General features: G+C 45.0%; 1 protein-coding gene and 1 pseudogene across 3 annotated transcripts; both read left to right on the top strand.

The window, feature by feature from the left end:
* Positions 1-44,209: 44,209 nt before the first annotated feature.
* Positions 44,210-140,750, top strand: LOC141107587 (N-acetyllactosaminide alpha-1,3-galactosyltransferase-like). 3 transcript variants are annotated; one of them, XR_012235932.1, is made up of 7 exons: positions 44,210-44,258; positions 44,378-44,503; positions 81,883-81,959; positions 101,337-101,474; positions 118,293-118,563; positions 126,412-138,186; positions 138,282-140,750. XR_012235932.1 is itself a non-coding variant. In XM_073598430.1 (6 exons), exons 2-6 carry the CDS (start codon positions 44,420-44,422, stop codon positions 126,817-126,819), a joined length of 978 nt encoding a protein of 325 aa, XP_073454531.1. In that variant the 5' UTR covers positions 44,210-44,258; positions 44,378-44,419; the 3' UTR covers positions 126,820-140,750. The 3 variants fall into 3 exon arrangements, 2 of the variants coding, with proteins under 2 accessions (XP_073454531.1, XP_073454532.1); XM_073598430.1 differs by having other exon boundaries at positions 126,412-140,750; XM_073598431.1 differs by lacking the exon at positions 44,210-44,258 and adding an exon at positions 44,282-44,301 and having other exon boundaries at positions 126,412-140,750.
* Positions 106,663-110,099, top strand: LOC141107586 (polypeptide N-acetylgalactosaminyltransferase 3 pseudogene; annotated as a pseudogene).
* Positions 140,751-144,179: the final 3,429 nt, after the last annotated feature.

Here is a 144,179-nt window from a genome sequence, read left to right as displayed (position 1 = left end):
TATTACATTTTTATTGTTTCACTCAAAGCATTATTAAAATCACTGCGCCTGAAAAAACGGCCGTTTTAAAAAAATTTTTTGGCATTGATACATGTCCCCTGGGGCAGGACCCGGGTCTCCAAACACTTTTTATGGCAAAGAACTAGTATATAAGCCTTCAGTGAGAACTTTGGATTTTGCAGGTTCGAGCCCCATTAACTTCCACTATTCCAGCATATATGATCTGACAGGCATTATTGCCGCAATAGCGCTGCTTTCCATTTGCATTAGTGCTGACTTTCTGAGAGTTGAAGTCTTTCTGACCTTTTTTGAGAGTTATTTTTTGGTACTGCAGGAGAATTTTTTGGTGCTATAGTAAGTGACCCCCATAGGGTCTTTTTGTATTTTTTTTATTTGTTTTATAGAACTGGGATAAGGATTGAGAAAAGCCTTAGGATTCCCAGAACTAACAAACTTGGAGGAGGACGCTACTAGAAAACAGTTAACTGTAGTAGAAAAAGTGTCACTGGCTATCTGGAAGCCTGCTTCCAGTTTCAGTTGACACTGCACCAAGAGCCTCCTAATAAGATCCTTTTTGGATGTTGCCTGGTTGTTCCTGCAACTTAGAGGTGATCATTCAGCTTCTTGGTGAGCCAGAACCATCCAGAACTTTTTGCAGCTTCTCAGAGCCTCAGAAGGTTTAACAGCACTTCCAGGCTTTGTCACTCTCCAGCAGGCAAAGGACCCTGCTATTCGCTGCTTAGCAGCCTATTTACCTCTCTCAGCCCCCTGCTGGTCACTCTTCCGACAAGGGATTGGCTGAGGCTGCCCAGAATCTACCCTCTCCACTCATTATACATAGTTAGGTTGAAAAAAGACTTTAAAAAATCATACAATCCCATATCCAATATCCCACAATTCCAAAGTAAGGCACTCATCTCAGTCTCGACGGTGGCATGCGTCTCTCCACATCATGACCGGTAACACCCCTCCACAGCCTCTGACCACCTCCTGTTACTCTCCTGTACCAAATCTGCACAGCTTATGACCACCTCCTATACCATGTCCACACAGCCTATGACCACCTCCTGTACCATGTCCGCACAGCTTATGACCACCTCCTGTACCGTGTCCACACAGCCCCTGACATCTCCTGTACCATGTCCACATAGCCTCTGTGATGTTATGCTATTGGGCTGGTATAATAATGCTATGGGGCTGATATGAAATTATTACCAGTCCGGCCCTGCCAACATGTCAAACAAAAATTTTAAAAAGTTCAAAAACAGAATCACTGAGTTGGAAAAAGGATCACCCCCTCCTAAAAATGACTTGTAAACTCAATCAGGTGTAGCTAATCATCTTCTCAATGGCACACAAAGCCATTTGACATTCCGTTGTGATCAGCTGTGGTCATTAGCTCAGCATGGAGCATTTTAGTCTCTGGTAGTGCAACCGAAGCAAACAATCAACTATGGGTAGCAAGGCACTATCAAAAGATCCCTGGGATAATATTGTGGACAGGTGCAAGTCAGGAGATGGATAATAAAAGATTGTAAAGGCTTTAGCAATGCCTAGAAGCACAGTGAAGTCTATTATTAGGAAGTGGAAGGTATTTGATAAAACATAGACCCTCCCTGGATCAGGACATCATTTCAAACTGGATGAAGGAGCCAGGAGGAAACTTGTCAGAAAGGCTACCAATAGACCTACAGCAACTCTGAAGCAGTTGCAGGAATTTATGACAAAGAGTAGTCATTGTGTGCATGTGACAACATTATCACAAATTCTCCACAAATGTGGCTTGCACGGGAGGGTTGCAAGAAAAAAGCCACTCCTAAAGAGAGGCCACATGCAGTCACGACTGAGCTTTGCCAAAACACACCTTAAAGATTCTGAGGCCACATGGAAAAGGTGTTATGAGACTAAAGCCGGGTACACACTACAGTTTTTTTTCATGCAACAGCTGAGCTGTTGTGTTCTGACAGGGGGATGCCCTCCCCCAGAACACTCCGATCAATGCTCTCTGCCATTGGCTGAGAGCGCGATTGGGAGTCAGTCGACTGCTGGTTTTCCAGCATGCACGTCCAGCAGAAACCAGGCAAATGATTTGGCCTCTACACCAAACTATATGTCTGGCGGCTATCCAATACAGCTTACCTTCCAAATAACACCATTCCTACAGTAAAGCATGGAGGTGGTAATATCCTGTTATGGGGGTGTTTCTCTGCAGCAGGGACTGAGAATGGGAAGAAGGTTTACCTTCCAACATGACAATGACCCAAAAATAACCACACAGTGGTTGAAGGAGAAAAAGGTGAATGTCCTTGCATGGCCTAGTAGGAGCCCAAATTTAAACCACATTAAAAATCTGTGGAATAACATGAAGACTGCAGTCCACAAATGGTCGCCATCAAATTTAACTGAACATGAGCAGTTCTGCAAAGAAGACTGGCCAAATATTGCAAAGTCTAGATGTGCAAAGTTAGTAGAGACATATCCTAACAGACTTAAAGTGGAGGTCTGCCCGCCCCTTTAAAAATTAAAAGTCAGCAGCTACACATACTGTAGCTGCTGACTTTTAACATTAGGACGCTTACCTGTCCAGCGATGTCGCCACTGAGGCTGATGTTTCCATCAGCTGTTGGGTGCTGCCGCCATTGCTGTTAAGGGAACCCGGCAGTGTAGCCTTTTCGACTTCATGGTCGAGTCCCTACTGCACTTGCGCAAAGCGTACTTCGCTCTCTTACTGGCCTGGCAGAAGAGGAGGGAGGAGGAGGGGGACCAAGCTGTGATGTACTTTGCTGCAGCCCGGTCTTCACAGTCATCATCACTAGAGTCTCTGTAAAATGTAGGGGAGCCAGGGTCAGACTCCATATTGCTCTCCTCTGCAGAAAGAGGCACAGGCGCCACCACTGCTGCAAGCTTCTCTTCTGTCTCTCCACTAGTAACAGGTTGTTACTCAGTCAATGGGCCCCCTCCACTAATCCTGGAATGGGACCCTGACAGAGGCTGTATACATATCCCCTTGTTCGTTTTCCTAGCCTTAGGGAATGTTGCAACACAGTCTGCCTTACAGGGGATGTGCTACTGGTAGCCTCACTTACTTGCAGTGTCAGCCTCTTCAGTTCAACATCCTTAGCACAGAATCCTGTGTCCCACTCCACACAATAAACTGCAGGCAGCTGATTTTCCGGCATTAATTGGAACAGCAGCTCCCCACAGTTTCCACATCAGCTCCAAAAGCGGACCCCTGCTGTCAGTTGCTCACATACAGCACAGATCACACATGGATGTTCAGCCCCAAGATGGTACCAAGAGCTAGCTTGCCCCTCAGCACCAGCTTCACAGCTGTATCAGCCAGACGGCTCTTCCTCTCCAGCCCCCTGACTCAGTCTCCTCTCCACTCCTCAATTTCCATGTGACTTGCAGCCTGGCTGGCAGAATGGCATATACCCTGCCATCTTTCGTCTCTCGGCCTCATGCAGAGTGTACTTCTCTGACACATATTTCTTTGCTCTGCACCCTCTTCTGGGACCTCCTAACACCACTTCTCCCGTGCCAACACTTAATCCTTCATCTTCCATACCGCAACTCATCTTTAACAGCCCATTATCTCCACAGCAAATGGTTCCTGAATAAAGGCAGATGTCACCCACTGTCTCACCCCTCTTAAGCTGCACATATCACTGCCTGCATTTACTTTAGTGCACATGTCACTTTACACAAAATTCCTTGGCCATCTCCCTTAGTAACAGCTGCCTGTGCCAGGCAGAAATCCCAGACAAGCCCCCCATGTAGCCCAAACCCAAGACTGGCTGTTTGGGCCCAGGTTCCATTCCCTCATAGGCACACAACAGCCAGGCACACGGTAGTTCACAATCACTCCAGACAAGAATTAGGCCGTGAATGTCTTTTTTGCAGTTTATTTGTTTAACCACTTCTGTACTGGGCACTTTCACCACCTTCCTGCCCAGGCCGATTTTCAGCTTTCAGCGCTGTCACACTTTGATTGACAATTGCGTGGTCATGTAACACTGTACCCAAATGAATCATTTCTAATTTATATCAGATAGAGCATTCTTTTGGTGGTATTTAATCACCACTGGGTTTTTATTTTTTGCTAAACAAACAAACAAAACGAAAAATTTAAAATAGATGTCTTTCTAGGTTTTTTTTGCAAATTTTGCAAATAAGTAATTTTTCTTCTTCGCTGATGAGGCAGCACTGATGAAGAGGCACTGATGAGGCTGCACTGATAAGCTACACTGATCTGCACTGATAATCAGGGCATTGATGATCAATACCCTGATTATCAGTGTAAACTGTGTGCTGACAGGTTTGCCAGTTATCAGTTTTCCTTTCCTCACACAGACACAGCTTGTGAGAAAAGGACTGTCATTAACTGTCAAGTCTGTTTACATGTGAGCAACTGTTATTGGACACAATGATCACATGCTAAAGGGCCAGTGTGATTGGCCCTTTACTGTGATTTGTGATCAGCTGCGTCCTAAAGACACAGTGGTCACAGAGCGTGCCCAATGCGTGCCCCAGGGGCGTGCAAAAAAAGCGTGGTTCTGGGAGGACTTCCATGGATGCCCTCCCAGAATGCGAGAGCCACATTGTAGCCATCTTTCAGCTATTGCATGGTATTGAAGTAGTTAGAGAACTGGGATAGGGTGATTGTGAGCCTTGGGATACTCCAAGAAAACTTCTAACAAACTGTAGACGAGGACACTAAAGCTAAACTGTTCCTTCAGCGTGAGAGCACCCTCTTTAAAGTGGTAAACTGGTACTAAACATGTACTCCTCAACAGGAGTATAGTCCTGGATGTAGGATGTAAGAAAAAGCTCTCCCAAATGAAGCAAAGGAAAGTCTCCAAGTCCAAGAGGCTGGCATTTACTGTGTTGCTGCCTACAGTATCAGTCAGTTTCTGTACTTGATTTACCTGTGCCCTGGAAGTTTGAATGAGCTCACTGCAAATATTCAGGAGGCTAGGCTAGGCTAGAGGTCCCCAGCCAAAGTAAAAGCTGGGACTCCAAAAAGAATTCTTGCAGCTGCAGGTAGTCTCCCAGGGATGCCACAGCCCTAGGTCTTAATCCAGGAACAAGAGGCCTCTGTTCTGGGCCCCGGCCTATTTATACCCCTCTCAGCCCCTGCTGGTCACTCACTTCCTTAATCAGGGATTGGCTGAAGAGGCATTAATATGCAGGCCAGGGTCTGTGTTCTTCCACTCACTAGTATATCCCATAACTCAGTGGTATGCAGGGCAAAGTAACCAAGCCTGCACCAGCAGAACCCAGAACAGACACTATTAAACGATTGTTGCTCTTGCTGGCTACAAGGAGGCCGTAAACTATTAGCCAGCTGGCTGATCAAAAAATAAGAAAAAACAAACAGATTACTCCATCCACACATTTGAGGTGGTGTCACTTTGGGTCAGTTTGACCCAAATTAACTCTTTTGATTATCAAGTTATTCAGCGGCTGTGAGCACTGCATCATACTGTACTTTGTACATATTATTAATAATGAGACTTTACGAGTGCCAGCCAATCAAAACACAAAAATTACTTGAAAGCTACTTTATTGTGTTTCATTTTTTTAAAACCATTAAGACATTAAGGTTTCATGCACAATGGGCGTAGAAAATGGCACTTTTAAGGCAGTGGCAGCTGGTGCTCCATTTTTGGGGGGAGGGGAGCGGCAAATAAACCTTGGATTAAGGGGTGGGCCCCTGCTCCCCTTATGGACGAACCGCAACTGTTTTAAGGGCAGTATACGTTTGCATTAAGGTTAAAGATGTTTAGGCTTTACAACCACGTTAAGTATATTAAGAAACAAGCTAAGTATCATAAGTACGTACCTGGGTTAGGTTGCAAAACAATAATGCTGTGTTGCTGTGTGCTGTGCAAGAAAAGGGTAGTATATATTGAAAAGAACTGCAGTTAAACGCCTTATCATGAAGCAATTTAACCACTGGCCAACCACGCTATGGCCAAATGATGGCTAAAGTTCTAGGAGGGCGTCATATGATGTCCTCTCGTGATCACACCTACCGCATGCCTGCTGCGGAGTGCAGGTGGCTCGCTCTGTGATCACTGTGTCTTTAGAACACAGCCGATCACTAGGGATGAGCTTCGAGTTCCAGTCGAACCCATGTTCAACTCGAACATCGCCTGTTCGACCAGTCGTCACGCCCCATAATTCACTGCGGCATCGCAGTGCATTGCTGGCTGATGATTGGCCAAGCATGCACAATGACCCGCATGCTTGGCCAATCACAGCGCCATCTGTACAGAGAGCTGTAATTGGCCAAAGCCAGTGTGGCTTTGGCCAATTATGGCTCAGGGGGTTTAGTACACGCCCCACACTATATAAGGCCGCCTGTATGGCAGCCTTGTGTAGTGTTTTGCGGCAGCGGAGAGAGATAGACAGAGAGACAGTGTCATTTGATTTAAGTTAGATAGAGTAGGCAGGCACGTCAGTTAGCTGCACTTACAGTGTATTGTGTATATATATGCATCCCAGGTGTTGTATATATACACAACACCTGGGATGTGTTCACTGTATTCAGTTTAGCTAGATCCATTCCTGTTATTCTCTTCCTACTGACAGGCAGGCAGGTGTTTTTACAGTATTTACAGTATTTACAGTTAGTGTACTGTGTCCTCCGTATAGTGTGTACCTAAAGCTACCTGAAGACAATTGCTGGTGTTCTTCTGATCCTATTAGTACCACAGGCAGGCAGCTGCAGTATTTACAGTTACTGTGTCCTCTGCACAGTGTGCACCTGAAGCTACCTGAAGACAATTGCCGGTGCTCTGATCCTATTAATACCACAGGTAGGCAGCTGCAGTATCTACAGTTAGTGTACTGTGTCCTCTGAAGACAATTGCTGGTGTTCTTCTGATCCTATTAATACCACAGGCAGGCAGCTGCAGTATTTACAGTTAGTGTACTGTGTCCTTTGCACAGTGTGCACCTAAAGCTACCCGAAGACAATTGCTGGTGATCTTCTGATCCTATTAGTACCACAGGCAGGCAGCTGCAGTATTTACAGTTCGTGTACTGTGTCCTCTGCACAGTGTGCACCTAAAGCTACCTGAAGACAATTGCTGGTGTTCTTCTGATCCTATTAATACCACAGGCAGGCAGCTGTATTATCTACAGTTAGTGTACTGTGTCCTCTGCACAGTGTTGCACCTAAAGCTACCTGAAGACAATTGCTGTTGTTCTGATCCTATTAATACCACAGGCAGGAAGCTGCAGTATTTACAGTTAGTGTACTGTGTCCTCTGCACAGTGTGCACCTAAAGCTACCTGATGACAATTGCTGGTGTTCTGATCCTATTAATACCACAGGCAGGCAGCTGCAGTATTTAAAGCTAGTGTACTGTGTCCTCTGCACAGTGTGCACCTAAAGCTACCTGACGACAATTGCTGGTGTTCTGATCCTATTAATACCACAGGCAGCTGCAGTATTTACAGTTAGTGTACTGTGTCCTCTGCACAGTGTGCACCACATCTACCTGAAGAAAATTGCTGGTGTTCTTTTGATCCTATTAGTACCACAGGCAGCTGCAGAATTTACAGTTAGTGTACTGTGTCCTCTGCACAGTGTGCACCTAAAGCTACCTGAAGACAATTGCTGTTGTTCTGATCCTAATAATACCACAGGCAGGCAGCTGCAATATCTACAGTTAGTGTACTGTGTCCTCTGCACAGTGTGCACCTAAAGCTACCTGAAGACAATTGCTGGTGTTCTGATCCTATTAATAACACAGGCAGGCAGCTGCAGTATTTACAGTTAGTGTACTGTGTCCTCTGCACAGTGTGCACTTAAAGCTACCTGAAGACAATTGCTGTTGTTCTGATCCTATTAATACCACAGGCAGGAAGCTGCAGTATTTACAGTTAGTGTACTGTGTCCTCTGCACAGTGTGCACCTAAAGCTACCTGACGACAATTGCTGGTGTTCTGATCCTATTAATACCACAGGCAGGCAGCTGCAGTATTTAAAGCTAGTGTACTGTGTCCTCTGCACAGTGTGCACCTAAAGCTACCTGAAGACAATTGCTGGTGTTCTGATCCTAGCATTACCACAGGCAGGCAGCTGCAGTATTTACAGTTAGTGTACTGTGTAGGGCTGGGGAAAAAATCGATTTGAATCTTGAATCGAGTTGAGAGGTCAAATCGATTCAAAATTTAAGCAAATCTATTTTTTTAGATTTTATTTTTCACCAGGACCGGCGCTGACACCGCACCGGTCCTGAGGAGCTGCGGGCAGGAGGTTTTAGGCAAGGCCGCGGCTTCTGCCTAGTCCGCAAGGTGTCCAAAAAAAAAAACTTGATTCGAATTGTGAATCAAGGTTTTTTTTTTAAATCTCCGATTTTTTTTTTTTTGCGAAAATTGCCCAGCTCTAGTACTGTGTCCTCTGCACAGTGTGCACCTAAAGCTACCTGACGACAATTGCTGGTGTTCTGATCCTATTAATACCACAGGCAGCTGCAGTATTTACAGTTAGTGTACTGTGTCCTCTGCACAGTGTGCACCACATCTACCTGAAGAAAATTGCTGGTGTTCTTTTGATCCTATTAGTACCACAGGCAGCTGCAGAATTTACAGTTAGTGTACTGTGTCCTCTGCACAGTGTGCACCTAAAGCTACCTGAAGACAATTGCTGTTGTTCTGATCCTAATAATACCACAGGCAGGCAGCTGCAGTATTTACAGTTAGTGTACTGTGTCCTCTGCACAGTGTGCACTTAAAGCTACCTGAAGACAATTGCTGTTGTTCTGATCCTATTAATACCACAGGCAGGAAGCTGCAGTATTTACAGTTAGTGTACTGTGTCCTCTGCACAGTGTGCACTTAAAGCTACCTGACGACAATTGCTGGTGTTCTGATCCTATTAATACCACAGGCAGGCAGCTGCAGTATTTAAAGCTAGTGTACTGTGTCCTCTGAACAGTGTGCACCTAAAGCTACCTGAAGACAATTGCTGGTGTTCTGATCCTAGCAATACCACAGGCAGGCAGCTGCAGTATTTACAGTTAGTGTACTGTGTAGGGCTGGGGAAAAAATCGATTTGAATCTTGAATCGAGTTGAGAGGTCAAATCGATTCAAAATTTAAGCAAATCGATTTTTTTAGATTTTTTTTTTCACCAGGACCGGCGCTGACACCGCACCGGTCCTGAGGAGCTGTGGGCAGGAGGTTTTAGGCGAGGCCGCGGCTTCTGCCTAGTCCGCAAGGTGTCCAAAAAAAAAAACTCGATTCGAATCGTGAATCAAGGTTTTTTTTTAAATCTCCGATTTTTTTTTTTTTTGCGAAAATTGCCCAGCTCTTGTACTGTGTCCTCTGCACAGTGTGCACCTAAAGCTATCTGAAGACAATTGCTGGTGTTCTGATCCTAATAATACCACAGGCAGGCATCTGCAGTATTTACAGTTAGTGTACTGTGTCCTCTGCACAGTGTGCACCTAATACACATCCCAGCTTTGTGCAGCTACATCTCACTGCAGGCCATTAGTATGTCTGGAAGGCCAACAAGGAGAGGCAGACAGTCACAAGCCAATAAAAGAGGGCAAGCAGGCTCTGTGTCTAGAGGCAACAGTGCTGGTTGTGGACACGGTGTATCCTCATCAGCACGTGGCCGTGGGACACGCTTGTCCTTTTTTCCGGCAGCTGGCTGTGTTGAGCCGCAACATGCCGAAGACTTGGTAGAGTGGATGACCGAGCCGTCCTCATTCTCCTCATCTTCTCTCAGTCAGGCTCAGGGTACTTTGTCTGTCAGCAAAGCAGCTGCCAACGTGGCCTCTTCCCTCGGCTCAATGGCATCAGTTACTCCTTCCCTAGCCCCAAAATGTCTTCCTGAGGAGTCCCCCGAACTGTTTGACCACAGTGTTGGGTACATGCTCCAGGAGGCTGCCCAGCATTTTAAAGGCTCCGATGATGGTACCCAGCTAGAGGAAGGCAGTAACGTGAGCCCAGAGAGAGGAGGTGCCCAAGAAGGACAGCAATCTGGCAGTCATGTTCCCCCAGCTGCAGCATACTGTAGGCTTTGCTCCAGTGATGAGGAGGGAGGGGATGATGAGGAAGTCTCTGACTCTACGTGGGTGCCTGATGGGAGAGAGGAGGAGGAGGCACATCTCCAACAAGGCAGGATGCCCTCCACAGGCCAGCTTAAGGGAAGCACACCGACTGCATCACAACGCAGAGCATGTGCAGGGGGCTGCTGTCTCTGTGCGTTATTCCAAAAGTTCTTTGGTATGGGCCTTTTTTGAGACGAGTGCATTTCTGAAACCTGCACTGAGAGGAATGAAGGTGTAGAATTAGGTGTGTCACAGCCAAGTACTTGCGGGCAATCTGCTATCGGTACACCATCGTCAGATTGTACCAGGCAAATTTCCCTGCCCCAGCTGCTGCACCGTCAAAAGAAGTTCGCTCCCAGCCATCCACATGCCCAGCGGTTGAATGCTAGCTTGGCTAAATTGCTAGCACTTCAACTGCTGCCTTTTCGGTTGGTAGACTCTGCCCCCTTCCGTGAGTTTGTGGAATGTGCGGTTCCTCAGTGGCAGGTTCCCAAACGCCACTTTTTCTCATGGAAGGTGATTCCGGCTCTCTACCGGCATGTGGAAGGCAATGCCTTGGCTTTGCTGGACAGGGTGGTCAGCGGTAAGGTGCATTTTACCACTGACTCATGGTCCAGCAGGCATGGACAGGGACATGACCTATCTTTCACCGCGCACTGGGTGACTCTTCTGGCAGCTGGGAAGGATGCCAGACAGGGCGCAGTAGTGTTTGAGGTTGTTCCGCCATCACGCCTCCAAAATTCTACTTGTGGTGATTCCTCCACCCCCTCCCTTTTTTCTTCCTCCATGGCCCTCTTTCTGTGCTGATTTGTCCTCAGAACCAGTGGTGCTCTGTAGGCGTTCAAGGGGCTACGCAAGCACGCATGTAAAAAGATGCCATGCGGTGCTTGAGCTGGTGTTCTTGGGGGACAGGAGCCACACTGGGGCAGAGGTTTTGTCAGCTCCTGTCAGCTCTGCAGGGGCAGGTTCAGAGGTGGTTGATGCCACGCCAGCTTAAGCCAGGTATGGTGGTTTGTGACAATAGCACCAACCTCTTCTCTGCCCTCCGACAGGGACAACTGACCCATGTGCCCTGTTTGGCTCACGTCCTTAACTTGGTGGTGCAGCGGTTCCTGGGCAGGGATCTGGGCTTACAGGATGTCCTGAGGCAGGCCAGGAAAGTCTGTGTACATTTCCGCAGGTCATATAATGCCAGTGCTCAGCTGGCTGACCTCTAAAAGGAATTTAACCTGCCCAAGAACCGCCTAATCTGTGACATGCCCACCAGGTGGAACTCCAAGTTGGCCATGCTGCAGCGGCTGCACACGCAGCAGAGGGCCAGCAATGAGTACCTATGCGACTATGGCACCAGGACAGGGTCAGGGGAGCTTGTTTTTTTTCCCCCACACTAGTGGGCTATGATCAGGGATGCATGTACTGTCCTGTCACCATTTGAGGAGGCCACAAGGATTGTGAGCAGTGACAGTGCATGCATCAGTGACACTGTCCCTTTTGTCCACCTGTTGGAGCACATGCTGCGTGGAATAACGGACAGGGCACTTGAGGCAGAACAGAGGGAGGAAGAGGAGGACTTCCTTACCTCTCAAGGCCCCCTTTATCCAGACAGTTTTCCTGCGTGCCCGCCGATCACACAGGAAGAGGACGAGGAGGAGGAAGAGGATTGTGTCAGCATGGAGGTGGAGCCTGGCACTCAGCATTAACAGCAGACTTCAAGGGATCATTTACAGTCCGAAGAAACCCATGCACTTGTCTGTGGCTGGGAGGAGGTGGCTGCGGATCATGTCATCCTTAGTGACCCAGAGGACTCTGGACCGAATGCCTCAGCAAACCTACGCTGCATGGCCTCCCTGATCCTGCAAAGACTGCAGAAGGATCCTCATATTCGTGGTATCAAGGGGAGGGATCATTAGTTGCTGGCAACCCTCCTTGATCCACGTTACAAGGGTAAGGTTGCGGACCTTATCTTGCCGTCGCAAAGGGAGCAGAGGATGAAACATTTTCGGGAGGCCTTGCAGAAAGGTTTGTGCAATGCGTTTACAGAGCCTGGGAGGTTACAATTTCCTGGTCCTCCTGGACAACATGTTGCTGAGGCTTTGGTCAGTCACAGAAGAAGCGGTGGAGAAGGTGGCCATCTGACCGATGCATTCAGACAATTTTTTAGTCCGCAGCCCCAAGGTATGATCAGTTCCAGCAACCATCGCCAGCGTCTGATTCACATGGTGCAGGAATACCTATGGGCAAGATCAGACTTGGACACCTTTCCCACCTAAAATCCTCTGGGTTACTGGGTCTTGAGGATGGATCACTGGCCAGAGCTTGCACAGTATGCAATTGAGCTACTGCCCTGTCCTGCATCCAGCGTTCTTTTGGAATGCACATTCAGTGCTGCTGGAGGCTTTGTAACCGACCACAGGTTGCGCCTATCCACCGAATCAGTCGATCAGCTGACCTTCATAAAAATGAATCAGTCTTGGATCACCAGCTACCAAGCACCTGATGCTGATGTAACCGAATAATTTTTTTTTTAATGTGAGATCCCTTCAAGACTGCCTATGCTGATGCTGAGTGACTATCCTGTTATGCTGAGTGACAATCCTCTTCCTCCTCAATTTTCATGCTGATGGCTTGTAAGAACATTTTTGGTTCTGGGCACTGCCACCAGTGGCTAAGGCCTAATTTTTCTGCCCCTGTTTAACAGGGGCGTATAATTACAATTTTTGATGCAATACTTTGCAGCAGGGCTCATTCCTGCGCTCCAACTAGAGTATCTGTGAGGGGTTGCAGTGTTGTGGCACCAGCACCAGTGCCCAAGGCCCAATCTTTCAGCCCCTGTTTAACAAGGGCGTATAATTACAATTTTTGATGCAATACTTTGCAGCAGGGCTCATTCCTGCGCTCCAACTATAGCATCTGTGAGGGGTTGCAGTGTTGTGGCACCAGTGCCTAAGGCCCAATTTTTCTGCCCCTGTTCAACAGGGACATGTAATTACAATTTTTGATCTAATATTTCACAGCAGGGCCCATTCCTGTGCCCACCAAGAGTAACTGTGAGGACTTATGCCCCGTACACACGGTCAGATTTTCCAATGGAAAATGTCCGATCGGAGCGTGTTGTCGGAAATTCCGACCGTGTGTGGGCTCCATCAGACATTTTCCATCGGATTTTCCGACACACAAAGTTGGACAGAAGGAGATAAAATTTTCCGACAACAAAATCCGATCGCGTCAATTCCGACCGTGTGTGGCCTGTTCCGACGCACAAAGTGCCACGCATGCTCAGAAGAAATTCCGAGACGGGACAGCTCATTCTGGTAAACTTAGCGTTCGCAATGGATACAGCACTTTCGTCACGCTGCAATGTTCAAAATGGTTTAATACAGCGCACTCTCTTCTTCTTTATAATGTGACAAGAATTAAATAGTTTTGATGCTCATATTCACACACACTTCTCACAAACTTCTTTCGTTACTATTTATCGTGATTCCCTCAATATATTTTGATTTCTCACATCTGACAACATATTTTTGTATATTTTTTATATATTTTTTGGCTTTAATGTAGATTCTTTTTTTGTGTTTCTATTTTTTTTTTTTTTTTGCGATTTTGATTTGTACTCCCGAAAATGTTTGTGTGTGTTTTTTGTGACAAGTTCCCACAACACCATTGATATGTTGTTCTATTTAATCTGTAGGAGATTGTTTGGTGTAGTTGTCTCTTGTTAATTTTACATTTTATGTTAGAAATGTACCTGAATCGTCACCAACAAACTGTCCTTTTTGGATGAAAACACACATAGGAGAGTAGAATTTCCCCCAAAAATTTATTAAGGGCTCACAACTATAAACAAAGAGGGAGGCAACGCTGGAGAAACTGCAGAAGTGGGTGAAGCCTTGGACCCCCAGGGCAGACATCAATTATTTAAAAGCAAAATTGGTGGCCTGAGGAGTCCATATCTAAGGGAGGGCAGTCTGGTCCAGAAGTCCCAGAGATCCGGAAAGCAGCAGATGACATTTATGTCCCCAGGCTGTGGTCATATGAGAGACTGCATCTTCTGTCAGACCAGACTGAACCCAGGGCCATCACTCTTTGGTCTTCTTTCCACGCCTCCTTCCACGTGGTGGCTCTGGTGGTGGAGTTGTGGCAGCAGGAGGAGGAGGAGGAGGATCGTCCATCTCAATGACATCCGTCTTGGGTGTTAGTTCCCCACTCACCCCCTTACATAGGACTTTATAAATAAGGTCCTCAGAGGGCCTGCGTTGGCCCTCCTGCATGCCCTGCAATTTGGTGGCAGCCATGCAGGCAAAGGCCTCTTCAGGAGTTGGTAAGGCTCTGAGGGACGCAGAAGCCTCCTGGATCAGCCTGAACGCTGAATCCTGCACGGGACTCGGAGTCGTCTTCCTGGCCCTTTTGTATGGAAGGCGGAGGGGAGGGACCTGAGACTCAGTCAGGCTGCGACTGGTCCCAGGCTTCTCTTGGCTGCCACTTAGCCCCGCCTCCTCCTGGCTGCCAACTAATCCCCGCCTCCTCCTGACTGCCACATTCCACAACCTCCTCCTGGCTGAGGTCTTCCTGTTGTAATGGAAATTTGTAAGTTCTGTATATAATTGTATTGTATTTTGTATGTATTGCACATTGCCCTCACAGCATTAATAATGTTTTCAGTAAATGTTTACATTCTTTCGAGTCCTGATTAGAATAAGCCTGCCTATGTAACGCCCCTTGTTACGATAAACCTACAATTGTAATATTAATGTGATACCTACGTAATCATGTGCATAAAAACCTTCAATTGCGTCATAATAAAGCAGAACAGTTATTTGGAAAGATGCTGAGCGTATCTTTTGTGTCTGTTCCCTACTGCAGTAGTTATTATTAATTTGGAACCACTAATCAATATGAAGATAGGAGTTGCCTATCATCAATTTAACCGAGTCAGCATGGCGAGCTTTGCCTTAGGAGGGGATTCCAGGTGACCCTGAGTATCCGAAACAAGGAGCTTGAGACGATCCGGGAATTTCTGATAATCAGCCGGCTGAGGTAAGCCTTTTGCTTACATTTGAGTTATCAGACTTCCTTGATCGGTAAGACATTTTCGGGACAAAGGGTACCTATTTTACTCCCCTTAATCGAACTGTATTGATTGGTGGTTATAAGTTATGTTGTATGAAAGGGAAGAATAGTGCTGTTCACAGGTATATGTAGTAAATCTGCTAGATAAAGTAGTTTAGAGGCAAGAGGGTATAGGCACACGTAGAGAAGAGAGAATACTGGCCAGTCATTATGGGCATTGAATTAAGTAAGGGAATGAAGGGTAAGAGACCCTCAAAAATGCCCAGCGCAAGAGGAGCGCTATATATGAACCGAAGGTGCGGTTCCGCCTATACTGAGCCCCTAGATTAATGGTTAGAGTGGACAGGGATCCACACTGGGGAACTGGGTTACCAAAGGCCATAGGGACTAAAAATCATGCAGAGTAAACAGCTAGAGAAACAGCTATCTATGTGAGCATCTATCTATGTGAGCAAGATGGATCAAGGGTGACATTAACACTAGACAGAAAGGGACATTTTCATGTTAAGTTGTGGGATGAATTTGGGGTCAGGCACTATAACTATTAGAGTCAGAAACAGAGAAATGAGAATTAAAACAGAATACTTTATATGTTGTCAGAGAGGGAAGATGGGATGAGCACTCTGGCTGCCCGTCTGATCATAGAAGCTAGATATAAAAGATATCTGAACAAAATAATGAATGCAGAATTTATGCAGGGAAATATTAAAGAGTTAAAAGAAATTGAGAGAATGATATGCATGTGTTGTGTACAAATGGGAAAAATGTAAGCGATTTTAGAGAGATATTGGTGTGCGAATGCTGGGACCTTTAGTTCTATTGCTTGTGTGTGTCATATACGCAGATGTGACCCCCTCCTTTGTGCTCTCCTGAAAGAATGTCCCTGAGAGGTCAGTGATAAGCTGGAAGGACACCATGCCAATTCCAGTTTTTTAGACAAAACATGTTCCGGGTTAACAAATCTAATGGTAAACAATGTGATCACAATTATTTTGAATCTGTTTTCCAAACATGGTAAAATGAAGGTTACATTTAACCGTGTATTACACAAATTGAATATCCTTTGATAGTGGAAACACTGCATTTAAAAAAGGGAAATTAAGTAAAATTAAGTAATAATGAGTATTAATTTCTAATATGAGTTTAACAATTTTAATATAGATATATTGAAACTGGTTTAGACAACCTTTTGTTGGAAATGAATTCCAGGTTATTGGGGAAATTTGTAATGAATGAGATTAGTTTAGATTAAGATAACAATTTTGTAATTTTACATTTATTCAATAAGCCCTTATTGAGAGAAAAAAAAGATTAAGATGAGGTTGTTATTTGGAATAAAGCTGCCATAATATTTAACAAAGCCAAGATGGATGGGATACATAAGAAGCTCTTCTACAAAAATGAAATTTTAAGGTTCTTGATAATAACTTGATGTGCGGTCCATGATGTGAGAGTTATGCCCCGTACACACGGTCGGACTTTGTTCGGACATTCCGACAACAAAATCCTAGGATTTTTTCCGACGGATGTTGGCTCAAACTTGTCTTGCATACACACGGTCACACAAAGTTGTCGGAAAATCCGATCGTTCTATACGCAGTGACGTAAAACACGTACGTCGGGACTATAGACGGGGCAGTGGCCAATAGCTTTCATCTCTTTATTTATTCTGAGCATGCGTGGCACTTTGTCCGTCGGATTTGTGTACACACGATAGGAGTTTCCGACAACGGATTTTGTTGTCGGAAAATTTTATCTCCTGCTCTCCAACTTTGTGTGTCGGAAAATCCGATGGAAAATGTCCGATGGAGCCCACACACGGTCGGAATTTCCGACAACATGCTCCGATCGGACATTTTCCATCGGAAAATCCAACCGTGTGTACGGGGCATAATAATAAATAAAATTTAAATATAACAGACCCATCGCATCAAGTCCACACACCCTGTTAGGATAGATGCCACCTGCAGCCAGTTGTTTTATAGTTTTTGATGCTTTCTGGTCCATCATACAGATTGTTGATCCTTTTGTTTTATTTATTTTTATTTTTGAAATCCAAAGCAGAATGTGTGGATTTGTGAAATGATGTGCCCCTTTTCCTTGTAAGTGCCATGGTATACAAGCAAGAATATTTTGGATTTATGGGCATCTCTCCATGACCGCAGGGTATTGTTATCATTTGTTATAATATTGCCAGGAAAAAGTTGTCTTTTGAAACATGAAACTGGAGTTCTTACACACACATAGCATGATAGAAAACAAGCCATTGTAATATATTTATGTAGCAGGACCCAGTAATGAAGGGTTCATCCCGATATATCAGAGCTGTAGCTTTTATGCAAAGGTGCTATTAGACAAAGTTAGATATTGTTTTGGTCAAACATTTAATTTTTAATGGTCCGACATTCTGCGCAGCAAATATACAGATAACTAAATGTTTGTCTAATGAAAGGTTTAAAATATGAGTTTGTTTATGTACAAATCTAACAATGAGAAATGCGTACATTTGAATCCAGCCACCTTATTGCCTCTATTGGAGGAGGCTGGAGACAAAGGAAGACATGTGTGTTAAATTGATGTGGGAATCAGCTGCTGTGAGCCCAGTGCAGGACACACTCCCTGAAGACCCAGATATTTAATTTTTTGTAGATTTGAGTATGCAGTTTATCACCCAGAAGGATACTCTGTATTCAAAGTAATTGGATCCTTTTTCCCCAGCTCAAGAAGCAGAGCTCCATGTTTTAGCAAAGCCTGTGAGCTATAAAAAGAGTGTATATTTATATAGATAGTCGAGATATAGAGAGCTTTTGGTTCCATTTAAAGGGCCAGAAGTTTGTTTTTACTTCGGCAGGTAAACCAACCAAGCATGCCAAGTTAATTTGATCGGCTGTTTTCAGCCTTCCAGGTTCTTGCTGAGGTAGCCATATTAACTTTCACACAAGGAATCAGACCAGGTGACTAAGGATGCTGCATTTACAGCCCCGGACACTTGATGGGTCTGTGCAACTCACAGATTCCACCCTAGTTCTGGCCCAGTATAGCTGGGATTAATAATTCAACTTTAAGGACCCCAGAACGAGAACAAGTGGTCCACAGGGGGCAACTTCTTATGAAATAGGACTTTGGAAAAGGTGATCATTTATGTCTGCCAGCCACTCTTTTCCCTCCAGCTTGACACATGAACCGTGTCATCAGTCACAAGCAGTTATGGCTGCCTTAGTAAATGAGCATGGGATAGAGCCAGGGTTCACCACAGTTGTTTTTTATAACATATCACTTCTTGTTTTACCTGTTACCAAAGGTGTTACCAAAAGCTGAACATCCCTCCCAGAGATTACAAAAAAGATATATCCAGATGCCCAAGTTAGGATCTTACGAGTATGCATTTTGTCTGTATGGACATGTTTTTTGGATGTCCAGTGGCAAATGCTACTGCAAAGGCCACAGTAAAAAGTGTTATCAGAAGTAGTTTGTAAGTACAGAGTGCCAGGGAGTACAGAGAGTAACAGAGGAAATCATTTTTTATAGGAGAGTCCTTACTAGAAGTTTTGAGGTTTTATTTTTACACCCCTTACTGTCTACAATGTAGCGGAGAAAGTAGAGTAAGAAACTAGAAAACTTTTGCCTGAATGTTTTTCTTATATTTTATCAAGCCCCTAAGGGGGATGTTGGACTCTCTCCCTATGGGATTTTGTTTGGGAGTGTGTTACTCACTTGCTTATATTTTGTCTCAGCAGCTGAAGTCCTTCATTCGGATCTCAGAGAATGTTCCTGATCTTTTAAGGTTTTTTGACAAACTCATTTATGTGTTTTCTCCCCAATTCCAGATCCTAAAAGTTTGGAAGGATCTAAAACTAAAGCCAGGTGACTTGTGGATTGTTAAGAGACATTTATATATAAGGAAAAGTTTGGAGACTCAATACAGCATCTATTTCATGTACAGTTTTTGCAAAACGTGAAGAAAAAGTCACCTGGATCCACACCAGACATTGCAAAAATGACTAAATTAAAGAAATCTCTGTGATTTGTTTCCCTCTTGTGATCATAGTCTAGGGTACTTTTTGATTAAATTACTTTAATTGTAAGGCATATATTTGAAAAGTAGTTTAGCCATTTTGAAGTCATATTTTGTCTTTTGTACGTCTTCCATTTTATGTAGAATTGTCTGTGTTCACATATGCTGATAAGTCAGCATGCTCACAATTAAGCTAGAAGGCCATTCTGGCCACAGGAGTGTACAGCCAGTACTCTGTAAATATGTCTTATCAATCATTTGTTTTTCACAATGAAAAGTCATTTTGTAATGAAAAAGTTGCTCAGCTATTATTTTCTCCACAATGGAGTTTTTTGCCTCTTTGGCCAGGACTACCTCTACCTAAGCGTGTGGAGGTTCCAGGTTAAAGGTGATAGCAGGTATGGTTAGTGATCAAAATATTGATCAAAAGAGGGGAGACCCAGGAGCCGAACCTAGAATCTTCTGATTCTATCAGAAGATCTGATCTTATTCTAATCAGGACTCGAAAGAATGTAAACATTTACTGAAAACATTATTAAGACTGTAATGGAAATTTGTAAGTTCTGTATATAATTGTATTGTATTTTGTATGTATTGCACATTGCCCTCACAGCATTAATAATGTTTTCAGTAAATGTTTACATTCTTTCGAGTCCTGATTAGAATAAGCCTGCCTATGTAACGCCCCTTGTTACGATAAACTTACAATTGTAATATTAATGTGATACCTACGTAATCATGTGCATAAAAACCTTCAATTGCATCATAATAAAGCAGAACAGTTATTTGGAAAGATGCGGAGCGTATCTTTTGTGTCTGTTCCCTACTGCAGTAGTTATTATTAATTTGGAACCACTAATCAATATGAAGATAAGAGTTGCCTATCATCAATTTAACCGAGTCACTGTGTATGAAAAAGGGACATAGTTTTAGTTTTTTATTCATCAATCACACACAATTTTCACCTCCTGACTGCTGCAAATTGAATGTTAACAAATATAACAGACTATCATTCTGAGCCCAGCATTTTTCATTCTTGTCCCAATTTTGGGTGCCCACTACTGTCTATTGATATGTAAAACACTTTTTTCAATCAGCAATTAGTGATCAATAATAACATCTAGTAAACATCATTTCTTTATTGTCCAGAAATCTGTAGAAGAATGCTATACCTGACTCCAGCTGGGCTCCTCCACTTCTTCCTGGCTGGAAGGCCCAGGTTGGACATCGGAAGCCTCAGCTGGGGTGGAAGGAAGAGTGGAAGGAAGAGTAGAGAGGGATTCCCTGACTTCAGTGTGGTCTGACAGAAATCGCAGTCTCTCATAGTACCACAGTCTGGGGACATAAATGTCATCTGCTGCAGCTCCTGATCTCTGGGAATCTGTGACCTTCTTGCGCTCCCTCAGATATGTGCTCCTCAGGCCACCAATTTTAGCTTTTAAATAAGGGATGGTTGCTGTGGGGACCACCGGCTTCACCAACTCCAGCAGTTTCTCCAGCGCTGCCTGCCTCTTCTGTTTGTGATTATAGTGGGGGTGTCTCACTTGCCACAGACAGGGCAGCTCCCTGTACTTGTCTATGAACAGGGGCAGGAAATTGTGGTCGTTGAACCCATCCATTTTCTCTGCAAGACACAACACAAGACAAACCCTAATGTAAGGCCAAACTCCCCTAATCTTGTTACAATATAGGCTTCCATTTTGAAGCAGTATAGGCCCAAGTTTAGATCTTACCTTTGTTATCACGATCGGCGTCTCCGATGCTCCTTCCTCCGCTCACAGATCGTACGTAAGACGCACATGTGTTACGCTTTATACACACTGCGCATGCGTATAACTCCGCCCGCCCCTGACGTTCTTTCTAGTCTATTCCCCGCCCCTTTTCGTTCGGCGCAGTGGGGGAAGAGCACATGGCGGATAGACAGCAGGTGCGTGCTAATTGTAGCAACGAGGAGGAGGAGGAGGAGGAAAGGCCGGAGCCTGAAACGTCCCGATCCAGAAGGAGATTTAAGGACTCAAATATGTCCTTTGGGGAGATGTTGGAGATGGTGGACATCCTGAAGAAGGCCGACTATGATGGAAAGTATGGGCCTTACCCCAACCCCAATGTCCGAAAGGCCAAGATCATGGCGAAAGTGGTCAGGAGTCTGCACCGGTAATTCGGGGTACGCCGATCGAAAGATCAGCTCAGGAAGTGGTGGTCGGACCTGAAATTACGAGAACATGAGCAGTACAGAAAGATCCGGAGAGTGCTGCAAAAAAGTAAGTAGTTGTGCTGTGTTCCTATTCTTTTTGTGTTTATTACGTTCGTGCTGCTCCATGTGCTTTTAGGAACTGTTGTACAGTTTAAAATGGCAACTTTCATGTTCATGGGCACATTATTCGTTCGGATCAAACATTTTTCTTTCCAAATATAAAATACCATTGTTTAGCCCATATGCATTTGGCCACCATTTTGACGCCCTATACTTGTCTTCAAAGAATTGGGTTGTGTAGATGGCTTTGTTACTAGAATGAAATGCAAACTAGATTCTGTGTAAGGAGAGGACACTGAGCAGCTGTTTTCACATCTGGACACTGGAGCACTAGTGTGGGACACAAAAACGCCATTTTTATTAGGGGGGCCACACAGGTGCTCCAGTGTATACTATAGGGGGGTCTCCATCGGTGAAGCTCACACTAAACAGGTAAAGTATTGCAGGTTGACAAAGGGCATTAAAAAAATTACAACTTGGAACTCTGCTAAAATTGACAATTGTACCCCACTTCCAAGCAATGTTTCCTATTTATAGTTCTGACATTAAATATCTGTGTGCTAATTATACCATTTTGTTTGACATAGGGGAGAAAAGACTCGGAGGACATCCCTCATCTGAGGAGACCAGAGCCCCCCCCTGGAAGAAGGGGAAATCCCCCCAACACAAGCTGAGCAGGAGGAAGAAGACGTGGTGGAACTAGTCACCACAACAGGTGAGTGTCTGCGACCACAGGCTCAGATAAGAGATGGATGGCGGCATTTTTTTTAAACCAAATTTATTTTGGGGTTCCTCTCTTTTTAGGTGATCATGAGGTTGTGGATCAAGATCCTTTCACATCTGAAAGTGCCCAGATCCTGATCGGGGAGATCATGGGGTGTAATTTACAATTGGAAATCATCAAGCAAAACATCAATGATGTTATTCCAAAATATAAAAACATCATTGATGTTTTGGGGCGAGTTTAAAACCCCTCCAAATCACTTTCTTCTTTTGTGTGCTACAATGTGCTAAATGTTTTTGTGATTTTTTCCAAAGCCAAATTTGGAGGATGCACACAGTGTGTCAACATGTGCTATCTGCCATCACGGGAGATCAATGGACGCGTTTTGGGGGTGCAACCCCTTCCTCAATAATAAAGTAGCGGTGAGGAAGGGCTTGCTCCCCCAAAACACATCCCTTGATCCCCCGTGATGGCAGGTAGCACATGTTGACATTGGGAAATTTGTGTGCATCTTTCAAATTTGGCTTTTCCAGGGGTGATTTCCCCCCATCTGAACGCAATATCAAACACAGTTCCTAAATACTCATGTCTGATATTGCCTTCAAGTTCTACCAAATGTGAACTTTGTAAGATCAAGATTTGTGTCTTTCTTGTTGGTTTTACACAGGCCTGTTTTCTATAAAATGGACATTTTGATTTTGGCCACCACAAAAATTGGTATACAACAAACATGTTGGTTTGTGTGAAAAACCTTTGGTAAATGCACATGTGATTGTGCAGGTATTAAAAAGATTGTTAATCAAGAATGTGTGGATTATTGTCTCAACGCTACAACACTTTTGGGGTGATGTAATTGTTGTTTTATGAGAAAATGGGGGTTATTTCCTAAGGGCAAATCCACTTTGCACTACAAGTGCAGTTTCAGTGCAGTTGCAAGTGCACTTGTAGTGAAATGTGTTTTTGCATTTAGTAAATAACAGCCAACAGTGCTTTGTATAATAAGGTTACACAATCACGACATTTTCTGCACTCCAAACATGTCTGTCAGGCTCAGCTAAAACAAACACAAGCAGTAAATGTCCACAAAGATTTATTTATTTTTTTTTATTATAAAAAGGCTTCACAGATTGTCTGGCATATTGATGGCCCCCCTACCCGCAAAGAACTCCTGGTATCGTAACCGGACATCACGGGCACTCAGGGAGGGCAAGCCAGGACGGCCGCTTTCAAGCGCCATCAGTGTGGTTTGATGTATCATTCCGTCCTCAGGCCCAACTGAGCCAGCATGTTGGCCGAATGTTTCCTTAAAAAGTTATGGAGAACACAGCACGCAAGTATTATATGGTTCAGTTTATACTCCGCCATATGAATGGGTGTCATAAATAGGCGGAACCGGCTGGCCAGGATTCCAAATGTGTTCTCCACCACTCTTCGGGCTCTGGCCAGCCGGTAATTAAAAACCCTCTGTTCCGGGGTGAGGGTCCTCATTGGGAATGGCCGCATCAGGTGGTCCCCCAGCGCAAATGCTTCATCGGCAACAAACACAAATGGGAGTCCTTCAACATTGTCCTCTGGAGCTGGCAAGTCCAAGCTGCCATTCTGGAGACGCCTGTAGAACTCCGTCTGGGCGATGACTCCACCATTGGACATCCGGCCATTCTTCCCCACATCCACATACAAGAAGTCGTAAGTAGCCGACACCACCGCCAACATCACTATACTATTGAACCCCTTGTAATTATAATAGTACAACCCCAAGTTGGGTGGTGGGACGATGTGGACGTGTTTCCCATCAATTGCCCCTCCGCAGTTAGGAAAGTCCCACAGCTGGGCAAAGTGGGAGGCCACAGTCTGCCATTCCTCTGGCGTGGAAGGAAACTGTTGAGGAAAAAACAATAAACATTACTATTTTTACTCAGAAACATGGCAAGCAGATTATACACAAACATTATGGGGCAACCTCCAGATAGCATTTATTAAGGGGAATTTAACAACGCCAAAGTATAAGGTACACCTATCATATTCCCCCCCCCCTCATGGGCCATTTCTAACATTATAGGGGGTGTGTGGAAATCTTGGACAGGTAACCCTCTTCACTTCATTGAGAGATGAATGCCTAAATAATGTGTATTACTTGGAACAGCCCCTCCTTAGTTACACTATTGGCAGCCCACTGGACAGGTAAGAAGTGTCATAATACAAAGATATAAATACACACTGTACACATTTGAGGACATTTGGACATTCTGCTATTACCTATCAAGATAATAATAGGATACAAAAACTTTAAACAGTACCATTGTAAAGTATACAGGCAGGCCCTTGCACTACATGCTTTGGGGAATTCATCCATAAATCTGACCACTAAAGAGATGGGTATAGTGTGTATGGGTTTGGCAAAGTCAGCAGATAGATGATTGAGGATAGATAGAGAATTGGGATCAGCTGACTTAGCAGTTGGGGGGAGGGAGGGTTAGTAAAAATTATTTGGGGACACCACAAAAAAAAGCCTCTGGCACTCTGCCTGAATTTAAATCAAAAATTACATTTCCAAACATTTTAGGGGGTGTTTGGGGTAAAGCACTACTATGGAGCTGATAAAATACATTGTTAAGTGACTACATGAGGTGAATATAGGCCAGGAGACACCATGCTGGGGAGGTTATTGAAGGGCAAATATGTATGAAGGACCTAAAATAATAATTACATAAAAATCCAGCATGCATGAGAACAAAGGGGACATTCACAGCATATTACAATCATGGTAATTAGGGAATGAGGAAAGAAATACAATATATTAGCAAACATTCAATACAATAAAATGTGATATTAAAGCATAAAAATCTTACCTTCATATACTCCTTCTGCAGGACCTGTATGATGGCAGAACAGGTCTCTGGGATGATGATACCCAGAGCCTGGGGGGAGATGCCTGTCGAGAACTTCAAGTCCTGCAGACTTCTCCCTGTGGCCAAATACCGCAGGGTAGCGACCAGCCTCTGCTCCGGAGTGATGGCTTGCCTCATGCAGGTATCCTGCCTGCTAATATAGGGGGTCAGCGAAGCCAACAGATGGTGAAACACGGGGTCCGTCATCCTGAGAAAGTTCCTGAAATCATCAGGATTATTCTCACGGATCTCACGGAGCAAAGGCGTATGAGAGATCTGGTCACGCTGAAGCAACCAATTCTTGGTCCATGAACTCCTCCCCACCCTGTTCATGGACTGGACTTGTGTCAAGGTCAGGACCCCAACACCAAGCCCCCGCACAGCACGAACTCTACGAGGAGTATGCATACGAAACATGGCTAGAAAACGGTCGGCTGTTCAGAACAAAGTAACAGAACGCACTGAAGAACAGCAAGGCCTGTGAAGAGCGACCTGAAAAACAGTAACGAATGAACAAGAATACAATGACTACCTAAAGTCACGCAGAACTTGCTGCACGCACTGAAGAGCAGATACAAACCCACAAGCACAAACTGAACGGCAGAAAACGATCTGAAAGCCACGAGTCTGAAAAAGCGCGAATCGTCTCTCACCAAACTTTTACTAACACGAGATTAGCAAAAGGAGCCTAAAGGGTGCCGCGCTTGGTTCTGAACCGGCCTTTTCTAGTCTCGTCGTACGTGGTGTACGTGACCGCGTGGTTGGCGATCGGAAATTCCGACAACTTTGTGCGACCGTGTGTAGGCAAAACTAGTTTGAGCCAACATCCGTCGGAAAAAATCCTAGGATTTTGTTGTCGGAATGTCCGAACAAAGTCCGACCGTGTGTACGCCCTATTACAGTGTTGTGGCAACACCACCAAAGGCCCAATTTTTCTGCCCCTGTTCAACAGGTACATGTAATTACAATTCTTGATATAATATTTCATAGCAGGGCCCGTTCCTGCACCCATCAAGAGTAACTGTGAGGACTTACAGTGTTGTGGCACCAGCACCACTATCACCAACAAAGGCCCAATTTTTCTACCATTGTTCAACAGGTGCATGTAATTACAATTCTTGATCTAATATTTCACAGCAGGGCCCGTTCCTGCACCCACCAAGAGTAACTGCAAGGTCTTACAGTGTTGTTGCAACACCAACACCTAAGGCCCCAATTTCTGCAGAGTATATAGGACAGGCCCCTACTTTCAAACATCCAACTTACAAACGAGTCCTACTTGCAAATGGAAGGAGACAACAGGAAGTGAGATGAAATCTACCCCTAGGAAGGGAAATTCTCTCCTGTAAGAGTTAATTTGGGAAAAACGTGTCTCCTCTCCACTGATGCTTTATCACCAATCCTTGTTTCACTAAAAACCCCAAATTTTCAAAAAACATTTGTCATTGGGACAGAAAGTGAGGTGAAATCTTCTGAAGAGGTGCACAGACAGAAAAACAAATGTTACAGGGGTGATAACCCTTTCCTATGTTTTCCAAAAAGTTTAAAAATAGATTTTTTGGCTGGAGATACGCTTTAAAAATGTACCAGTTCAAAATTACAAACAGATTCTACTTAACAACAAAACTACAGTCCCTGTCCCTATGCTGTTCAGAGTATATAGGGCCTGGTGGCCCCACGCCTTTCCTTTTTTTTAATTTGGGTGCGGGGTTCCCCTTAATATCCATACAAGACCCAAAGGGCCTGGTAATGGACTGGGCTGGGGGGGGGGGTACCCATGCCGTTTGTCTCACTGATTTTGATCCATATTGCTGGGACCCGACATTACATTAAAGCCGCAAGCAGTTTTAAATGACTTTTATTCCTTTACAAATGTAATTTTCTATAGGGACTGTTCTAAGCACGGGCAACACGTGCCACTTTACAGGCATTTATAGCCATCCCCAGGTACGATATTTAAAGGAATATTTCACTTTTTTTTCACTTTAGGCATCATTAAAATCACTGCTACCGAAAAAACATCCGTTTTTAAAACTTTTTTTTGCATTGATACATGTCCCCTGGGGCAGGACCCGGATCCTCAAACCCTTTTTAGGACAATAACTTGCATATTAGCCTTTAAAATTAGCACTTTTGATTTCGAATGTTCGAGTCCCATAGTCTTTAATGGGGTTCTAAAGTTCGCGTGAACTTTCGGTCCGTTCGCAGGTTCTGGTGCGAACCGAACCAGGGGGTGTTTGGCAATCGGCTCATCCCTACTGATCACATATTGGGGTAAAGGGGCCAATCACAGCTGATCACAATGTAAAGACAAGCCAGTTATCGGCATTCCTTTCCTCCTGTTGACAGCATGAGAGGAAACGACAACCGAATTGTGTGAAAGGGACATCTACACTGATAATAAAGTCACTGATTATCAGTGTCCTGATTATCTGTGCAGTCCCAACAGTGTCCACCAGTACTCCCTATTAGTGCCCACCAGTGCTGCCAATCAGTGCTCATGAGTGCTGCCAATCAGTGTCCATCAGTGCTGCCCATCAGTGCCTCATCAGCCCATCAGTGCCGCCTATCAGTGCCCATCAGTGCCACCCATCACTGCCCTTCAGTGCTGCCTTACAGTGCAGCCTCATCAGTGCTCACCAGTACCACCTCATCAGTGTTCATCAGTGAAGAAGAAAAATTACCTGTCTGCAAAACTTTATAACAAAATATATAAAATGTGTTTTTTTTTTTTTTTTACATTTTTGGTCTTTTTTCATTTATTTAGCAAAAAAATAAAAAATCCAGTGGGGATTAAATCCCACCAATAAAAATCTCTATTTTGTGAAAAAAATTATAAACATTTCATAAGGGTACAGTGCAACATGACCACGCAATTGTCATTCAAAGTGTGACAGCTCTGAAAGCTGAAAATTGGCCTGGGCAGGAAGGGGGTAAAAGTGCCCGGTAGGCAAGCGGTTAAAAGGTTGCTAGAGCGAAGGAGAGTTAGAGTATGTTGTGGTAAAATCAGCTAGTTTACATAGAGAGTTTACTACAAGTTTACACTTACCCTCTATCCTTCCCCTATAACAGCCTTTCTCAACCTCTTTACCCTAGGGGAACCCTTAAAATAATTTTCAGGCCTTAAGGAACCTCTGATAAAAATCAATATATTGGGTTCATTGTGAGAATGCCTCTTACAATGATGGTCAGTGGTAAGAATGCCCCCTTACAGCAGTGGTCATTAGAGATCATTAGCATCATGTCCCTGGCTCTGCCAAGTGGCATTGGCCCCAGGACTATGCATGTGCCATTACATGGGAGGTCAGTTAGCCACACCTCAATGAACCCCTAGCAACCTCTGGAGGAACCCTGGTTGAGAATGGCTGCTCTATAACAAAGCTTTTCATACCATACAGGCACAAGGATCTATATACCAAAATGTAAATTTTGATAGATTTGCGCCCTTCCTGACCAGGCCATTTTGTGCAATACGGCACTGCGTCGCTTTAACAATTGCGCGGTCGTATGACGTTGCACCCAAACAAAATTTATGTCCTTTTTTCCCCACAAATAGAGCTTTCTTTTGGTGGTATTTGATCACCTCTGCGGTTTTTTTTTTTGCGCTGTAAACAAAAAAAACAGGGACAATTTATAAAGAAAAACACAATATTTTGTACTTTTTGCTATAATAAATATAAAAAGAAAATAAAAAAATTCTTCATCAGTTTAGGCCGATATATATTCATCTACATATTTTTGCTAAAAAAAAAAATCACAATAAGCATATATTGATTGATTGGTTTGCGGCGGCGATCTGCAATTTTTTATCAGGACTGCGACATTGCGGCAGACAGATCGGACACTTTTGACACTATTTTGGGACCATTGACTTTTATACAGCGATCAGAGCTAAAAATAGCCACTGATTACTGTATAAATGTCACTGGCAGGGAAGGAGTTAAAGCGGAGTTCCACCCAAAAATGGAACTTCCACTTTTCCAGATACCTGTATAATATAGGTATTTGCTCCCACTGCCAAGGATAGATCACCGCAGATTTCGCAGTGATCTGTGCCATGTCCGGCCCTTCCTGCGCCCCCCGCTGTCTTCTGGGAGACACGCAGGTCCTAGAAGACAGCAGGGACCAGGCAGGACCCGCAGCCCGACTTGCGCATGCGCAGTAGGGGACCAGGCTGTGAAGCCGCTGGGCTTCACTTCCTGATTCTCTTACTGAAGATGCCGGTGCCTGCACCCGGGAGCCGAGGGACATATCGGCTTCGGGTGAGGACATTGCGGTCGCCTTGGACAGGTAAGTGTCCTAATATTAAAAGTAAGCAGCTGCTGTATTTGTAGCTGCTGACTTTTAAAAAAAAATTCGGCGGGACTCCGCTTTAACACTAGGGGGCGTTCAAGGGGTTAAATGTGTTACCTAGGGAGTGATTATAACTGTGGGGGATGGGACTGACTTAGGGAGCAGACCGATCGGTGTTCCTATATACTAGGAACATACGATCTGTCTCCTCTCCCCTGACAGGATGTGGAACTGTGTGTTTGCACACCCAGATCCACATTCCTGCTCTGTCACGAGCGATCACGGGTGCCCAGTGAATATCGCGCCCGCCGGGCACGTGCATTGGCTCCTCGGTGACGCAGCAGGCACACGCGTGCGCACCCCCTATGCTGACAGAAAGCTGACATATGACACCCGCCCAGGTTGGGAGACCCCATCTGCGGACATCATATGACTATGGGCGGGTATTGAAGTGGTTAAGGAGACCTCCACCTCAGGAGGTAACTGACACAACTTGCGGCTCCCCTTGAGCATACCTCCCAACATTTTGAGATAGGAATGAGGGACACCTACTAGCAAACGTATGTAGGCATAGGACACGCCCCCTGCCACACCCCCTTAAAGAAGAATTAACCAAATAAAAAGGTTAATTAAATCCACAAGTGCTTTTTTACCACTACTATTCCTTTAGACTGGCTTTCCAAATTCACAAATGGAGCTATTTAGAATTTGGATGAAAGGTTTAGTGCTGGAAAACACTTTTTGAAAGATAAATATGCATTTTATATACAACTATATAGATCAGACCAAAATGAGGGACATATGAGGGGGAAAGAGGGACAGAGGGACTTTGCTGCAAATCAGGGACAGTCCCTCGAAGTCAGGGACAGTTGGGAGCTATGCCCTTGAGCGCTGTCAAATGCATGTTTCACATTCATCCTCTCATTTCCAGCAACACTGACCCTTTCCAAGTCCTTATCCATTATACTGTCATTTTGACACTCAACATTACTCATCTGTTTTGCTGTGGACAAAACCTCTGCTATGAACCCACCCTTATCTGATCCTTCCAACTGGAGAGGATTAACTTCTGCAACAGCCAATGCACCTGTGTGTACTGGCTCTACAGTCTCTCCATTGGCCACAGCAGCAATAGTGTCCACCTCACTGTTACCCAACCTAGCCTGGTGGGGCATAGTTACTTCATGAAACATTGCGAGTACTTCCCTGTGCCACCCCTCCCAGTCTTTCCTGTCTGTGCTCCAGTCACTGTCAACCACGTGACTGAGGGACCTGCAGAATGCTGAGGCTCCGATTATATATAACACATTAAACACTTGACCAATTCCTCCTTCCAAAATGACCAGACGACACATTTTATTTGGAGTCGAATGGCCAGAGCAGCCTTTTACTACAAACCATTAAATACAACATTCACAAGAAAACAAGTTTAATGCATATAATACAGTCAATGCATAACAAATAGACCAACCTCAGCTTACGCCCAGTCTAAGGTCTATGAAGGTCTATATACTCATGATTAACCGGTTGTATCTGCCACCCAATCAAAGGCCCCCAGCCGCAACTACACCGGCTCAGGGACAATTAACCACTTATGTACTACCAAATACAACCTAATTAATACCCAGATTTTACCACTGTATTGTTAGGAAGGGACACCCATACCTCAGATGGGCCCAACCCACAATTATTTAACCAGCACCACCTTCAAAGACCCAATAGACCCCCTGCCTGCCGCTATGACAAGAAAATAAGGATTAAGGTCTTAGAGAGCCTATATACTCACGATTAACCGGTTCTATCTGTCACCCAATCAAAGGACCCCAGCCGCAACTACACCAGCTCAGGGACAATTAACCACTTATGTACTACCAGATACAACCTAATTAATACCCTGATGTTACCAACGTATTGCTAGGAAGGGACACCCATACCTCAGATGGGCCCAACCCACAGTTTTCCACGGTTAGGAAGGGACACCCATACCTCAGATGGGCCCAACCCACAGTTTTTCACAGTTAGGAAGGAACATCCATACCTCAGATGGGCCCAACCCACTATTTTCCACAATTAGAAAGGGACACCCATACCTCAGATGGGCCCAACCCACAATTTGGAAGCTATGCCCTTGAGCACTGCCAAATCCATGTTTCACGCTCATCCTCTGATTTCCAGCAACACTGAGCCTTTTCAAGTCCTTATCCATTACACTGTCATTTTGACACTCAACATTACTCATCTGTTTTTCTGTGGACAAAACCTCTGCTATGAACTCGCCCTTATCTGATCCTTCCAACTGGAGAGGGTTAACTTCTGCAACAGCCAATGCATTTGTGTCTACTGGCTCTGCAGTCTCTCCATTGGCCACAGCAGCAATAGTGTCCACCTCACTGTTACCCAACCTAGTCTGGTGGGGCATAGTTACTTCATTATATATTGCGAGTACTTCCCTGTGCCACCCCTCCCAGTCTTTCCTGTCTGTGCTCCAGTCACTGTCAACCACATCAGATTGTGACAATGCATGCTCCATCATTCGAGCTATTTCCCCCATTTTGTTCCACCTGAGCAGTATCAGAGCTGTCCTGGACCACTGCCGGCTCCAACACAGGAGGGGATATTTACGAAAGTCAAATCCGCTTTGCACTGCAAGTGCACCTGAAAGTGCACTGCAAGTGCACTTGGAAGTGCAGTCGCTCTAAATCTAAGGGGTAGATCTGAAATGAGTGGAAGCTCTGCTGATTTTATCATCCAATCATGTGCAAGCTAAAATGCTGTTTTTTTTATTTTCCTTGCATGTCCCCCTCGGATCTACAGCAACTGCACTTTCAAGTGCACTTGCAGTGCAAAGTGGATTTTCCTTTAGTAAATAACCCCCAGGGAGTCCTTGTGAGATTTCCAGGGACAACTCTGCGGCACTTCTTATGGTTCCCATGGGAGACACCAAACCATCAACATTGTTAGTAATACACTTTTCAACATCAGTATTATCCACATTCCTGCCTTGTTTAGGTGGCGTTAGCACATTAGCAGTTTGAGATTGTAGGATATTTAGTACATCACTTTTCACCTCATGTGAAACACACTCACCCATCGGGGCAGCGACACAGTTGTCCTGGGAAACCCCAAGCTCAGACACCATGATCTCCTGTATGGTCTCCAGGGACACCTCTGTTACACCTGTCACAGTTGCTAGGGGCAATGGCACATATTTCTCAGTGGTCACCCCTGACATATCTGGATGCAATACCACATTTTCACCATCAGTATTTTGAACCTCATTAGTGAGCAACACATTATATTAATTTTTACCACTTGTCTTCCTGCTACACAGTACACTGCCTGCAGACAAGTCCTTATCAGTTCTCAGTCTTGCTGTGGGAATCTGTGCTTCCCCCCTACAAAGCAGCAAGTCTTTCTTGGTAGCGTGTCCTCTCACCGGACTTGCCAATATTTTACCGGCATTAAACACAAACTCAGTCTCTCTCACATATGAAATAGAAGCAGTCTTACCATAAGGGCACTTTCACACTGGGGCAGTGAGGGCATCGGCGGTAAAGCACCGCTAGACTTAACGGCTCTTTACCGTAGTTTTAGCGATGCTTTTAGGCCGCTAGCGGGGCGCTTTTTACCCTCGCTAGCAGCCGAAAAAGGGTTAAAAGCAAAGGCAAAACCAAAGCATTGATTTTAATGGCAGGAGCAGTTTAGGAGCGCTAAATACAGTGCTCCCGCACCGCCCCTCTTGCACGTAGTACATCACTACGTTCATGTTTGTTGGCCGACAATTGTGTGCCGTTAGTATGCAAGACAAGTTCCCGGCACACCCCCTTCAGACAATAGTCTGGCGCTCTGTTGACCAACAATTTAATTGTGTGTACGAGGCTTTAGAGTTGGCAGGTGATGAACACTTCAATTGAGGGCATAGTCCCTTCTTGCCTGTGCTCTCACAGGCTAATGCCCCCACATGGACACAGGGCAACATTGCAGCCATCTTGGATGCTCCAACATCCCCTGCAGGAAAAAACGCTTCTGTCACCAGCAGCAACAGCCACCACCTTGGAACAGGAACCTGGGATTGCAGGTACAGGCTTTTCCTCAAAATCATTACGCTCAGCTGTATTCCAGAATCTGCGGCAAGTAAAAATATCGTGCCCTACTTCACCACATTCCAGGCATGGAAAAGCTTCACTCCCATCTCTAAAGGGAAAGAGAAGCCACTTCTCTGCTGTAGCTCCTCCTTTCTGCAAACAGACTTTCTCCAGTTGCTATGGGAAATGGTGCTCTTCCAGTTGCACTTTGCTGGCTCTCCAAAACACGTAGATTTCTCTCTCCACAAAGCGATGTTGCTTTAAACTTGCCACAATCCTCTGTAGGCAATATCTTTGTCTTGCAGTCCACAGACCTGACATCACAGGCATTTCTATGGGTAACCGCACTCCTCTCAAACTTCTGGTAAGCCTGTTGCTCACTCCTGGCACTCAGAGCAGACTTCCCAAACGCAGATGCAGACATATAGTTACATAGTTACATAGTAGGTGAGGTTGAAAAAAGACACAAGTCCTTCAAGTCCAACCTATGTGTGTGATTATGTGTCAGTATTACATAGTATATCCCTGTATGTTGCGGTCATTCAGGTGATTATCTAATAGTTTCTTGAAGCTATCAATGCTCCCCACTGAGACCACCGCCTGTGGAAGGGAATTCCACATCCTTGCCGCTCTTACAGTAAAGAACCCTCTACGTAGTTTAAGGTTAAACCTCTTTTCTTCTAATTGTAATGAGTGGCCACGAGTCTTATTAAACTCTCTTCTGCGAAAAAGTTTTATCCCTATTGTGGGGTCACCAGTACAGTATTTGTAAATTGAAATCATATCCCCTCTCAAGCGTCTCTTCTCCAGAGAGAATAAGTTCAGTGCTTGCAACCTTTCCTCATAACTAAGATCCTCCAGACCCTTTATTAGCTTTGTTACCCTTCTTTGTACTTGCTCCATTTCCAGTACATCCTTCCCGTGGACTGGTGCCCAGAACTGGACAGCATATTCCAAGTGCGGCCGGACCAGAGCCTTGTAGAGTGGGAGAATTATCATTTTATCTCTTGCGTTGATCCCCCTTTTAATGCATGCCAATATTCTGTTTGCTTTATTAGCAGCAGCTTGGCATTGCATGCCATTGCTGAGCCTATCATCTACTAGGACCCCCAGGTCCTTTTCCATCCTAGATTCCCCCAGAGGTTCTCCCCCCAATGTATAGATTGCATTCATATTTTTGCCACCCAAATGCATTATTTTACATTTTTCTACATTGAACCTCATTTGCCATGTAGTCGCCCACCCCATTAATTTGTTCAGGTCTTTTTGGAAGGTTTCCACATCCTGTGGAGAAGTTATTGCCCTGCTTAATTTAGTATCGTCTGTAAATACAGAGATTGAACTGTTTATCCCATCCTCCAGGTCGTTTATAAACAAATTAAATAGGATTGGTCCCAGCACAGAACCCTGGGGAACCCCACTACCCACCCCTGACCATTCTGAGTACTCCCCATTTATCACCACCCTCTGAACTCGCCCTTGTAGCCAATTTTCAATCCATGTACTCACCCTATGGTCCATGCCAACGGACCTTATTTTGTACAGTAAACGTTTATGGGGAACTGTGTCGAATGCTTTTGCAAAATACAGATACACCACGTCTACGGGCCTTCCTTTATCTAGATGGCAACTCACCTCCTCAAAGAAGGTTAATAGATTGGTTTGGCAAGAACGATTCTTCATGAATCCATGCTGATTACTGCTAATGATATTGTTCTTAATACTAAAATCTTGTATATAGTCCCTTATCATCCCCTCCAAGAGTTTACATACTATTGATGTTAGGCTAACTGGTCTGTAATTCCCAGGGATGTTTTTTGGGCCCTTTTTAAATATTGGTGCTACATTGGCTTTTCTCCAATCAGCTGGTACCATTACAGTCAATAGACTGTCTGTAAAAATTAGGAACAACGGTCTGGCAATCACTTGACTGAGTTCCCTAAATACCCTCGGATGCAAACCATCTGGTCCCGGTGATTTATTAATGTTAAGTTTCTCAAGTCTAATTTAAATTCTGTCCTCTGTTAACCATGGAGGTGCTTCCTGTGTTGTGTCATGAGGATAAACACTGCAGTTTTGGTTACTGAAGCCCCCCGATTCACTCGTGAAGACTGAGGAGAAGAATAAATTCAATACCTTCGCCATCTCCCCATCCTTTGTAACCAGATGTCCTTCCTCATTCTTTATGGGGCCAATATGGTCTGTCCTCCCTTTCTTACTGTTTACATACTTAAAGAATTTCTTGGGATTTTTTTTGCTCTCCTCCGCTATGTGTCTTTCATGTTCTATCTTAGCCGTCCTAATTGCACCCTTACATTTCTTGTTGCATTCTTTATAAAGTCTGAATGCTGAGGATGATCCCTCAACCTTGTATTTTTGGAAGGCCTTCTCCTTTGCTTTTATATGCATTTTTACATTGGAGTTAAGCCATCCAGGATGTTTGTTCGCTCTTTTAAATTTATTACCCAATGGGATACATTGGCTAATGCCCTTATTTAATATGCTCTTAAAGCAAACCCATCTCTCCTCCGTATTCTTTGTTCCTAATATTTTATCCCAATTTATGCCTTTTAGCAAGGTTTGTAGTTTAGGGAAGTTGGCTCTTTTGAAATTCAGTGTCTTTGTTTTCCCTTCATGTTTCCTATTTGTGTGATTTATACTGAAACTAATTGACCTGTGATCGCTGTTACCTAAATTGCCCTGTATTTCCACATCCGTGATCAGGTCTGTATTGTTGGTAATCAGTAGATCCAGTAATGTTTTATTTCTAGTTGGTGCATCTATCATCTGACCCATAAAATTGTCCTGCAAGACATTAAGGAACTGGCGAGCCTTAAATGAATACGCGGTTCCCTTCGCCCAGTCTATGTCTGGATAATTGAAATCCCCCATTATGATAACATTTTCCATCCTTGCTGCTAATCCAATTTGTGATAGGAGATCCGTCTCCACTTCCTCCCTCAGGTTAGGGGGTCTATAGCATACTCCCAGTATTATTTTCCCCTTAGCTTCATCCCTTTGGAGCTCTACCCATAAGGATTCCACCTCCTCTCTAGCTCCCTCAGTGATGTCATCTCTCACATTCGCTTGTGCATTATTCTTGATATATAGGCATACCCCTCCCCCTTTTTTACCCTCTCTATCCTTGCGGTATAGGGTATACCCTTGAATGTTTGCCAGCCAATAATGAGAGCTGTTGAACCAGGTCTCTGAAATTCCCACAAAATCCAAATCCTCTTTGTATAACAGTATCTCTAGTTCACCCATCTTGTCCGCCATGCTCCTGGCATTGGTGAACATGCCACATAGTTTAGACCGGTTGCATATTGTCCTCGTATTGGGTGTTTCGAGATTGCAACTAGGACTTGCTACTATACTTACCTTGTGTTTTTGTGCTTTGGTTAACCTACCACTAATGCCCCCAATACTACCCTCTGGAATATCTTCCATGCTGGCTATCTCTGTCTCTGGACCCTCCCCCCCATTGCCTAGTTTAAAAACCCCTCTAACTTTTTGGCCATCTTCATTCCCAGCAGATCTGCACCCTCATTTAGGTGCAGGCCGTCCCTTCTATAGTACCGGATACCGACTGGGAAGTCGGCCCAGTCCTCCAGGAACCCAAACCCCTCCTTACTACACCAGTTCTTCAGCCACTTGTTTACTTCCCTAATCTCCCTCTGCCTTTCTGGTGTGGCTCGATGTACCGGTAGTATTCCTGAGAATACTACCTTGGAGGTCCTTTTCCTCAATTTAGCTCCTAAGTCCCTAAAATCGTTCTTTAGGACACTCCATCTGCCTCTGACTTTGTCATTGGTGCCAATGTGCACCATGACAGCCGGGTCTTCCCCAGCCCCTCCCAGTAATCTGTCCACAAGATCCGTGATGTGCCGAACCCGAGCTCCTGGTAGACAACATACTGTTCGGCGCTTCAGGTCTTGGTTACAGATTGTCCTCTCTGTCCTTCTAAGAATTGAGTCCCCTACCACCAGAATCTGTCTTTTCTTTCCCTTTGCTGCCCCCCCACTCTCACTGGAGGAGTTCTTCCCCTGGCAGCTAGGAGAGTCCCTCAGCTCCAGCAGTGCTGGTCCCTGACTGGTTTCACCAATGTCACTCAATGGAGCGTACTTATTGGGATGCTCCAGTCCTGGATCGGCCTCCCTGGCACTTCCCCCTCTACCCTTCCTGACTGTCACCCATCTACTCTTTGCTAGTGCCTGCACCTCTTTGTCTCCACCCGCCTCTGTGCTGGCCCCTGCCGGCACCTGCCGTGAACATTCTTGGCTCTCCTTTAGTATGGAGGGACTTCTCAGTGCTGACAGTTGCTTCCCCATATTCAGAACCTGGGCTTCCAGGGAAACAATGTGCTTGCATTTTGCACAGCAGTATTTGCCCTCGATCGGATGATCAAGGAACGCATACATGCAGCAAGATGTACAAAGAGTCGCCTCTCCACACCCGCCGGGCATCGTACCTATTAAATTTAGTGAGGATTTGGGGATTTTACCCTGTCCAAATTACCTAACAGCTAGCTTCCTGGCACTAATACTCAAGACAATAAACAGGTACACAACAAGACAATACCCGGGTACTCACAGACCTACGTGCAATCGCAGAACAGTCGCAGACCTACGTGCACTCGCCATACTCAAGTATACAGTACACAATACACAAGTACTAACGATCCACACACACTACTCAGAAAACACAGGTACTATGACCCCTGTTATAACCTCCTGTTTTAAACTCTGGTTTTTAACTCACCACTTAGACCAGTTCCACTTACACAGAGTTCCACAGCCTCAGACTGAGCAGGCTCAGAATGAGTCCTACACACAGTTATACAGGCACCTGTGAGCAATTAACCACCCCCCTTAATTGATAGCCTGAAGGAACCAGAGAAAAAAGAAAAAAAAAAAAAAAAAAAAGAAGCTATTTAAAAAGTGGAAGAAAAAGGTGATTGAAAAACTAAAAGGAAAAGCCCCAAAAATGCAACCCAGCAAACAAAAAGCAAGACTTGTTCACTCTAACTCTGGTTTTTAACTCACCACTTATTCCAGTTCCACTTACACAGAGTTCCACAGCCTCAGACCTTTGCTTTGCTTAGGTAACTTTGCACTGGAGCCTGGGACCAAGGGCACTTGGAAACTCAATGCCCCCACTCACTGCACCGCAAACAGCGCTCTTCCCTGAGTGTCTTGTCCAGGCTTCCCACACTGAATCCTCTTGCAAGTTTGGAATTCTGTATCTCCATAACTGGTCTCCTTGCACCAGCGTTGCTAGGGGCAACAGCCACCATTTGTGCACTCATTGCACCAGCGTTGCTAGGGACAACCGCAGTCCTCTGTCTCCTTGGCAAACTCTGTTCAGGCATGTAAGGAGCTCGATCAGACGATAACAACCCCTCCAGCCACAGAGCTCTGTCTCTCATCTGAGCAAACATTACTTCCTTTTTGCATTTTGACCACCCCATCTCTGCAGTCAGGCACACAACAGTTTTTAACACAGGAAAATTTGGCGTACTGTCTCTTTAAGACTTGCAAGCAGCACACTTTCACATGCAGACTCCAAGTTCACATTAGCTGCTCCTCACATCATTACTGCAAAACACACAGTTTGTTGCTACTTGCTGTGTTTTGATATGCGTGTATCTGGAACTTTTCCAACTCTGCCCAAAGCAATACCTCCACCCAGGGTAGGGTTGCCACCTTTTCGTCAAGCCAAACCTGAACTCTTGAGAAGTGCACGCCAATTTTTTTTTTTTGTAGTACATTAAATTCATTACCTCTGTACAAAGCAATGCACAGCAATTTTGTTATTTGATATAAACTGTACATATATTTTTGTGATTAAATAACATTTCTAATCATATGGAATTAAACACAAGAGCCCCCATTTACATCAGTCAACAGAGTTCCCCTTTAGGTCTGAATGCACAGGGTTTGTTCCCCTTTACATCTGATTCTGCAGTTTCCCTTTGCATCAGAATCTGCAGGAGAGAAGTGCAGAGGGAAAGATGGGGGCAGTATGTACAGGAGAGGAGTGTGGAGGGTATGATGGGGGCAGTATGTGCAGAAGAGGAGTGCGGAGGGTATGATGGAGGCATGATGTACAGGAGAGGAGTGCAGAAGGTATGACAGTGGGCAGTATGTACAGGAGAGGAGTGCGGAGAGTATGATGGGGGCAGTATGTACAGGAGAGGCATGTGGAGGGTATAATGGAGGCAGTATGTACAGGAGAGGAGTGTGGAGGGTATGATGGGGGCAGTATGTACAGGAGAGGAGTGTGGAGGGTATAATGGAGGCAGTATGTACAGGAGAGGAGTGTGGAGGGTATAATGGGGGCAGTATGTACAGGAGAGGAGTGCGGAGGGTATAATGGAGGCAATATGTACAGGAGAGGAGTGCGGAGGGTATGATGGGGGCAGTATGTACAGGAGAGGAGTGTGGAGGGTATGTTGGGGCAGTATATACAGGAGAGGAGCGTGGAGGGTATAATGGAGGCAATATGTACAGGAGAGGAGTGCGGAGGGTATAATGGGGGCAGTATGTATGGGAGAGGAATGCGGAGGGTATGATGGGGCAGTATGTACGGGAGAGGAGTGTGGAGGGTATGATGGGGGCAGTATGTACGGGAGAGGAGTGCGGAGGGTATGATGGGGGCGGTATGTACAGGAGAGGAGTGCGGAGGGTATGATGGGGGCAGTATGTATGGGAGAGGAGTGCGGAGGTTATGATGGGGTCAGTCTGTACAGGAGAGGAGTATGGAGGGTATAATGGAGGCAATATGTACAGGAGAGGAGTGCGGAGGGTATAATGGGGGCAGTATGTACAGGAGAGGAGTGTGGATGGTATGATGGAGGCAGTATGTACAGGAGAGGAGTGCGGAAGGTATAATGGGGGCAGTATGTATGGTAGAGGAATGCGGAGGGTATGATGGGGCAGTATGTACGGGAGAGGAGTGCGGAGGTCAGTCTGTATGGGAGAGGAGTGTGGAGGGTATGATGGGGGGCAGTATGTACGGGAGAGGAGTGCGGAGGGTATAATGGGGGCAGTATACACACGAGAGGAGTGTGGAGGGTAGATGGGGACAGTATGTACATGAGAGGAGTGCGGAGGGTACGATGGGGACAGTATGTACATGAGAGGAGTGCAGAGGGTATGATGGGGGCAGTATGGGGAGGGATTTCTTGCAGTGTCTGTGGGGCAACTATGGAATGATGTCCCTCAGCTGGGGGGGTAGGAAGCAGCTCTGAGTGATGTCTGTCAGCTGTATGTATGAAGTGGTCTGGGGGTGATGTATACTGGGGGGGGGAGTTGGGGGCTGAGAAGTGGTCAGATGATTATGTCTATAATAAAAAAAACTCTTGTGCTCATCTACTAATATATACAGCAATAAATCATACAGCAGTACTATTCAATGAAAACAATCTGTTATAAGCTGTAAGTACATATATATATATATATATATATATATATATATATATATATATATATATATATATATATATATATGCTAGCTCCTAGCACTCTGTATGTACAGATGACGTGAAGGTAATTTATGACCATTTACGTAACCCCGTGTTATCCAGGCTCTGAGTCTGTACAATCAGAGGTGTAGACTCCTCACATATACACAGTGTTACAGGAATGGTCATACACAAAGGAGGATCATGGGACAGGTAGTCCGGAGGACTGGCCCATTGCAATCCTAAGAGGGAAACTGCGGCCCCCAGCATGCCCAGCTGGAGGGGAGGGAGAGAGGCAGGCTATGGATGACAAGTGACATGTGGCATCTGGCAGGAGGTGACGGTGGTAAGTGACATGTGGCATCTGGCTGCAGGTGTGACATGTGGCATCTGGCAGCAGGTGACAGTGGCGAATGACATGTGGCATCTGGCAGCAGGTGATGGTGGCAAGTGACATGTGGCATCTGGCAGCAGGTGACGGTGGCAAGTGGCATCTGGCAGTTGGTGACGATGGCAAGTGACCCATGGCATCTGGCAGCAGGTGATGGTGGCAAGTAACAGGTGGCATCTGGCCGCAGGTGACAGTGGCAAGTGGCATCTAACAGCAGGTAACAGTGGTAAGTGACATGTGGCATCTGACAGCGGGTGACCGTGGCAAGTGACATGTGGCATCTGGCAGCAGATGATGTTGGCAAGTGACGTGTGGCATCTGGCAGCAGGTGACAGTGTCAAGTGACACGTGCTATCTGGCAGCAGGTGACAGTGGCAAGTGACAGGTGGCATCTGGCAGCAGGTGACAGTGGCAAGTGACACAGGGCATCTGGCAGCAGGTGACGGTGGTAAGTGACATGTGGCATCTGACAGCAGGAGACGGTGGCAAGTGACACGTGGCATCTGACAACAGGTGACGGTGGCAAGTGAGACATGGCATCTGGCAGCAGGTGACATTGGCAAGTGACATGTGGCATCTGACAGCAGGTGACGGTGTTAGGTGACATGTGGCATCTGGCAGCAGGTGACAGTGGCAAGTTACACGTGATATCTGGCAGCAGGTGATGGTGGCAAGTGACACGTGGCATCAGACAGTCGGGTGGCTTGCCAGGCCACGGGAGGAAGGAGAAGAAGTCGGGCAATGCGCTGCGGGAGTCGGGACGGGCACTGGGCAGCCGAGTAGTGGATCTGGATCTAAGCCAGCCAGCACTGCGGAATGTCGCTAGCTGGAGGAGTCAAGACTCAGGAGGAGACACTGTTACACAGATGCTTTCTGGGCTGGCTGTTCTGTCTGCTGCTGCTGTCATGCGGCCTGGAGAAGGAGAGGAGGTGGGTGGTCTCGGAGCCTAGTGCAGGGCAGCATTGGGTAAAGGCCTCGTTCTGAGAGACTCTGCGAATGTGACATCACCGGTTGCTAGACGCCAGGCGGGGCGGCCCTAGCAACCAGTTTGGCAATAGTTTATTAAGGTGGCTGTGTGTCCTTATTTCATTCCGGGACATTGTATTGTCCCGGAATGGAGGTGCCCGGGACACGGAACACAAATAGGGATGTGCCGAACAACCCCTGTTCGGTTCGCACCAGAACATGCGAACAGGCAAAAAATTGTTCGAACACGCGAACACAGGTAAAGTCTATGGGACTCGAACATGAATAATCAAAGGTGCTAATTTTAAAGGCTTATATGCAAGTTATTGTCATAAAAAGTGTTTAGGGACCCGGGTCCTGCCCCTGGGGACATGGATCAATGCAAAAAAATTTAATGCTTAAAGTGAAACAATAAAAGTGTAATATTCCTTTAAATTTTGTACCTGGGGGGTGTCTATAGTATGCCTGTAAAGGGGCGCATGTTTCCCGTGTTTAGAACAGTCTGACAGCAAAATGATATTTCAAAGGAAAAAAAATAATTTAAAACTACTCGCGGCTATTAATGAATTGTTACATAACGGGTGACGCCGCCCCCCTCTGACGTCACGGGGAAAGCCTCAGGGAAGTCCCCATCAATCCCCCATGCATCAGAGGGGGGCGGGGTCACCAAGTGGCCCCGCCCTCCATTATTTAAGGACCATCAGAAAACGAGAAGCGTCACACAGCGGGAGCCTCCCATCATGGATGCGGAGCTGCCCGAGAATGAATAAGGGAAGAAGACCCCACGGAGGAAGATGCCGGACGAGAACACCGGAGCAAGAAGCAGAGGATTGGAGGAAGAACCAGAGGAAGAAGAGGATGGAGGAAAAAAACGAAAGAAGATAGAAGAAAGAAGATTTGGAAAGAAGATGGAAAGAAGAAGCATTTAAATAAAGGAATTGTCAAAAACTGTCTCTTGTCATTTCTAACATTTTTGACACTTTTTTTGTGAAATGGTAGGGGTACCCTTACTATTTCACACAGGGGTTACAACTCGTTTAAATGGCATTTGAACACAACAGCTGTTCCACAATATGACTTCTACCAGCATTTGCATACAATACATCTGCTTAATCAGAAATGAATGTTTTGATAATCATAAATAAATGTTTGATAAATAAAATGCCCTTACCCTATCAGTAACAAATGCTTTAAGTGGTTAAAGCATCACCTATGGAAAATAAAGGGTACTGAAGTTTGTTGCCATTTAGAGGGTGCACACAAATTTAAGGTTTGACATGTTGGGTATCTATTTACTCGGTGCAACCTCATCTTGTTATATTTTACAAAATTGGGTAATTTATTGTGTTTGTGTTCCCTAAAATTAGCGTGTGCAAAAACGGCTCCGGCAGCAAAGGGTCCAGTAAAAGTAAAAATCCTCCCCTTGCGGTGGGGCTATCCCCGTACTGCAAAGGTTAATTGCACCTAGGTACATGTTTAGGGGACAGGAAAAGCAGTTTTACTTGCCCGATCCAAGCAGACAACCAAAGCAGATGGCTCTCCCCTATTCTCCAGTGGTGAACTTCTCCTTGGTGTCCATGGGCTCTGTATCAGTGGTGATGACATCAGAGGGCATGTGACCACCAGAGTATTGGGGAGAAGAGGCTGTGGGAATGGATCTAGCAGCACAAAGGAACGTGCAGGAATGGAGGATCTGGGAAGTGAAATTACTTTTCTAGTCAACTAAAGACGCATTTAACAGTTGCAGTGTGAGAGCAAAGGGAGGATTTGGACTTTTCACCTTCAACTATTAAAAGCGTCACACAACATTAAACTTTTTTTCCACCTCCGAATTATAAAATGTATTGCCCTTTTTTGTAGCAGTGGTAAAAAAAAAAAAAAAAAAAAAAAAAAAAACAAAACAGGGAAGGTGCTTGTGGATTTATCCAATCATATTCTGCATATTAATTCTTCAACGTAACAAGGTAAATGGGAGGGGTGCATCCTTTGCTTAAATGCTTTGTGCTGAAAGATATCTCTCCAAAGTTCTGAGGTAAGGTCTGAACATGCTTTGTTCCAAGTCTGTGACTTTTAAGGTAGTAAAGATGGGAACAGGATGAGGGTACTTTACAAAAGTCCGTAATGGCAACTCTCATATATTATCCCTTACAGGATTCCTTTAACACATCATTTATGTGAGTGAACATCTACAACATGAGACACCACACTCCTCCCAGAGCTTTGAGCAGTTTAGATCGTGCCTTATGGATGAAGTCAACTGCTCGAATGACAAGGATGGTGAGTAGCAATCATTATTATTATTATTATTATTCAGGATTTATATAGTGCCAACAGTTTGCACAGCGCTTTACAACATGAGGGCAGACAGTACACTTACAATACAAATCAATACAGGAGGAATCAGAGGGCCCTGCTTGTTAGAGCTTACAATCAATCATACTTCTTCCCTAACAGTATATTAAAAGTTAACTGTCTGCTTGTTCTTTTCCCGTAGATTCCTCTACAAATACTATTTCTTGTTAGTGGAGAAAATAATTTAGAGAAGTGGTAAAAAAAGAAAAAGTCATAGTTAACATTTTTTGTACGTGGGTGGGAAGGATCAGAGAGATCCTTGGAACAAGTCTGAAGGACAAGACGTAGTATTTGCAAGGGTGTACTTCACTTTCATTTAATAGACTGTGCTTGGAGCGTTTTAGTGTTTTCCAGATTTTCGAGATTCTCTGGCCAGGGGGGAATCTCACGGGCCTGTTTGTGAAAGGGGAGGTGGGTTACGATTTTTTTTTTTTAGGATCCTTAGAAATGGTAATACAGAAGGGAAGCAACAGATGTGTTTTCAGAGGCAGACGGGAGGTGACACGGCAGACTGTAATGCCGCGTACACACGAGCGCAATTTCCGACAGAAAAATTCCGATGGGAGCTTTTCATCGTATATTCCGATTGTGTGTATGCCCCATCGGACTTTTTCCGTGGAAAATTCAGACGGACTTAGATATAGAACATGTTTTAAATTTTTCCAACGGAACTAATTACCATCGGTAAAACCACTCGTCTGTATGCTGTTCCGACGTACCAAAAACGACGCATGCTCTGAAGTAAGTACGAGACGGAAGCGCTCGGTCTGGTAAAACTAGCGTTCATAATGGAGATAGCAATTCCTCAAATTCTGTGATCTTTTAATGCGGTGCATTATTTTGTGCTTTATAATGCTAGAAGAATGAAGTTTTGCTGCTGATATTCACACAGAGTTCTCACAAATGTATTACTTTATTATTTCTCGTGATCTCATGAATAATCTTTTATTATTTTAAAGCCAGATCTCCAGAATAATATTTTGAATTCTTTTTTTTAGTCATCTTTTTAAAAAAATTTTTTTTCATATTTCATCAAGATCTCTTTTTTTATTATTGCAAAATTATTTTCTAGTGATCTCCTTTTTTTTTTTTTGGTGTGTCAAGTTACCACAATTACATTATTATCTTGTATTTTGTAACCTCAAGGAGGCTGGTTGGTGTCCCTTTTTAATTTGACATTGACTTTTTGAAATGTACCTGCCTACTCACAAACAAACTGTCCTATTTGTAGAAAAACACATAGGCAAGTATTTTCTGAAAATAAATTATCCATTTATTCTGGGTAACAAAATAAAGAGGAAGGCAACGCTGGAGAAACTTTTGGAATTTGCGAAGCCTTTTGGCCCCCAGGGCAGACATCAAGTTTGTTTAAAAAATAATTGTTATCTTGAGGAGTCCATATAATTTTGAGCCCAATCTGGTCCAGGACTCCCAGAGATGAGGATCAGCAGCAGATGAAATATATGTCCCCAGGCTGTGGTACTACACCAGCCTGCGTCTTCTGTCAGACCAGACTGAACCCAGGTCATCACTTTCTTCTCTTCACTGCAGCCTTCCCTCCACGCTTCCCTGCAGCCTTCCTTGGAGGTTTTGGCTCTGGTGGTGGACTTGTGGCAGGAGGAGGAGGAGGATGGGTGAGCTCATATACATGGCTGTTCTCTGTCAGCTGACCCCTCAACCCCTTCCGAAGGGCCTCAACAGTAATTGCCTCACAGAGGAAGCTTTGACCCTCCTCCAATTTCAACAATCTAGTGGCTAGATAGCAGCCATAGGCCTCTTCAGCATCAGGTTAGCTTCTGAGGACATCAGTTGCTTCCTAATGAGGCCCAGTGCTGCTTCCTCCATGACCGTCCCCTTCCTGGCCTTTTTGTTTGAAGGCGGAGGGGAGGTACTTGGGATTGGGTGAGGCTCCTACTGGGACCAGCCACCTCCTGGCTGACACTGGGCATGGCCACCTCCTGGCTGTCACTGGGTAGGGCCTCCTCCTGCCTGCCACTTTCCAGACCCTCCTCCTGGCTGAGCTCATCCTGTGTTTAAAAAAGGGACATAGTTTTAGTTTTTGCTTCATCAATCACACACAATTTTTAGCTCATGACTTGCAAATTGAATGTTAATAAATAGAAAAGACTATCATTCTGACCCCAGCATTTTTCATTCTTGTCCCAAACATTTTTGGCCACTACTGTCTATTCATATGTAAATCACTTTGTTTAAAAACATTAATTATCAATTATAACATCTAGTTAACATCATTAAGATTAGGACAATAAATATGTATAAAAATAATATACCTGGCTCCAGCTGGGTGCATCCACTTCTTCCAGGATGGAAGGCCCAGGTTGTTCCTCGTTAGCCTCTGCTGGGGTTGAGGGAAGGGTGAAGAGAAGGCTGCAGGGAAGGGTAGAAAGTGATTCCCTGGCTTCAGTCTGGTCATCCAGAAACCGCAGTTTGTTGAAGTACCACAGCCTAGGTACATACACTTGCGCTGCTGATGCTCCTGATTTGAGTGATTTCTGGATCTTATTATGCTCCTTCTTATACATGTTCCTCAAGATCCATTGAATTGCATCGGGGACCTGAGTCTTCACAAATTCCAGAAGTTTCTCCAGCCTTGACCTCCTAGTTTGTTTATTATAATATAAGGTGTTTTTCACCTCCCACAAATTTCTCATCTCCCTGTATCTGTCTATGAAACTGGCCATGAATTCTGGGTCCTTAAAGTGATTCATCTTTGCTGTAAGACAATACACAAGACAAAAACACTAATGTCAGCCTAAACTCTCATTATCTAATCCCAATATAGGCCTCAATCTTGAAGCAGTATAGGCCACTGTGATGGGCCAAGTTCAAATTTTACCTTCGTTTAGGATGCTTGCCACTTCCATTCGTCCTTCCTCCACATACAGATCGTACGTACGACACATGCGTGTTACCTTGATATACACTGCGCATGCGTGAAACTCCGCGTCACCCGCCACTGACGTTCTTTCTAGAATATTCCCCCTTCTCTCTTCAGCGCACAGTAGGAGCAACATGGTGGAGACACAGCAGGTGTGTGGTAATTCCACTAATGAGGAGGAGGAAAGCCCGGAGACAGAAATGACCCGATCCCAAAGGAGGAGATTTAAGGCCTCCAATATGGCCTTTGTTGAGATGGTGGACATATTGAGGAGGGATGACTATGATGGAAAGCATGGACCATACACCAACCCTAATTTGCGAAAGGCCAAGATCGTGACTAAAGTTGTGAAGAGTCTGCGGCAGAATTTTGGGGTATGATGCTCCAAGGAACAATTAAGGAAACGCTGGTCAGACCTTAAACTGAGGGAGCCAGATCAGTATAGAAGAATAAAGAGAGTGCTTCTAAAAAGTAAGTAATTGTTGTGTTCCTATTCTTATTATTACTTGCATGCTGCGCCATGTGCTTTTCTTTACTGTTGTACAGTTTAAAATGGCGACTTTCATATTCGTGGGCACAGTAATCGGTCATAGGAAACATTGTTCACTCATTAAATATGTATGTTTTGGGCAGATACAGGTTCAATACATTTGGTCATGCCAATTTGTATCAAATTAATTTTAGGACATTGCGGTCTAGATGTGTTTGTAATTAGAATGAAATGCAAGCTTGATTCAGTGTAATGTAAAGAAGAGGACACTCAGCAGCTTTTTACACATCTGGACTCAGGAGCACTAGTGTGGTACACAAGAACAAACTTTTTAGGGTGTCCCACACAGGTGCTCCAGTGGATACTTGGGGTGTCTCCATGTGTGAAAATTGTCACAAAAAGGTAAGTATTCCAGCTTTGGTAAGGTAAAAAATAATGTCTTCAGCTTGGAACTCTGCCCAAAACAGACAATTGTACCCCACTTCCCAGCAATGTTTCATATTCCTATTTCTGGACTCAAATATCTGTGTGCTAAGTATAACTTTTTTTTCATTCTCATAGGGGAGAAAAGACTCAGAGGACACCACTCAGAGGATACCAGGAACCCCATACATCACCAAGATGGGGAACTCAGCCCAGGACCACACCCCGAGGATCTGGAGGAAGGAAAGGTGGAGGAAGTGGGCGAGATTGTCACCAAAACAGGTGACTGTCTGACACCCCAGCTTCAGGTAATATATGTATACCTGCATATTTATAAGACATGTTTTTAATCCAATTTTTAGGTGATGTGCTGGTTGCGGAACAGAAATCTGAACATTTCACAAGTGACAGTACCCAAAGGCTCATCCACAACATCATGGTGTGAAATTGTGAAATCAACATTATAAGGAAGAAACTGAATGTTATGGAACAACAAATGAAGAACATGATTGATGTGTTGGGGGAGAATCTAAATTTCTTTCAAATCCCATCCATTTTCACATTTGTTGGACTAAACCAATTGTTTTTTTGTACATTTTAAAAGCCAAATTTTGAAGATGCACACAGTGTGTCAATATGTGCTATCTGCCTTTAGGAGATCTCAATGTACCCATTTTGTGGGTGCAACCCCTTCCTCGTAACTCTAGTAGGTGAAAGGAAGGGGTTGCACCCCCAAAACACGTCCATTGATCCCCCATGATGGGAGATAGCACATGTTGACATTAGGAATGGGATCAGGAGGGAAATACCCATTTTGACTCCCAATTTGTGTGCATCTTCAAAATTTGGCTTTTACAGGGGTAACATCACCCCATCTGATGAAGGCACTATCAAGACATTTTTGACACTATAATGTCTTATATTGCCTTCAGTTTTTATACGTTGAACTTTGTAAGTTCCAGAGTTGTGTATGTTATGTTTTGAAACATGCCTGTTTCTAAAAAAAAAATCTAAAAATAATTGAGAAAAAAATATATTATTTTTCTGAAAGTTTTTTTAACGCACATGTGAATGTGCACAGAGTAAAAAGTTTGATAATCAACAATGTGTGGCTTCTTATTTCAATGCCCAAAACCTATTTTTTAAAGTAATTTGGTGTTCACAGTGACAATGGGGCTTATTTACTAAAGGGAAATCCACTTGGCACTACAAGTGCACTAGGAGAACCTAGGAGACAGCCAAAAAGAAACACAAGCAATAAAGAAAATGCAAGATTTTATCAGATATTTTTTTATTCTGAAAAAAATATTTAGACATTGTCTGGCATTGCAATGGCCCCCCTACCCGTAAAATGATTGACATATTTATCTCAAACTTCACGGGAGCTTTGGGGTGCTAAGCCAGGATGGCCAGTATCCAGGCCCGTCAGAGGATTTGAAGGAAGTCCGGCCTCAGGCCCAACTGAGGCAATATAATTGTGGGCGTTTTTTCTTAAAAAATTGTGCAATATGCAGCAGGATAAAATGATGTGGTTGAGTTTGTATTCCGCCATGTGTATGGCTGTCAGAAACAGGCTGAACCAGCTGGCCATTATCCCGAAGGCATTCTCAATGACTCTTCTGGCTCTGGCCAGCCGGTAGTTAAAAACCCTACTCTCTGGGGTGAGGGTCCTCTGGGGAATGGCCTCATCAGGTGCTCGCCCGGACCGAATGCTTCATCATCAAGAAAGACGAACGGGAGTCCTTCAACGTTGTCCGCATCAGATGGCAATCCCAGGCCACCAGTCTGGAGCCGTTGGTAAAATTCGTATTCTTCCCCACATCCACATAGAGGAAATTATATTGTGCCGACACCACCGCCATTAACACTATACTATTAAACCCCTTATACTTATAATAGTAAGACCCCGAATGGGGTGGTGGCATGATGTGGATGTGCTTCCCATCTATAGCCCCTCCCCAGTTGGGAAAGTCCCAACGGTCGGCAAAATGGGAGGCCACAGTCTGCAATTCCTGTGGCGTTGAAGGAAACTGTAGAGTCAAAAAGGAAAAATATATATTAATACTTTTGCACATAACATTGCAAGCAGATTAGACACAAACATTATTGGCCAAGATCAGTATAACATTTATTTTAAGGAGTATTTTAAGCCAAAAATATAAGGCCCACTTATTAGATTCCTCACCCCCTCTCATGGCCCGTTGTAAAAAAAAAAATTTGGGGGGGGGGGGGGAATAGAGGGTTCGAGCTGAGTTTGGGACCCCAAAAAAAAGCCTCTGGCACTTTGCCAGAATTTAAGGACAACAGTAACATTTGCACACATTTTAGGGGGTGTTTTGGGTAAAACACTACAATGGAGCTGACAAAATACATTGTTAAGTGACTAGGCTACAGGTGTATATGGGCCCATGATAGCATGCTGGGGAGGTTAGTGAAGGCAAATATGCATGAAGGACAAAAAAGAGCATTAAAATATTACAGCATGCATGAGGATAATGAGGACATTCACAGCATATTACAATCATGGTAATTAGGGAATGATTTAAAAAAATGCAATACATTAGCAAACATTAAATACATAGAATGTGATGTTAAAGGAGAAAACTTACCCTAATATAGTCCTTCTGCAGGACCTGAATGATAGCAGAACAGGTCTCTGAAATAATGATCCCCAGAGCCTGGGGGGAGATGCCTGTAGAGAACTTGAGGTCCTGAAGGCTTCTCCCAGATGCCAAGTACCGCAACGTGGTGACTAGCCTCTGCTCCAGAGCGATGGCTTGCTGCATGCAGGTGTCCTGCTTCATAATATAAGGGGACAGCAAAGTCAACAGACGGTGAAAAACAGGGTCTGTCATCCTGAGAAAATTCCTGAAATCATCAGGATTATTCTCCTGGATCTCAGGAAGCAAAGGCATATGAGAGAATTGGTCACGCTGGAGTAAACAATTCTTGGTCCATGAACTCCTCCCCACCCTGTTTATGGACTGGGGTTGAGTCAAAGTATTAACCCCAACACCAAGCCCCCACACAGCACAAACTCTACGATGAGTACGTACCCGCAACATGGCTTCAAAACGGTCAGCTGCTCAGAACGAATGAACAGAACGTACTGAAGAACAGCAAGGCCTGTGAAGAGCGAGCTGAAAATCAGAAACGAGCGGACAAGAACGCACTGGAAAAACAGATACAAACTATCTACACGCTCTGAAAAGCAGATACAAACCCACTAGCACAAACTGAAGAGCAGTAACGGACTGAAAAGCACGAAAGCTGAAAAGCACGAATCGTCTCTCACCAAACTTCTACTAACACAAGATAAACACGAGATTAGCAAAAAGGAGCCCAAAGGGTGGCACGCTCGCTATTGCACTTCCTTTTTCTAGTCCCATCGTACGTGGTGTATGTCACATCGTTCTGGACAGTCGGAATTTGGTGTGATCGTGTGTATGCAAGACAGCTTGAGTGGAATTCCATCTGAAAAACTGACGAAAGCAAAACCGGTCGTGTGTACAAGGCATAAGAATTTGTCACCAGTGTAATAAAATGGATGGCTGAGCATATTATGCTTTGTCATATTGTTTTTCTTCTTAGATATTAATTTATTTTGATTTAGATGTAGTAAATTTTAAAAGAAAGATAACAATGTTCAAAAAAAGAGATGGTAAAAAAGAAAAGGGGTTAAATCATTTCAGTTCTTTAGTTCTTTAGCTTCCTCCTTTGTAAGATAATAATGAGTTAAAACAGTAATAAACCCAAAAGTAAACATTTATTATATTGCAGCTTACCAATTCTTAGATGTGATGGCTATTTTAGTTTTCTTCTTTATGCTTTATTTCTTTCTATTTTCATCTCGTGCTCCTGCCAGTGACTCCAGTTTAACCACGGACCAAGCCTCTTTTTGAGATTTGTTGTTTACAAGTTAAAAACAGATATTTTTTGCTAAAAAAAAATGGTGTCACTTTTATTCCTATTACAAGGCATGTAAACATGGAGCGCGGCGGGAGGGGGAGGCCCTCTCCCACCTCCGATAAAAATGATCTCGCGGTGAATCCACTGCAGAGACCACTATTATCAGAAACCGGACTGCCAGCCGAACAAGAGGATACCGGGGTTATGGCAGCTAGCTGCTGCCATAACAACGATATCCCTCTTCAAAGTAAGGATGTATATCGGCGTGCAGCAGTCCAGAAGTGGTTAATAAATGAATAAAAGCTCAGATTAATTAAAGCTGATGATTGCAAACACTCCTGCCAGTGAATATTTTTCAAAAGAACAAGCTGTCTTCCAGATGTAGCAGTTACAGGGATGAGTCAAACCATTTAATACTTGCAGGAGTGTTTGCAATGATCGGCTTTTATTTATTTATATAAAACCTTTATCCCAAAAGAAAAAGAAATGTTTGCTGCAACTGCTTATTAGCTGGAGTGTGGATTCACGTTGTTAGTGTATTTAAAGATGCTATTATCTTTAAAGTGATTGTAAAGGTTTGTTTTTGTTTTTTTTAATACACAAACAAGTTATACTTACCTGTTTTGTGCAAGGGTTTTGCACAGAGTGGCCCTGATCATCCTTTTTTGGGGTCTTTTTTGGGCGCTACTGGCTCCTCTTTTTCATCGAGTGCCCCCACGGAGAGCTGCATTCTATGAGGGCACCCATGCGGGCTCGCTCACGGGTCCTGCTACTGCGTCCATTGACACAGCAGGACTCGCCCCCCCCCCGGCTCCCGTGTCACTGGACTTGATTGACAGTGGCGGGAGCCAATGGCTCCTGCTGCTATCAATCTATCCAATGAAGACCAGAGACAGCGGCTGGAGCTGCTGGGCTTGTTCCCGTCGCTGGAATGATCGAGTTCAGGTAAGGAAAAGGGAGGCTCTGGGGGGGCAGCTGCAGCACAGAAGGTTTTTCCCCTTAATGTATAGAATGCATTAAGGTGAATAACCTCAAGACTTTACAACTCCTTAACACTCCCAGACTGACAATGCTGCTGTTCGAAGGTGCCCCCTGTGCTCCTTCCTCTGTGCTGCAGCTCAGTTTCAGCATCTTGGCAAATTTCTTGTAGCCTAGGCCATCTTTATGTAGAGCAGCAATTATTTTTTTCATATCCTCAGAGAGTTCTTTGCCATAAGGTGCCATGTTGAACTTCCAGTGACCAGTGTGAGAGAGTGAGAGCGATAACACCTCATTTAACACACCTGCTCCCATAGGGGTGCGCAGCCTATTGCATTAGGGTGTGCACCCGAAAGCTCAAGCACACATACGTGTGTATATGTATGTATGTATGTATGTATGTATGTATGTATGTATGTATGTATGTATGTATATATAGCTTCAACTCTTCTGGGAACAAGGTTTAGAAGTGTGTCTATGGGAATGTTCGACCATTCTTCCAGAAGGGCATTTGTGAGGTCAGGCACTGATGTTGGATGAGAAGGCCAGGCTCACAGTCTCCACTCGAATTCATCCCAAAGGTATTCTATTGGGTTGAGGTCAGGACTCTGTGCAGGTCAGTCAAGTTCCTCCACCCCAAACTCGCTCATCCATGTCTTTATGGACCTTGCTTTGTGCACTGGTCCAAATAATTTGGTAGAGGGGGATTATGGTGTGGGGATGTTTTTCAAGGGTTGGGCTTGACCCCTTCCTGTTCCAACATGACTGCGCACCAGTGCACAAAGCAAGGTCCAAAAAGACATGGACTTAGCAGGGGTGGTGGAAAATTAACTTCAAGTGGAATAATTCTCATTATAACCGTAACTAAAACATATACAACTAAATGTAACACTCTAAAAAATTAAAAATTCCAAAGTGCTACAATGGTGGGAACCTCCCAACTAAAAAGTTGTTGAACTTGAAGGTAATTTGTATTGCAATTATCTGTAGAGGGGTTAATTTTGTTTATGGAAAAATGTTACAAACAACAACTTATATACAATAAAACCATAATAAATAAATAAAACATTTACAAAATAATTGAATATGATTATACAAAACAAGAACATAATAAATGGTGCAAACCAAATTGCGCACAACACAATCCCTACGGGAGAGCTGGACTAAGGAACATCTGTATCTGTAGAGGGGTTTCCACCATCCCTGATAAGGCAGCTCTGATGGGCACCGATAGGCAGCACTGATGGGCACTAATTGGTAGCACTGATGTGCACTGTTAGGTGGCACTGATAGCAGCACTGGTTGGCACTGATAGGTGGCACCGATGGGTGGCACTGATGGGCACTGATTGTCAGCACTGGCACTGATAGGCGGCACTGATGGGCACTGATATGCATCACTTATGGGCTCTAATTGGTAGCACTTATGGGCACTGATAGGCTCTGATTTGCAGCACTAATTGGCAGCACTGATTGACACTGATTGGCACTATTATGCAGCACTGATTGGAAGCACTGATGGACACTGATGGGCACTGATAGGCTGCACTGATAGGCAGCACTGGTGGGCACTGATAGGTGGCACTAACTTGTTAGCACTGATTGCAACTGATATGCAGCACTGATGGGCACTGATATGCAGCACTGATGGACACTGATTGGCAGCACTGATTGGCAGCACTGATGGGCACTGATATGCTGCACTGATAGGCAACATTGGTTGGCACTGATTGACAGCATTGGTTGGCACTGATTGACAGCATTGGTTGGCACTGATAGGCAGCATTGGTTGGCACTGATAAGCAGCTCTGGCACTGATAGGCAGCATTGGTTGGCACTGTTAGGGAGCACTGGTTTTCACTGATAGGCAGCACTGGTTGGCACTGATAGGCAGAATTGGTTGGCACTGATAAGCAGCACTGGCATGGATAGGCAGTACTGGTTGGCACTGATAGGCAGCATTGGTTGACACTGATAGGCAGCATTGGGTGACACAGATAGAGGAGAGGGGGAGTTTCACATTCAGGAGATCGTGAGAATTGCCAGAGCAGTTCAGTGTATGAAACTGTCAGATAATGACACTGCATGCAGGGAGAGAGACCAGCTGTTAAAAGTCAGCGGTAATGTCGGTGGTGGGCGGGACTAAACAGTTACCAAACACCAGCCAATAGGATGGGTCTGGGAGGGCCGCTACATTTCTCTGGCCCCACCCCCTCTCTGAAGCAGCCCAATCATTGGCTGTGTTGGCGCTTGGTCCCGCCCACCCCGACACTGCGGCTGAGTTGTGATGACTTACAACTCAGCCGCGATGTTGGGGGTGGGCGGGACCAAGCGCTATAAACACCAGCCAATGATTGAGCTGCTTCAGAGAGGGGGCGGGGCCACATAAATGTAGTGGCCTGCCCAGACCACATTCCATTGGCTGGTGTTTGATGGCCATTCGGTCCCGCCCACGCCCGACATCACCACTGACTTATGACAGCTGATGTCTCTCCCTGCATGCAGTGTCATTATCTGACAGTTCATACACTCAACAGCTCTGGCAATTCTCACGATCTGCTGCCTGTGAAACAGTTTCACAGGCAGCGCGGGCCACACACTCTTGGATGCAGCATATTGGGGCAAATCTCTGGAGACAGCACGGGCGGGACAGACAATTTACACTGTTATACAAATTGCCCACTCACTACTTGACATTGTAGCAAAGTGTTATTTCGTCAGTGTTGTCACATGAAAAGATATAATAAAATATTTACAAAAATGTGATGGGGTGTACTCACTTTTGTGAGATACTGTATGAAACAATAAACACCTTGGTCATAAGTTTAGTCAGGAGTGTATTGTATAGAAAGTGCAATGGTCAGAAGTGTGTTGTGTACAGAGTGCAGGGGTCAGGAGTGTGTTGTGTACAGAGTGCAGGGGTCAGGAGTGTGTTGTGTACAGAGTGCAGGGGTCAGGAGTGTGTTATGTACAGAGTGCAGGGGTCAAGAGTGAGTTATGTAGAGAGTGCAGGGATCAGGAGTGTGTTATATACAGTGTGCAAGGGTCAGGAGGACTATGTTATCTACAGGAGTCAGGAGCGTGTTATGTACAGATTACAGGGGTCAGAAGTGTGTTATGTACAGAGTGTATGGGTCAAGAGTGCGTTATGTATAGAGTGCAGGGGTCAGGAGTGTGTAATGTACAAAGTGCATGGGTCAAGCGTGAGCTATGTAGAGAGTATGGGTCAAGAGTGCGTTATGTACAGAGTGCAGGGGTCAGGAGGAGTGTGTTATGTACAGATTACATGGGGTCAGAAGTGTGTTATGTACAGAGTGCATGGGTCAAGAGTGGGTTATGTATAGAATGCAGGGGTCAGGAGTGTGTTATGTACAGAGTTCAGGGGTCAGGAGTGTATTGTGTACAGAGTTCAGGGGTCAGGAGTGTGTTGTGTACAGAGTTCAGGGGTCAGGAGTGTGTTGTGTACAGAGTGCAGGGGTCAGGAGTGCGTTGTGTACAGAGTGCAGGGGTCAGGAGTGCGTTGTGTACAGAGTGCAGGGGTCAGGAGTGTGTTATGTAGAGAGTGCAAGGGTCAGGAGTGAGTTATGTACAGAGTGCAGGGGTCAGGGGTGTGTTATGCAGAGAGTGCAGGGGTCAGGAGTGAATTATGTACAGAGTACAGGGGTCAGGAGTGTGTAATGCACAGGTGTCAGGAGTGTGTTCTGTACAAAGGGCAGGGGTCAGAAGTAAGTTATGTACAGAGTGCAGGGTTCAGGAGTGTGTTATATACAGAGTACAGGGAGCAGAAGTGTGTTATGTACAGAGTACATGGGTCAAGAGTGAGTTATGTAGATAGTGCAGGGGTCAGGAGTGTGTTATATACAGAGTGCAGGGGTCAGGCGTGCAATATGTACAGAGTCTAGAGGTCAGGAGTGCATTATGTAAAGAGTGCAGAGGTCAGGAGTGTGTTGTGTACAGAGTGCAGGGGTCAGGAGTGTGTTGTGTACAGAGTGTAGGGGTCAGAAGTGTGTTATGTACAGAGTGCATGGGTCAAGAGTTAGTTATGTAGAGAGTGCACGGATCAGGAGTGTGTTATATACAGAGTGCAGGGGTCAGGAGGACTAAGTTATCTACAGGTCAGGAGTGTGTTGTGTACAGAGTGCAGGGGTCAGGAGTGTGTTATGTACAGAGTGTAGGGGTCAGAAGTGTGTTATGTACAGAGTGCATGGGTCAAGAGTTAGTTATGTAGAGAGTGCACGGATCAAGAGTGCGTTATGTATAGAGTGAAGGGGTCAGAAGTGTGTTGTGTACAGAGTGCAGGGGTCAGGAGTATGTTATGTACAGAGTGTAGGGGTCAGAAGTGTGTTATGTACAGAGTGCATGGGTCAAGAGTTAGTTATGTATAGAGTGCAGGGGAAAGGAGTGTGTTGTGTACAGAGTGCAGGGGTCAGGAGTGTGTTGTGTACAGAGTGCAGGGGTCAGGAGTGTGTTGTGTACAGAGTGCAGGGGTCAGGAGTGTGTTGTGTACAGAGTGCAGGGGTCAAGAGTTAGTTATGTACAGAGTGCAGGGGTTAGGAGTGTTTTATGTAGAGAGTGCAGGGGTCAGGAGTGTGTTATATACAGAGTGCAGGGGTCAGGCGTGCAATATGTACAGAGTCTAGAGGTCAGGAGTGCGTTATGTATTGAGTGCAGGGGTCAGGAGTGCATTATGTACAGAGTGCAGGGGTCAGGCGTGTGTTGTGTACAGAGTGCAGGGGTCAAGAGTTAGTTATGTAGAGAGTGCAGGGATCAGGAGTGTGTTATACAGAGTGCAGGGGTCAGGAGGACTAAGTTATCTACAGGAGTCAGGAGCGTGTTATGTACAGATTACAGGGGTCAGAAGTGCATTATTTACAGAGTGCAGGGGTCAGGAGTGCAATATGTATAGAGCCTAGAGGTCAGGAGTGCGTTATGTATAGAGTGCAGGGCTGAGGAGTGTGTTGTGTACAGAGTGGAGGGGTCAGGAGTGCGTTATGTATAGAGTGCAGGGGTCAGGAGTGTGTTATGTACAGAGTGGAGGGGTCAGGAGTGTGTTATGTACAGGAATCAGGAGTGTGTTATGTACAGATTACATGGGGCCAGAAGTGTGTTATGTACAGAGTGCATGGGTCAAGAGTGCGTTATGTATAGAGTGCAGGGGTTAGGAGTGAGTTACGTACAGAGTGCAAGGGTCAGGAGTGTGTAATGCACAGGTGTCAGGAGTGTGTTCTCTACAAAGGGCAGGGGTCAGATGTAAGTTATGTACAGAGTGCAGGGTTCAGGAGTGTGTTATATACAGAGTACAGGGAGCAGAAGTGTGTTATGTACAGAGTACATGGGTCAAGAGTGAGTTATGTAGATAGTGCAGGGGTCAGGAGTGTGTTATGTACAGAGTGCAGGGGTCAGGAGAGTGTTATGTACAGAGTGCAGGGGTCAGAAGTGTGGTGTGTATAGAGTGCAAAGGTCAGGAGTGTGTTATGTAGAGAGTGCAGGGGTCAGAAGTGAGTTGTTTACAGAGTGCATGGGTCAAGAGTGGGTTATGTATAGAGTGCAGGGGTCAGGAGTGTCTTATATACAGAGTGCAGGGGTCAGGCGTGCAATATGTACAGAGTCTAGAGGTCAGGAGTGCGTTATGTATAGAGTGCAGGGGTCAAGAGTGCATTATGTACAGAGTGCAGGGGTCAGGAGTAGGGATGAGCTTCGAGTTCGAGTCGAACTCATGTTCGACTCGAACATTGGCTGTTCGCAAGTTCACCGAACAGCGAACAATTTGGGGTGTTCGCGGCCAATTCGAATGCCGCGGAACACCCTTTAAAAGTCTATGGGAGAAATCAAAAGTGCTAATTTTAAAGGCTAATATGCAAGTTATTGTCATAAAAAGTGTTTGGGGACCTGGGTCCTGCCCCAGGGGACATGGATCAATGCAAAAAAAAGTTTTAAAAACGGCCGTTTTTTCAGGAGCAGTGATTTTAATAATGCTTAAAGTCAATCAACAAAAGTGTAATATCCCTTTAAATTTCGTACCTGGGGGGTGTCTATAGTGTGTCTGTAAAGGGGCGCATGTTTCCTGTGTTTAGAACAGTCTGACAGCAAAATGACATTTTGAAGGAAAAAACTCATTTAAAACTACCCGCGGCTATTGCATTGCCGACAATACACATAGAAGTTCATTGATAAAAACGGCATGGGAATTCCCCAAAGGGGAACCCCGAACCAAAATTAAAAAAAAAAAAATGACGTGGGAGTCCCCCTAAATTTCATACCAGGCCCTTCAGGTCTGGTATGGATTTTAAGGGGAACCCCGCGCCAAAAAAAAAAAAAAAACGGCGTGGGGTCCCCCCAAAAATCCATACCAGACCCTTATCCGAGCACGCAACCTGGCAGGCCGCAGGAAAAGAGGGGGGGGCGAGAGTGCGCCCCCCCCTCCCTCCTGAACCGTACCAGGCCACATGCCCTCAACATTGGGAGGGTGCTTTGGGGTAGCCCCCCAAAACACCTTGTCCCCATGTTGATGAGGACAAGGGCCTCATCCCCACAACCCTGGCCAGTGGTTGTGGGGGTCTGCGGGCGGGGGGCTTATCGGAATCTGGAAGCCCCCTTTAACAAGGTGACCCCCAGATCCCGGCCCCCCCCCTGTGTGAAATGGTAAGGGGGTACATAAGTACCCCTACCATTTCACGAAAAAAGTGTCAAAAATGTTAAAAATGACAAGAGACAGTTTTTGACAATTCCTTTATTTAAATGCTTCTTCTTTCTTCTATCTTCCTTCATCTTCTGGTTCTTCTGGTTCTTCTGGCTCTTCTGGTTCTTCCTCCGGCGTTCTCGTCCAGCATCTCCTCCGCGGCGTCTTCTATCTTCTTCTCCTCGGGCCGCTCCGCACCCATGGCATAGGGGGGAGGCTCCCGCTCTTCTCTTCTTCTTTTCTTCTCTTCTGTTCTTCTTCATTTTCTTCTCCGGGCCGCTCCGCAATCCATGCTGGCATGGAGGGAGGCTCCCGCTGTGTGACGGCGCTCCTCGTCTGACAGTTCTTAAATAACCGGGTGGGCGGGGCCACCCGGTGAACCCCGCCCCCCTCTGACGCACGGTGACTTGACGGGACTTCCCTGTGGCATTCCCCGTGACGTCACAGGGAAGTCCCGTCAAGTCACCGTGCGTCAGAGGGGGGCGGGGTTCACCGGGTGGCCCCGCCCACCCGGTTATTTAAGAACTGTCAGACGAGGAGCGCCGTCACACAACGGGAGCCTCCCTCCATGCCAGCATGGATTGCGGAGCGGCCCGGAGAAGAAAATGAAGAAGAACAGAAGAGAAGAAAAGAAAAAGAGAAGAGCGGGAGCCTCCCCCCTATGCCATGGGTGCGGAGCGGCCCGAGGAGAAGAAGATAGAAGACGCCGCGGAGGAGATGCTGGACGAGAACGCCGGAGGAAGAACCAGAAGAGCCAGAAGAACCAGAAGAACCAGAAGATGAAGGAAGATAGAAGAAAGAAGAAGCATTTAAATAAAGGAATTGTCAAAAACTGTCTCTTGTCATTTTTAACATTTTTGACACTTTTTTCGTGAAATGGTAGGGGTACTTATGTACCCCCTTACCATTTCACACAGGGGGGGGCCGGGATCTGGGGGTCACCTTGTTAAAGGGGGCTTCCAGATTCCGATAAGCCCCCCGCCCGCGGACCCCCACAACCACCGGCCAGGGTTGTGGGGATGAGGCCCTTGTCCTCATCAACATGGGGACAAGGTGTTTTGGGGGGCTACCCCAAAGCACCCTCCCAATGTTGAGGGCATGTGGCCTGGTACGGTTCAGGAGGGAGGGGGGGCCGCACTCTCGTCCCCCCCTCTTTTCCTGCGGCCTGCCAGGTTGCGTGCTCGGATAAGGGTCTGGTATGGATTTTTGGGGGGACCCCACGCCGTTTTTTTTTTTTGGCGCGGGGTTCCCCTTAAAATCCATACCAGACCTGAAGGGTCTGGTATGGAATTTAGGGGGAACCCCACGTCATTTTTTTTTTTAATTTTGGCCGGGGTTCCCCTTAATATCCATACCAGACCTGAAGGGCCTGGTATGGAATTTAGGAGGACTCCCACGTCATATTTTTTTTTTAATTTTGGTTCGGGGTTCCCCTTTGGGGAATTCCCATGCCGTTTTTATCAATGAACTTCTATGTGTATTGTCGGCAATGCAATAGCCGCGGGTAGTTTTAAATGAGTTTTTTCCTTCAAAATGTCATTTTGCTGTCAGACTGTTCTAAACACAGGAAACATGCGCCCCTTTACAGGCATACTATAGACACCCCCCGGGTACGAAATTTAAAGGGATATTACACTTTTATTGTTTGACTTTAAGCATTATTAAAATCACTGCTCCTGAAAAAACGGCCGTTTTTAAAACTTTTTTTTGCATTGATCCATGTCCCCTGGGGCAGGACCCAGGTCCCCAAACACTTTTTATGACAATAACTTGCATATAAGCCTTTAAAATTAGCACTTTTGATTATTCATGTTCGTGTCCCATAGACTTTAACGGTGTTCGCATGTTCGAACGAACTTTTTTCCTGTTCGCATGTTCTGGTGCGAACCGAACAGGGGGGTGTTCGGCTCATCCCTAGTCAGGAGTGTGTTGTGTACAGAGTGCAGGGGTCAGAAGTGTGTTATGTACAGATTACAGGGGTCAGAAGTGTGTTATGTACAGAGTGCATTGGTCAAGAGTGCGTTATGTATAGAGTGCAGGGGTCAGGAGTGTGTTGTGTACAGAGCATAGGGGTCAGAAGTGTGTTATGTACAGAGTGCATGGGTCAAGAGTGCGTTATGTATAGAGTGCAGGGGTCAGGAGTGTGTTGTGTACAGAGTGCAGGGGTCAGGAGTGCTTTATGTACAGAGTGCAGGGGTCAGGAGTGCAATATGTATAGAGCCTAGAGGTCAGGAGTGCGTTATGTATAGAGTGCAGGGCTGAGGAGTGTGTTGTGTACAGAGTGCATGGGTCAGGAGCGTGTTCTGTAAAGATTACAGGGGTCAGAAGTGTGTTATGTACATAGTGTATGGGTCAAGAGTGCGTTATATACAGAGTTCAGGGGTCAGGAGGACTATGTTATCTACAGGAGTGAGGAGCGTGTTATGTACAGATTACAGGTGTCAGAAGTGTGTTATGTACAGAGTGCATGGGTCAAGAGTGCGTTATGTATAGAGTGCAGGGGTCAGGAGTATGTTGTGTACAGAGTGCAGGGGTCAGGAGTGTGTTATGTACAAAGTGCATGGGTCAAGCGTGAGTTATGTAGAGTGTAGGGGTCAGGAGTGTGTTATGTACAGAGTGCAGGGGTCAGGAGGAGTGTGTTATGTACAGGAATCAGGAGTGTGTTATGTACAGATTACATGGGGTCAGGAGTGAGTTATGTAAAGAGTGCAGGGGTGTGTTATGAAGAGAGTGCAGGGTCAGGAGTGAGTTATGTACAGAGTGCAGGGGTCAGGAGTGTGTAATGCACAGGTGTCAGGAGTGTGTTCTGTACAAAGGGCAGGGGTCAGAAGTAAGTTATGTACAGAGTGCAGGGTTCAGGAGTGTGTTATATACAGAGTACAGGGAGCAGAAGTGTGTTATGTACAGAGTACATGGGTCAAGAGTGAGTTATGTAGATTGTACATAACATACTCCTGACCCCTGCACTATCTACATAACTCACTCTTGACCCATGTACTCTGTACATAACACACTTCTGCTCCCTGTACTCTGTATATAACACACTCCTGAACCCTGCACTCTGTACATAAAACTTACATCTGACCCCTGCCCTTTGTACAGAACACACTCCTGACACCTGTGCATTACACACTCCTGACCCTGCACTCTCTTCATAACACACCCCTGACCCCTGCACTCTTTACACAACTCACTCCTGACCCCATGTAATCTGTACATAACACACTCCTCCTGACCCCTACACTCTACATAACTCACGCTTGACCCCTGCACTCTGTACATAACATACTCCTGACCCCTGCACTGAGTGCAGGGGTCAGGAGTGTGGTGTGTATAGAGTGCAGGGGTCAGGAGTGTGTTATGTACTGAGTGCAGGGGTCAGAAGTGTGTTATGTACAGAGTGCATGGGTCAAGGGTGAGTTATGTAGAGAGTTCAGGGGTCAGGAGTGTGTTATACACAGAGTGCAGGGGTCAGGCGTGCAATATGTACAGAGTCTAGAGGGGTCAGGAATGCGTTATGTATAGATTGCAGGGGTCAGAAGAGCGTTGTGTACAGAGTGCAGGGGTCAGGAGTGTGTTGTGTACAGATTACAGGGGTCAGAATTGTGTCATGTACAGAGTGCATGGGTCAAGAATGCCTTATGTATAGAGTGCAGGGGTCAGGAGCGTGTTGTGTACAGAGTGCAGGGGTCAGGAGTGTGTTGTGTACAGAGTGCAGGCGTCAGGAGTGTGTTGTGTACAGAGTGTAGGGGTCAGAAGTGTGTTATGTACAGAGTACATGGGTCAAGAGTGAGTTATGTAGAGAGTGCAGGGATCAGGAGTGTGTTATATACAGAGTGCAGGGGTCAGGAGGACTATGTTATCTACAGGAGTCAGGAGCGTGTTATGTACAGATTACAGGGGTCAGAAGTGTGTTATGTACAGAGTGCAGGGGTCAGGAGTGTGTTATGTACAAAGTGCATGGGTCAAGCGTGAGTTATGTAGAGAGTGTAGGGGTCAGGAGGAGTGTGTTATGTACAGGAATCAGGAGTATGTTATGTACAGATTAAATGGGGTCAGAAGTGTGTTAAGTACAGAGTGCATGGGTCAAGAGTGGGTAATGTATAGAGTGCAGGGGTCAGGAGTGTATTGTGTACAGAGTGCAGGGGTCAGAAGTGTTTTATGTACAGAGTCTAGGGGTCAGGAGTGCGTTGTGTACAGAGTGCAGGGGTCAGGAGTTCAATGGGTACAGAGTGCAGGTGTCAGGGGTGTGTTATGTACAGAGTGCAGGGGTCAGGATTGATTTATGTACAGAGTGCAGAGGTCAGGGGCGTGTTATGTAGAGATTGCAGGGGTCAGGAGTGAGTTATGTACAGAGTGCAGGGGTCAGTTGTGTGTAATGCACAGGTGTCAGGAGTGTGTTCTGTACAAAGGGCAAAGGTCAGAAGTGAGTTATGTACAGAGTGCAGGGGTCAGGAGTGTGTTATGTATAGAGTGCAGGGGTCAGCAGTGCATTATGTACAGAGTTCAGGGTTCAGGAGTGTGTTATATACAGCGTGCAGTAAGCAGAAGTGTGTTATGTACAGAGTGCATGGGTCAAGAGTGAGTTATGTAGAAAGTGCAGGGGTCAGGAGTGGGTTACGTATAGAGTGCAGGGGTCAGCAGTGCATTATGTACAGAGTGCAGGGTCAGGAGTGTGTTATGTACAGAGTCTAGGGGTCAGGAGTGCATTGTGTACAAAGTGCAGGGGTCAGGAGTGCGATGTGTACAGAGTGCAGGGGTGTGTTATGTAGAGAGTTCAGGGGTCAGGAGTGAGTTATGTACAGATTTCAGGGGTTAGGAGTGAGCTATGTACAGAGTGAAGTTGTCAGTTGTGTGTAATGCACAGGTGTCAGGATTGTGTGCTGTACAAAGGGCAAAGGTCAGAAGTGAGTTATGTACAGAGTGCAGGGTTCAGGAGTGTGTTATGTACAGAGTGCATGGGTCAAGAGTGAGGTATTTAGAGAGTGCAGGGGTCAGGAGTGCGTTATGTATAGAGTGCAGCGGTCAGCAGTGCATTATGTACAGAGTGCAGGGGTCAGGAGTGTGTTGTGTACAGAGTGCAGGGGTCAGGAGTGCGTTATGTACAGAGTGCAGGGGTCAGGAGTGTATTATGTACATCGTCTAGGGGTCGGGAGTGCGTTATGTATAGAGTGCAGTGGTCAGGAGTGTGTAATGTGCAGAGGTCAGAAGTGTGTTCTGTAGAGAGTGCAGACGTCAGGAGTGTGTTATGTACAGAGTATAGGGGGTAAGGAGCATGCAATGTAAAGTCTGTAGGAGTCATAAGTATATACAGTCCAGTGCACAGCACCCCAAAGATTCATTTCAACCTCTATGAGACACTTCAAATACACACACACACACACACACACACACACACACACACACACTTAATTAGAATGTATCTGGGCTGTTTATCTGAAAATACATTAAAAATGAAGGGGAGTAAAGAAATATTCAATTCTAATTCATTGGTTTATGAAAAGTAGCATTTATCATACATATTTATATGACAGTAGCATGCACGCAATCCATAAGGAGCACCAATCACATTAGCCTGTGTCCTCAAAGGAATTCTATCACAGTAACACATACATATTCACATACATACACACATACCTATACACACACGTATATCTATACATACACACACAAGCACAAACTCAGATACGCACTCACATATGTACAGTGGCCTGTCAATCACTCTGGTGGCATGGCTTCCTCCAGCTCTCCTTGTCCACACTTCTTTGTGGGGGTGGCAGTGGTGAGGAGAAGGGGAATGATAGTCTGTGCCCTGTTTAGGGCCACCATCCCCATGTCTACACAGAAGGCCGGGTTTCTTGGAAGCAAAACGTTGATCAGCCCCAGAACTGCAGCAGAAATACGGGCATCAGTGGACTCAACACTTGGAGCACCAGGCAAGATTTGTGGGATATGTGCCCTAGGTGCCCCGTTTTTGTAGTGCATATTGTTAGTAGATTGCTCTGTTAGAAAGATACAGAATGATCTGTAATAAGAATGTATAGAGGCCAGTATACATAGTGATCTGTAATAAGAATGTATAGAGGCCCGTGTACAGAGTGATCTATTAGAAGGTTATATAGGAGCTAGTATACAGAATGATCTGTAATAAGAATGTATAGAGGCCAGTATACATAGTGATCTGTAATAAGAATGTATAGAGGCCCGTGTACAGAGTGATCTATTAGAAGGTTATATAGGAGCTAGTATACAGAGTGATCTGTAATAAGAATGTATAGAGGCCAGTATACATAGTGATCTGTAATAAGAATGTATAGAGGCCCGTGTACAGAGTGATCTATTAGATTAGTTTGATGTAAGATCGTCGATGTAAGTTATTACGAAACGCGTAGGGTGGAGCGACACGCTGACGTCACCTCGTACTCCACTCGTGTATCCAGTAGGAATGGGCTGTCTGTTTATGCTCCAGCCGGCGCAACAGACTTTCTGAGTCTTTTATATCTACTATTTTGTAAGTGTATTACTTCTTTTTACTAATAAATAGTCGTTGGTTTTACACTATTGGAGCATTTATTTTCTTCCATGCACCACGACTTTGTCTGCTGCATTGAGCCATTGTGAAGTGAGCTTCCACCATCTGGAGTCTGGGTGCTGTCCCGTGGAGCTGGTGTAGGGTACAACACACGCTTTCCCTGATCCTCTGTGATGGGGGATGATGGCGTTCTGGTAAGGGCACATCCCTGTTGATTGTGGTGGTGGAGTTCACATACGTCCGAAGATAACCATTCATTCACAATATATTCATCACAATATATATTCACTCACTTATGGACTATTATTTACCACTCACTGGTGTATGTTACAATACATTGTTTATTCAATGCGCATTTTGCTATTCAATATATCAGGACGTCAAATTTTTTAGGTTTAAAAATATTCACTTTCATGTTACATAGGTACATAGTTACATAGTAGGTGAGGTTGAAAAAAGACACAAGTCCATCAAGTCCAACCTATGTGTGTGATTATGTGTCAGTATTACATTGTATATCCCTGTATGTTGCGGTCATTCAGGTGATTATCTAATAGTTTCTTGAAGCTATCAATGCTCCTCGCTGAGACCACCGCCTGTGGAAGGGAATTCCACATCCTTGCCGCTCTTACAGTAAATAACCCTCTACGTAGTTTAAGGTTAAACCTCTTTTCTTCTAATTGTAATGAGTGGCCACGAGTCTTATTAAATTCTCTTCTGCGAAAAAGTTTTATCCCTATTGTGGGGTCACCAGTACGGTATTTGTAAATTGAAATCATATCCCCTCTCAAGCGTCTCTTCTCCAGAGAGAATAAGTTCAGTGCTCGCAACCTTTCCTCATAACTAAGATCCTCCAGACCCTTTATTAGCTTTGTTGCCCTTCTTTGTACTCGCTCCATTTCCAGTGCATCCTTCCTGAGGACTGGTGCCCAGAACTGGACAGCATACTCCAGGTGCGGCCGGACCAGAGCCTTGTAGAGTGGGAGAATTATCGTTTTATCTCCTGCGTTGATCCCCCTTTTAATGCATGCCAATATTCTGTTTGCTTTGTTAGCAGCAGCTTGGCATTGCATGCCATTGCTGAGCCTATCATCTACTAGGACCCCCAGGTCCTTTTCCATCCTAGATTCCCCCAGAGGTTCTCCCCCCAGTGTATAGATTGCATTCATATTTTTTCCACCCAAATGCATTATTTTACATTTTTCTACATTGAACCTCATTTGCCATGTAGTCGCCCACCCCATTAATTTGTTCAGGTCTTTTTGCAAGGTTTCCACATCCTGCGGAGAAGTAATTGCCCTGCTTAGCTTAGTATTGTCTGCAAATACAGAGATTGAACTGTTTATCCCATCCTCTAGGTCGTTTATAAACAAATTAAATAGGATTGGTCCCAGCACAGAACCCTGGGGAACCCTACTACCCACCCTGACCATTCTGAGTACTCCCCATTTATCACCACCCTCTGAACTCGCCCTTGTAGCCAGTTTTCAATCCATGTACTCACCCTATGGTCCATGCCAATGGACCTTATTTTGTACAGTAAACATTTATGGGGAACTGTGTCAAATGCTTTTGCAAAATCCAGATACACCACGTCTACCGGCCTGCCTTTATCTAGATGGCAACTCACCTCCTCATAGAAGGTTAATAGATTGGTTTGGCTAGAACGATTCTTCATGAATCCATGCTGATTACTGCTAATGATACCGTTCTTATTACTAAAATCTTGTATATAGTCCCTTATCATCCCCTCCAAGAGTTTACATACTATTGATGTTAGGCTAACTGGTCTGAAATTCCCAGGGATGTATTTTGGGCCCTTTTTAAATATTGGTGCTACATTGGCTTTTCTCCAATCAGCTGGTACCATTACAGTCAGTAGACTGTCTGTAAAAATTAGGAACAACGGTCTGGCAATCACTTGACTGAGTTCCCTAAGTACCCTCGGATGCAAGCCATCTGGTCCCGGTGATTTATTAATGTTAAGTTTCTCAAGTCTAATTTTAATTCTGTCCTCTGTTAACCATGGAGGTGCTTCCTGTGTTGTGTCATGAGGATAAACACTGCAGTTTTGGTTACTGAAGCCCCCCGATTCACTCGTGAAGACTGAGGAGAAGAATAAATTCAATACCTTCGCCATCTCCCCATCCTTTGTAACCAGATGTCCTTCCTCATTCTTTATGGGGCCAATATGGTCTGTCCTCCCTTTTTTACTGTTTACATACTTAAAGAATTTCTTGGGATTTTTTTTGCTCTCCTCCGCTATGTGTCTTTCATGTTCTATCTTAGCCGTCCTAATTGCACCCTTACATTTCTTGTTGCATTCTTTATAAAGTCTGAATGCTAAGGATGATCCCTCAACCTTGTATTTTTTGAAGGCCTTCTCCTTTGCTTTTATATGCATTTTTACATTGGAGTTAAGCCATCCAGGATTTTTGTTCGCTCTTTTAAATTTATTACCCAATGGGATACATTGGCTAATGCCCTTATAGCAAACCCATCTCTCCTCTGTATTCTTTGTTCCTAATATTTTATCCCAATTTATGCCTTTTAGCAAGGTTTGTACTTTAGGGAAGTTGGCTCTTTTGAAATTCAGTGTCTTTGTGTTCCCTTTATGTTTCCTATTTGTGTGATTTATACTGAAACTAATTGACCTGTGACCGCTGTTACCTAAATTGCCCCGTATTTCCACATCCGTGATCAGGTCTGTATTGTTGGTAATCAGTAGATCCAGCAATGTTTTATTTCTAGTTGGTGCGTCTACCATCTGACCCATAAAATTGTCCTGCAAGACATTAAGGAACTGGCGAGCCTTAAATGAATGCGCGGTTCCCTCCGCCCAGTCTATGTCTGGATAATTAAAATCCATAATTATGATAACACTTCCCATCCTTGGTGCTAATCCAATTTGTGATAGGAGATCCGTCTCCACTTCCTCCCTCAGGTTAGGGGGCCTATAGCATATTCCCAGTATTATTTTCCCCTTAGCTTCATCCCTTTGGAGCTCTACCCATAAGGATTCCACCTCCTCTCTAGCTCCCTCAGTGATGTCATCTCTCACATTCGCTTGTACATTATTCTTGATATATAGGCATACCCCTCCCCCTTTTTTACCCTCTCTATCCTTGCGGTATAGGGTATACCCTTGAATGTTTGCCAGCCAATCATGAGAGCTGTTGAACCAGGTCTCTGAAATTCCCACAAAATCCAAATCCTCCTTGTACAACAGTATCTCTAGTTCACCCATCTTGTCCGCCATGCTCCTGGCATTGGTGAACATGCCACATAGTTTAGACCGGTCGCATATTGTCCTCGTATTGGGTGTTTTGAGATTGCAACTAAGACTTGTTACTATACTCACCTTGTGTTTTTGTGCTTTGGTTAACCTACCACTAATGCCCCCAATACTACCCTCTGGAATATCTTCCACGCTGGCTCTGTCTCTGGACCCTCCCCCCCATCGCCTGGTTTAAAAACCCCTCTAACTTTTTGGCCATCTTCATTCTCAGCAGATCTGCACCCTCCTCATTTAGGTGCAGTCCATCCCTTCTATAGTACCGGTTACCGACTGAGAAGTCGGCCCAGTCCTCCAGGAACCCAAACCCCTCCTTACTACACCAGTTCTTCAGCCACTTGTTTACTTCCCTAATCTCCCTCTGCCTTTCTGGTGTGGCTCGATGTACCGGTAGTATTGCTGAGAATACTACCTTGGAGGTCCTTTTCCTCAATTTAGCTCCTAAGTCCCTAAAATCGTTCTTTAGGACACTCCATCTGCCTCTGACTTTGTCATTGGTGCCAACGTGCACCATGACAGCCGGGTCTTCCCCAGCCCCTCCCAGTAATCTGTCCACAAGATCCATGATGTGCCGAACCCGAGCGCCCGGTAGACAACATACTGTTCGGCGCTTCAGGTCTTGGTTACAGATTGCCCTCTCTGTCCTTCTAAGAATTGAGTCCCCTACCACCAGAATCTGTCTTTCCTTTCCCTTTGCTGCCCCCCCACTCTCAGTTCTTCCCCTGGCAGCTGTGAGAGTCCCTCAGCTCCAGCAGTGCTGGTCCCTGACTGGTTTCACCAATGTCACTCAATGGAGCGTACTTATTGGGATGCTCCAGTCCTGGATCAGCCTCCCTGGCACTTCCCCCTCTACCCCTCCTGACTGTCAGCCATCTACTCTTTGCTAGTGCCTGCACCTCTTTGTCTCCACCCGCCTCTGTGCTGGCCCCTGTGCTGGCCCCTGCCAGCACCTGCCGTGTACGTTCCTGGCTCTCCTTTAGTATGGAGGGACTTCTCAGTGCTGACAGTTGCTTCCCCAGATTCAGAACCTGGGCTTCCAGGGAAACAATGTGCTTACATTTTGCACAACAGTATTCGCCCTCGATCGGATGATCAAGGAACGCATACATGCAGCAAGATGTACAAAGAGTCACCTCTCCACACCCGCCGGGCATCGTACCTATTAAATTTAGTGAGGATTTGGGGATTTTACCCTGTCCAAATTACCTAACAGCTAGCTTCCTGGCACTAATACTCAAGACAATACACAGGTACACAACAAGACAATACCCAGGTACTCACAGACCTATGTGCAATTGCAGAACAGTCGCAGACTTACTTGCACTCGCAATACTCAAGTATACAGTACACAATACACAAGTACTAACGATCCACACACACTACTCAGAAAACACTCAGGTACTCACACTACACAGGTACTATGACCCCTGTTATAACCTCCTGTTTTAAACTCTGTTTTTTAACTCACCACTTATACCAGTTCCACTTACACAGAGTTCCACAGCCTCAGACTGAGCAGGCAGTTCCTTTAACCTCATGATTCTTTTCTGCTCTGACATGCACTGTGAGCTGTAAGGTCATATATAGACAGGTGTGTGGCTTTTCTAATCAAGTCCAATCAGTATAATCAAACACAGCTGGACTCAAATGATGGTGTAGAACCATCTCAAGGATGATCAGAAGACATGGACAGCACCTGAGTTAAATATATGAGTGTCATAGCGAAGGGTCTGAATACTTAGGACCATGTGATATTTCAGTTTTTCTTTTTTAATAAATCTGCAAAAATGTCAACAATTCTGTGTTTTTCTGTCAATATGGGGTGCTGTGTGTACATTAATGAGGAAAAAATGAACTTAAATGATTTTAGCAAATGGCTGCAATATAACAAAGAGTGAAACATTTAAGGGGGTCTGAATACTTTCCATCCCCACTGTATTTATCTAGGTAAAGACATATGCTATGTGGAATATTATATCCTGTAAGTAAACATGGTCACAATCTATATATGTCTTTCATAACAATGATTGGCATCTTAAAACAATTCTTACTTCTAATTTGTTCTACATCAAAATATTATATTTTTACCTTATGACAGAATTATCATTGGGTCAGTAGACACTGACATCATAATTATATCTATGACCTGGAATATAATATATAATTTGAATGATTTATATTCATATATATTTTGAAATTCCACTGGGTAGACAGAATTTAGATGTCCCCCAGAAATGTTTGAAATGAACTTTGAACAGACTCAATGAATATTTAGATAGAATCCAGCTATATAAACAAATCCTAGAGTCCTCACAAAAAGTTTAATCAAAGATATATTTCAACCTTTATTACAGTGTTAGGTCTTTTTATATACCCACCTAAGACATGTAAATATCTTTGGTTTCTACTTCGCAATTAGTTCAGTTGTGTAATTTAGGGTGGGTTATCCATTGAAAGTTGGGAAATGTATGAAGTCACAGTGACCTTTATTTCACCTCTGTCTTCAAGCCTAACCACTTTACATCTCCATCTGAAGTTTATGAAATATTTTATTTATTCATCATAATTACAACAACCCTCTAAAACTTGAGAAGACGAGAAGAAAACTGGTCATGGAGGCTGCTAAGAGGCCTACAGCAACATTAAAGGAGCTGCAGGAATATCTGGCAAGTACCGGCTGTGTGGTACATGTGACAACAATCTCCCATATTCTTCATATGTCTGGGCTATGAGGTAGAGTGGCAAGACGGAAGCCTTTTCTTACGAAGAAAAACATCCAAGCTGGCTAAATTTTGCAAAAACACATCTAATGTCTCCCAAAAGCATGTGGGAAAATGTGTTATGGTCTGATGAAACCAAGGTTGAACTTTTTGGCCATAATTCCAAAAGATATGTTTGGTGCAAAAACAGCAATGCACATCACCAAAAGAATACCATACCCAGAGTAAAGCATGGTGGTGGCAGCATCATGCTTTGGGGCTGTTTTTCTTCAGCTTCAACAGGGGCCTTAGTCAAGGTAGAGGGAATTATGAACTGTTCCAAATACCAATCAATATTGGCACAAAACATTCAGGCTTCTGCTTGAAAGCTGAACATGAAGAGGAACTTCATCTTTCAGCATGACAATGACCCAAAGCATACATCCAAATCAACAAAGGAATGGCTTCACCAGAAAAAGATTAAAGTTTTGGAATGTGATGATAATCAAAAGTATGTGGCGCTAATCTAAGTGTACCAATAATATTAGAAAAAACTCAAAATGCAATAAATCTCAATCCTTCCTGAATCAATAATCTTCAATACTTCCTTAATGGGCAAGTATACCACTCATGTTAAATTAAAGTCTCAAAATCCCTTAAAAACTCAATACTTCCTGAATAAACAATCTTCAATACTTCCTTAAATGGGCAATACTAACTTCTCCCATTAGGGGACAGCCAAACCAACTGAATAGTTAAATGCTGGTTATCATTCCTAATAAAATTCACATAAATCATCCAATAAATATAATGTTCTTCAACCAAACTAAGTCGAAATTGTGATTACAGGTGATTAAACTTAATAATAATAATAATAATAAAATAAAAAAAAAAAAAAAAAAAATATTCCTCAAAGTGTATCATACAAAGTACATAGTTTTCCTCACCATAATAAGTGAAAATTAAAAATTAAAAATGATTGCACAAAATAAGTAATATTGGTGACTAGATTGCTGCCAAAGCAAACAACTTAACTCTATATCACATATATAAACAAACGTGATCAAGTGCAAAAAAACAGTGACATATGTGCAAAATCATGCGTATACAATGAACTTGCGACTCTGAAATAAATCACCAACAAACTCTTCCACCTAGAAATATTCCTTATAAAATAGAAAAAACTGACATAAATGTGATCAAGTCCAAACAGCTATTGCTTCATGCAATGTGATTCATAATGTCCATACAGATGATTAATCATGACGTGCCAGTGAGGTGACTATGTGCTGGATTCCTCCTCTTTGAACAACTGGTGCAGCACACAAGTGTTTCCCCCAGCCTCTCGCCTTAATCAGCGGCCCCCAATGGGCCAAATCAAGCAGATGATTAATATTTCTCTGTGAGGGATGATGATGATCCAACAGCTGTCTCCCTCTTCCCAAGTGGTGTACGTGTGTCAAACTTTTCCTCCTGATCACCAGCGCTCACACAAACCCCAGCATGATAATGAGGAAGAAGGAGAGGCTTCCATAGTGAAGTATTTCAATACAGGTTTATTGATAAAACGTAGTAACTTACATTAAAAACAGGAACTGTCAGCAAGAGTACAGCAGAGACAATAGGGCTTCCGGGTACGGCCGTCAAAGGGGTAAAGTCACGTGCTGTGACGCAACGCGTCAGGGTAGGAGGAGCCAGGTGCCGACGCTTCCCGGGGACGGCCGTACCCGGAAGCCCTATTGTCTCTGCTGTACTCTTGCTGACAGTTCCTGTTTTTAATGTAAGTTACTACGTTTTATCAATAAACCTGTATTGAAATACTTCACTATGGAAGCCTCTCCTTCTTCCTCATTATCATGCTGGGGTTTGTGTGAGCGCTGGTGATCAGGAGGAAAAGTTTGACACACGTACACCACTTGGGAAGAGGGAGACAGCTGTTGGATCATCATCATCCCTCACAGAGAAATATTAATCATCTGCTTGATTTGGCCCATTGGGGGCCGCTGATTAAGGCGAGAGGCTGGGGGAAACACTTGTGTGCTGCACCAGTTGTTCAAAGAGGAGGAATCCAGCACATAGTCACCTCACTGGCACGTCATGATTAATCATCTGTATGGACATTATGAATCACATTGCATGAAGCATTAGCTGTTTGGACTTGATCACATTTATGTCAGTTTTTTCTATTTTATAAGGAATATTTCTAGGTGGAAGAGTTTGTTGGTGATTTATTTCAGAGTCGCAAGTTCATTGTATACGCATGATTTTGCACATATGTCACTGTTTTTTTGCACTTGATCACGTTTGTTTATATATGTGATATAGAGTTAAGTTGTTTGCTTTGGCAGCAATCTAGTCACCAATATTACTTATTTTGTGCAATCATTTTTAATTTTTAATTTTCACTTATTATGGTGAGGAAAACTATGTACTTTGTATAATACACTTTGAGGAATATTTTTTTTTTATTTTATTATTATTATTAAGTTTAATCACCTGTAATCACAATTTCGACTTAGTTTGGTTGAAGAACATTATATTTATTGGATGATTTATGTGAATTTTATTAGGAATGATAATCAGCATTTAACTATTCAGTTGGTTTGGCTGTCCCCTAATGGGAGAAGTTAGTATTGCCCATTTAAGGAAGTATTGAAGATTGTTTATTCAGAAAGTATTGAGTTTTTAAGGGATTTTGAGACTTTAATTTAACATGAGTGGTATACTTGCCCATTAAGGAAGTATTGAAGATTATTGATTCAGGAAGGATTGAGATTTATTGCATTTTGAGTTTTTTCTAATATTATTGGTACACTTAGATTAGCGCCACATACTTTTGATTATCATCACGGTACTTTTTAGGGTGGGTGAGGCCACCTCATATGTTGGCAGCTTCTCTACTTTTGTTCCATTGCCTAGGACCCTCTGAGAGGGTGGTTGTGCGCATTAGTAATTTATTATTAAAGTTTTGGAATGGCCCAGCAACAGCCCAGATCTGAATCTGATTTAAAATTCTATTGAAAATCTGTGGGGCGATCTGAAGAGGGATGTGCACAGAAGATACCCTCACAATCTGACAGATTTGGAATGTTTTTGCAAAGAAGAGTGGGCAAATATTGCCAAGTCAAGATGTGCCATGCATATAGACTCATACCCAAAAAGACTGAGTGCTGTAATAAAATCAAAAGGTGCTTCAACAAGGTATTAGTTTAAGGGTGTGCACACTTATGCAACCATATTATTTTATTTTTCTATTTTTACTTCCCTCCACACAAAGTTTGTTTTTCAACTGAGTTGTACAGTTTATAGGTCACATTAAAAGGTGGAAAAAGTTCTGAAATGATTTATCTTTGTCTCCTTTTTTACATCACAGAAACCTGACATTTTAACTGGGGTGTGTAGACTTTTTATATCGAGTGTATTTGTTTAGATATATGTACGCAGCACTATATAACTATAATGATTTACGAGTATATGTGGGAACATATTAGGTGCTTGCAGCAAAATTTGGGTGATTTGATGGTTTAATTTATATTGATTATTATTTCTTGCTAAGTTGGAGTTGCGCACACGGCTTATTTTATTTTTTAACTAGGCCTTAGCCTCATTAGAAGTTGTAATAGCCTTTTTATCAAAATCCAAACCAAGACATAAAGCCTCTGTGTCTGGCTCTTTTTATTGTAATTGTTTTTATAGATGGAGGTCAACTAGGGCTATGAATACTAACAAACATTCTCATGTAAATATAGTTTACTAAAAAATGTTTCTGTATTAATGTGGTCAAGTGAACTTTTTTATATTATATCCTCTATATTAATTCCTTTTTGAAGGCATAATATATAACAATAAAGATTACATATTGTCAGGTTCTCAACACCAGGCCACAGGCCAAAGAAACATCCTCTATTATAGGTTTTTGTTTTATCCAAAACCTAAACTCCAGCCATACATCTAAATACTTGGCTGAAATACAGTACATGCCTGAGGGATGTATCAATTGTTTTACAATTGTGTTCAGTCAAGTCAGTCATGCGATCCAGAAGCCCAGTTCTTTCATGCAATCCAGACAAAGATCATTTTTTCAGTCTACACTCTTCCACTTCTATTGAGAGAAATACAGGAGGTATCTTGTTCTCCATTTTTCCCCTTTCTATCTCTGATGTCTGTAATTTCAGACCCTGACCTGGAAAAAAAAAAAACATACAGATTTGTAGAGTCAGCATGAATTTAGGACTTGTAATTTGCATACTAATTGTAGTAACTAGAGTTTGGTGGTTTTGAAAGTTTTGAAGTTTTTGGATAAACATGGCAGCCTTCATATACCTGCAGCTGGATAGGACAACACAGACAGTAAAGATAACCTGTATATATTGCAGAAACTGGAAACCAGATAACATGTTAGTTGCCTGGGAGAACAACATCTACAATAAAAATTTGAAATATAGATATTATTTTATTTAATATTATTATTATATATTTTTATTATTATTTTAGTATTATATTATTATTAATTGTTTATTTTTATTTATTTTTATTTTTATTTTTTTAAATAAGAATTCCAGGTATTTTATACATAACTAGCTTGGACCAAGATAATTATGCATACACTATACTTGGCCAAAGCCCTTGGAAGCTGAAAATCACTGAAGTAGACATTACTACTGCAGTGATTTCTACTTGCTTCTGGGTCCCATGCTGAGTGGCTGCCCTGCTGTAACACAAGAGGTTGGCTGCTCTACATGGCAAAGCATTCTTTTATTAGATGAGGTGGGCGAGCATGACATCACCGCCCCAATTCTGCACCTCGTCCAATCAGAGAACGCTTTGCATTAATTTGGGGAATGCAAAGCATTCTTTGAATGGTGCCTGCGCGGAGCAGCCAAACTCCTGTGTTCAGAATGCATCAGGGCAGCCTCTTAGTGCAGAGCCTGGAAGCAAGCAGAGATCACTGGCGTAGAAATGTCTACTTCAGTAAGGGTGTTTTTATGAAATATTATATACATTTTAAATTTAAAGAAAACATTTTTTATTCTTTAACATTACTATTGTAGATGTTGTTCTCCCAAGCTACTGATGTAACTCTTTCTTCTGGTTTCCAGTATATTCATTTCATTTTTATTTCAGGTCCTGTTAGGAGATATATTCCTATATTCAAATTTATTATGAAACATGATTTGCCTTTTCCGACTTATGTACATTTAGGCTGTCAGTTGTAATAACATAATGGAGGCACTAACCCTTCTCCAATATACAAAGAAATTTGTTTTCTTTAGCAGTCTGTGTCCTCATTGGAGAGATTTCCCATCACTTCCTGAAGCAATGAGAAGGGTAAACCTCCAAAAGGTCCCTTTTACATGGGCAGCTGTCTCTACCACCCTCTGAAAATCGATCTGTGGTGGAAGGAGGTAGAGCCACAGCTTATCGGTGGTCAGAAGGCAATGCTGTCACCTGAATGTGTTTTTTTTCTTTGGCTGATTTTTTATTTGTTTTTTTGTATTGAAATATCGGATCACAACCGTGAGTCATTCATTGGCTCACGGGTTGTTGCATGGTCTTATTGCCTTTAAAGTTGGAGTAAACTTGTGAACTGATAATTAGTGATGGGCCGAACATCCCCGGTTCGGGTCGCACCAGAATTCCAGAACATTTAAAAAGCGAACCCTATTAAAGTCGATGGGACCCAAACTCCCCAAAAGTCCCCATTTTGAAGGCTTATATGCAAGTTATTGGCCATAAAATGGGCATGGGGGCCTGGGTACTGCCCTGGGGACATGTATCCATGCAAAAATGTTTTTAAAAAGTATCATTTTTAAAGGAGCAGTGATTTTAACCTCCCTGGCGGTTTTCCCAAGTGTGGCTCGGAGTTAAAATTCAGGACCATTAGCGGTAACCCCGAGCCACACTCGGGATTACATCGCAGGATCCTGGTGTGGCTTTACTTACCTTGTCCCCGGGATCCTGCGATGTCCCCCGCAGTGTCCGTGGGCTCCGTCCTCTGCCCGAAGCCTCTCCTTGCCAGGCTCCGTTCCCTGCGAGCGTCGCGACGCACGGGGGCGGAGCCTGGCGGCAAATTAAAAAAAAAGTAAAAATCATAACATATACAGTACTATAATCTTACAGATTACAGTACTGTATGAAATTATTTCACATCCCTTTTGTCCCCAGTGCTTTGGCCCATGCCCTGCATGCAGTTTTATGTGATATATACTGTTCTTTCTGCCTGGAAACTGGAAATTGTCCATAGCAACCAAAAAGTGTCCCTTTACGTCAAAAGTGGCTTTAGACCAGCTAGAAAACAGCGATAGTAAATTAGAACACTTGCAGAATTGAGCGATAGTGAATCGTGGGGAAATTTATTTTATTACTATTTATTTTTATTTTTATTTATTATATTATAATTTATGTTTTTGTGTTTCAAACTTTATCATACCCGGGATATCTACTAGACTCTTGTTTGGACAGATTTAAGTGTGTTATTGTTAAGAATTACAGACCTACAATATAAAACGCCAAATTTCCATGCAAAATAATTGTACCGCTTTCAGCACCTAAAATCCGAAATAATCATACCGCCAGGGAGGTTATTGATGCTTAAAGTGAAACAAAAAAAAATGAAAAAATTCTTTTAAATATAGTGCCTGAGGGGTCTCCTTAGTCTGCCTGTAAAAGGGCACATCTATACCGTCATGTATAGAACCTGCAGCAGCAAAACTGACATTTATTTAATGACATTTAAATTGATTTTTCCGGCTGTAAGCTTTCTTGAAAAAAAAAAAAAAAAAAAAAAAAAAAAAAAAATAGAAAAATGTGAAAAAAAAAAAAACCGGCGAGGGGGTCCCCACCCCCAATCCATATCAGGTCCTTTGGCCATCTCTACCTATAATATGGCTTAATAAGGCTTACATATAGGTACTGTAAATATCTCCTAAACATGCACTGTTTAGGATATATTTACTGTAGATGCAGCTGGTGATGTCACCAGCGCATGTGCTCTGAAGGAACAGCATACCTGTGCTGTAAACAGCGGCTCCTGGGAGCATGCACAGGAATGACATAATCGCAGCTCCGGCCACTCACAGCCAGAGTCCACAAACCCGGAAGGAAGATGGGGTGAAGATAGAAGCACCTTCAGTGGTGAAAGTGTGCCGCTGGAGGGCTTCATTCCAATTCACACAATGTGCTAGTAAGCGATTCCTTGCAGGTTTAAAAAAAAAAAAAGCCAACAGTTTACTACCACTTTAATGGGCATGTTTGACAGGTGGTGCTGCCTTTCAAAATTGGCAGGTTCAGTTATAAATTTGCCTTGGCCACAGTAGGTCTACAGACCCCTTTGGCCCGCCATGTCCGCTTGTAGGAGGGTGGTTGAGGGGGTGCTAAAAACAGGGCCGATCCTGGGCAGGTGCATGGGGTGCTCTGCACCCGGGCGCTGCAGAAAGAGGGGCACTGAAGTGTCAGAGTGCTCCCCTCCTGGCTCCCTCCTCCTCTCCTTGTTCTGTGAAGTAGCGTCGCTATGGGGAAGGCGGCCGCGGTGCAGTCCGCCAGTGAACACAAGCGGCCGTGCTGTGACAAGGGGGAGGTGAGCTGGTGGATGTCAGCGTATCTCCCCCGCTCGCCCCCCCCTTCTCCTGTCAGCTGAGCATGGCTCTCATCTTGTTAGCTGCTCAGCTTGATGCCTGATTTGCTTCCGTCCCCATTGGCCATAGTGGAGGGCCAATCAGAAGATGCTAGCAGTGCATCATGGGACATGAAGTCTGTAAAGTGTAAAGGAAGGCTTCCTCTGCTGTGCCCAGTGATTGCAGGTATGTGCAGGGGGAGGGGTGGGTGAGTGAGCCTGTTACTTTATCAGTTAGCAGCAGCAAGACAGAATGTCTGTGTACACTGCATGCTGCTCAGAACAGCCTAGGAATGAAGGGAGGGAGGGGGAGAGTGAATGTACCTGAGCTCCTCACTGACTTCCCCCTGACTTGGCCACCCTTACCATTAATGTAGAAGGCTGTAAGGGGTGAGCAGTAGGCTGACACATAAGCAAGTCACTCAGCTTGGCCACCTGACACTCCCCCCTTCCAGACATTGGGGTGTAAGAAGTAAGTCGCACACAACATGCTATACCATCTCTGCAGACTTGAGGGAGAGCCAGGAGAAAATTGTCTGTTGGGGTAATTTAAGGGGATAGTCTGTACTGGGAATGGGAAGGGGGGCAATATTTGTTGTACACTGGCCAGTATGTTACCTCTGTGCTATGTGCATGGCACACTTCTGAGCACTGTCTGAAACACACACTTGAACCTTCTACTCCATGCACTCCTCAGCCCAACAAAACAATCACACCTCAGCCTAACACCCGTACAATACACATTCCTGAACCATCTGCTGTCTGTGCGTATCGCACTCCTGTGCTTTCTGTGTAAAACACATTCCTGTGCTTTGTGTTCTGTGCAGTATGCGCTTCTTATCCCTATGCTCTGTGTAACACACACTCCTGTGCTCTGTGCGATACTCACTCCTGTGCCCTGCAGCCTGTGCAATGCATACTCCTAAGCCCTGTGTGTTGAACACTCCTGAACCCTGTACAATATGGGGGGTGAGTACCTGCACCTATTCTCTGGGAAGAAAAAAAGTCCCAGGTTATGTTTGAAGTCTCTGACCATCTCTTGTATCATTTCTACAGTCTCTGACCATCTCCTGTACTATTCCTGCAGTCTCTGACCATCTCTTGTATCATCATATCTGCAGTCTCTGACCATCTTCCGTAGTATGTCTGCAGTCTCTGACCATATCTTGTATCATGTCTCCAGTCTATGTCCATTTCATGTATCATGTCTGCAGTCTCTGACCATCTCCTGTACTACATGGGTATGTCTGTAGTATGTCCGGGGGCTCTTTCTACCAGACTCGCTAACAGAAGCCCTCTCTGTGTCCATCAGAGAGACTCCCCCTCCAGGTCCCACTAGAGTACTCTCTTCCTGTAATTTGTTTATTGTTAAGAGATCATGGGAGGATCCCAGGGTAACGAATACTCCTTAGGGAGCATCTCTGTGTTTGAGTCATTGACATAGAAACATTTGTAATGGGGAGGAGTTAGTAAGATGACCACGCCCATGTGGGGGCGCCAGAAATATTTCTGCACCCAGGCATCGGTGACCCTAGGATCGGCCCTGGCTAAAAATGCTGCTCCCTGGCTGCCTATGTGAAAGAGACCTAAACGGGACACAGACTACAAATTAAACCCTACTAAAGGTTATATTCTTTCCTCAATCCATCAAGAACTATTTAACAAAAGCTTGGGCTGGGTTTGAAGCACTCTAGTGTCCACCGAGACATGCTAGCTTATGTTATAATTGTTCTGGAGTTAATGGATAACAGCAAAAAGTCTGACATAAAATTTCTGTTTCTTTTTAAAGGTTATCAGAAAGAGGATCTTCCTATGCATCCTGCTTTGTCTGTCTCTGACTTACTTATTTTATGTAAAGTTTCAGCTGTGAGTATAAAAATGTATCTTCTGTTATTTAAAGGGGTTTTGCTTCTTAAAAGATAAAGGGGGAACTTCTTACATGTGCTACTTGGTAGGATCATACCACCCAGAGCTGCACTAACTGGGACCATGAGCAGCTGCTGTATGAGCGGGAACAAAGTTAACCTTCAGAAACCCAGCAGGCTGGGAAACGGGGTCACAGAGCAGGCATGGAAATCCATTCCAGGAGGATTTTTCGGGGGGGGGGGGGGCGCAATAGTTTTCTAACCCGTGAACAGGGCCGGATTTCCCACAAGGCCACCGAGGCCAGGCCTCGGGGCGGCAGTGGTACAGGGGCGGCGCCGCTCCTGCAACTAATTCTCGGCCGCCCCCCACACTAACATAGCAGCATGTGATGCAGCGCACCCGGGGGCCAGAGAGGTGGGGGCGCTGAAGCACTAGAGTGCTCCTCTCCCTCTTCTTCCTCCTCTCTGTGTGTGTCCAGACTGAGGTGGCGTCCTCCGCAGGGCACCGCCGCTGCTGGTTTTACTATGCTCAAGCCTGTCCCCCCTCCCTCCTCCTGTCAGAGAAGGAGAGCAGCCGAAGGAGATCGGAGCGGCTGGTCTCTGTGCGAGGGAGGGGGAGGGGGCGCGTGTTCTCCTGTGTCCTCCTGTGTCTCTCACTCCCGCCCAAGCCTGTCTCCATCTGTACACTAATGGAGGGGGGGTTGTCCTGGGGGGTCTGTACTAGTGAAGGGGGGGTTTGTCCTGGGATGTCTGTACTAATGGAGGGGGAGTTGTCCTGGGGGGTCTGTACTAGTGAAGGGGGGGTTTGTCCTGGGATGTCTGTACTAATGGAGGGGGGGTTGTCCTGGGGGGTCTGTACTAGTGAAGGGGGGGTTGTCCTGGGATGTCTGCACTAATGGAGGGGGGGGTTGTCCTGGGGGGTCTGTACTAGTGAAGGGGGGGGGTTTGTCCTGGGATGTCTGCACCAATGGAGGGGGGGTTGTCCTGGGGGGTCTGTACTAGTGAAGGGGGGGTTTGTCCTGGGATGTCTGCACTAATGGAGGGGGGGTTGTCCTGGGGGGTCTGTACTAGTGAAGGGGGGGTTTGTCCTGGGATGTCTGTACTAATGGAGGGGGGGTTGTCCTGGGGGTCTGTACTAGTGAAGGGGGGGTTTGTCCTGGGATGTCTGTACTAATGAAGGGGGGGGTTGTCCGGGGGGGGGGTTTGTACTAATGAAGGGGGGGGTTGTCCTGGGGGTCTGTACTAATGGAGGGGGGTTGTCCTGGGGGGGTCTGTACTAATAAAGGGAGGGGTGGTTTGTCCTGGGGGGGTCTGTGCTAATGGACGGGGTTGACCTGAGGGGGGGTTGTACTAATGGAGGGGGAGTTGTCCGGGGGGGGTTTGTACTAATAGAGGGGCGTTTGTCCTGGGGGGTCCGTACTAATGGAGGGGGGTTTGTTCTGGGGGGGTCTGTACTAATGAAGGGAGGGGGGTTTGTCCTGGGGGGATCTGTACTAATGAAGGGAGGGGGGTTTGTCCTGGCGGGGGTCTGTACTAATGGATGGGGGTTTGTCCTGGGGGGGGGTCTGTACTAATGGAGAGGGGTGGTTTGTCCTGGGGGGGGTCTACACCCAGGACTCCAGAGGGAGAGGACACTGCTGAGGGAAAACCATTAGAGAGAGAGAACCCGGCTGCCCTGTGCCACCAGAGGGAAAGCCACACAGCCTGGTGCCATCCCCGGCGGAGAAAGGAATGGAGTCATTGCAGGAATACAGATCTGGGTGCTACCCAGCGGAATCGCCACGGGCAATTCAGAGTGAGCTGACTCCTGATCAGAGGAACCATTGCTGTATCGCTGGGTCAGGTGAGAGGGCCGATCGGCCATTATCTACTAATGTCCATAGGAACTGCAGTCTCTGACCGTCTCCTGTATCATGTCTGCAGTCTCTGACCATCTCCTGTACTATGATTGCAGTCTCTGACCATCTCTTGTATCATGTCTGCAGTCTTTGACCGTATTATGTCTGGGGGCTCTTTCTGGTGGTGTGTGTGTGGGGGGGGGGCGGCATTGAAGGGCCCGGCCTTGGGGCGGCAAAGGGAGTAAATCCGGGCCTGCCCGTGAACCAAGCTAAAGTATACTATATATAACAAGGTCTCTTCTGTTTGATAATAAATGCAGTTATGTTGACTCCCCAGTTGTCTGCCCCACTTACAAATATATGTAGATCTTCCACCTCTCCATAAAGAGAGCCTGTCACAAACTAAAAAAATAGCAGGAAAGGGGACAGAAATTAAATATTTTAAATGCTTACTTGTAGTGTTTTTCTTTCCCATGGCTTGTTTCTATATTACCTTGCAATGTGTCTTTGTACTTGAAATAAAATTGGAACATTGTGTAGTGGGGAAGCGCAACTGCTCTTTAATCCAAGTCCAGGCAGGAATGGGGGTAGGACATGGCACAGGGCACAAGGTATTGTTGACCCTGGCAAAGGGCCAGGAAAGAGCATGGGGTGACCCGTCCAGGCTTAGCTGATACCTGCTGAAGGTCCTCTCTATACCCGCTTCAGGTCTGATGCCAATGGAGCCCTCCCCACCTCTCAGTGACGGTGGAAGTTCCAGGAAACGTCCCCATATAGAGGTTACAGGAAAGGGGAATCACCTGAAGAATGCCTTTTCAGCTATTTTCAAAACTATTTGTACACTGATGGCACCCAACTCTATCTTTCTACCCCTCAGCTCAGACCACCTCAAGCATCAATTATTTACTAATGGACATATGAGTCTGGATGTCTCACCACTTCCTCAAACTCACCACTTCCTCAAACTGGGCTCATAATATTGCCTCCCCCCATGCCCTTTGCCAACTTCTCCATTGAGGGGAATGGTACAACTATCACTTCCTCCCTGGATGCCAGGGTACTAGATGTAATTCCGGACTCACATACACACCCAATCACTTGACAAATCTTGCCACCTCATCTTCAGTAACATCTCAAAAATAAACCCCTTCTCAACTAACAATGCCACAAAGCTACTAATTCACTCCCCTATTATCTTTCACCCTGACCATTGAACCTGCTTTTAGGCTTACCTTTACATAGTCTATCCCCCTTTAGTTCCTCATTAATGCTGCCGCCAGATACATCCACTTTACCAACTGTTTAGTGTCCACCACCCCTCACTGCCAGTCCCTCCACTGGCTTCTGCTCACCCAATGAATAAAATTCAAAATACTAATAGTAATCTACAAAGCCAAAATGGAAATACGAAATACCTCATGAATGGGATTTTAAAGGCAATTGTGAACAATAAAGATTGTATTTTCATAAAAATTGAAAAATGTATTAAAACAATTTAGACATGATAAAAAAAAAAAATTTTCCCAAAAGGAATCCAAAAAAGGACAACACACAGGTACATGTATCATATTACAAGATATGACATAAACCCACTACACACAGAATACCATCCATAAAATAAATGAATGATGATGGGTAGTGGGGGTATCCAACACGTTTCGATATATGTATGAAAATATAGTCTTCTTCAGGGACTGATGCCACTCCTGAAAATACAGATTAATATATGAATACAAAGTTGGAAACCTCATACAAAAGTGTGGGATATAAACATTTTAATATTTTCAAAAAACAAAACTTACAATATAATATTAGAAGGGGCATTCCTTCAACACACATGATCATCCTTTAAGTCTGCAGAAAATGCGTCTTTCATCACATATGGGGGTTACTGAACAATTCCCAAACAGGCGCCAGAAAACCAAGGAACAGGGGGGAGACCCAAAAATTCCAACTGGAAAAAAAAAAAAAAAAAAAAAAAAAAGGGGATATGGCATTTTATATATCAATTATGTAGTATATCATGCATATCACTGCGCATCCCCTGGGAGCATCCCCAAACCACAAAGTGAAAGGGGGAGCCAACCCTGTAAAAGGAGGCGATCAATCCCGGGGGAAGAGGGAGTCCCTGCAATGAGGGAATTACCAAATCCCTGAGAGAGTGCCCCCCCCCCCGATACTAAGAGAAAGGCACAAAAGCATGCATGTGGTTTATGAAGCAAGTACTTAAACCAATCTCATATGTGTTCAGACCAACAGGATGGGAGAGAAGTGGTGGCCACAACAATCTCGATCCGACTGGGTTGTAAACAAAAAACCCCCATAGACAGATTCTGTCTGACTAAAAAGCCTCCATGACGGAAGGAATGGCACCAAAGAACCCCCGGCGTCTTCCTTATATATCCCCATGCGGGCCGTCAGTGCCGTCGCCGCATGACGCGGCGACCATGACGCCCCACGCATACAAGGATGCAATGTGTCATGCAAAGTCGTGATGCACAGACGTAATACGTTGCACGGCGAGTGGCGCAGATGGCGACAAAGAATAGATTGCATAGTATGGCAACAGAGATAAAACTATAAAGAGCCTTCGCGCTACTATGGTAGATTAGTGAATGGACTAAATTATAGTATAAATTCCTATCATACGTGATCAAATCTCAAAGTGCATATAGTGCTTTAAGTGCAATCACAATACCTAAACAGCAACTGCCTGCAGCAGAATCTTCAGTGTATCACAATCCACTCTCAGTAAATATTGTAAAAGTGATCCCGCGCTACAGTATAAAAGAACTTTTCACTACATAAAGCAAATGAATAAAATTATAAAATTAATTCAACGGTCAAAAACAGTGCAAGTGTATTCAATAATAATATATTAATAAAAAATCCCAGGGCAAATGATTCCGAATAGTAATAGTCTCTTAACAACGTTATCCAGACAGTATCCAAAAAAAAAAAAAAAAAAAAAAAAAAGAAAAAATGTGAAAGAGCAGTTTCAATATAAAATGCAGTGGACAAGGAGAAGTTCAAGTCCCATAAATGTGCTCACAGAGCCCTCACCTTCATAACCTGATAGAATAGCATATGGTGTTGAATTGAGTTCGGTTACGTTGTGTTGCTCCAACTTCTACCACCAGGAGGTCCTCTGTGCCACCATATGTAAAATTATAATTGCCTGAGGTGCCAGCAAATAGCCATAAATAAGAATTCAATCCGCCATATTAATCTGTACCACCAGGGGGTCTTCTAATCCACCAGACAAATCTCCCAACTCAAGCTGTGCATCCACGTCATCTCATATCCTCATACTGTCCTCCTTTCAGGTTTCCAAATGTATCTATTGCTTCCGACTGTAGGTTATGACACAGACCCACACAGGCTGTAGGTGTTTTGTGTTTCACTCTTTATGTGCGGGCACTTTTTTTGGCACCGGGTGGAAGTTTTTGAGGTGTGTTTTGCACGCCACTGGCTTTTCGATAAAAAAAAAAATCTCCCCATTCTGCCTAGTGACACTTGATCTCTGCTCCCTGTCATTGCAGCAGAGATCAGTGACGTCACACACCAGCCCATCCCCCTGACAGTTAGAAATCACTCCCCTAGGACGCACTTAACCCCTCCCCCTAGTGGTTAACCCCTTCACTGCCAGTGTCATTTATACAGGAATCAATGCATTTTTATAGCACTGATTGCTGTATAAATGACAATGGTCCCAAAAATGTGTAAAAAATGTCTGCCATAACATTGCAGTCACAAAAAAAAAAAAAAAAAAAAAGGGAAGAAGAAGAGCTGATCACCGCCATTACTGGTAAAAAAAAAAAAATTTATAAAAATGCCATAAAACTATCCCCTATTTTGTAAACGCTATAACTTTTGCACAAACAAATCAATAAACGCTTATTGCGATTTTTTTTACCAAAAATATGTAGAAGAATACGGATCAGCCCAAACTGAGGAAAAATTTTTTTTTTATATATTTTTGGGGATAATTATTATAGCAAAATGCAAAAAAGAATGCGTTTTTTTTTTTCAAAATTGTCGCTCTTATTTTGTTTATGGCGCAAAAAATTAAAATCGCAGAGATGATCAAATACCACCAAAAGAAAGCTCTATTTGTGGGAAAAAAAAAAAAAGTCATCAATTTTGTTTTGGAGCCACGTCGCGCAATTGTCAATTAAAGCGACTCAGTGCCGAATCACAAAAACGCTCTGGTCAGGAAGGGGGTAAATCCTTCCGGGGCTGAAGTGGTTAAGACTTCGATAACTAGAAAGGGGTTTGTAAAGGGCATTAACACCCTAAGCACCCAGGTGCAAAAAAATAAAAGGGGCACTGGTGCAATTGACAAAACAATAAAAAAGTCAAGGAATGATAAACGAATGAGGGAAGTCTTTTTAGTCCTTAAAAATCCTCTTTTTTTTTTTTTTTTAATAAAAATAACAAACATGCCTATATTTACTTGCTCTGTGCTAATTGATTGCACAGAGTAGTTAAGTATAGGCATGTTTGTTATTCTCTTCTTCTGGGGTGGCTCTGGACGGGTGTGCCTACCTGCCAGGCTGGACTAAGGTGTGTTGGACTTTTATACAACTCATTTGCCTAACTTTGACTCTAATGGGGTTATTTACTAAAACTGGAGAGTGCAAAATCTGAAGTAGCTCTGAAAAGAAAACTGCTTCCACATAACTCCCAACTGTCCCTGATTTCAGGGACTGTCCCTGATTTGGAACAAAGTCCCTCTTTCCTCCTCATTTGTCCCTCATTTTGGTCTGATACATATAATTGTATATAAAATGCACTTATTATCTTTCAAAAAGTGTTTCCCAGTGCTAAACCTTTTATCAAATTTCCAAATTGCTGCATTTGTGGATCTAAAAAGCCAGTAAAAATGAATTTGTGATTAAAAAAGTATTTTTTTTCAATTTTTTTTGTATAATTCTTCTTTAAGGGGGCGTGGCAGAGGGTCTGTCCTATGCCTACATACTTTTGCTGATAGGTGTCCCTCATACCCATCTCAAAATGTTAGGAGGTATGGCTTCCAGGCATAATTTAACAAGCTGAAGTTAGATGCTGATTGGCTACCATGCACAGTTGCACCAGATTCTGAGTGCTCCAGTTTTAGTAAAGGAATTCACTCATCCTGGAACCCATTACTTACTCCTGACCTCTGTAAGATGCCGGGGTTGTACACCGAGCTCCATAGATTTGCTAAATGCAAACAGACTATGCAGTTGCACTCATTTTCCCCAGAGCTTAGTAAATGTGGTAAAGCTCTGCTTATTTCCATATTCCAATGATGTGCAAAACAAAACAGTTTTTTTTTTCTAGCATCTGACTGGGTATTCTTTACAAAGTGAAGCTTTACCGCATTTATTAAGATTTGGGGAAAATGAGTGCAACTGCACTTGCAAATTGCATAGTCTTTTTGCCTTAGTAAATCTACCCCGTTGAGTCTCTTCCACCAAAATTATGTATTTGCTAGCAGTTTTTTACATCTTAGGTGAAGTTCGACATTAGGCTCCATTCACACCTGATCCCAGGTGGAATCGCCACAAAACCCTGCAAAATGAAGGATGTGTTTGCCATGCCATTACTTCTTAATGGCACCCCAATCGAGCCACGATTTTGCCGCAGTTGTCACGCAGTAAATTGTGCTACAATCACAAACGTGATTCCACCTGCGATCACTTGTGAATGGAGCCTAAGGGTGAAGTTCCGCTTTATGTCCTCTTTACCGATCCTCTACCACATCCACATTTGGCACAATGTTTTTTTTCTTTTTGATAGGTACCAGCTCCCAGTTCCTCTCAGGTTGCCTATGCAATCCAAGTAAAAATCCTACCCCCCTTGCCCACAGCCTTCTGGTACACATCACAGGTCCCAGTAGGCTGCAGGACCATTAAAAAAGCACAAAGTGGCTCGCGTATTCACAGTGGGAAGCCGACTGTGAAGTCACAAGGAGTCACAGCCAGCTTCCCTCAGTAAACATGCCGGGTCCCAGAGGACAGGTGAAAAACAGGCCCCAGGTGAGGACAGCGCTGGATCCCTGGATAGGTAAAAAAAAAAAAAAAAAAAACAAAAAACCTACGAAGAGAAACCAATCAGGAGTATATAGCTGGCAATCCTTGCCACATCGCAAATAAAGAGAAACTTTAAACATGAAGTGCCCCAGAGATTTTATGGGCAAGGAAGGTAAGCCAGAATGAAAAGGAGTAATATCGTAAAAAAGTGTAAATGTATTCAATATACATATATATATATATTGAAAATGCACAAGTATGTACACCTAAAAACAATGCATTTGAACATCGTCGAATAGAACAGCAGCTGAATACTGGAACACACTAGCCTCAAAAATGGAGGTTACAGTAAATGTGTGGTCACAGATGATCCCAACATGTTTCGGAGATGGGGGGGTATAGGTAGTCAATTCCTTCTTCAGGGGGGTTTTTTTTTTACAGGCTGTTTGTTCTATTCAAAAAAGTGTACATAAAGAAAAACACATAAATACATATAAGTGCTAGAGAAAATATAAATGTATATGAATACAGCAGGTTAACAGCAAGAGATCTATTTGTGGAACATGGGAATACATCATACTCACAGAGGATCATGTCCTTAGAAATATAATACACATCAGGAGTTCACAAATAGGAGGGGCTTACATCTCTGCATTCGCTCAGTTGCATGTGGGACTCTGGAAACCTAGAGTGAGTCTGTAATAATGCGTCTCACATTCACCAAGGGTGATGGAATTGCTAAGAGGCCTTTGTGTGTAAAAATGCTGAGTAGCCTTGCAGCTTCACCCTGGCCAGAAAACACACCAAAAATCGCAGAGATCACCATAAGTGATCTAACAAAAATATATATTCATGGTATCAGATCATGGGTGAAAAATGAATGCACAGCTACCTAGAAATAACAAGTAATGGGTAAGTATGTATATATTTGTTGCTAAGCTGAAAATTAATCATCTGAAAACAAACCCAAAAGCACTCACCTTTTTCTATAGTATTAAAGAGTAGCTGGTGCAGTGCTTACTGTGAGCCTGACTGTGTAGCTAAAGAGTGTTTGGGCTTACCATGTTTATAAGGAGCTGTGTAAAGGTATCCACCCATCCAACCAGGTGTATAAATCAATAGATGGGAGTGTTTAAGGCAGTGATCGTCGTACCCATTAAATTAATCACCTATTCCTGTCAGAGAGGTATCACATGAGTGATTTCTCGGCTTAAGCGACGTCTGGTGTGACCTCGTCATAAGACGTGATCACGCCAGACGCCAACAGAGCCACCGACACAACAGATGGGTGATCAGTGCTGGTCTGATGGAAGGAGACATGCACGCATGCCCGGGACGGCACATAGGCCGTCACTAGGCAGGCGGAGGTGGGCTGTAGCCCAAAAATATTGGCCCTGAAGTGCAAGTAAAGCATTAGGGGGCCCCTGTGTGCTGGGGAGTCTTAATGCGTCAGGAGGCCAAGGAGAAACAGTGTGTCTAAGGCACCCACATTGAGTTTAAATAGTAAATAAAAAGTTAATACAGAGTTTTTAAAAGTTTTTTAGCGTTTTTAAGAAATTTTTTTAGCTTTTTTTGTTATTTAGCATTTTTTTTAGCGTTTTTTTATATATATGTTGCGGGCACCTACTTTTAGGTAGGTGACCTTTCCTAGTGGTTTCTATTTTAGGTAAATTTAGACAGGCTTGTGCTATTACAGCAGGCCTGTCTGTTGTTAATTTCCATTTGCGTGGCAGGTAGTTTGTGTGTTAGTCCTGGCCAATCATTAATTTGGTTGGTATCACCCAGGACTCTCATATAAAAGTCAGGTCAAATGGTCAGTGAGGGGTTCCTGTTCAGGAGAGTTCTTCCAGAGAGAGCGAAGCCAGAGGTTCCCCCTCCTGGGGAGCCGACGGGCCCCCCTCCGAGGAGGGTGGGGGGGGCTTCACTGGGACTCACTGCAAAGTTAGTGACACCGGATAGCATATGGTCGCTGGTGCCATAGGATGCCCCTGCGGGGAAGGCAGTGGTCCATAAAGGAAAAAAAAGGGCACAGAGGAACCATGTAGAAGAAATAGCAACTAAGCGGAGGACAACTGGGTGATCGATCGCTTATGAGCGACACGCGGGCTATTGATCAAGTGAGTGAAAAGCCCAAGGGAGTTGTACTGTCCAGAGGCTGTGGGTTTTTGGTACGCAAGTCAGTGAGATGGGCAGTGATGGCCTTTGACTTTGGGTTCAGCAATGCCCCAGGATTGCAATCAGTCAAGCGGGAGGAGTTATTCAGAGTGACTTATCTTTAGCTCAACTTGGAAGTACCATGAGATGGGAAGTAGTGGTAAAAAAGTAGTGGTAAAGCTGCAAGCACACATATAGAGATACGGACTGTTCTTAGAAGTTCTGCAGATAAAGGCGTTATTCAGAGTGACTCTTTATCGGTTATTCTCTATCAAAGATCTACTTCCATCTTCCCTGATAAAGTAATCATCCAGTTTTGAATCACTATCATCCGCAATGAAGTCTTTGCAAGTGAAGCAAGGAAAAGATCAGAAATCATCCAAAGAGCATCGCAGAGGAAATCCTTCTCCCATCCCAGTTTTGTGTTGTTGAATAAAGCAAGTGAAAAAGCACTAAGGACTGTGACTTGTAAATCTATGGGCTGCGAGGGTTAGGTGGTAAACGTGAGTTATGGATATAACATTTAATCAGCCGCTCCTCCGGGACTATTTGCTACATATATATTAAAAAAAAAACAAACAAAAAAAAAACGCTAAAAGACTTTTTATTAGCTTTTTATTTTATTTTATTTATTCAATAAATTTATACTTTTTTTTACGATATTACTCCTTTTCATTCTGGCTTACCTTCCTTGCCCATAAAATCCCTGGGGCACTTCATTTTTAAAGATCCCTGGATAGGTAAGCGTCCTTTTTATTAAAAGTCAGTAGCTACAGTATTTGTAGCTGCTGACTTTTATTTTTTTCTTTCAAGGATGAAGATCCTCTCCAAGATAATACATTTGAACTGGATTCAATTTACCTTTACTGTGGATGAATCTTGTTTCCAGTGAATGGAAATAGACTTCCTCCAGAGGTGGTTCTGGCCAGCTCAGTAGAATGCTTTAAAAAATTATGGATTCTTTCCTAAATGTACATAATATAACTGTGTACTAACATTTCCTGACACCTTCATGGCAGCACACACTGGGATGTGACTCCGCCCCCACAACCTGACAGGATTGGTTAGCTATAAATTTGAAGGGGAGACACCCCGCTGCATTCTCTTTTCTATCCTCACCTGACAGATTGGGATAAGCAAGATTGCTCCTGTTTTCAAGATTAAAGAAAAAGCCTCTTACCGCACTCGCCCCAGCAGGTTCAAGCCTCTCCTGTTTGGAAGTCCCTCCTGTACAGTCTCTAAAGGAGCTTCTATGGAGGGAACCCCTGGTCTGGTGGTCTCAGGGGACGTCTGGATGTCTGGCACAGTAAGCTTTAAAGAAGCTTCATATATTTCAGTGGTCTCCTCTCTATTATGCCTGTCCTTTTTTCCCTTTATCAAATTAGGTTTTTTCCCCCTGCTTAAGGGGATTGCTGGCACCTGTTGTCCACCACTGTGGAACCGTCATGGCCGCTGACGCTCCTCCTCCGCTCTGCACGCTCTCTACTGTGCCCAGAGTTAGGTTACTGCCTTGGGAAGGTTATGCCCTTTTCCAAGATGGCGCCGAGGCGTTCGGGACGCTCTGCGCAAGCGCGGGAGTGTCATTTTGCCGCAACGACGGCACCAAATTTAAAAACACAGTCATTCTCTGTGTTTTTGCTGAAACTAATCAAAAAAACTTGGATTTCACTGTATGTTTCCCTGCTTTGCCAGAAACTAACTCAGCAAACTAAGGAAAGTTGGATCAACTTCTCCAGACTCTCTTGAGCCTTTAAAAAAAAAAAAAAAAAAAAAATTTTATTTTTTTTCCTATTCCTTTTCAGACTTCCTGTCACTATTGCTATGGAGACCACTGCCCGCGCAGACCACCATCAGCAAACAAGGTAAGAGGCCATCTGTCATTGGTAAGTATTGAAGAAGGGGAGAGAAAAAGAGAGCCGGACCACTAACGCTGCGTTTTTGGCAGCTCTACCAGGTCAAGAGCTGCAAGTTCAAGGCATGGAAGAAGATCAAGTCATGCGTCAAGCAGGAGGTCCCGCAGAAGCCGTTCAAGATCTTCCTCCCGCCACCGAAGACATAGCCGCTCACGTCACAGCCGCTCACGCCGCAGCCGCTGCCGTCATAGTCGGTCACACCGCAGACGGTATCACATCATACCGCCAGAGCCGCCACACCCGTCCTGCAGCAAACGCTTGCTAGGTATGCGGCGCGCCGGCCTTGCCAGATAAACTAGCCTGCCGATCCTGCTTCAATGAGGCAACAAAGGAAAAAGAATTAGACGCAAGAGTGGCTATGGAGCTCATAAGAGAATCTGTACGAGAATCCATAAGGGAGACAACGGCACCACTAATGGATGGGCCTACTCCCAGCACATCGGCAGCAGATGTCCATCAACCCCAGGCATCAGAATCTTCCTCAGAAGATGAGGACCAGGGGATGTCAGCAGGCTTTGATTTTTCCCTTGTAGAGCCTTTTGCAAAATCAGTTAAGGAAGCGATCGGCTGGGAAGAAGATAAAGTGGAACCGCAGAAAGTTCGGAAATATTTCCCAAATTTAAGAAAAGATCCTGAAAACTTCCCTTTTATAGGTGAACTGGAAGATCTAATTAAAGATGAGTGGGAAAGATCTGATAAGCGGTCCAGTCTCACCAACAGACTGGCAAAGATGTATCCTTTGAAAGAGTTGAAAGTCAGTTCATTGATGAACGCCCCCGTCGTTGAATCCTCCTTGATGCATCTTGCACGCCATCTCACTCTGTATATTGAGGACGCAGTTTCCTTTCGGGACATTCTTGATCAGAAATTGGATCTGGAATTGAAAAAAGCATATTCCACGGCTGGGGGCACTTGCAGGCCAGCAATTACCACAGCAGCAGTGGCTAAAGCCATATCAGGTTGGGCAACCCGGGTGGAGAAGGACCTTCAGGACGGCACTGAATTGGACAAAATAATCTCTTCTCTTCAGGAGATCAAGTTGGCAGGGACTTTGTGGCAGTCATATTATAAGATCCTCGGCAAGATTAATGCTAGCCTCAGTCACGGCAAGAAGGGCCCTGTGGCTGAAACTGCATCTAAAACAAACTGGTGCAGAATTCCATACGATGGCTCAAACCTGTTCGGGTCTAAATTGGACGCCGCTATCTCCAAGGTAACAGGAGGAAAATCGGGATTAATTCCCTCAGACAGGAGACCCAAGTCCCAAAAGGGTCCGTCCTACAGACGCAACCTTTCCGATAAATACAAGGAAGCTAGGTCCTACCGCCCCGGTAGGGAGTTTAGCAGGGACTGGAAAAATACAAGACCTTCCTTCCTGAGGATGCAGAAGTCCAAGCCTACCCCGGCAGGGGAGCAGCAGAAGTCCTTTTGAAAATTCGCCTGCCCACCCAACACAGGTGGGCGCCAGGGTCAAGAACTTCGTACAGATCTGGTCAAGTCATATAAAGGATCTGTGGACTCTATCCACAATCAGATTTGGGCACGAATGGAAGTTTATGGGCAGACTCCTGGGAAATCACTTCCAATCAACCAGACTGCCATCTTCACTAAACAAAAGGAAGTTACTAATAAAATATATTGTAGAATTGAAGCAAAAAGGAGCAATTCTGGAAGTTCCATCAGGTCAAAAGGGGAGGGGTTTCTATTCCCCCCCTATTTTTGATAAAGAAGAAGACCGGAGAATACGCCCTGTATTGGATTTAAAAAATCTCAACAGGAACATCAAAATAGAGGCTTTCAAAATGGAGAGCCTTCAGTCCATAATTCTGGCAGTAAACCTGGGCGACTGGATGCTATCAGTAGATTTATCAGACGCTTACCTACATATTCATCCCGCCTTTCAAAAGTTCCTCCGATTCGCCATCAACAAATGCCACTTCCAATTCCAGTGCCTCCCTTTCGGCATCTCGTCGACTCTCCAGGACTTTGGTTGGTTAGTCAATTGGAAAAAGAACAGTCTGCAGCCCGCGCAAAATATGGTATTTCTGGGAGCGGATCTGAACACCAAATTGAACAGGGTACAACTCCCTCAGGAGAAGGTCCAGCCTCTAATACAGAAGATGCGGAGATTACTGTCAGCGAGGCATCTACCAGCCAGAACCTGCTTAAGTGTGCTAGGCTCCATGTCTGCAACTCTACCCATGGTGCAGTGGTCACAATGGCACATGAGAGTCCTGCAAAACATCTTTCTAAGGCAGTGGGATGGAGTATCGATGCGTCAGACCATTACCATTTCCAGACCAATGAAGCAATCAGTATGGTGGTGGACACATTCGACCAACCTCAGAAGACACAGGCTGATAGTTCCTCCACTTCTGATGCCTGCCAGAGCGGCTGGGGAGCTCACTTTCAAGATCAAGCAGCACAGGGCCAATGGCAGTTCCAGGACCAGGGTATAGTATCAAATATACTGGAACTCAGGGCAGCTTTCCAGGCTCTCATGGCATTTGCACCAGCCCTCAGAGGGAAGGACGTGCTTATCTGGATGGACAACAAGGTGGCAGTGTCCTATATCCAGAAGCAGGGGGGTACCAAGAGTCTCACACTGATGGAGGAAGTCCGTCCTATCTTGGAATGGGCACAGGCACACCTAACAGACTTAAAGGCAATATATGTTCCTGTGGCACAGAACATGTTAGCCAATTATCTGAGTCGAGAGACTCTCTCGAACAACGAATGGTCCTTGAGCCTCCAGGCCTTTTCACTTCTTACAGAAACGTGGGGAATGCCAGAGGTTGACTTAGCAGCCACACCTGCGAATACAAAGTGTCAGAGGTTTCTGTCAAGAGCGTCATTCCCTTCAGCCGAGGGAATAGATTGTCTTATTCACCCATGGAACTTCAAATTGGGGTACATATTCCCTCGAACCCGTTGCTAGATTCCTGTCCAGGCTCCGGAGATCCTCAGCCACAGTAATCGCAGTAATCCCACTTTGGCCGAGAAGACCATGGTTCATGACTCTATTGCAGCTCAGCCTTCAACCTCCAATCCCTCTTCCGGTAACCCCAGATCTGCTATTTCAAGGCCAATTTCTACACCCAGCTCCAGAGAAGTTGCATCTGACAACCTGGAAGTTGAATGGGCTAGGTTAAGGGAACAAGGGTGTTCTCAGGAAGTAATATCAACCCTGATGCAAGCCAGGAAGAATACCACCAACACCACCTATACAAGAATTTAGAGCAAATTCTTTCATTGTACAGCAGAAGGGTTGGGACCCCATTGCTCCAGAACCTTCTCAAATCTTAGAGTTCCTCCAGTCAGGAATCGACAAAGGCTTAAGTTCAAGTACCCTTAAGGTACAAGTATCCGCTTTGTTGGCCAAAACAGGCACTAGATGGGCATTACATCCTCTGGTAATCCAATTCCTGTGTGCCTGTCTGAAAATCGAACCTCCTAAGAAACCAGTTTTTCCATCATGGGATCTCTCAGTAGTCCTCGATGCCTTCACCAATCCTCCTTTTACTCCATCTGAATCAATCTCACTGTGGGATTTAACTCTAAAACTGTCTTTTCTCATTGCAATTACATCAGCAAAGAGGGTATCTGAAATCCAAGCACTGATGGCATCGGAACCTTACTTGGTATTCTTCCCTGATAAAGTAGTTCTAAGACCTTCAGACCACTTAATCCCGAAGGTAGCAACTTCCTTCCACTACAACCAAGACATCTTACCATCCTTTACTAATGATCAAGGTGAACCTCATCCTCTGGATGTTAAAACAACCATCATTAGTTACCTTGCGGCTACAACTCCTTTTAGGAGGACGGATGCCCTCATGGTCATCCCCCGTGGAAACAGACGAGGTCAAGCGGCTACTTCACGTACTATCGCCTCCTGGTTAGTCAAATCCATCAAGAAGGCATACTCCATTCGCCATCTGGCAATTACTGAAGGCATCAGGGCTCACTCGACTAGGGCAGTGTCTACCTCCTGGGCAGCATATTGCAGGGTCTCACCGGAGACGATTTGCAAAGCAGCGACTTGGTCCTCCAGACACACTTTCATCTCTCACTATAGAGTGGACTCTGCTCACTTGGCTATGGCAGACTTTGGTAGATCCTTTGTTAGAGCCAATTCTTCTGCATTAAAAGGAATAAATATTATTTTCTTGCACCCACCCGACTGGCGAGTTATTTTCCAGTGTGTGCTGCCATGACGGCGTCAGGAAAATGGAAAATTGTATACTCACCTTTCCGTAATTTTCCTTTCCTGACGCATCTTCATGGCAGCACACAGATTCCCACCCCGTTTTATAATGATATATTTACAGAGAATGCAGCGGGGTGTCTCCCCTTCAAATTTATAGCTAACCAATCCTGTCAGGTTGTGGGGGCGGAGTCACAACCCAGTGTGTGCTGCCATGAAGATGTGTCAGGAAAGGAAAATTACGGAAAGGTGAGTATACAATTTTCCGTTTTACAGGTAAAGTTGATCCAGGGAAAATCCGATTGCCTCTCTGGGATCAGGAAGGAATTTTTTCCCCTGCTGTAGTGAATTGGATGATGCTTTTCTGTGTTTTTTCGCCTTCCTCTGGATCAACTGTGGGTATATGGGATTGTATGATATTTTTTATTTTATTTATTTATTTTTTATGGTTGAACTGGATGGACTTGTGTCTTTTTTCAACCTGACTAATTATGTAACTATGATGTAAGGTGGGCTCTCTGGGGACCCTGATGTAAGGGGGAATCCACACTCAGACAGGGATGGACTGGCCATCAGGACTACTGGGAGTTTCCCAGTGGGCCGATGGCTCAGTGGGCCGATTTCAGCCGCCGCCTATTGCATCTGCGGTGTCTACAATTTACCCATCAATCGCCAACAGCTGGCGCCTGACACGTAGATCGAGATGCATGCAGAGTAGCGCAGGAAGCATCTGTAGTAAGTTCTCTCTCATGTCACGCTGCTGCTGCTGCCCCCCGGCAGCCTCTCCTCTCTTCTCGTCCATCCCCATTTGCTTGTGACATCATCTGGGATGGACGAGAAGAGAGGAGGGGCCGCCGGGGGGAGGAGCAGCAGCGTGACATGAGAGAGAACTTACCACAGACACTTCCTGTGCTACTCTGCATTTGAAGAAAACAAGTAAATGCTGTGCCCCATGTGCCCTGATGTGCCCTGAATGTGCCTGATGTGCCCTGATGAGCCCCATGTGTCCTGAATGTGCCCTGATGTGCCCCATGTGCCCTGAATGTGCCCTGAATGTGCCCCATGTACCCTCATGTGCCCCAATGTGCCATGTGCCCCATGTACCCTCATGTTCTGTGCCCTGATGTGATGGGCTCTGTACCCTGATGTGCTGTGCCCTGACGTGCTGGGCTCTGTACCCTGATTTGCTGTGTCCTGTGCCCCGATGTGCTGTGCCTCGATGTGCGCTGTGCCCCGATGTGCCCTAATGTGCTGTACCCTGATGTGCTGTGCCCTGATGTGCTGGGCTCTGTACCCTGATGTGCTGTACCCTGATGTGTGCTGTGCCCTGATGTGTTGGGCTCTGTACCCTGATGTGCTGTACCCCGATGTGATGAGCTCTGTACCCTGATGTGCGCTGTGCCCTGATGTGCTGTGCCTGGATGTCAGTGCTGTACCCTGATGTGCTGTGCCCTGATGTGCTGGGCTCTGTACCCTGATGTGCTGTGCACTGTACCCTGATGTGCTGTGCCCTGGGCCGGTCTGGATAAAGTCCAGGGCCACATTTTTGTCCCAGTCCAGCCCTGCTCTGTACCCTGATGGGCTGTACCCTGATGTGCTGTGCCCTGACGTGCTGGGCTCTGTACCCTGATGTGCTGTGCCCTGTACCCTGATGTGCTGTGTCCTGATGTGCTGTGCCCTGTACCCTGATGTGGCCTGATGTGCTGTGCCCTGACATGCTGGGCTCTGTACCCTGATGTGCTGTGCCCTGTACCCTGATGTGCTGTGTCCTGATGTGCTGTGCCCTGTACCCTGATGTGGCCTGATGTGCTGTGCCCTGACGTGCTGGGCTCTGTACCCTGATGTGCTGTGCCCTGTACCCTGATGTGCTGTGTCCTGATGTGCTGTGCCCTGTACCCTGATGTGGCCTGATGTGCTGTGCGCTGATGTGCTGGGCTCTGTACCGTGCTCTAATGTGCACTGTACTCTGATGTGTTGTGCCCTGGGCCGGTTTGGATAAAGTCCAGGGCCACATTTTTGTCCCAGTCCAGCCCTGCACTCAGATATGTAACGATTATATATATATGTATATATACACACACACACGTATATTATGTACATGTGTATGCCCGCCCAAGCGTATTACTTTCTTTACTTCACTGCTATGGGCTCTAGCCCTGGATCTTTTGTAGACCTAGCAACTCCCCTGTTGGGGGGGGGGGTCCCTTGCTGTGGAATGAGGGGGGTACCTGGCTGTGGCATGAATGGGATCCATGGCTGTGGAATGAGGGGGATCCATGGCTGTGGAATGAAGGGGATCCATGGCTGTGGAATGAGCGGGGTCCATGGCTGTGGAATGAGGGAGATTTCCCTGGCTGTGGAATGAGAAGGGGGTCCCTTGCTGTGAAACAAGGAAGGAGGTACCTGGTTGTACAATGAGGGGGGTCCCTGGCCATTGAATGAGGGGGTCGCTTTGCTGTGAAATGAGGGGGGGTTGGCTGCTGAATGAGGGAGGGGATTCCCTGGCTATTGAATAAGGGTGTCCCTTGCTGTGGAATAAGGGGGGGAACCCTTACTGTGTAATGAGAAAGGGCATCCCTGGCTGTGGAATGAGGGGGTCCCTCTTGGAATGGGGGGGCTGGCTGTGGACCATCTCCTGTTGCATGTCTGCAGTCTCTGATAGTTTTCTGTAGCATAATGCCCTGCACACACGGTCGCACATTCCGACGACAAAATCCGTCTGATTTTTTCTGACGGATTTTGGCCAAGCTTGTCTTGCATACACACGGTCGCACAAAGTTGTCTCTGAACGCGGTGACGTAAAACACGTACGTCAGGACTATAAACGGGGCAATAGCCAATAGCTTTCGTCTCTTAATTTATTCTGAGCATGCGTGGCACTCTGTGCGTCGGATTTGTCTACACACGATCGGAATTTAAATGATCGGATTTTGTTGTTGGAAAATTTTATATCCTGCTCACTTTGTGTGTTGGAAATTCCGACGGAAAAAGTCCGATGGAGCCCACACACGATCGGAATTTCCGACAACACAATCCGATCGCACTTTCTCCGTCGGAAAATCCGACCGTGTGTACAGGGCATTACATTCACTAAATATGTGTGGCCCGTTGGTGATGTCAGGGGATATTGTCTGCACCAGTCATACAGTATGCATCAGGAGACTCATCTAGTATCTACAACAGCCGTTATTAATCTGTTGCAGTAATCTAAATTTGCTTGTGTCACTGAGTCATCTCATGTCCTTTTAGCTTCTTTCCTAATGTACCCACTGCAACATCTTGGGGAGCTCCCATCGTGTGGGAGGGAGCCTACGACTCTGAGGAGGAAAATCGATTCCATCAGAAACAAAGGACCGTGGTTGGACTCTCAGTCTTTGCTGTAAATAAGTGAGTGTTCTTATCTTCTGATCCATGTGATTGCATACACTATTTCTTGTTTAGTTGAGTCTATAATTGATTTAAGTCAGTTTTATTTTAAAATTGTTAAAGCTGAACTCCAGACAGACATGAGAGACACAATTTAAAGTTATTCTAAAGTCTTCTTTTTTTTTGGTTAAAAATAACAAATATGTCATACATACTACTCTGTGTAGTGGTTTTGCAAAGAGCAGCCCAGATTATCCTCTTCTCGAGTCCTCCACCAGGGCTCCTGGCCCCTCCCTCCAGCCGAGTGCCCCCACAGCAAGCAGCTTGCTATGGGGGCACCCAAGCTGAGCCGCTGCTCTCTGTATTCGGCCCCGCGGCCTGGGGGGGTGTAGCGATCGCAGGAGGAGGCTTGAGGAGAACTGTGAGGGAACATTGCTTCTACACAGTCATTGGCAATGTCTCTGTCACCACACGGTCGGTGGCAGGGAACTCCTGGAGCAGAGGGGCAGGAGAAGCTGTCGGAACGCATGGTCCAGACAAGTTCCTCATCAATGACTCAGGGCTGGAAGGTCGGTGAGTGTTACCACAGTGGATGGCTGGAGGTGCCAGGGAATCTGGAAGGGAACTCTGCTTCTACACGGTAACTAGCAGAGACTTTATCATGCACACGGTGGATGGTGGAGAGTCCTGGATCAGAGAAGACACTGTGGGGAGTTGTGTTAAATCAGTGTGGCCAGTGACCAGTGTTTGCGAGTTGGACTGGCTGGGAACAGTAGTCCATTTCCTAGAAAATAGACTTTAACCTACTAGGCCTCCGGGGAGAGGTTCTGCAGGCCTCAGGCCTAGTAGCAGCGAGTCACCAGAGCCAGAAGAGGGGCTTATTCAGAGTGAGTTCTTCATACCCATTAGAAGAGGATGTGTTATATACCTCAAATGAAATTATAAGTTGTGCAGGAGGAAACCAGTTGTGCAAGAGGAAGCAAGTTTGGGCAGGATATGAAGCGACCATTACTTTTACACGGTCAAAGGTGATGTTTCTATCCCTCACACGGTGACGAATGGAGAACACGTAGGAACACCAGTCTGCATGGAGATGCAAAGGAAGCAATAGTCTGCATGGAGATACAGAGGGAGTAACAGTCTGCAGGGAGCTGCAGGAGAAGAATTCTACTTAGTCAAGTATGCACATTCAATCTTCAGGCTCTAACTATGATCGAAGTATACTGAAATCTGTAAATATGATGGCAATGATTAATTCTATGGGCATCCCATATCCCAATCCCTATCCAAGTTGTACCCCCCCAATAAAACAACGAAAACAAATCTTGCAAATGACTGTTCATTGTCTCTGGAAAGGATGCATGAAGTCTAGCAGTGGGGTGATTTGGCGGATCAGTAGTGCTAACACCATGGCTACACCTATATCCCTATGTACCAGCTCACCTAGAGAAAGAGATCTTAGACAAGGAAACGCAATGGGTGGATGAGGCGGAGCGAAGTTTCCTTTGGATCCCTTTGCAGGTGGACTTTCCAAAATTGTCACCCAAGATAGCTGAAAGATACGTCTCAGTGCTGCACACCTGAGCAGTGGCGTCAGTGGGGGGGGCTGATGGTGGCTGAAGCCTCGAGTGGGTCCCCAAAAGCGGGGACTGATCTATCCTCTAGCGTGGCCGAGTGTAAAAGCAGGTCCTGCCTTCTGGAGCCGGCAGTGCCTGATGGACGTCCCACTGATCCATTGTGGGGACCGCGGGACGTGTGACATCCATCATAGGCGCTGCAGGCTCCAGAAGGCAGGAATTACAATGTGGACGCCGCTCCACTGTCAGAAGATCCCCACTTGGCGTTCGGGCGGGCAGCTGTCCTGTCCTGGCTCTGGCTGCCTGGAGTGCCTGCTGTTTACTCTACTATGTGATGGGCGTACCGCTGAGCTGCAGGAGGAGGTCACATCATCTGAAGTCTGGTCAGGTAGATCAGTGTGTTAGGTAGGTTAGTGTGTGTCAAGTAGGTGGGTCAGTGTGTGTCAGTAAGGTATGTCAGGTAGGTGGGTCAGTATGTGTCAGGTAGGTCAGTGTATGTCAGTGTGTGTCAGGTAGGTCAGTGTGTGTTAGTGTGTGTCAGATAGGCCAGTGTAGGTCAGTGTGTGTCAGGTAGGTCAGTGTATGTAAGTGTGTGTCAGGTAGGTCAGTGTATGTTAGGTAGGTCAGTGTTTGTCAGGTAGGTCAGTGTGGGTCGGTGCGCATCAGGTAGGTCAGTGTATGTCAGTGTGTGTCAGGTAGGTCAGTGTGTGTCAGGTAGGTCAGTGTGGGTCAGTGTGTGTCAGGTAGGTCAGTGTGGGCCAGTGTGTGTCAGGTAGATCGGTGTATGTCGTGTAGGTCAGTGTGTGTCAGGTAGGTCAGTGTGTGTCAGGTAGGTCAGTGTGGGTCAGTGCACGTCAGGTAGGTACCACACAACCCCCCCCCAGCCTTTACACTTGACTGTGTCAAGTCTTGTTTTTAATATACGTTTATATATACTTTTAATAAACAAACCATTCGTATTCACACTATTAGTGCCCGTCTCTTTCGTCCATGAGGATATCCTATTGTTTGCCACGGAGGAGGTGATTACTACAACTTTACCTATTGCAAGTGCCCCCCCCGTAGGGGGATAAGGATCTGGATACCCCATTGTTTGCTGTGCCAAAGAGGAGGTGATTGCTCCGGATACTGCCATTATACTCGGCCCCTGGATGATGTGACTCTATCATGAAACGCCGCGTAGGGCAGAGCGACGTGTTCTCGTCACCTCCCACTGCTGCTGTTGTTTCCAGTAGGACGGGCTGTCTGTGAGCTTCCGGCCGGCGCTCCAGACTACACTACATGCCTACTATTGTCTACTAACATGTGAGTTTAACCTTTTACTTATCCAATAAAGTTAATGATTTTACACTATATGGAGCCTTTTTTCCTTCTATGACCATATCCGCAATGCTGTGGGCTGATGTCTGAGTACCTGTCAGAGTGAACATCTTGAGCCTGTCCCTGCAGTCTTTGATGTCCCATCTCGGTATAAAGTCTCTGATCCATTGGTCGTGGTTCGAAGCAGTATTAACAAACAGGTTCTCTGATCCTCTGTGACGGGGGATCGTGAGTTTCTGGTAAGCGGCCAGTCTGATTTCACGGTGGTGGAACAAGCACACTTTTTTCCCACAGCAAGAATTTGTTTTATGCTTTTTGGAACTTTTTTAAGATACTTTCATATCACTTGGGTGATTCATTTTTTATACACGGACTTTGAATTATCACTTTGAACAATTAATTTTGGATTGATTATTTATTTGACATGTATTTTGCATATTATGTATACACTAAAGGGGAACTCTTCACTTAGTTCTAAATATTTGGTTTGGTGATGATATGTATGATCACCAATCTGCTCTAGCGCGATTCAACCCCCCCTTTTTTCTTATTTACTCACCACATGCGCTTTACCCCTGTAGGGGTACAAGGATCTGAACTCAAGGGGAGCATGGAAGTCACTTCATTTGCTGCACATGATCTGTGGCTAAACATAGGCATGGGTCACCTTGGATAAACACAAGTCACTTGAGATTTTGTCATTTTGCACCACTAAAGATTGGACTTTATAATTTATAAATTATTCTTACATACATATATATGAGATATAATAATTTTTTTGATGAAATTTCTTAATGTAGCAATAACTCTCGGTGGAGCTGCTGGTTTAAAGCGGGCTGTTAAGGTCACCTTCGTTACCTTAATTTCACCAGAACCGTGTCTAGGGTCCCGTTGAGTTTAGTTCCAGACAATGTAGGCACTGGACACTTGAGTATCTTTTCCAATGCTTTAATAAACGTAGTTTAAGGAAGTAGCAGGAAAGAGATAGATAAGAAGAGTTTAGCTGCAACTGTATTTCTTTTTCCATTGAAACCAATTAAATTACATTTTGGAGAATCAATATTTACATGTTTGTTTTTAGTTAAACTGAGTTCAGATCCTAAATCTATGAACTATATAGTATTCTTGCCATTTAATAAACCATGTAACCATGGCCTTCCACATTCATCTATTAAAAGTGAAGTCACATATTTTAATGTTGGAGATGACTCAGAACCTTTTTTCTTAAATCCTGATGGTGATGGAAGTAATCCATCCCTCTCATTTTCATCATTGTTTTTCATATTGATTGAACTGTCATTAACAGTCAATGTACTGATCTGTTTGACTTCTGAAGCATAAGGCAAATCAATCCAACTATTGTTTGAAGAAAGAATATATTGCTCAGAAATATGTTCTGTATTTTCTACTTTCAGAGTTTTCCTCTGTGTGCTATGTAGGGAAGTTTTTCCTGTCTGCTCTAAAACTTTAGTTCCGCCTGTGACGTGTATCTCACCATCTCTGGGTGTGACCATACACGTGGCAATTCTCTGAAGGCCATTTTTTTTTTGTTTGTCTAAACTGTGTCTACATGTAGCAGCTTTATTCAATATTTTTGTTTTAAGCAAAACTTCATGTTCCTGGTCATCAACCTTGATAGACCACTTATCTTGTACAATATATATATATTATTATTATTATTATACAGGATTTATATAGCGCCAACAGTTTGCGCAGCGCTTTACAGTATGGGGCAGACAGTACACTTACAATACAAATCAATAAAGGAGGGATCAGAGGGCCCTGCTCGTTAGAGCTTACAATCTAGAAGGGAGGGTCAAGTGGAGAAAAAAAAAAATGAAAGTACAGTTGTTAGGTGTGGGTAGGATAGGCTTCTCTGAAGAGAAGGGTTTTCAGGGATCTTCTGAAAGCTAATAAAGTAGGAAATAAGCAGACAGATTGGGGTAAGGAGTTCCATAGGATTGGAGAGGCTTTGGAAAAGGCCTGGAGGCAAGCATGGAAGGAGGTGACAAGGGAGCTAGAGAGCAGGAGGTCTTGAGAGGAACGAAGAGAGCGAGTAGTATATATATATATATATATATATATATATATATATATATATTTCACTTTATCCATATCTAGAATATATGATGATATACATAAGCAAGTCAATAATTCTCAAAAGACCCAATTGCATTCATAAACTCTGATATTCTAACAGTAAGGAAGTTCTTTTTTCAGGGATGTTGAGTCCTTTTGTGTTGTGGGAAATTAATGTGGGATATTTTCCTAGCTTGGCCATGCCCAAAAAAAAGGGGGGGGGGGGGCGCATGTGCAGTCCTCCGCTCGCCTTGACTACGTTGCAGCCTCATCTCACCTGGGTCCAGCAAAGCGGAAGTGTCACCCGGCAGCCCCTTGTCTCCTGAGCTGTCATTATCCTCGGTGACAACCTCCTTCCTCCGACCGGATCCTCCTCCGTCACCTACCTCCCTGATCGGGGTCCCAGAGCTGAGCATCGCTCCTCCCGTCCGGCGGCTCCATCACTGTCTATCTTGGAAGATGACGTTACCCCGAACATAATGACTACTCTGTAGATTACATTTTCTCCTCGTTGTTTGACGATCGCAAAAATAAACATGTCAAACTTTAAAAGGCTGGTTCTAGGCCAGCGATTTATGCACTGGAAGCTCGGTGCCGTCACTCTCATTTTTATGGCTTTTGTGTTCTTAATACAAAGAGAAGTAGTTGATCGAGAAATGGACGAACTTGCAGCACATGATGGCTCCCATGTGAGGAAAAAAAAGATGTTGGACATGGTAATGGATGCTGTAAATAACATTAAAGACTCAATGCCAAAAATGCAGATCAAGGCACCTGAAAAGCAGATTGATGATGGAAAAAGACGGCGTTTACCTGGATATTACACAGCGGCAGAACTTAAGCCTTTCCTTGAGCGTCCACCTCAGGATCCGAATGCACCAGGAGCTGCTGGAAAGCCATTTAAAATGGAAAAACTCACCCCTACGGAGGAGGAAGAGAGGGAACAAGGAGAAAAGAAACATTGTTTTAATGCCTTTGCTAGTGACAGAATTTCATTACATCGAGACCTGGGACCAGACACAAGGCCTCCTGAGTGTATTGAACAGAAGTTTAAGCGCTGTCCACCTATGCCAACAACCAGCATCATAATTGTGTTCCACAATGAGGCCTGGTCTACTCTTCTGTGCACTGTATACAGTGTTATATACACATCACAGGCCATTCTTCTCAAAGAAATTATTATGGTGGATGATGCCAGCACAGATGATTATTTGAAGGATAAGCTGGATGACTATGTGAAACCTCTGCAGCTTGTCAAAGTGGTCAGACAAAAAGAAAGAAAGGGGCTTATTTCAGCCAGACTGTTGGGCGCCGCTGTAGCAACAGGGGACACATTGACCTTTTTGGATGCACATTGCGAGTGTTACCATGGTTGGCTGGAGCCATTACTGTCAAGAATTGCTGAGAACTACACTGTGGTGGTGAGCCCAGATATCGCCACCATTGATCTCAATACATTTGAGTTTGTCAACCCTTCCCCATATGGAAATAACCGCAATCGGGGGAACTTTGACTGGGGTCTGTCATTTGGATGGGAAAGTGTGCCCAGTTCTGAAAACAAGAAGAGGAAAGATGAAACCTATTCAATAAAGACTCCAACATTTGCTGGGGGCCTTTTCTCAATCTCCAAGGAATATTTTGAGCATATCGGAAGTTACGATGAAGATATGGAAATCTGGGGAGGCGAGAACATTGAAATGTCCTTTAGAGTGTGGCAATGTGGTGGACAGCTGGAGATCTTGCCCTGTGCAGTTGTGGGCCATGTATTTCGTAGCAAGAGTCCTCATACCTTTCCTAAAGGAACACAGGTGATCATCCGGAACCAGGTCCGTCTGGCTGAAGTCTGGATGGACGATTACAAAGAAATATATTACCGGAGAAATCGTGAGGCAGCATTAATGGTACAGCAGAAATCATTTGGTAATATTTCCAAGAGGCTCCAATTACGGCAAAATCTTCAGTGCAAGAATTTCACCTGGTATCTGAAAAATATCTGTCCGGAAATGTATGTCCCAGACCTGAACCCACTTATCTTTGGTGATATTATAAATGTTGGAAGTCAGAGGTGTTTGGATGTTGGAGGAGATAATAGTAATGGAGAGAAACCTCAAATCTTCTACAGCTGTCATGGACTTGGGGGAAACCAGTATTTTGAATATACGTCAGGCCATGAAATTCGACATAATATCCAGAAAGAGCTGTGTTTACGAGCTAGTAAAGGAATTGTGATGCTCAAAAGGTGCGGCTATAAAGGAAAAGGCATGGTAGTGCTACTGGAGGAGAAGTGAGAGCTTCGACAGGAGCAACAGTTATTCAATGCTGTGTACAACATGTGCCTTACAGGAAACGGGTTGAACCCAAGCCTTGCACCCTGTAACCCTGAAGACCCTTTCCAAAAATGGGTGTTCTGTCAAAACAAATAATGAGATGAAGGAAGGCTGTTTTTACTTAACACTGTGATGAGAGTACACTGTAACTTTTTATGCAAATGCAGCTGACTTTGATTATGGTGTAGACATTAAAAAAAAAATGGAACACTTTGCTATGAGGAAAGAACACTCTGGACCTTGTGTCAGCTACATATGCCAAAGAATGTTTTAATCTGTTTTCCTGTGTGTTTACATGTTAATTATTAGGTCAGGGATTGCCGGGGGGTGTTTTGATGGTTTACAATGAGTACCGATTTTTCGATGATGTACTCCGAGGGCTAAGCACAATTACGTGTTTTGTTTTCAGCACTTGTGTTACGAAAAAGTACTTGTCTTTATTACAGAGGGACTATTTTTTAAAGTAAACATCTCCTTGGAGAAACATTAAGGTGATAGTAAACTCAAGAATTAGATAATCTGTGGACAGGCGGGGTATTTATAAAAGAAGTGGCCCTAGAAGTCTCTTCTGTCATAAACGTTCCTCCTGCCTGTCAGCGGGTAATTTCATCTGAGCCGCACATGCGCAGCTCAGATCACATTTACAGCCTGCTCCGTGTGCTGCGGCAATGTGACTGTCATGCATATGCGCAGGAGTGACCTCACCTCGGCCATTTAAGTGGGCAGAGATACCAAACCCGGACGGTAGACCGGGTGACGGTGGACCCCGCCAGGGACTAGGGAGGGCCCTGAAAGTGCAGCGCTGGAGGGCTCCTTTTGTAGGCAAGTCTGTCATAATAGGATGCGGTGCATACAAGTGCATTATGACTTGAACCTGCAGGGGGAGCCTTTTTTTTTTTTTTTTTTTTTTTCATTTTTTGCAAAGACTTTACTACCACTTTATGGGGCCAGTTCACACAACATGCAATCCAGCGGGTAATTTTTCTGCATTAAAAAAGCCTGGACAGTAGGTTACATGGAATTTCAATAGCAAAGTTCACACCATTGCAGGAGGGGAAAGATGCACTGAAACGCATCAGAAAAACATGCATGAACTGTGTTTCTGTGGTGTGAACCGGCCCCTGTTTCTGTTGTTGACCTCCTTTTGAAAATGCTAGCTCCTTGCCTGAATGCTAAATTTCTGCCATCCATACTGGCCTGGAACATGTATGCAGATCAGAACCAGTGCCGGGACAAGGTCGTGTAGAGCCCAGGGCGAACATGCCAAACTGCAACCCCCCCCCATATTATGTGTCTGCAAACCCCCCACTAATCTGCATGCTTACCCCCTAAGCATAAATCCCCTCTCCTCCCAGTACAAATCCACCTTCCTGATGAAATCCCCCCCCCCCAAAAAAATATCACCCCTCCTAGCATAAATCCATATACCCCTCAAATGTCGTCTCTGAGTACACATCCTCTCCCCCACACTTCAAATTGCCCCTCCCAGCACCCCCCCCCCCCAACCCCCCTCCTAGCACAAATCATTCTTACTAGCAAAAATCCCCCCCCAAAAAAATCCCCCCCTATCACCTTTTCTAGCACAAACCCACCAAATTTCCTCTGCAAGCACAAATCCTCTTATCCCATCTCCCCCAAAACACAAATCCTCCTAAATCACCACCCCTGGCACACCCCCTCACTAAAATTCCCTTCCTAGAGCAATTCTTACCCCCTGCCACCCCCCCCCAAATTTCTCCTCCCAACCTCCTCAAAGTGTCCCCCACTTCGCATGATACCACAGTGCCCAGGGCAGCCGCCCCTCCTGCCCACCCTTTCTCCCGGTCCTGATCAGGACACCCACATGATATTCATTCTACCAGTGCTCTTTTACTGCTTCTTCCTCCATTGCAGCTGGGACCAAAACCCCCAGTGTCTGCGGGAGTGGGGAGATGATTTAAAGTGGAACTATGGGTAGAATAAAATATTACATATATGATGAAGTCCCATCTATAGCAGTAATGCAGCAGTTGTTTGCATTTCCTATACCTAAGCCTAAATAGAAAGAAAATCTGTGCTAGTTCTCAATGCCTTGTTTGCAGCTAGCACAATACTCCAATACCTGGTATTAAAAGAATTCATTAAAAGATAATACCTGAATTTGCATATTGGATGGTAATTTTAATTGATTATTTTGGGTTTAAAATTTCTGTATTCATTGCACTTTTTATGATAATTTCCATTACATAGTTTGCCTATTGAGCTGTTATTTTTACATTTCCTGAAACAGACCAGGTCACCCAGGAAAGGAGGCATTTACTGGGTTTGGAATAAACGATATACTATGGTAGTGCTTACAACAGTCAAATTTATTCCTTCCAGGTTCGCGCAATTGGCTGTTTGAGTGACCGTGCTGCTATGATGTCGCTTCTGCACATGTGCACGGGAGCCACAATTGGGCCACTCAAGTGTGCCATCCATTGTGAGCGCAGTGCGCATACTGTGTACATTTAGGAGATATTCACTGTACCTACGGGTACATCTTATTATAGGCTTACCTGTAGGTACAAATGGAAAAAAGTGGAGTTTACTACCCCTTTTATGTATGAACCGCTTATTCAGTAAAGCAGAGAAAACAGTGGAACAAATAGTAACCCAGAGACACACATCAGATCTACATTTGCAAAAAAAAAAAAAAAAAACAATCTGTGACCCAGATTTCAGTTAAATAATGTGGCTCAATAAAGAAAAATGCTACTGCGGCTTACTCTACACCACTTTTTGATTTAATAAGTCAGTATATTCTGTTATTAAAATGGTTCATTTCCTTTTTGTGTATTTATAACAGACTATATTTTGGTAGGTAATGTATATTTTCATTCTTAAATTAGAAATGAGTGCAGGATTAAGACATTGTGCGTCCAATGATTGAATATTGTAAATAAGCTACCGCCCACTTAAAGTGGAACTGTATCCGCTTGGTGCCTCCAGCACTTTTGCTATAATGTAGAAGTATGCAGGGTATACTTGTATTTTATGGCAGTGTGTCCTCCTACATAACCCCCATATAAGCACACAGAGGTATCATCATGCCAGCTCCCAGGCTCTTATTCTCCGTATTTGTAATATATATGTGGCAGTCCGTGTACAGATAAATTGTTAGTGGAGATGGAAAGAGGTCTTATGGCAGAAGAGGAAAGCAAAGTCTGTCTACTTGCTAACAGTTTTAATTCTGTTTTAACCACTTCAGCCCCGGAGGGATTTACCCCCTTAATGACCAGGCCATTTTCTGCGATATGGCAGTGCATTACTTTAACTGACAATTGCGCAGTCATGCTATGCAAACAAAGTTGACCTTTTTTTTTTTTTTTTCCACGGATGGAGCTTTCTTTTGGTGGTGTTTGATCGCCTCTGCGGTCTTTATTTTTTGTGCTATAAACAGAAAAAGACCGCCAATTTTTTTAATAAAAAATATTTTTTACTTTCTCCTATAAAACATATCCAATAAAAATATGTAAAAATTCCAATTTCTTCTGCTACATATTTTTGGTAAAAAAATCCCAGTTAGCCCATATTGATTAGTAGGAATCGCACAGATCCCTCGCTCCCGTCTGACAGCACGACGGTCTGCGTTGTTTACATGCCTGTCATTCCCAAGAACGATCGCGGGTTCCAGTGATTTGGCTCCCGCTGTGTCCAATTGGAGTGGGTTGCCGGCGGCGCACATGCACGCCCCAGACCAAAGGAGCGTGAACAACATACAGGTTTGTTGTTTCAGGCTGCCCTGCCACAGTATGTGTGTGGCAGACGGTCCAGAAGTAGTTAATAAGACAAAGGTAAACATGCAAAAATACTGCATTGCAGCCAAATAGCAGTCATCTTCATTGTTCTGACTGCTCGGACGTCAGAACTGTAATCTGATTGACTCCCGTGACTTATTTCCAATTTTTCGTCATTTTTCAGAGAGAAATTCCGGTTTTGTTATTTAGAGAACAATTCCCAACTGGTCAGTACTGTGCACTGGTCACATTTTACATTTACCGGAGATCCTTAGCTGCTTTTGTTTTGAAGGTATAGCAAAAGGCCAGGGCAGAGCGTTTACTGAAAGTGTTAAATGGTCGCTTTCGGTAAAGTCAAGCTATGGTAATTGCAAAGTCCATTCCAAGTTTGTGGTGGGAATCATGACATTCCTTCATCTTTGTCTCACTAATAATGAAATTCTTAGGGCTCCTTCAGATCGGCAGCTGGGGGATGGTAAAAAAACAGGCCGCTCCTCCCCAGCTGCCTACATGGATTGCAACAATAATACACATGCCACAACCTCAATACTTTGCATTTTTAATTTTGGGTACAGAGTTTGATAGGCGGCACTGCCATCAAACTTGCCCATTGACTTCAATGGTGGCCGCACCTTTATCTTGAGCCAAATGCTCAGGTTGCAGTTGCAGCGTGGTCATGCAATGTGCAGTTGCCATTTGCCAATTTAAAAGTTGTAAAAACAGGAATTCAGGAGGTGGCCAAAAAAGACATAATTTAGGAGCCCAAGGTAAAGAGGTAAAGTCCAACTAGACCATTATGAGTGCAGGCAGGGACAGAGAGCTCATCCTAGCCCCAGGCTGCAGCAATGTCGGGGGGGGGGGGTCCATGGGCCGCGCATCGTCGGGCTGGCCCATGTGCATGGGGTGGTGTGACTGGCGGTCTCGGCCCAGACTCCAGCCAGGCCACGCCACCAATGTGTTTCGCTCCACCCCTTTGGGTGATTAAGCTCCAAGTTGCGTGGCCTGGCTGGCCTGGCTGGGCTGGGGCTGCCATTCATCTCGCTTCATGCACATGGGTCTGCTTCATGGTGTGCGGCTTGTGGACCTTTTCCTTCAACGTTCAAGATGTTGCAATAGCCCTCCTGAGTGCCTGCCAGCTGTTGCTATAATGTTCTCTGAAAAATTATCCACCACGGATCGCTTTTCAGGGGGAGTAAACAGTGCTGCTAATATGAATACATGAAAGAAGCCTTTAAGTAAATGCAGTGCTGGGGGTGCCTGTAATTTGGCCTCAAGTTTTCAAAAAGCAAATTACGAGGGCAGGAGGATCCCACCTACAAACTAATTGTTCCCATGGTTACAGGGAAATATTTTTCCTCCCAGTGTGAGATATAAATGTTTTTTACTGCAAGAATTTTAAATGGTTATTGCTGGTTTTGTATAAATTTTAATAGAAATGTATATTTTTACATTTTGAAGGATCTCTTTCAATGGTCATATTGGCCAAAATGGTGTATTATGTTCTCCCATATACAAAGACTATTAAGCTTTTTTTTTTTTTTTTAGAATTTTTGTTGTTGTGAAGGGTACATTAGTGTGGACTAAAACCCAAACACATATTTAGATTTCTGTTTTTGTTCCAACTTATGTCCAATATATCTGACCTGTGAGGTGTTTTTTATTTTTTTTTTTTTGGTATGTTCAAGGTTTATATGTCTTTTGTATGTTTCATGATTAACAGTCCAGTATTCTCTAGCATTGTAAAAAAAAGTAGAGAAGTGCAGGGGAGGGGAAAAGGAGGTGCTGTTTTTGCTATCCAATCTGTTTCTTACTTTTTTATTTGGTAGTTTACACTCTAAAGATAAACGTTTGAAACTGATTGGCTTCTTGTAGCAGCATGTCAACTTCCTCTTTCTCCACTTAGGATGATTTATTTGCTGCAATGTATATACCACTGATGTGTATACTACAGTGTTTAAGACTGGTGGGTCGTTTTTTTCCATTTACTTGTTTTTTTTCCATTGTTAAGTCATTACTATAATGTAAAAACAAATGAAAATCAAATCCAATCTAAGGAAAAAAAAAAAAAAAAAAAAGGGGGGGGGGATAGGTGTAGAGATTAGGTTAGTTGAAAGAGATTAGAGAGAGTTATAGCACAGTGCCTCTATAAGCTTACACCTTGGTCTAATTATGGCAGAATATTAACTGTATGTTTGTAAGGAACTACACGTGGGAACTATGTTTTTTTTTTGTGACGTAGTGGGGAAGTAATAACAAAAACAATATATACTCTATAAAACCAAAACCAGCATATTAAGCTTATCTTCAATGTGTCCAATGAGGATCAGATTTCCAGAGGTCAGCTGACTGGTGAGGAATGTGAAGTGGGAGTGGCTGGAGGAGATCTTATCTCCTGATTTCGGCATAGGTGTCACTGCTACCAGTAACCTCAAAGTCGGAGACACAGTGAAGCCGGACACACAGTGAGTAACACTACCTGTGATTATTGCCATTAAAAGTCCCCACTACAGTTCTCAGATCAGCAGATTACCTTGATCAAGAGCACCTAAGTTGGCTGTTTAGAACTCCACCCAGTACTGCCACTGATCCCACCCCCCACTAGCACTGCCACTCATCCCACCCCCCACCAGCACTGCCACTCATCCCACCCCCCACCAGCACTGCCACTTGTTCAACTCCCCACCAGCACTGCCACTCATCCAGGGCCGGATTTGCCACAAGGCCACCGAGGTGTAGTGGTGGTGGTGTAGGGGCGGCGCCGCTCCTGCAGCGACTTCGCGGCCGCCCCCCCCTTTCGTGCTGCCCATTAAAGTCTATTATGGGCACCAGTGCCCATAGAAAAGATGGCCGCGAGCCGACCACGCAACTGCGCATGCACCGTTCCGAAGCCGGCTGGGCTCGGGAAAGCTCGTAAGCACTCGGCCGGGCGGTGCATGCGCAGTAGCGTGATTGCGCCGCCCGGCGCCATTTAAAAAAAAATCAAGAGTAGGTAGTAATGTCAGTGGTGCGGCGGCGGGGGAGAGAGATGACATCTCTCATTGCCAGCACCGCTGTTCCGCCCTACTCCTTCTGGCAGGCAGCATGGCAAGGGACATCCCAATCTGGTGGCAAGTGACATCCCCATCTGGTGGCAGGCATGGTGGCAAGTGACATCCCCATCTGGTGGCAGGCATGGTGGCAAGTGACATCCCCATCTGGTGGCAGGCATAGTGGCAAGTGACATCCCCATCTGGTGGCAATTGACATCCCCATCTGGTGGCAGGCATGGTAGCAAGTGACATCCCCATCTGGTGGCAGGCAGCGCGGCAAATGACATCCCCATCTGGTGGCAGGCATGGTGGCAAGTGACATCCCCATCTGGTGGCAGGCAGCGCGGCAAATGACATCCCCATCTGGTGGCAGGCAGCGTGGCAAGAGACATCCCCATCTGGTGGCAGGCAGCGTGGCAAGTGACATCCCCATCTGGTGGCAGGCAGCGTGGCAAGTGACATCCCCATCTGGTGGCAGGCAGCGTGGCAAGTGACATCCCCATCTGGTGGCAGGCAGCGTGGCAAGAGACATCCCCATCTGGTGGCAGGTAGCGTGGCAAGTGACATCCCCATCTGGTGGCAGGCAGCGTGGCAAGTGACATCCCCATCTGGTGGCAGGCAGCGTAGCAAGTGACATCCCCATCTGGTGGCAGGCAGCGTGGCAAGTGACATCCCCATCTGGTGGAAGGCAGCGTGGCAAGTGACATCCCCATCTGGTGGCAGGCATAGTGGCAAGTGACAAGAGATGGTGGCAAGTGACACGCTCAGGGCTCCCAATGATTCTGCATTATGGTGAGTTGAACTATTTCAGTTTATATTACAATGTAATGATAGAAATAATGTGTTTCAATCATCCTGACACCATAACAACCATGGTGCCGGGGATGATTGAAGCACTAACACCAGCCATTGCCTTGAAAATTTGCCTGCGAAAAATCCTTACCCCTCGCGCGCTTACCCTGAAGTATTTTTAGTCTGTACAATTAAAGCCAGTTATTTTCAGTGTTCTCGTGCATGGAGATATGTTTTTAATTGATCTATTGTAGAAGTCATCGATAAAGGACGTGGTGTTTGTGTATGTGTGTGTGGGGGGGGGCGGCAATGAAGGACCCGGCCTTGGGGCGGCAAAGGGAGTAAATCCGGGCCTGCTCTCATCCCATTCCCCCCCACCTCCCCCCACCAAGGAGTAAGAGAAGGAATAAAAATAGAGAATACATGGAAGGGAGAGGAAAAGAGGGGGAGGAGCAAAGAAAAGGGAGAGAAAGAATAGGAGAAAGAACAAGAGAACAACAGCTAGAGAGAGGGATGGGGGGGGGGAAACAGGAAGTTGGGATAGAAGGAGATAAAAGGGAAAGAAAGGAGAACAAAGAGAAAGAGTGGTACATCCTAAAATGTACCATAAGGGGTTTTAATACTGTACGAGTGGAAGGGACTCAGGGAGCGCTAAATGTCCGTGGGTTAGGGGCGCAAATCACTTGTCTTGCCTTTGGTGCTGACAACCCAAGCTATGAAAATAATTTTACTGTTAGGAGTCCCCACAACTTGGGAAATTTTATCAAGGGGTCACAACACTAGAGAGGTTGAGAACCACTGAGTTATGCAACGTACACATGGTCGGACTTTTCGACCTTTCGACCAAATCCGGCGGCCAATCCGATCGTGTGTGGGCTTCACCGGACCTTCAGCGGACTTTTCCAGTCGCAAATCTGACAGACTTTAGATTTGGAACATGCTTCAAATCTTTACGTCGTAACTCCGCCGGACCCAGAAATCCGCTCGTCTGTATGCTAGTACAATGGACAAAAACTGACACTAGGGCAGCTATTGGCTACTGGCTATCAACTTCCTTATTTTAGTCCGGTCGTACGTCATCACGTACGAATCCGTCGGACTTTGGTGTGATCGTGTGTAGGCAAGTCCTTTCGTTAAAAAGTCAGTCGGAAGTCCGCTGGAAAGTCTGTCGAACCTGTCCGGTCAAAAAGTCTGCCCGTGTGTACGCGGCATTAGAGTAATTAGTTTTGATGCAGAAAAAAACACACTGACTGTATGTGGAGTGAACTGGCCCTGAGTGAATGTTGTCACCCAACTATAGGAAGTATGTTAATGGCAAGATCAGCAGATGAAATTAAAGAAAAAAAAAAAAATAGTCACCACATCTAAGAACTTGGAATCTACAATTGATTAAATTTTTCTTGAGTTTATATAACTTAAAAAAAAGAAACAAAAAACAAAACAAAAATTCACCCAAAACAGTAAGGCTCCATGCACACTGGACGTTAAAATAATGTTATAAAAAAGCCAGTAGCTTTGCAATGAGTCTTTCAATGTTTTGTAACGTTTTTGCAATAGCGTTTATTAGTGTTAGCGTTTTTGAGCGTTTTTTTTTTTAATGGATCAACTTTAAAAAATGCTGGTGAGCCACGTTTTTGAGCGTTTATCAATGTTTATCGGCGTTTATGAGGGTTTGGCATTTTTTGCCGTCAGGAAAACGACTTCTGAACGCGATTTTATGGCGTTCAGAAAACAGCCCATAAACTCCACTGCTAATAAATGTCCAAAAATTTCCATGTGTGCATGGACACATAGGATAACATAAAGGGGAGTTTATGGGCTGTTTAAAAAAAATGCCCAAACTCCCAAAAGTAGACGTTTATGAGCTTCAGTGTGTATGAAGCCTTATAGTCTACCTTTAATTATGTTTTCCTGGCATTCTAATGTGAGGTCTTCTTGTTCCTTTCTCTCCTGCCAGGTATCTGGAAAGTTACCTCGCTGACTTCCTTGCTTCTGCCAATATTTACTTTATGCCAAACCTCTCCTGCGTGTTTTACATCCTCACCGATCGCCCAGATGATGTGCCTGATATTAAACTGCGTCCCGGAGTTTCCAAGGTCATCCTCCAGGTTCCCAAGAGAAGCCGCTGGCAGGATATCTCTATGCTACGTATGAGGGACTTGCTTGAGCTTGTTTTGCCTCGGGCTGTAGAGGAAGTGGACTACCTCTTCTGTATGGATGTTGATCAGGTAAGTCAGATCCAGGATTCCACAACCTACATGGAGGCTTACATACCATTACTATTAGCTTGATATGACATGCTACTTTTGGCAGGGCTGGACTGGGACAAAAATGTGGCCCTGGACTTTATCCAGACCGGCCCAGGGCACAGCACATCAGGGTACAGCACATCAGGGTACAGCACTGACATCAGGGCACAGCACACATCAGGACACAGCGCACATCAGGGTACAGAGCCCAGCACATCAGGGCACAGCACATCAGGGTACAGGGCACATCAGGGTACAGCACATCAGGGTACAGAGCCCAGCACATCAGGGCACAGCACATCAGGGTACAGCACATCGGGGCACATCGGGGCACAGGGCACAGCACATCAGGGTACAGAGCCCAGCATGTCAGGGCACAGCACATCAGGGTACAGAGCCCAGCACATCAGGGTACATGGGCATGGGGCACATCAGGGTACATGGGGCACATGGCACATCGGGGCACATGGGGCACATTCAGGGCACATGGGGCACATCGGGGCCAACATGGGGCACATCAGGCACATTCAGGGCACATCAGGGCACATGGGGCACAGCGTGTACTTGTTGTTTTCTTTAAATGCAGATTAGTACAGGAAGTGTCTATGGTAAGTTCTCTCTCATGTCACGCTGCTGCTCCTCCCCCCGGCGACCCCTCCTCTCTTCTCGTTCATCCCAGATGATGTCACAAGCAAATGGGGATGGACGAGAAGAGAGGAGGGGCCGTCGGGGGGGAGCAGCAGCAGCGTGACATGAGGGAAAACTTACTACAGACGCTTCCTGCGCTACTCTGCATGCATCTCGATCTACGCGTCAGGCGCCAGCTGACGGCGATTGATGAGTAAATTGTAGACACCGCAGATGCAATAGGCGGCCGCTGAAACTGTCCCACTGAGCCATCGGCCCACCGGGAAACTCCTGGTAGTCCCGATGGCCAGTCCATCCCTGGTACAGAGCCCAGCACATCAGGGCACAAGTCACATCAGGGTACAGAGCCCAGCACATCAGGGCACAAGGCACATCAGGGCACAACACATCAGGGCACAGCACATCAGGCCACTTCAGGGTACAGGGCACAGCACATCAGGGTACAGAGCCCAGCACATCAGGGCACAACACATCAGGGTACAGGGCACATCAGGGCACAGCACATCAGGGTACAGGCCACATCAGGGCAGAGAACATCAGGGTACAGCAAACCAGACTACATTAGGGTATAGAGCACAGCACATCAGGGCAGGGTACAGAGCCCAGCACATCAGGGCACAGCACATCAGGGTACAGCACATCAGGGCACATCACATCAGGGTACAGGGCACAGCACATCAGGGCACTGGACATCAGGGCACACGACATTGAGGCACAGCACACCGGGGCACAACACATCAGGGCACAGGACATCGGGGCACAGGACATCAGGGCACAGGACACATCAGGGCACAGCACATCATGGTACAGAGCCCAGCACATCAGGGCACAGCACATCAGGGCACATCAGGGCACAGCGCACATCGAGACACAGCACATCGGGGCACAGGACACAGCACATCAAGGTACAGAGCCCAGCACATCAGGGCACAGCACATCAGGGTACAGAGCCCAGCACATCAGGGCACAGCACATCAGGGTACATAGGGCACATCAGGGCACATTGGGGCACATTCAGGGCACATGGGGCACATTCAGGGTACATGGGGCACATTCAGGACACATGGGGCACATATGGGGCACATCAGGGCACATCAGGCACATCAGGGCACATGGGGCACAGCGTTTACTTGTTGTTTTCTTCAAATGCAGAGTAGCACAGGAATCGTCTGTGGTAAGTTCTCTCTCATGTCACGCTGCTGCTCCTCCCCCCGTCGGCCCCTCCTCTCTTCTCGTTCATCCCAGATGATGTCACAAGCAAATGGGGAGGGACGAGAAGAGAGGAGGGGCCGCGGCAGGGGGGAGCAGCAGCAGCGTGACATGAAAGAGAACTTACTACAGATGCTTCCTGCGCTACTCTGCTTGCATCTCGATCTACGCGCCAGGCGCCAGCTGTCAGCGATTGATGGGTAAATTTGTAGACACCGCAGATGCAATAGGCGGCCGCTGAAACTGAGCCATCGGCCCACCGGGAAACTCCCGGTAGTCCCGATCACACATCAGGGCACAAGGTACATCCGGGTACAGAGCCCAGCACATCAGGGCACAAGGTACATCAGGGCACAACACATCAGGGTACAGGGCACATCAGGGCACAACACATCAGGGTACAGGGCACACCAGGGCAGAGCACATCCGGGTACAGCAAACCAGACTACATCAGGGTACAGGGCACAGCACATCAGGGCAGAGTACAGAGCCCAGCACATCAGGGCACAGCACATCAGGGTACAGCACATCAGGGCACATCACATCAGGGTACAGGGCACAGCACATCAGGACACAGCACATCAGGGTACTGGACATCAGGGCACATCAGGTCACACGACATTGAGGCACAGCACACCAGGGCACAGGACATCAGGGCACAGGGCACATCAGGGCACATCAGGGCACAGGGCACATCATGGCACAGGGCACATCAGGGCACAGGACATCGGGGCACAGCACATCGGGGCACAGAGCCCAGCACATCAGGGCACAATGTACATCAGGGCACAACACATCAGGGTACAGGGCATATCAGGGCACAGCACATCAGGGTACAGCAAACCAGGCCACATCAGGGTACAGGGAACAGCACATCAGGGCACAGCACATCAAGGTACAGAGCCCAGCACATCAGGGCACAGCACATCAGGGCACATCACATCAGGGTACATCACATCAGGGTACAGGGCACAGCACATCAGGACACAGCACATTAGGGTACTGGACATCAGGGCACAGGTCACAGTACATCTGGGCACACGACATTAAGGCACAGCACACAGGGGCACAGCACACCCTCCTCTCTTCTCTTCCATCCCAGATAATGTCACAAGCAAATGGGGATGGACGAGAAGAGAGGAGAGGAGGGGCCGCTGGGGAGCAGTGCTGCGTGACATGGGAAAGAACCTATCACAGACGCTTCCTGCGCTACTCTGCATGCTGGCTAAATCTTGATCTACCCATCAGGCACCAACTGTCGGCAATTTGACTGGTAGATTGCCGCTGAAACCGGCCCACTGAGCCATCGGCCCACCGGGAAACTGCTGGTAGTCCGATGGCCAGTCCATCACTGCCTTTTTGGCTAGCTATTTTTTCTTGTTGCTTCGAAGGCCCTACTACTTAGAAGGCATTTATCCTATTCATTGCAGTTGTAAAAAACGGCTCTATAATATGTTGTATGTCCACTTGACCACCGGAAGATTTACCCCCCTTAATGACCAGGACGATACGGCACTGTGTTATTTTGACTGACGATTGAGTGGTCATGCAACGCTGTACGCAAATACATTTTTTCCCCACAAATAGAGCTTTCTTTTGGTGGTATTTGATCACCTCTGTGGTTTTTATTTTTTGCACTATAAACAAAAAAAATACAGACAATTTTGAAAAAAAAAAAAAATCGAATTACTTCATCAATTTAGGCCAATCTGTATTCTGCTACATGTTTTTGGTAAAAAATAATCCCAATAAGCGTACATCAATTAATTTGCCATTTGTCAATATGATCATCAGGTACTCATGCTGACCAGTGAGTGCTTTCCACTGCGAACATTATGATGAATACTCACTCCGGGGCTGTGTATTGTAGTGTATGGTGTACAGAACACTACATCGACAGCACAGGGCATTGTGGCTGCTATGTGTAGCAAGGTCTGGAGGGGTGGCCAATAGGATTGTTTCTCCTTTCTTCTCATGACCTGTTTCCTGATTGGCCAGGAGGCGAATCAGTGTGATAATAGCGAATATTCATTCGCTATTGTCACAAAAATGGCTGGGCTTGGAGCGCAGTGCTCTGTGCCCCGAGACCATCCTTTTTTGAAGCCAATTAGAGCCTCTGGCGCTAATCACATCCTTAACCCCCCCCATTGGAATCCATGCGTCCGGTGCCCTGCATGTAGATTAGAGGGCAGGATGCATGGATAGGGGGCGGCGCCCGTAAGCCCCTAAATGGACGGGCCGCCACTGGTGGCCAAGATATTTGGAGATATTTTCATTTTTTGTTCTGGAATTGATGTGGAGTTACAACTCCTGTCATGTACTTACTGTTGTCTGTGTCACTGCTGGGTAGATTTTCCTATCTACAACCCCAGTTCTGAAAAAGTTGGGATACTGTGTAAAATCTACATAAAAACTAAATGCAATGATTTGCAAATCTCATAAATCCGTATTTTATTCACAATAGAAAATAGAAAACACATCAAATGTTTAAACTGAGAAAATGAACCATTTTACCACTTAAGGACCGCTCACAGCCTTTTTATTGCAGTCCAGCGGCACTGCTGTGCTGGATCACATACATGTACGTAATACAGCATTTCCGGGTAAAGTGCACATGCGCAACCGTCGCCCGAAGTGTACTGTCATTTGGTACAGCACAAGTTGGTCAGCAGGTCCTAGACAATTATTTATGACTGGGACCTGTTGATTGCCTTAGCGAATCACAGTACAGAGCTCTGTGTTTAGTAACAACATGGGCTCTGTACAGAGAGCAGCAATGTGGCTGTGTTTTCTCCCTGCATAGCAGGGAGAAAAAAAATCCACATTGGTTAGTAAAAGCAGCACATATTACACATTGTTAGGTACACAGTTCATTTGATTGCCCCTAGATGTTAACCCCTTCCCAGCCAGTGTCATTAGTACAGTGACAGTGCATAATATGGTCACTGATCACTGTATTAGTGTCATGGGGATGTCCGTGTCAGTTCCCACTCAGTGTCAGATTGCTTGCCGCATTCACACAGTCCCACTATCGCTGATCATTGCCATTACTAGTATAAAAAATAAATAAAATAATTAAAAAAAAAACAATTCCAATATATACACTGTATACCATAGTTTGTAGAGACAATGGAGTTGATTTACTAAAGGCAAATAGACTGTGGACTTTGCAAAGTGCAGTTGCTCCAGAGCTTAGTAAATGAGCTAAAGCTCAGCTGACTTCCATCATTCAATTGTGTGCAAGCAAAAATGCAGGTTTTTTTCCCCTTGTAGTCTATTTGCCTTTAGTAAACCAACCCCATAACTTTCACACAAACCAATTAATATACACTTATTGGGATTTTTTTTAACAAAGACATATAGCGGAATACATTTTGTCCTTAACTTATGAAGACATTTGATTTTTTTATTGGATATGTTTTATAGCAGAAAGTAGAATAATGTTTTTTTTTGTTTGGTTTTTTTTTTAATTTTTGATCTTTTTTCATTTATTTAATATGAAACCCAATGGTGAGAATGAAAAGAAAGCTCTATTTGTGAGAACAAATGACATATATTTCATTTATGTACAACGTTGCATGACCGCACAATTGCCAGTTAAAGTAGCGCAGTGCCAAATAGCAAAAAATGGCCTGGTCATGAAGGGGGTAAAACCTTCCAGAGCTTAAGTGGTTAAGAAAAAAAAATAAGGTCATTTTGAAATTGATGGCAGCAACATATTTCAAAAAAGTGGTACTAACAAGGAAGAGCTGGAGGCTGGGTTCACACTAGTGCGAATTGGATACGGATTCCCCAGCATCCAATTCGCATAGCAGGAGATTGTGACCGGCTCTCTATGGAGCCAGTTCACATATCTCCGCAGTGGCTCTGGTGCGATTTGCACAGTAGTCCTGTGCATCTTTTGGTTCGTTTTAGCCAAAAGTTCAGGCTGAATTTGGACCTGAAACGGTGAATGAGGACACACCGGACTCCTGCTGTGAGCCTCTGTGTGCTCATATGTGAACCCAGCCGGAAGAGGATTTTGAAACTATTTAGGTTCATTGGCAACAGGTCCGTAACATGACTGGGTATAAAAATAGCATCTTAGGGAGTCAGAGTGTCTCAAAAGTAAAGATGGACAGAGGTTCACCAATCTGTGAAAATCTGTATCTAAAAACTCAAAGTTTTAACTGGTTACTTTCCATAGTACAGACTAGGGTTGCAGCAATTCCGCTTTTTTTATCGGTGAGTAGGTGAGTTATAAAATTTTTTAAATTGCCCCCTAGATGGCGCATTAATCCCTTTCTATACAGCCGTGGCCAAAAGTTTTAAGAATGACACAAATATTCATTTTCTCAAAGTCGGCTGCCTCTGTTTTTATGATGGCAATTTGCATATACTCCAGAATGTTACAAAGAGTGATCAAATGAATTCTATAAAAAAATCTATAAAAACACATTTTGAAAAAACTAATTTTTTTTTTTACTTACCAGAAACGCCTGTTGCTAGGCAGTCTTCCTAATCTACCACTTCCTATACCGCGGAGCTCTTCTTTTTCTTCCTCCCTCGCGTGTTCTTCTGGGTAATGGGGCGCGCTGTCTTCTGGGACCTGTGTGTGTCCCAGAAGACAGCCGGCCATTCACAAAGCACAGCGCGACTCGGGCATACGCAGTAGGAAACGGGCAGTGAAGCCTCAAGGCTCCACTGCCTGTTTCCCTTAGTTAGGATGGCAGCATCGGCAAACAATCCGACGGATGGATCAGCCTGAGCCTGAGATTGCAGGCTCCCTGGACAGGTAAGTGTCCTTATTAAAAGTTAGCAGCTACAGTGTTTGTAGCTGCTGACTTTTAAAAAAATAAAAATCGGCGGGAACACCGCTTTAGTCCCATAAAAATCATTTCCATTGCATTTGTGAAGAGGACTTCAGGGCGCCCAAGAAAGTCCAGAAAACGCCAGGACCGTCTCCTACAGTTGATTCAGCTGCGGGATCGGGGCTCCACCAGTGCAGAGCTTATTCAGGAACGGCAGCAGGCAGGTGTGAGTACATCTACACACACAGTGAGAAGAAGACTTTTGGAGGATGGCCTGGTGTCAGGAAGGGCAGCATAGAAACCACTTCTCACCAAGAAAAACATCAGGAACAGACAGATATTCTGCAAAAGCTACAGGGATTGGACTGCTGAGGACTGGGGTAAAGTCATTTTCTCTGATGAATCCCTTTTCCGATTGTTTGGGTCATCCGGAAAATACCTTGTCCGGAGAAGAAAAATTGAGCGCTACCATCAGTTCGATGTCATGTCAACAGTAAAGCCTCCTGAGACCATTCATAATCCCATTGAAAATTTGTGGTCAATCCTCAAGAGAGGGGTAAAAAAAAACAAAAAAAAAACACAAATTCTGACAAACTCCAAGCATTGATTATACAAGAATGGGCTGCCATCAGTCAGGATGTGGCCCAGAAGTTGACTGACAGCGTGCGAAGGAGAATTGCAGAGGTCTTGAAAAAGAAGGGTCAACACCGCAAATATTGACTCTTTGCATATCATTGTCAATAAAAGCCTTTGACACTTATGAAATGCTTGCAATTATACTTCAGTATACCATTGTAACATCTGACAAAAAGATCTAAAAACACTGAAGCAGCAGACTTTGTGAAAATTATTATTTGTGTCATTCTCAAAACTTTTGGCCACGGCTGTACACACACGCAGGAGCGGCAGGGGAAATCGCATGTGATTTGGACCACATTCCTGTTCAAATTGCATGCGATTCTTTGCAGTGCAATTTGCGGCCATGCATTGTCTATTGACGCAAATCGCACCGCAAAGTATTGGTTTCAATATTGAGAGCATTTGGGCGAGTATCGATAGTAGCTCAAATGCTTGATAATCAATACATCCCTAGTACAGACCATCATTTCAGACACTTATAATTGAGACCTTGGTCAGAATCAATCCCAATTATTGATTAATTTCATTTCTATATTTGCAGATATTCACTTCCAATTATGGCCCCGAGGTTCTTGGTGAGCTGGTGGCTCAGTTACACTCTTCCTACTACCGTTATAACAAAGTATTCTTCGCCTATGAAAGAAACCCTCGATCTGCAGCGTACATACCTCCAGAGAAGGGGCACTATTATTATCACGCTGCCGTGTTTGGCGGCACGCCATCGCGTCTCTTTAACCTTACCTCCAGCTGTCTGAAGGGCATCTTAAGGGACAAGGAGCACAATATGGAGGCAGTGTGGCATGATGAAAGTCATCTCAACAGATATTTTGCCTTGGAAGAGCTGCCACTGAAGATACTGTCACCAGAGTATTGCTGGGACAACAGATTGTGGTTGAAATATCATAAACTGGTCTGGGCAAAAAAACATTATTCAAAATTAAGGGTATAACTCAGTCAGATGAAGATGATTAATGACAACTAAGTGACAAGATCATATAGCCATAAGGACCTGTGGATTTGGGTACAAAACTAGACAGGGTTTTGATTGGGGTTCTACTTTTAGCCTAATAGATTCTGATTGGTTGCTAATGGACAACACCAACATCTTTCCTATCATAAAGGTATCAGTTTTGCTGGCCAATGCATTTCTAGGGGCAGGTTGAATTTTTACCCCAAATGATTACCAATTAGACACAATTGCCTTGTCCCAAAATCGAATAACTCGTAACAAACAATTGGATTTTGCCTTTCAGTAAGGTTGCCAGTGGCAGCCCGTAATGCAGGACCCAGGGATTCCAATGGGGGTGGGGGGGGGTTTGAAGCACGTGATTAGAGCCAGAGGTTCTAATAAGCTTTAAAAAAAGGGTGGGCTTGGAGTGCAATCCACCCAGTTGTGTGACAATAGGGAATTAATATTCGCTATTGTCTTCCTGATTCTCCTCCTGGCCAATGAGGAAGCGGGTCCTGAGACCCGTCACCCGATTGGCAGAGAGGAGAAGCAATCCTATTGGCCGCCGAGGAGGAGGAGACGCAGGGGAAGCCGCCGTGCAGCACCAGGAGAAGGAGACACCGCCCGGAGGAAGAGCTGCCCACAACCTAGATGGGGTAAGTGTGGGGCTGGTGACCAACCAACCAACTGGGGGGGGGTTGTTTGCCGCCCCCTCCTCAAAAATTATACCACCAGCTGCCACTAGAAGTTGCTCTAAACTGAAGGAAAGTCTTTTATAGTTTACAAGAAGTTTTTGCTCTTTACACTGCCTAAAGTGAATTTTAGACAGTGAAATACACAGATGGCATACTTGCTGTATTTGGGAGCTGTTTACCTGCCAAAGGATTTGCATCGCTGTCCACCCAGTCATGCCATTTACACAGCCCCGTCCCACTGCACAGCCAGGAAAGTCGCACCATTTTTTTTTGTTACAGTTGGAAGTAGTTGAGTATTGCACCAGTTTAATTTTTTGAAAGTGGGCCCCAGGAGCTTATAGCCACAATGTGCTAGTATGCACAGCACATTAGCACATTATGGCAGACTTACCTGGCTAGCAATCCCCTCCAGCGCTCCTGTCAATCACTGGCACTGCCCATAGGTGTGCGCAGCCTATTGCATTAGGATGTACAGCCCAAATGTATTAAAACATGGACGGAGTTAATAAAGCAGTGGATGGTCTCAGTAGTTTTTCATTTTTAGTATTTTATTTTTATTATTATTTTTACAATTTTTTTTAGGAGCCCTGTTGGGGGGCTTTGGTGAAATATCAGCAGGAGGAATCTGGGCCACACGGGGTGATTAGAGTGTGTCCAGGCACACCCGGCACACCCCTTGTGCACGCCTATGGCACTGCTGTCGTCTCCTGGTCCTCCTGCCAGGTTCCGACTCTTCGGCAACATGGTTGGCCGGGTCACGATGATGCACACGAGAGTCACATTTTCATGGCACAGAGCCATGCCATAAATGTATGCTGAGCTGCGCATGAATTACTCGGTGTACACCAACACACTAACAGGCAGGGAGAAAGATTTATGACAGAGGAGGATAATAAGATTTCATCTGTTATAAAAAATCCAACCTGTCATTGTTTTTCTTTTTTAAGTTTAATTTCATTTCAAACTCTAAACTCTGAAAGGGGGGAGATTTACTAAAACAGGTGCATGCAGAATCTGGTGCAACTGTGCATAGTAAGCCAGTGTTTCTCAACTCCAGTCCTCAAGACGCCCCAACAGGTCATGTTTTCAGGCTCTCCATTATTTTGCACTGGTGATTTGATCAGTTTCACTGCCTTAGTATTTACCACAGCCCTTTTATCTGAGGGAAATCCTGAAAACATGACTTGTTGGGGCGCCTTGAGGACTGGAGTTGAGAAACATTGTAGTAACCCATTAGCTTCCAGGTTTTATTGTCAAAGGTTCAACATTCAATTCAACAAGCTGATTGGTTACTATGCACAGCTGCTCCAGATTCTATGTGCACCAGTTTTAGTAAATCTTCCCCACAGTGTTGTCATCTGCCCACCCCCTCTACTCTGCTGATTAGTCAGTGAAAGGACAGCAGAAGATTGATGAGCTCATCCTTCTGCCCAATTCCTATTATCATGTTCCTCGTCCGCTCAATATAGCACTCCTCATGGACTTGCTGTTCTGCCCCTCTCTCTCCTAGTCTGATTGCTGCTTTACAAAGACACCAGGTCAAATGTAGGCACTTAAACTGCTTGCATTGAAAAAGATAATGTATTAATAAATACAGAACTGCAGATAAGTGTGCCATTTATATCATCATGGAGATGTAATCTGAAGATCCAAAAAAGACAGTGATTAAGCCTAGGTTCACATTGGAGCAATGTCCATGAAATCGTGCAAGCTCAGCTGCACAGATCACAAATCACCCCCGAAATCTCCAAAATTATTACAGGAACTACTTTTGAGAATCGGTGCACCGATTTGGACGGTGCCATTGCAATAGCTGCCGATTTGGCATGCGATTTGACATGTCAAATCGCATGCCAAATCACTTCAATGTGAACCTAGGCTTAAAGAAAAAAGAGATTAGGGAGATTTAAAGTGTAACTCCACTTTTGCTAAAAACACAAAAAAACTAAAATAAACAATCCTCTCTGGGTGATTATCGTTCATTGCGAGGATTTTACCAAAATTGGTAGCAGATTCCTACCTTGTTCTCCTTTGAAGAAAGAAGCTGTTAGTTCCATATCTTTTTACATACTGAATCCTGAATGAGAGGCCCTGTGTTCATTATAACCACCTGGTTTAGGGATGCAACAATACCGTTTCTCTATCGGCGAGTACAAGTACCAATACTTTCAGTCAAGTACTCGCCAATACTAATACTTTGCGGTGCAATTTGCATCAATACAAAATAAATGGTCGCAAATCGCACTGCAAAGAATCTCATGCGATTTGAACAGGAGTGAGGTGTGATTCGTGTCTGAGTCACATGCGATTTCCCCCTTGGCTCCTGTGTGTATAGAAAGGGAAAATCGCCATCTAGTGGGCAGTTTATTAAAAATGTGATAACTCACATTAAAGTGGTAGTAAATGCTGTACTACCACTTGTACCTACAGGTAAGCCTGTAATAAGGTTATTATGCACCGTTTAGGAGATATTCAGAGTGCATGCAGCCGATGACATCATCATTGATAGGAGGAGAGAGCAGCGGAACAGAGATATCTGTGCAGCTTCCCCTTTCGCTGTCCTTTCACCGGCCAAGGGCAGGTCCAGGATGGTTGGGCTCAGAGGAAGCCAGTTGAATGATGCTGGCCAACAGACCAGGGACATCCTGTGGCAGAAAAAATGTACTACAGGGGATCTCTGGATTGAAGTTGAATATTGCAGCAAAAGCTGGTTTTCTTATTTGATCTTTTAATGCACTATTCATTTCTATTTATTTTTGTCTGGAGCTCTGCCATAATATTATATATATATCAGTATTTTTTATTTGTCTGATTCCCTGTTGAAGATTTTCCTTCACTTCCTGGTAAAAAATAGTTTTCAGCTGGACAGGAAATGGTTGTAAATCTCTCCGATGGGTCCCCAAATAGCAGTAAAACCTGGGGGTTCTAATCCTTCTATAGTCCATCCAAAACTGGAAAATATTTCTGCTTGGCATACCCTTTGAAGTGGTATTAAACCCAAAACCAAAAATGTATTGTGTTGCAGCTTACCAATCATTAGATGTGGTGGCTGCATTTGGTTTTTATTTCTTTAGCTTTTTCCCCTCTGTTTTCACCTGGTGATCTGGCCAGTAATACACCTCCTGTATTAGTGAGACACAACTCTGAATGAATAAGCACAGGCGGCACAGCAGACAGCAGCATTGTCAGTCTGGGGAGAGGGGAGTGTTAAATGTATTAGCAAATTTCATTACACTAGCAAACTAAAGCCAAACTCCAACTCAAACTTTATAAGCAGTTACAGCAAACAGTTTTTTTACCTTTTGGGATAAATGTTTTACAGGACTAAATAAAAGCTGATCATTTTAACCACCCCTGCCAGTGTTAAATGGTTCGTCTCATCCATGTAAACTGATACATTCTGCAGGAGAACTTAAAGTGTTACTAAACCCAGGACCCTGCATTCACTATATCTGGTCTCTCACAGTACACAGAACATGGAAATGCAATTATTTTAGTAAATATAAACTGCTAAATACCTTTTCTATTATCAGTTCCTGGTAAAGCTTGTAGGAGGAGTTTTCATACTGCATTGAGCTCTCCTATCAGGATCCAGGACCCCTGACCCTCTGTCTAAACAGTGTTGACCCTGTGCTGATCACATGCACCCCCCCCCCCCCCGAAAAAAAAAAACGCTCTATCAATACACACCAAACTGAGCATGTGCAGCCTGACTCCAAAGGCTCTGTCTTACTCTGATATGTTCTGGAGTCAGTGGAAGAAGAGGAGGATCTGTGCATACAGGATCAAGCAGCCTTTTTACACAATGAGGAGGAATAACCCCTTAGGTTCCACAGTGCGTATAACAAGCATGCTTTACTGCATATACAGACTGAATTTACTGTTGTGGGTTTAGTAACACTTTAAGCTTCTGAAAAATAATAGTCTTGCTGGCTGGATCACTAGATGAAAATAAAAGAAAGAAAGCCTAAAAAAGAAAACCAATGCAGCCATCACATCTGAGAATTGGTAACCTGCAATATAATAAATGTTTGCTTTTGGGTTTAATACCACTTTAAATCTTCCCCACTCTTGCCAAAACCAAAGAAAAGGATTTGCCCTTACATAAGCTTTAACTATTTTTGCACAATAACATTCATGTAATATCCTTTTTTAGTGTCAATAGGAAAGGTTCCCCACAGGGTTTTGAATTGCAGCAACAAGATACAAAAAATTTGAAAAAAATATATAATTTTATTTAGAAAAAATTGTTACATCAAAGAGACATTTGTTTGTGTTAAAACATGAGCTCTGTAGGTAAAGCTAATACATGTACATAAAAATGCAGCCACTGAATACAAAAAAAGAAGAACATAGCGCTGTAACATAACAAAATGTGGAAAAAGTGAAGTGCTGTGAATACTTTCCAGGCGCACTGTATATAAAATGAACTATTTATCTTTTAAAAAGTGTTTCCCAGTGCTAAACTGTTCATCCAATTTCTAAATTGCTGCATTTGTACATTTCAAAAGCCAATATAAAAGGAATATTAGTGGGAAAAAAGCACTTGGGGGGTTTAACTAAAAAAATTTTTTGTGCCATTCTCCTTTAAGCAGCGCGTGGCAAGGGGTGTGCTCTATGCCTACATACTCTTGCTAATAGGTGTCCCTTGCTCCCATCTCAAAAAGTTGGGAAGTATGATTAAAACGTCAGTTGAGAGGGCAGGAGATCTGACCACACCTGACAACACTAAGGAGAACTGGGGCTTATGGTCATGTGACTGCCAAGATTAGCTTCCCGTTAGCCGCCGGTAACTGTGCCGGAAGCGCGCTCTCGGCACAGCTCTATTTGCACTAATGTACGCAAATATGCATCCACTCGGTGCCAAGGCCAACCCGCCATGGGGCCGCAGATTTGCTTGCGCTCAGTGCTAAGGATGAGCTCAGGCGTGTTCCCAACTCCACGTGCCCGCGCCTGCCAGGAAGCTGACACTTCGCAGCGCTAATCACAGCTAGTGAGACATTTCCTGATCTGTGCAGCCGTGGATCGGGGATGGTCTCACTGCCTGTGATTAGCACTGCGGAGCGTCAGCTTCCTGGAGGGCATGGGCACATGGAGTTGCGAACACGCCTGAGCCCCTCATTACTCATCGCCAAGAGGTTTAGGCCCCTTTCACACTTGTGTGACTTGGGACTGCAAAGTCGCATGACAAGTCCTACCCCATGATTTCCAATGAGTACCATTCATATTGAATGATTAGACTTCCCAGCAGGGGCGTTGGTAGGTCTGCAAAAGATCTGGGGCTAGAGCCCATAGCAGCGGTCACCAACCTTTTTGCATGGCTGCGGGGGGGGGTGGGGGGGAGACCGGTGGTAAACAATTTTTCACGGGCGATGGCTGGTATTGGTGCTTCAATCATCACAATGGCACCATGGTTGATAGGGTGTCCGTGATTGAAGTGCATTATTTCTATTGTTACATTCTAATATATAATGAAGTAGTTCAATTCACCATACTGCAGAATCAGTGGGAGCCCTGGGCGTGTCACTTGCCACATCTCCTGCCACCAGAGGCAGCCTGTCACTTGCCACATCTCCTGTCACCAGATGCAGCGTGTTACTTGCCAACGTCACCTGCCACTAGATGTGGAAAGTCACTTGCCATGTCGCCTGTCACCAGATGTGGATTGTCACTTGCCACTTTCACCTGGCAGCAGATGTGGATTGTCACTTGCCACGTCACCTGCCACCATTTGCAGATTGTCACTTGCCACATCTCTTGCCACCATTTGCAGATTGTCACTTGCCATGTCACCTGCCACCATTTGCAGATTGTCACTTGCCACGTCTCCTGGCACCATTTGCAGATTGCCACATCTCCTGTCACCATTTGCAGATTGTCATTTGCCATGTCACCAGCCACCAGATGTGGGTTGTCACTTGCCAACTGATGTGGATTGTCACTTACCATGCCAGCCTGTGCCACCAAATGTGCATTGACGCTGCATTGGTGGCAGGCTGACAGCACTGGTCCATTTAGTGAGAGCAGGAGAGCGGTGATGCGGGACAGGCAGTGAGAGGTGATGTCATCTTGCTGCTACCTGCCGCACCTCCGACTTTGAAGCAAGGGGGTCTGGCTGCAAAATGGAACTCCATGATGACAGGAAGCACATGACCTCCACTCCACCGTGCCGTGAGGGCGGAAGAGCGTTGATGTGTGGCGGACAGTGAGAGATAATTCACCACACCTCGCTCCCAAATTGAAGAGGCCCGGATATGAAAAGCGATGATGTGTAGCGGGCGGAGAGAGATGTCATCTCTGCCCGTCTGCCCGCTCGCTTCTCTCCTCTCCTCCACCTCTCTCATGCAGCCAGCTTGCCCGCTGCAGCAGCCGCAACCCGCTGGTTAGGCCGGGACCCTGCGGCAAGAGACTCAGGGCTATGGGCCCCAGATTCGGGGCTATAGCCCCAATAGCCACCCCCTAACAACGCCCCTACTTCCCAGTACTACTTTGGTCCGACTTTGATGCTAGTTGAGGTTCATAGACCTCAAGTTTACACAGACATTCCCTGAAATCGCGTCAAAATCGCGGCCGTAAAATTGCGTGGCTTTGAAGTCACGGTAGTGTGAAAGGGGCCTAAAGAGGTCAAGTTTAAGGTTATATATATATATACACACACATATACGTTTGAAGGCTGGCCGTAGGCTAGCCTGGATTTGTAGGAGGAGTCTGAGGGTATATATCCCTCCTCCTCCATCAGATCCTTCGTTGGATCATTTCCGGGTTACGCTGGCACACGTCACTTCCGGGTCCCTGCTGAGCAACGGTCGGTGGCAACCGTGGTGGTAGTTCCTCTCTCGGTGCACCACCGAGGAGGCCGCCCACCCACCCACCCACCTTCTTTTCATCTAAGGATATCCGGCATCACGAGGGGGCAGCCCGCCCACTTCTCCCGGTGTTCACGCCGGGGGGGTGATCGGCCGCCCGCCAGCTCCTCTCCCCCATGCAGATCCGGCATCAGGAAGGGGCCGCCCACTTGTGCTTACGATGACATGGAGGACTGCCTGCCCTCGTTACATACTCTATCTGGCATCTACTAGGGGGCGCCGCCTGCTTCTCCGGTACTCACGCTGGGGGGAGGGGGGCGTCCATCCTCCCTCTTCTCCCTAGTCATGCCAGCATGGGGGGGTGTATCGTCCGTCCATCCACTTCCCCCAGTGTTTGCAGAAGGGGGGGCTGTGTCCTCTGGCTTTCGGATGGGGGGTCGGAGCTTCTTCCAGCCGACTGCATTCCAGTAATATCCACCGATTCAGTCCGGCCTGATAAACTGCAACCAGCTTATCTTTTTACTTATTATATATTCATACCGTCCAGGGCTATACATCACCCAGATCCGCATTTCTGCGGGCTGTGCGGCCAGGTGTTCATGAGCTGCAGTCAATCAGCCATACAAATCAATGTCAGGCTCTGCAGCTGTTACATGTGATCTCACATGGAGCGATGGCCTGCGGTTAGGGGTGGTTGAGTGACTTTGACAAAGGATGGGGAATTTAATACAGGGTTTACCTTGATTGTTGGATAACAGATGTGATTAACCATACCCCTTAACAACCCAACTTTTATACCCTTACCCCAATAACTAAGACCACACCAAGATTGGAGTAATAAAAGGCCGTAGCAGCCTACTTTATTTAACATATGTTTATATGTTTCTATCTTAAAATATATATATCAACCTTAAACAGCAAACAACATCTGTTATACAACCCACTGAATTTCTCAAGCGTTGGTCTGGGAAATAGCTTAATAATCATCTGTGTCCATAACAAACTTGCACTGCGGTCCCATCAAATTTATAACATAGGCCTTAAGCCGACAAGCTGGCTCAGAGACTACCAATGATCGCAGTGCCCCATTATCACTTCTCGGCTAACCTCCGTTAACCGGGAACCACCATCAGGACCCATATCAACGCTAGCTCCCAAAAACTCTTACTTTTTGCCATCTTCCTTCTTTTGCACAGACCAACGCCCGCCACCGCACCCAAGAATAATACCTTAATCTTGGGTGTCCCTCCACACCCGAAGTGCTCTCTGTATTCCATCTTGTAAACCTAAGGCCCACAAATCTATACCGACCTCATTCAAATGAACCCCATCAGCCCGCAAATACCTCCATGTCTCAAACTCAAGTTCAAGGTGTCTAACCGCCAAACCTCCATTATTAACCACAAACTTGCTCACCTCCCTATTTATTTTTTTATGGGCCCTGTTAACCCCTTCCACTGACCTGGCCATTCTCCATGACATCCGAGCCACCATGTCAGACCAGACAATGACCATCTTAGGGAAAGCTTCCCTCAAACGCCACACATCGAACTTGCGTGATGTCCACCATGGCTCTTATGCCCAAGTCATTGCCGCATACGTGAATGACTAATACGTCTGGCGGCCTGTCTCGTTGCGCATAATGATGCACCTCCTAAACCAATCTACCCCACAACATACCTGGGATCCCCAACCACTTGATATATGTCTCCCACCTACTAAAACCCAATTGCCTACCCTCAAATCGTGCGTCCCCTCTCCGTGCCCCCCAACACACGTAGGAATGGCCCATAATCCAGACCATCCCCGGCACCAAATCTAAAAATAGAAGAAAACAGAAGAAAAAAAACATACTATAACCCCTGTTATTCAAAATCCCTTAAACAACTGACAATACCAAGAATTACATTCCAACCTATTCCTCTACAAACTTACAACCAGATGGGGCCGAACATAAGATTGGAACCTGTTAGATTCCCACCGCCCAATTCGTTTCACTGCTTCCACATCCATCCCGTTTCTAGCAGCTTCCGTAGCAGCCCCTATCCAAAATGAATGGGACGAGAAATCCTTCTCCTCCAGCCCCAACCCCCGTATGCATTTTGTAAAAACTGCCTCAAAGTGGAATCTAGATAAAAACTCGCCCTCTAAATGTAGCAAAAAGGGGCCCTGACCCGCTGGACGAACCCTCAAAAATTCCCGAACCGCCCTTACCGGCATAGGTGCGATCCCGTAACTGGATACACTTGCACAATTCTACCTTTTCCCATTTGATCCGTCTTAGATTTGCGTAACAACAACCTTTAACCCCTCTTCTCCACACGTCACCTCCTGATAACCCAACCCCCCTTGTACCTTCTTAGAAGGGCTAACCAATTCCCCTATACGAAAAGCCCCAAAAAACGCCAACAAAAAAGCCACTTTAAACAAAAGAACTTCGTAACCAGATGAGCACACACTACCCAACTGTGTTATAATACCTTGCAGGATCTCAAATGTTACTGGTCTTCTGGAATCCCGTCGAACCATCGACTTCCTATAACCCTTTAGCGCCTGCCGCACCCAGAAATCTTTAGTGAAATCTGGCTGACCTTGCAATTTAAAGAGAAAGGCCAAACCAGCTACTCTCCTATTAACCACCGACGCGGACACGCCCTCCTCCATTTTCCTGGCGAGCTAGTACAGCAAGAGCAACCACACCTCCCGACCGGCCGGATCCTCCCCCATCCCTTTTACAAACTCCATCCACTCACCCCATACCTTCGTGTATGCTGCCCATGTGGACCCACTCACCGACTTCTTTATCCATCCTGCGACGATGCCAATGCTATCCCCCACAGCCACTCGGGACAAGGTACCCCTTGTTGCTCCGCCTCCAGCGCCAACTCTCGGAACCTGTCCCACGAGACAACGCATCAGCTATAACATTTTCCACACCCGGTAAATGGACAGCATGAATGAAAACATTCAGTTGCAGAAAGCGCAAGACCAGGTGTTGCAGCAACCTAATCACTGGCGGAGATGACGCCGTAATCCTGTTAATCACTTGCACCACCCCCATATTGTCCCCATGGAAACGCACCTTTAGATCCCTGAACGATGCTCCCCACAGTTCCACCTCCAGCACCACCAGAAACAATTCCAGCAGCACTAGGTTCTTTGTGAATCCCGCCTCCACCCATGACTGAGGCCAAGGCCCTGCGCTCCACTGGCCCTGAAAAAACGCCCCAAAACCGGTGGAACCTGCGGCATCAGTGAATAGTTCCAAGTCAAAGTTGCACGTTCATTTCATTACAACTGTACGACTACCCACCACGGTCTGTGGATACACTAGCCCTGAGGGTTTCAGTTTGCTATCCGTCTCTGTTTTCTGTTGTAGCCTTTCGTTTCGTAGCATTTCTGTTAGCTAGGGCTCACATCCAGGGTCTGTCACGTCTACGGTCCCATACGGGCTGAGGTTTCATTTTTAATTGATTGTCGTCCCACAATCTTCTCGCCCGTATACCATACGTCATACACGCACGTTCACCATTACACCTTTACTACTACTACCCACCACGGTCTGTGGGTACATCAGCCCTGAGTGTTCGTTTTTAATTACCTGTCTTGGCGCTGCAGGTTGCTCGGGCTCTCTTACTGCATACACTAGGGTGGTGTTGTCATTAGGTTCACATTCTCGCGCTGTTGGCTTGTCATTTCTGCACCTACATCCTCATACTTGTCAGGTACGAAGGGGTGTTGTTCAGGGGTTGGTTGGCTGTTCTCTTTTCTCTAGTTTGTGTTTCCTTAGATCAGGGCATGATGCGTGTTCCGGAAGCAACAAATTTGCATTCGTCTCTCCATCATCGCATGGGGGTTCAGTGCAGGTTAGCACCCCATCAGGTAGGGGTGGATCCATACCAAACTCATAGCTGAGTTTTATCACTGGTGTACCCCTCTACCGGCGTCAGCTGGGGTGCAGTATTTTTTAGGCGGTTATTCCTAACTCCGTCCCAACTTTTTCCATCCACCAGCAGAACATGTTTCTACGCATGATTCTTAACCCAGTTCATGCGGTACTTAATACGCTCTTACATCCATGCTATAATTGTTAGGCAGGATGGAGGGGATCATAGCCCGCTCGGCTAGAGCGGAGGTGTCAGTGGCGACCCCGGCTCCTGCTCTTCTCTGGGCGCCTGCAAGCAATGTTGGCATTCTTCACAGTAGCATGTGGAACTAGGGGCTAGCCTGGTCACAGGCGATCGATCTGGCCTATGGTTCTTTATCCAGAGTATTCTGAGGGCTTCTACCAAGGGTGGGAAGGTTTCATAGGTTCATGTCTCTGGCGTTCGCTGCATATTGCCTCCGCATTTTGGCCATCTTCCAACTCTATCAAATATCTATCAGGTGACCAGCATTTCAAGCCCCTACAAACTCCTGTCAGGCTGTTCATTTTTGCAGCTCACCCTCTCGAAGCCATGATAAGGGTAGTCAAGGATCTTCTCTTGGCACAGCTACCAGTTACCAGCCAGGTTTTGGTGGTGTTTCAGACTTCCTGTCTCCTACCCTTGGCTCAGTTACCAGATGACATGCACCTTGTTAAACTTATGTAAAAAGACTCTCACTCCTCTAGCTCCACCGAAAAGGGCATTTAACCTTCCCCCTCTAATGCATATGATTTCCGTGGGCTAGCTTTTGCTTTTAAAGGGGAACTCCACACTTCATTCTCCAATGCTCTTGTCTCCCCCATCTAACCCTTTGGATTTCCATGGGCTAACTTTTAATTTAAAGGGGGACGCCACTCCATTCTCAAAAGGCTGTGAGCTGCCTTCACCAATCCAAACCACCTCCTTTTTCAGAGCATACAACAGGGCCAGCTAGGAAAGGGGAGAGAAAAGCGATAGCTCAACCCCCTCCTGCACCATACAAGGCCACATGCAGTCAACAGAGCTGGTTGCCTTTGGGGCATGTTGGGCTCAGCCCAATACCAACCACAAAGAATCTTGTACCCACTAGTTTAAAGGGGTTTTCCACATTCCATAAAGCCCCCTGTCTGCAGCCCCCCACAACCCCAGCCTAGGGTTGTGTGGAAGAGGCCCTTGTCCCCCTGAATAAGGGAACAAGGTGGTTGACTTTTGGGGTGCCTGAGCCCCTCCTGCCCCCAAGCATGCACCCCCCTTTCATGGGCTGGCTTGCTGTGTGTTTGGCTAGGGGTTTGTTAGTGTGTGGAAGGGGCACAATATTTTTTTATTTTGGGGTGGGATTTTTCACATGGGGGTTCTCATTTTAAGCCTTTGCAGACCCAAATGGCCTTGTATGTATTGGGGGGGGGCAGGCTATTTTTGGTTTTGTTTAAAATCTTGCAGCTGCAATGTAGATTTGTATGTTTTCTCTAAAGCCGTACATCTTTGAAGCAGAATTTTGGATACATGCTACAGATTCACCACTTTACAGGCAGAGTAACCCCCCTACAAGTTACTGGCTTTAGGGCTAGTTCACTCCATAGAAACGTAGTCCGAATGCGTTCCAGATGCTTTTCTGCATGAGCATTTTTTATGCGTTTATGATACGTTTTTGATGTAGTCCAGTACTTTTTTCCACCTTCTTTTTTCTTAACCTTAAATAAGGACATGCTGGATGACGTGCCTAATTTTGGACAGGGGGTGGCTTATTTTGTGCTAGCTGCATTTGGGTTAGTCTGGGCATGCTCAGGGACTTTGGGTTTTTCTTGTGCTTTTTGTGTGTGAACAGCACTTGGATGTTTCTGGGCATGCTCAGAGAGTGTGTTTTTTGGGTTAGTAATTCAAGGACATTCTTAACAGGTGTACCCACTTTGAAGTTCTGTCTCTACATTGGGTGAACTTGCATTTTGTGTGTTTCATGGACTGTCCATGTGTTTTCAATTGCCTCATTAGCTCACAAACCTATGTTATATAAAGCTTGCAGCATTCTTTACCTTGCCCCGAAAAGAGGCAAGATTGTGTGTAGGGCCGGCAAGAGAGTACATTTGGGTGTCCTTATCGAGTTTGTAACATATGTATTTTCTCTTTGTATTTTGTTTATGTATTTGCAAAACAGATGCGTTTTCAAACAAGTTTTATTTTTAATTTGATTTATTGTATTTTTTTGGGTGGGGGACATTTTCCCCTGAAATTTTTTTTGATGTTGTCAATGTAGGTCGTTCACTTTGATTTAATTGTCTGTGCTGCATTATTTTGCAAAATCTTTCTCAAGATGTTGTGACTAATGTTTAATGTTTAAATCCTTAATAGATATCCATTTGTGGGTGCAGTCCTTTTTAACTCCTGTTAATTTCCAATGAAAAATGGTCAAACCTCAAAAAAAAATATATATTCTGTTAGTTTCTCAAATTTACATACATGTGTTTTTTTTTTGCTTTCCTCGCTCTTTTCCAAGTCCTGTTTTGTTGACCAATAAAATTTATATCACATTTTTATGTTTTATGTGTTTTGTTACTTTTCATGCAACAGATTTCCCAGCTGCAGCTTAACTAGGCTGATTGGCATGGCAAATCAAAAAAAGGTGTGATTTGTCTACAAGTTACTTTCCTGGTGCCTTCATTGTAGCATATGCATGGATTGTGCGCATGCTGCCATGGATAGGCACCAGGAAAGGAACATTTACAGAGTGGTAAGTATTAAATTTACCATTTTAGCGCAGTGATTCTCAGCCTCAGTCTTCAAGTATCCCCGACATGACATGTTTTGGGAATTTATCTTGGCTAAAATAGCTGTGCAAAATACAAAGCCATTCACTGATTTAAAGCACCTGGGCAAGATGAAGGAAAACCAGCAATCATGTTCCTAATTTTTACAGACAGTCTATTGACTGGAATGGTACCAGCTGATTGGAGAAAAGCCAATGTAGCACCAATATTTAAAAAGGGCCCAAAAAACATCCCTGGGAATTACAGACCAGTTAGCCTAACATCAATAGTATGTAAAATCTTGGAGGGGATGATAAGGGATTATATACAAGATTTTAGTAATAAGAACGATATCATTAGCAGTAATCAGCATGGATTCATGAAGAATCGTTCTTGCCAAACCAATCTATTAACCTTCTATGAGGAGGTGAGTTGCCATCTAGATAAAGGAAGGCCCGTAGACGTGGTGTATCTGGATTTTGCAAAAGCATTTGACACAGTTCCCCATAAACGTTTACTGTACAAAATAGGGTCCGTTGGCATGGACCATAGGGTGAGTACCTGGATTGAAAACTGGCTACAAGGGCGTGTTCAGAGGGTGGTGATAAATGGGGAGTACTCAGAATGGTCAGAAGTGGGTAGTGGGGTTCCCCAGGGTTCTGTGCTGGGACCAATCCTATTTACTTTGTTTATAAACGATCTGGAGGATGGGATAAACAGTTCAATCTCTGTATTTGCAGACGATACTAAGCTAAGTAGGGCAATAACTTCTCCGCAGTATGTGGAAACCTTGCAAAAAGACCTGAACAAATTAATGGGGTGGGCGACTACATGGCAAATGAGGTTCAATGTAGAAAAATGTAAAATAATGCATTCGGGTGGCAAAAATATGAATGCAATCTATACACTGGGGGGAGAACCTCTGGGGGAATCTAGGATGGAAAAGGACCTGGGGGTCCTAGTAGATGATAGACTCAGCAATGGCATGCAATGCCAAGCTTCTGCTAATAAGGCAAACAGAATATTGGCATGTATTAAAAGGGGGATCAACTCCAGAGATAAAACGATAATTCTCCCGCTCTACAAGACTCTGGTCCGGCTGCACCTGGAATATGCTGTCCAGTTCTGGGCACCAGTCCTCAGGAAGGATGTACTGGAAATGGAGCGAGTACAAAGAAGGGCAACAAAGCTAATAAAGGGTCTAGAGGATCTTAGATATGAGGAAAGGTTGCGAGCGTTGAACTTATTCTCTCTGGAGAAGAGACGCTTGAGAGGGGATATGATTTCAATTTACAAATACTGTACTGGTGACCCCACAATAGGGATAAAACTTTTTCGCAGAAGAGAGTTTAATAAGACTCGGGGCCACTCATTACAATTAGAAGAAAAGAGGTTTAACCTTAAACTACGTAGAGGGTTCTTTACTGTAAGAGCGGTAAGGATGTGGAATTCCCTTCCACAGGTGGTGGTCTCAGCGGGGAGCATTGATAGCTTCAAGAAACTATTAGATAATCACCTGAATGACCGCAACATACAGGGATATGTAAGGTAATACTGACACATAATCACACACATAGGTTGGACTTGATGGACGTGTGTCTTTTTTCAACCTCACCTACTATGTAACTATGTATATATGTAACTATATATGGCCTGTCGGGGGTACTTGAGGACAGGGTTGAGAAGCACTGAGCTAAAATCAAGCTCCAGACAATCCTATTCTAATTTGGGCATTTGAGGGAAACCAAGTGAGTGTTCGAACCCCTGCTTGTCTTTTTTAGGTTGGGCTTTGTGTCCCTTTTCTTAAAATTGGCTTCACTTCCTGTCACATAGCCAAACAGGAAGTGAGGGTAAAAACCTACCAATGTCTTTCCTTGGGGGCACACAGGTCAATCTAACTAGTGTCCCCATTAGTCAAATTGCACTCTAGCACTTTGTTGTGTACACCTCACATTATTAGGTATTTTGCGGTTTATTAAAGGCAAATCTACTCTGCAATACAAGTGTACTCGCTGTAAATCTGAGGGGAAGCATTTGTTAGTCCAGTCCTGCAAATCTGCATCTGCTTTACTATTAATTTACATCAAAATATGGATTCCTGCAGCTAAATGCATCTAGATGTGCGACCGCTGTCTATGTAAGATGTGCGAGTGCTGTATGTGCCTGTGGTGCATATCTGGTTCCCGTAAGCGGTGGACAGCACACAGGAATGACATCACGCCCCTACAGGAAGTTGCTTGTACTGCTGCAAATTTCTTCCCACCACCATGCCCCGCTCACTATTCTCTGAGGAAGAGATGATCCTTATTTGCAAATTAAGAAAAATATATATTTTTTTTTAAACGTGGTGGTGTTTGGGGTGGTGTTTGTGTGGGTCCCTAACACACATTCAGACATATTAGGGCCAATTTAGACAGGATCTGATTTACCTACCAGCATGAGTGTGGGAGGAAACCAGAGTACCTGGAGGAAACCCACTCAGGCACAGGGAGAACATGCCAACTCCAGGCAGATGGGATTCAAACCAGCAACCCTTTTTGCTGCTTGGTCAAAGTGGTCAACGTGCTAACCACTACACCACTGTGCTGCCCAAATATATATCTATAGATGTAGGTTTATTTTGTCCACCAGCAGAGAGAAGTTGGGTAGATGCCACACTCCCAATTCTGGAGGCATAATAATGGAAAATTGTATCATACTTAATAATTTTCCTTTCCTGGTGTCTATCCATGGCAGCATACATGTGATAGAGCTCCGCCTTCAGGACTAGTGAATAGCATAAATTAAAGGTCATAGCCCCTCCCCAAACATGCTTCGTAATATAGAATACCGAGGGTGGGAGATTATGCTGCCATGGATAGGCACCAGGAAAGGAAAATTACGGTATGATACAATTTTCCGTTTTCCTGGTGCCTCCATGGCAGCATACATGTGATAAATAACTAGATCACACTGGTGGGTTTAATGCTTTAACGAAAATAATTTAATTAGATACAGACATAGCAGCACGAAGTGCTCTTCTCCCGAACTCTACTGTCATAAGAGCTCCGGGATCAACACTATAATGTTTAAGGAACGTGTGTCGAGAAGACCAAGTGGCAGCCCTGCATACTGTTTCCAAAACAACATTTCCCTCGCTGCCCAAGAAGCTGATACCGCTCTTGTTGAATGAGCATTCACCTGAGCCGGAGGTTCCAAGTTTTTCACCCTGTA

Source organism: Aquarana catesbeiana, linkage group LG09 (assembly GCF_042186555.1).
Source record: "Aquarana catesbeiana isolate 2022-GZ linkage group LG09, ASM4218655v1, whole genome shotgun sequence".
NCBI lineage: Eukaryota > Metazoa > Chordata > Amphibia > Anura > Ranidae > Aquarana > Aquarana catesbeiana.
This window is presented reverse-complemented; position numbering and strand designations above follow the sequence as displayed.

What these genes read in the sequence shown, in the direction of transcription:
- LOC141107587 (XM_073598430.1), top strand. Translation starts at nt 44,420, where the DNA reads ATGAGACACCACACTCCTCCCAGAGCTTTGAGCAGTTTAGATCGTGCC. An exon ending in CTGCTCGAATGACAAGGATG is followed by an intron (nt 44,504 to 81,882) that starts GTGAGTAGCAAT and finishes TTCTTTTTAAAG; the next exon opens with GTTATCAGAAAGAGGATCTT. An exon ending in TCAGTCTTTGCTGTAAATAA is followed by an intron (nt 101,475 to 118,292) that starts GTGAGTGTTCTT and finishes CTCTCCTGCCAG; the next exon opens with GTATCTGGAAAGTTACCTCG.